The sequence below is a fragment of the Monodelphis domestica genome, chromosome 1 (assembly GCF_027887165.1).
Source record: "Monodelphis domestica isolate mMonDom1 chromosome 1, mMonDom1.pri, whole genome shotgun sequence".
NCBI lineage: Eukaryota > Metazoa > Chordata > Mammalia > Didelphimorphia > Didelphidae > Monodelphis > Monodelphis domestica.
Window position 1 is genome coordinate 269355843 of NC_077227.1, and position 144179 is coordinate 269500021.

The 144179-nt window shown below is 35.9% G+C and overlaps 1 protein-coding gene across 4 annotated transcripts; it reads left to right on the forward strand.

Moving 5' to 3' along the window:
* Positions 1–25192: 25192 nt before the first annotated feature.
* On the forward strand, positions 25193–91218 carry PPM1A (protein phosphatase, Mg2+/Mn2+ dependent 1A). 4 transcript variants are annotated; one of them, XM_056810850.1, is made up of 7 exons: positions 25193–25332; positions 25923–26006; positions 72540–73393; positions 75316–75433; positions 80138–80246; positions 83266–83323; positions 84289–91218. In XM_056810850.1, exons 3-7 carry the CDS (start codon positions 72560–72562, stop codon positions 84316–84318), a joined length of 1149 nt encoding a protein of 382 aa, XP_056666828.1. In that variant the 5' UTR covers positions 25193–25332; positions 25923–26006; positions 72540–72559; the 3' UTR covers positions 84319–91218. The 4 variants fall into 4 exon arrangements, with proteins under 4 accessions (XP_056666828.1, XP_056666829.1, XP_056666827.1 ...); XM_056810851.1 differs by lacking the exon at positions 25923–26006 and adding an exon at positions 41892–41965 and having other exon boundaries at positions 25194–25332; XM_056810849.1 differs by lacking the exon at positions 25923–26006 and having other exon boundaries at positions 25266–25332.
* Positions 91219–144179: the final 52961 nt, after the last annotated feature.

Sequence of the window (144179 nt, forward strand, 5' to 3'; positions counted from 1 at the left end):
AATTAGGAACCATTTTTGCTTTTATTTTTGTAGCCCTAGTATTAAGCACAACATCTGCTTAATGAAATTTTCTTTGAATTAAATTGACTGTTTTGGATGGCAAAGTGAAAGCTGACTTTGCATTTAAATAATCTCACTGGTAGGGAAGGTTAAACTATCTTCATCAGGAAAGGATCAACAGATTTGGGAAAAAACAGAACTTAGTAATAACAATAGCAGCAACTAACATTTTGAAAAGACACTTGACTCACAACAATCCTGTGAGGTATATGTGTAATGAGGAAATATAGAGAGTTCCAGAATTTGAGATAAAACTTGAAAATAAGGGATATCTTGATTTTTGAGAGGCAACCTTGATGTGACTCTGTCAGACCTGTTAGTCTTATAATACCGGATGCATTCTGTCCAATTTTTTAGTTGTGTTATCTAAACTATTTTATTTTATTTTTTAAATTTTATTTGGTCAATTTCAAACCTTATTCCTTGGTTACAAAAATCATATTCTATTCCTCCCTCCCCATCCCCTGCCTTCCCATTGCCAACTCACAATTCCACTGGGTATTACATAGGTTCTGATCAAGTACACATTTCCATGCTGTTAATGTTTGTACTATGATGTTCCTTTAGTGTCTATATCCCTCTCGACCCATGTAATCAAGAAATTGTTTTTCTTCCGTGTTTCTACTCCCACAGTTTTTCCTCTGAATGTGAATAGTGTTCTTTCTCATAGATCCCTCTGGGTTGTTCAGGATCAATGCACTGCAATTAGTGGAGAAGTCCATCACATTTTATTATACCACAGTGTATCAGTCTCTGTGTACAGTGTTCTCCTGGTTCTTCTGCATTCACTCTGAATCACTTCCTGGAGGTTGTTCCAGTTCACATGGAAATCCTCTACTTTATTGTTCCTTTGAGCACAATAATATTCCATCAAAAACATATGCCACAATTTGTTCAGCCATTTCTCAATTGAAGGGCATCCCCTCATTTTCCAATTTTTTGCCACCACAAACAGCACAGCTATGAATGTTCTTGTACAAGTCTTTTTCCTTATTATCTCTTTGGAGTACAAACACAGCAGTGCTATGGCTGGATTAAAGGGCAGACAGTCTTTTAGCACCCTTTGGGCATAGTTCCAAATTGCCCTCCAGAATGGTTGGACCAATTCACAACTCCACCAGCAGTGAATTAAATATCCCAACTTTGTCACATCCCCTCCAGCATTCATTACTTTCTGTTGCTGTCATGTTAGCCAATCTGCTAAGTATGAGGTGATACCTCAGAGTTGTTTTGATTTGCATCTCTCTGATTATAAGAGATTTAGAACACCTTTTCATGTGCTTATTAATAGTTTTGATTTCTTTGACTGAAATTTGCCTATTCATGTCCCTTACCCATTTATCAATTGGAGATTGGCTTGATTTTTTGTACAATTGATTTAGCTCTTTATAAATGTGAGTAATTAGACCTTTGTCAGAGGTTTTTGTTATGAAGATTGTTTCCCAATTTGTTGCTTCCCTTCTAATTTTGGTTACATTGGTTTTGTTTGTACAACTTTTTAATTTGATGTCATCAAAATTATTTATTTTACATTTTGTGACTTTTTTTGCTTGGTTTTAAAAATCTTTCCTTTCCCAAAGGTCTGATGTGTATACTATTCTGTGTTCACATAATTTACTTATAGTTTCCTTCTTTATATTCAAGTCATTCACTCATTCTGAGTTTATCTTGGTATAGGGTGTGAGTTATTGATCCAAACCTAATCTCTCCCACACTGTCTTCCAATTTTCCCAGCAATTTTTATCAAATAGTGGATTTTGGTCCCCAAAGCTGGGATCTTTGGGCTTGTCATAGACTGTCTTGCTGAAGTCACTTACCCCAAGTCTATTCCACTGATCCTCCTTTCTGTCTCTTAGCCAGTATCATATTGTTTTGATGACCACTGCTTTATAGTATTGAAATCTGGGACTGCAAGGCCACCTTCCTTCATATTTTTTTTTCATTATTTCCCTGGATATCCTTGATCTTTTGTTCTTCCAAATGTACTGTTATGGTTTTTTCTAATTAAGTAAAAAAGTTTTTTGGTAGTTTGATGGGTATGGCACTAAATAAGTAAATAAGTTTGGGTAAGATGGTCATTTTTATTATGTTAGCTCATCCTACCCATGAACAGTTAATGTTTTTCCAATTGTTTAGATATAGTTTTAATTGTGTGGAAAGTGTTTTCTAGTTGTGTTCATATAGTTCCTGTGTTTGTCTTGGTAGATAGATTCCTAAGTATTTTATATCATTTAGGGTGATTTTAAATGGAATTTCTCTTTCTAATTTTTGCTGCTCAGATGTGTTGGAGATATATAGAAATGCTGATGACTTATGTGGGTTTATTTTGTATCCTGCAACTTTGCTAAAGTTGTTGATTATTTCAACTAGCTTTTTGATTGATTCTCTAGGATTCTTTAAGTAGACCATCATATCATCTGCAAAGAATGATAGCTTGGTCTCTTCATTGCCAATTTTAATACCTTCAATTTCTTTTTCTTCTCTAATTGTTTCTGCTAGTGTTTCTAGTACAATGTTAAATAAAAGTGGTGATAATGGGCATCCTTGTTTCACTCCTGATCTTATTGGGAATGCATCTAGTTTATCCCCATTGCAGATGATATTGCCTGATGGTTTTAGATAAATACTTTTTATTATTTTTAGGAAAGACCCTTCTATTCCTATACTTTCTAGTGTTTTCAATAAGAATGGGTGTTGTATTTTATCAAATCCTTATTCTGAATGTGATTTTTTTCAGTTTTCTTATTAATATGGTCAATTATGTGGATGGTTTTCCTAATATTGAATCATCCTTATATTCCTGGTATAAATCCTACCTGATCGTAGTGAATAACCCTTGTGATGACTTGCTGGAGTCTTTTGCTAGTATCCTGTTTAAGATCTTGGCATCTATGTTCATTAAGGAGATTGGTCTGCAGTTTTCTTTCTCAATTTTTTACCTGCCTCGCTTTGGAATCGGTACCATATTTGTGTCATGAAAGGAATTTGGTAGAACTCCTTCTTTGCTTATTATGTCAAATAGTTTTGTATAGTATTGGGATTAGCTGTTATTTGAATGTTTGATAGAATTCACTTGTGAATCCATCAGGCCCTGGGGATTTTTTCTTAAGGAGTTCTTTGATGGCTTGTTCAATTTCTTTTTCTGATATGAGATTCTTTAAGAATTCTATTTCTTCTTCTGTTAATCTAGGAAATTTATATTTTTGTAAATATTCATCCATATCACCTAGATTGGCATATTTATTGCCATATAATGTTGGGTATAATAGTTTTTAATGATTGCTTTAATTTCCTCTTCATTGGAGGTGAGGTCTCCCTTTTTATCTATGATACTGTTAATTTGGTTTTCTTCTTTCATTTTTTTATTAGATTGACCAGTACTTTGCCTATTTTGTTTGTTTTTCCAAAATACCAGCTTCTAGTTTTATTTATTAATTCAATAGTTCTTTCACTTTTGATTTTGTTAATTGCTTCCTTAATTTTTAGGATTTCTAATTTGGTTTTCTTCTGGGGAGTTTTAATTTGTTCGCTTTCAAGTTTTTTGAGTTGCATGTCTAATTCATTGACCTCTAGCCTCCCTAATTTGTTAATATTTGAACTAAATGATATAAATTTCCCCCTGAGTACTGCTTTGGTTGCATCCCATAAATTTTGAAAGGATATCTCATCATTGTCATTTTCTTCAATGAAATTATTAATTGTTTCTATGATTTGTTCTCTAATCAATTTTGTAGAATCATATTTAATTTCCAATTAATTTTTGATTTGGCTTTCCATGTACCCACACTGATCATTATTTTTATTGCATTATGATCTGAAAAGGTTGCATTTATTATTTCTGCTTTTCTGCATTTGTTTGTCATGTTTTTATGACCCAATACATGGTCAATCATTGTGAATGTACCATGTGCTTCTGAAAAGAAGGTGTATTCCTTTCTGTCCCTATTTATTTTTCTCCATATATCTATTAACTCTAATTTTTCTAAGATTTCATTCATATCTTTTACCTCTTTCATATTTATTTTTTTATTTGATTTATCTAAATTTGATAGTATTAGGTTCAGGTCTCCCACTAGTATAGTTTTACTCTCTATTTCCTCCTTCAATTCCACTAGTTTGTCCTTTAGAAATTTGGGTGCTATACCATTTGGTGCATACATGTTGATTACTGATATTTCCTCATTTTCTATACTCCCTTTTATCAGGATGTATTTCCCTATCCCTTTTAATCAGATCTATTTTTACTTTGGCTTTGTCAGATATGATTGCAACTCCTGCCTTCTTTCTGTCAGTTGAGGCCCAATAGGTTTTGCTCTAATCTTTAATGCTAAACTTGTGAGTATCTATCTACCTCAGGTGTGTTTCTTGTAGACAACATATGGTAGGATTTGGGATTCTAATCTTCTCTCTTATTTGTGTACGTTTTATGGGTGAGTTCATCCCATTCACATTCAAAGTTATGATTTCCACTTGTGTATTCCCCAGCATTTTGATATCCTCTCCTAGTTCTATCCTTTCTTCTTTTGCTGTATCCTTTTAAACCAGTGGTTTACTTTTAATCAATCCCCCTAATCCCCTCCCTTAATATGCTTCCCTTTCTGGCTCCTCCCTTTTTGTTCCCTTCTTGTTTTTTTAGGATATGTTAAGTTCCCTCCTCCCTTTCTTTCCTTCCCTTTTTGTACTCCCTCCCGCAACCCCCCTTAGTTTTCCCTTCTCATTTTCCCTGTAGGACAAGTTAGAATTCAAGACCCCAATGGATCTAGATGCTCTTCCCTCTCAGAAATGATTTCACTGAGAGTAAAGTTTAAATATTACCTATTAGCACTCTCTTCCTCTCCTTCTTATAAGAATATTCTTCTCCACCCCTTCCCATGTGTATCTTTGTGTGATAAAGATTATCCTATTTATTTTATTTCTTCAAGTATCTCTTGGTGCCATCTTAGATTCCTCACCTTCCTTTTTCTTTTCTGCATATTGTCTTATAGCCCTTAATGCCCCATTCTCTTCCTGTGAATGATTCTTCTAATCACTATAATAGTGAATATAATTTTTGAGAATTACAAATAAATAACATTTTCCTCATATATTTGTAGTTGAGGCAGAAGCACAAGGGTTAAAGCCCTCCTCTTCTCCCTGCTTGGGTTGCATAGTCAGGGTTGTGGGTTGAACTGTGTACGACCTGCACAGCTGTGTGCTCAAGGTTGGAGTAGCATCAGAGGGAGGACTGATAAGGTTTGTGAGAAAGAAACTGCAAGGTTGGAGTGGCCAGCAAAGGGAGGATTGATAAGGTTTGTGAGAAATTGTGAGAGACTGTGGGAAAGGTGCTTGTTTGGAATCCTCTTGGTTCTTCCCTGTGCCTGGCAGGTAACGTCATGAATTCCTATGAATCTGCCCAATTATTGGTTCCTGCTGTTGCTGGGCGGTAATATCATATCTTCCTGTGTGTCTTAACCTATATATGCTTTGTGTGAAACCAATAAAGCTTTGTTGCTATGCATTTTCATATAGCGTCCATTCGTTACTCTTCATTTCGTTACCCCAAGTGAGGTCACACAGGGCTGGCCGACCCTGGCGAAGAGCCTTACATATATTAATATATATAATTTGATCTAATTGTAGCCCTTAAAGAAGAGAGTTTGAATAAAAAAACATTTTTCACCTTTTCCCTCTCTTTCTTACTTACCTTTTCATGTTTCTCTTGATCTTTGTCTTTGGATATTAAACTTTCCACTTAGTTCTGGTCTTTTCTTTACAAATACTTGGAAATCTTCTATTTTGTTGAATGCCCATACTTTTCCCTGGAAGTATATAGTCAGTTTTGATGGATAGGTGATCCTTGGTTGAAGACCCAATTCTCTTGCTTTTCTGAATATCATATTCTAGGCCTTGTGGTCCTTTAGTGTGAAAGCTGCCAGGTCTTGTGTGATCCTGATTGGTATTCCTTGGTATCTGAATTGTCTCTTTTTGGCTTCTTGTACAATTTTCTCCTTAGCTTGAAAGCTCTGGAACTTGGCAATTATATTCCTGGGAGTTGTCTTTTGAGGATTTAGTGTAGAAGGTGTTCTATGAACTCTTTCAATGTCTACTTTGCCCCCTCATTAAAGGACACCAGGGCAGTTTTCTTGGATGATTTCTTTTAGTATGATGTCAAAATTTCTGTTTATTTCTGGCTTTTCAAGTAGACCAATGATTCTCAAATTGTCTCTCCTTCCTCTGTTTTCCTGATCTGTCATCTTGTCAGTGAGATATTATATGTTTTCTTCTATTTTGTCAGTCTTTTGACTTTGCTTTATTAATTCTTGCTGTTTTGCAAGATTATTGTCTTCCATTTGCCTAATTCTGATCTTTAAAGACTGGTTTTCCTTTTCAGTTTGGTCTATTCTGCTTTTCATGGCTTCCAGCTGTTTCTCCAATTGGGAGTTCTTGTCCTTTGAACTGTTATTTTCTCTTTGAACTATTTCCCACTTTTCTTGCCAGAAAACTTCCAACTTTTTGATAAGCTCCAATTTCAATTCTTCAAGAGCTTATGGACAATTTCCATTTTTTTGGAAGGTTTTGGTTCATTTGAATTTCCTCCTCTATTTCCTCTGAAGCTTGGGTTTTTCCTATGTATAAATTTTCCAGGTTCAATTCCTTCTTTCTGTTTTTCTTGGAGGGAGGTTGTTGCTCTTGGGCACAGTTTGCCATCACTGTGGAAGTTTTTCCTTCCCTTTTTAGTCAGAAATCTGAGTGAGATGGGCAGGTTCCCTGTGTAGGGAGTTAAGGAGAAAGGATTTTGTCTGAGGCAAGCTCTCGAATCTCCACAGCTTCTTCTGTTTGCTGCCCTCCTCTGTGTTATCTTCCCATGTTCTACACTCTTCAGCCTGCTGGGGTTTCAGGTGTAGCTGCTCTCAGGGGTAGGTCTTTGGTGGTCTTAGTCAGCTCCCAAGGATGTAGAGGTGCCCCTTATTCACTCTAGAGGTGTCTCTCGCTTACTCATTGATTCTGGCATGTGCTGGCTCTGACTCTGGCTTCATAGACGGGGTTGGGGGGAGGGTAGATCAGTTCGCATTTTGATGGGTGCTTTTTCACCCCCTTATAGTGTGGAAATGCCCAAATCTCACATACCTTCAATGCTCTGCCCTACTGTAGAGTCCTTTTGTTCTTATGAATTTGGGGTTTTTTTTTTTTTGGTCTTTTGTGGTAGTCTATATCAGTGGGTGCTGAGGAGAGGAAGAGTTTTGGTCTAGACTGCCACCATTTTTACCCAGAAGTACCCACTAAACTATTTTAGATAAAAGTGTATGCTAGGCCTGTCCCTGGATACAGATCACTAACATATCTGTAAGTTCAAGACTTTTCTGGAGCACTACACACTTAAATGACTTGCCCCATATCATGTAGCTAACAAGAGAGCTAAGACTCAAACTTTGGTCTTTCTAGCTCCAAGACATGCTCTCTATCCACTATGCTCTGCTGCTTCCTTAATATGCTTGCTTAGGTACTAAAGTAACATATTTCTACCATCCCTTCCTTTCATTTAAGAACATATATTTAAGAACATATGCCATCTAGGGAATGTCTTCTTTTCCTACCACCTCCCCTCCCAATTATTTTTAGTGACATATGGAACATGGATTGATAAGGGGTATTTTTGTTGTTGTTGTTGTTGACGCCTATATTAGTAAGATAGTATCATTACCAATGTTAGACTTTGAAAACCCAATCTATAAATTATTCCCTAGGCTAGGTTTTGAAAAGTCAAAAACAACACATTGCTGATATGTCATGTAATATTGTCATCTGGAGAAGCAAAGAGAGAGTCAGAAAGAAAAAACATGTTATTATAAAACATATCTAGGGGCAGCACAGTGGATAGACTGCCAGACTTACAGTCAGGAGGATCTATGTTCAAATATGGCCTCAGACACTTGCTGGTTGTATGGCTCTGGGCAAGTCACTTAACCCTGATTATCTAGCCCTTGCCTCTCTTCTATTTTTTTCTATTTAGAATATTTTTCCATGGTTACATGATTCATGATTCCCCCCTACTCCCCTCCCCAATTCCCCACTCCCTTCCCTCTCCTGGAGCTGACAAGTAATTCCACTGGGTTAAACATGTATCATTGTTCAAAACCTATTTCAATGTTATTCATATTTGCAGTAGAGTCATCTTTTAACATCAGATTTCTAATATCCCTATCAAACTATGTGATTGATCACATGTTTTTCTTCTGTGTTTCTGTTCCCACAGTTCTTCCTCTGACTGTAGATAGCATTCTTTCTCATAAGTCCCTCAGAATTGTCTTGGGTCATTGCATTGCTACTAGTAGAGAAGTCCATTACATTCCATTGTACCACAGTGTATCAGTCTCTGTGTACAATATTCTCCTGATTCTACTCCTTTTGCTCTGCACCAATTCCTGGAGGTCTTTCCAGTTCACACAGAATTCCTCCAGTTCATTATTCCTTTCAGTGCTTCTTTTCTATCTTAAAATTGATATTAAGTCAGAAGGTAAGGGTTTAAGAAATGGAAAAAAAAGATTCTATTGGGTTTAAATTCATCCTGAGAAATATCACATTTTATTTACATCAGAAAGAAGTATAATATCTGGATAAGACGATTCACAAAACTTTAAATAAAGAAATACAAACAAACCAGAGGAGGTAGTCAAATTAAGAAAAAGCATTTGGGTCTACTGTGTGTCAGTCACTGCACTAAGAGCTGCATTTCCTTTCTGAAGTTTGCTGTTCGCTATTTTCCAGTCAATTCCTATTCAATGGCAATCAATCCTACTCCTTAGGACTGCTAGCCAAATTCATTCAAGTGTTGGTTTTTTTTTCAGGAAAAAAATGTGAATTATTACAATTCTTATAGACTTCCTTTCTATATGGAATTCTTCTCATATTGGGTTTCTGGAAGATTAAGTAGAAATATAGAAGTAGCAAAATGAATACCTCTAAGGTAGTGATGGCAAACCTATGGCATGGGTGACAAAGATGGCATGCAGAGCTCTCTCTGTGGGCACTTGGCTACCCTCCCTCTCCAGTCTCTACCCCAGAGTTCATTAATAGAAAGACAAAGTGACTCGAGTGAAGTTGCACCCTTCTCCCTTTAGGCTTGATGACATTTTTTCATATCCCCCACCCCTCTTCCCAAGAGCCCAATGGGAGTTCATAGGGGGTAAGGTGGGTGGCTCACAGGTAGCAGAGCTGGGGGGAAGCAGAGCACTCTGGCCACTCCTTTCCCCTTCTCTACACTTGCTGAGCACATTCCTCACTTCACCCAGCCCTCTGTCCATTAGTGCTTCCGCAGCGTGGGGTAAGAGAGAGCGGGCAGTGTGGAGGCAGACCAAGCATAGTGTCTAGGGGGGCAGGCATGGCACTCAGTCTGGGAGGTGGCGTGTGAGAGAGGCCCAGTGCTCTGTCTCTAAAAGGCTCACCATCAGTGCTTCAAGGACTCTTCTAGATTTAAATCTGATAGTGCTATTGTACCTGGGCTATCCTCATATCAGATTAGCCACACCAGATTCAATGTATTCTATCTACTTCAAAGGTATTTTATTCAAAACCATAGTTTATGAATCACTACCAATACACTTATGGGTTTGTAAGCCATGGAACATAGTTTTAAAGCAAAGGTATTTAATAGCATGGTAAAAAATGTCACCCTCGAACATCACTTCAAACTCCTAACCAAATTTTCATTATCCTGGGACACATAGAGATCATAGATGGAGTAGGTAACTCACAACTCAGACATTGTCTTCTGATGATGTTGCCGGGCCTCTTCCCCATGGGGAGTGAAATCCCCATTGGTTTGCATTTTTTTAATTTAATTTTTTATTTTCAGTGCCACATTCTCTCCTTCAACTCCCTCTCCCTCTATAAGACAGGAGAAAAATATAATGCTTATCCATATATAGTCATGTAAAACATATTTCTACATTAGTCATGATCTGAAAAAAGAAAAAGAAAGGAAAAATATGCTTTAATTTGCCTTTTGAGTCTATCAGGTCTGTCTCTAGAGGTGGGCACCATACTACATCATGAGTTCTTTGGAATTGTGGTGAATCCTTGTACTGAGTAGTTACCAAGTCTTTCACAATTTATTATTATTATTATATTGCTGTTATTATATAGATGATTCTGGTTCTGACTAATTCACTTTGTATCAGTTCATATAGGTCTTCCCAGATTTTTCTGAATCCATTTCCTTTGTCATTTTTTACAGCACAATAGGAGGATCTCAGTTTCCGACTTCTTATCACAAAGAGACCCAATACAAATATTTTTTTTACCCCTTCCTTTTTCTTTTATCTCCTTGGGATATAGACCTAGTGGCAGTGTTATAGCACTTTAGCCATAATTTCAAATTTTTCTTCAGAATGATTTGGAATAGTTGAGAGCTCCACCAACAATGCATTAGTTTACCAGCAGTACCCCAAGTTCCTTCCACTATTTGTCACTTTATTTTCTTTCATCTTAGCCAATGAGATGGTACCCAAGATTTGTTTGAATGGGCATTTCTCTAATTATTAATGATTTAGAGCATTTTTCCATATGGCTATTGATAACTTTGATTTCTTCCTTTTGAAAACTGCCTATTAACATTCCAATTAGTAATTGGAGAATGACTGCTATTCTTATTAATTTGGTTCAGTTCCCAAAATATTTGAGAGATGAGACCTTTATTGGAGAAACTTGCTGCAAACATTTCTCCCAGATTCCTCTTATTTTGGTTACATTGATTTTATTTATATAAAAGCTTTTGAATTTTATGTATTCAAAGTTGTACTATTTACCCTCCTATGAACCTTTTTATCTTTTGCTTGGTCATGACTCCTTTACCTATCTATATAGATCTGAGAGGTAATTTCTTCCATGCTCCCCAAATTTGCTTATATTATCACCTTTTATGTCCATATCATGTATTGTGACAAGGAAATCACTTTAAAAGACTGATATATATTAATTTAAGGTTGCCAAGGAATTCAGCTATGTAATTCCTTAATGAAAACTCAAGTCAGCAGTCAACCTTTTATGGAGTTTAATTACAAACAGGAGGAAGAAAGGTATTAAAGAGAGAGAGAGAGAGAGAGACAGACAGACAGACAGACAGAGAGAGAAAGGGAGAGAAAGGGAAAGGGAGAGAAAGGGAGAGAAAGGGGAGAGAAGGGAAAAGGGCTTAAATACCCACTCTGCTTAGGCTGGGCCAAAATGCCCAAGCCCTTAGATAGCTGAGGCAAAGAAAAGAGATCAGTCCCTATCACTCACGTGACCAAAATGGAGAAACAGTCTCAGGGGCCTCCACCTCCAGCTTCCTTCAGAGCAAGCTTCTCAGAGCACAACCTCTCAGAGCAAAACCTCTCCCACCTCCCTAGTCCTCAGACCCCACTATCTTTAAGGAAACCATCCAAGTTCCCTCCCCTCAGTTCTCACATCTACCAATCACTGTCCATGTCTTCCCTGTGCCAATGGTGGCTCTAGCTTAACCCAGGACCACCCAGAGGTCTGTGGCTTTGCACATGTCTGTTGAAGGTCATATTCTCAAGTAATTAAATCTTGATCCTTTGCTGCAGCCCTTCCTAAATCCTGTTACCCTGAGTAGGGTGGAGATTGGAAGTTCCAAGACCTGGTTCTGTCATTCCAAGTATCTCTATTGTATCAATTCTAAAATCAATCATGACTCAAAGAACTTCCTGTTCTATGCTTAAGCATAGGTCAAAGCTCTTTCCATTGTTCAGCAAAAGGTTTCTGTCCTAAAGTAATCTTAAGTAGGGAGGAGAAGGGTCCTTCTCCCATGCCAAGGTGGGGTTCACATTCCAATAGACTATCAGTAGGAAAATTTTCAAGTATGAAATTTCCCAATGGTGAAATTTCCAACATTTATAAGTCTAAGAAATTTTAAGGTTTACAGTATCTATTTTGAGTTTAATCTTGTTAAAACAGTGTGAGATGCTGGTATATGCTTAGTATCTACCAGTCTACTTTTCAGTTTCCCCAGCAGGTTTTTATTGAGGGGTAGGGTGTTATATAGTGAGTTCTTACCCAGGAGCTGGGATCTTTGGATTTATCAAATACTAGACTAGTACGCTCATTTGTATCCAATCCATTCATTTCATTCCACTCCATTCCACTCCATTCAATCCACTCTATTTCATATCCAGTACTAAATTGTTTTCATGATTATTGTCTTGTAATCTAGTTTGAGATTTGATACTGCTCTCCCCCCACTTCCTTCACATTTTTTTCACAGATTCCTTTGATAGTCTTGACTTTTTGTTCTTCCAGATGAATTATTATTTTTTGCTAGCTCTTTAAGTAATTATGTGATAATGTAATTGGGATGGCACTGAAAAGGTAATTAATTTAGATAGCTTTGGCATTTTTGTCACACTGGCTTAGTCTACCCATGAGCAATTCATATTTCTCCAGTTATTTAGGTTTTGGTTTTTTTTTTTTATTTGTATGAAGTGTTTTTTAATTGTGTACCTGTAGTTCCTGGGTTAGTTTTGGAAGATAGACTCCAAAATATTTTTTTATTTTCGGCTGTTCTTTTAAATGGAATCTCTCCATATCTTCCTGCTGGGTTTTGTCATTAATATATAGAAAGGCTGACTTGTGTAAGTTTATTTTATATTCTACAACTTTGCTAAAGTTGTTAATTATTTCAACTAATTTTTTTGAGTTGACTCTCTGGGAATTTTCCAAGTATACCATCATATCATCTGTGAAGTGATAGTTTTGTTACTTCATTGTCTACTCTAATTCCTTCATTTTATTTTTCTTCATTTATTGATATAGCTACCATTTCTAGGACAACACTGAAGAAGTGATGATAATGGATACCTGTGTTTCACCCCTGATCTTACTGGGAAGGCTTCTAGGTTGTCATTATTACAGATAATGCTTGCTGATGGTTTTAGATAAATAGTATTAATCATTTAAAGGAAATTCCATTTATTCCTAGGCTCTCTAGTATTTTTAATAGGAATGGATATTGTGTTTTGTCAAAATCTTTTTCTGTATCTTTTGATATAATCATATGCTTTCTGTTGGTTTTCTTGTTGATATAGTTGATTGTGCTTATAATTTTGATAATATTGAAACAGTCCTACATTCCTGGCATAAATTTAGCCTGGACCTTATTAATCTCTCTTTCTTCCTTCCTTCCTCCCTTCCCTCCCTTCCCTCCTTCTCTCCCTTCTTCCCTCCTTCCTTCCTTCCTTCCTTCCTTCCTTCCTTCCTTCCTTCCTTCCTTCCTTCCTTCCTTCCTTCCTTCCTTCCTTCCTTCCTTCCTTCCTTCCTTCCTTCCTTCCTTCCTTCCTTCCGTTCTCTTTCAAATTTATTTATTTGATTAATTTAGAATATTTTCCCATGATAAACATGATTCATATTCTTTCTCTCCTTTCCTCCCTCCCCATTGCCAATGAGCAATTCCACTGGGTTTTACATGTATCATTGATCAAAACCTATTTCCATATTATTAATATCGGTAAGAGTGAAAATTTAGAGTCTACATTCCCAACCATATCCCCCTCTAACCATGTGATCAAGCAAATGTTTTTCTTCTGTGTTTATTCTGTGTTTTCTTCTGTGTTTCTACTCTCACAGTTCTTGAAGTGGATAGCATTCTTTCTCATAAGCCCCTCAGAATTGTCCTGCATTGCTGCTAGTAGAGAAGTCCATGACTTTTGATTGTGCTGCAGTGTATCAGTCTCTGTGTACAGTGTTCTCTTGGTTCTGCTCCTTTTGTTCTGCATCAATTCCTAGAGGTTGTTCCAGTTCATATGAAATTCCTCCAGTTCATTGTTCCTTTGAGAACAATAGTATTCCATCACCAACAGATGCCACAATTTGTTAAGCCATTCCCCAATCGAAGAGCATCCCCTCATTTTCCAAATTTTTGACACCACAAAGAGGGGGGCTATAAATATTTTTGTACAAATCTTTTTCCTTATTATCTCTTTGAGGTACAAACCCAGCAGTGGTATGGCTGGATCAAAGGGCAGGCATCATTTAAAGCCCTTTGGGCATAATTCCAAATTGCCTTCCAGAATGATGGGATCAATTCACAGCTCCATCAGCAACGCATTAGTGCCCCAATTTTGCCACATCCTCTCCAACAATTATTACTTTTCTTTGCTGTCATATTAACCAATCTGCTAGGTGTGAGGTGATACCTCAGAGTTGTTTTGATTTGCATTTCTATAACTATAAGAGATTTAGAACACTTTTTCATGTGCTTATTGATAGTTTTTTTTAAATCTAAAAACTATCTATTCATGTCCCTTACCCATTTTCAATTGGGGAATGGCTTGATTTTCTTGTATAACTGATTTAGTTCCTTATAAATTTGAGAGATTAGACCTTTGTCAGAGGTTTTGTTATGGAGATCCCCCCCCCCTCAATTTGTTGCTTCCCTTTTATCTATTTTTTCAAATGATTTCTATGACATTATTTAGTAATTATTCTTTAAATGACAGAATTTTTAAAATAAATTCATCTAGTCCTAAAGTTTTCTTTTTTCCTCTTCATTATTGAGCTTAACTTGCTTGATGTCTTTTTCTAAGACAGGATTACTTACATGTTCTGTTTCCTCATCTATTCATTTAGGCAACTTATATTTTTGTAAATCTAATTCATTTAGAGTATCAGTTTTATTGGCATATGGATAGGTAAAATAGGTCATAATAATTACTTTAATCTAATTTTTTTGTTGCAATTGCTTTTTTCATTTTTGATACTATTTAGTTTTTTCTTTAAAAAAATCAAATTAGCAAAAATTTTATTTCATTGTGTTCCACCACCATGAAACCAGCTTCTAATTTTATTAGTTCAATTTTTTAAACATTTAATTTTGTAAGACTCTTCTTTGACTTTCAACATTTCCATTTTGATGTTTAATTAGGAAATTTAAATTTCTTTTTCTAGTTTTTTATAGTTGCATGCCCAATTAATTGATCTGTTCCTTCTCTATTTTTTATTGACATATGTTTAGAGATCCAGATTTCCCCCTAAATATTGCTTGGCTTAATCCCACAAATTTTTGTTTGTTGTGTTATTGTTGTCATTCTATTTAAAGAAATTATTGATTGTTTCTATGATTTGTTTTTAATACACTCATTCTTTAGGGCTGGATTCTTTAGTTTCCAATTAAGTTTTAATCTATACTTCAAAGGCACTTTATTAAAAGTAATTTATGTTATGGTCTAGAAAGAGAACATTTAATATTTCTGCTTTTCTGCATTTGTTTGTGAGGTTTTTATGCCCTAATACTTTGTCAATTTTTGTGAAGTTGCCTAGTGCAGCTGAGTAAAATGTTTATTCCTCTCTATTCCCATTCAATATTCCTTCAGAGGTACATCATATATAACTTTTCTAAAATTATATTTATTTCCTTAACTTTTTTTGGTTTATTTTATGGCTACTTTTTTTCTAGAGGTAAATTGAGGTTCTCCATTAGAATATTTTTACAATTTCCTCCTAGAAATCAATTAATTTTTCCTTGAAGAATTGGAATGCTATATGCCATTTTATTGTAAATATATTCAGTACTGATATTAACTCATTATCTATGGTACCCTTTAGCAAAATGTTGTTTCCCTAATTATCCCTTAATCAGATCTATTTTTGCATTTGCTTTGTTCGAGTGTGATTGCTATCTTTGCCTGTTTCACTTATCTGAAGCATAATACATTCATTTCCAGCCCCTTGTTTTTTTTTAACTGTGTCTTTCTGTTTCAAGTAAGCCTTTTTTTCCTCGCATTTCCCCCTTTTTAAAATTTAGAATGTTTCCATGATTCCATGATTCATGATCCCCTATCCCCACCCCACTTTTTTCTCCCCCTCCTGAATGTGACAGGCAGTTCCACTGTGTTATACATGTATCATTTTTCAAAACCTACTTCCATGTTATTCATATCTAATGCATTTCTGTCTCCACAGTTCTTTTCCTGGATGTGGATAGTGTTCTTTCTTATAAATTCCTCTGGATTGTCTTGGATCATTGCATTGCTGCTAGTAGAAAAGTCTATTACATTTTATTGTGCCACAATATATCAGTCTCTGTGTACAATGTTCTCCTGGTTCTGCTCCTTACACTTTGCATCAATTCCTGGAGGTCATTCCAGTTCACATGGAATTCCTCCAGTTCTCTCTTCCTTTTAGCACAATAATATTCCATTGCCAAGATATACCACAATTTATTGAGCCATTCCCCAATAGATGGACACCCCTCATTTTCCAATTTTTGCTACCACAAAGAGTGTGGCTATAAATATTTTTGTACAAGTCTTTTCCCCTTATTATCTCTTTGGGGTACAAACCCAGCAGAAGCTGGATCAAAGAGTAGGCATTCTTTTAAAGCCCTTTGTGTATAGTTCCAAATTGCTCCCCAGAATGGTTGGATCAATTCACAACTCCACCAGCAGTGTATTAGTGTCCCAATTTTGCCACATCCCCTCCAATATTTATCACTTTCCTTTGCTGCTGTATTGACCAGTTTCCTAGGTGTGAGATGGTACCTCAGATTCATTTTAATTTGCATTTCCCTGATCAGGAAGGATTTAGAACACTTTTTCATATGCTTATTGATAGTTTTGATTTAATCATGTGAAAACTGCCTATTCATGTCTCAAGTAAGACTTTTCCAGACAACATGCTCATTCTTGCTATCCTCTTCTATTTTATGGTCAAATTCATCCCATTCATCATTATCATTGTTAACTGTGTATTTCCCTCCATCTTATTCTCTTCTATTTATCCTTTTTAAAAATTCAGTCTCCTCTTAAAAAGTCCATTTCTGACCATTACTTTCCTTAATATAGTCTCCCCTTTTTCTTAGCCTTTTCCCTTCCTTCCCTGTTAGGCAACATGGCTTTCTATATCCAACTCTGTGTGTTTATTATTTCCTCTTTGAACAAGTTCAAATAAGAGTAAGGTTCAAATGTTGTCTAACCTTCCTTTTTTCTTATTGTAAAAACTCTTCTTTGTGCACCACTTTTATGTGAGATAAATGTTCTCATTCTCTTTTTTCCTTTCCCCATCTCCTCTTTCTCACCTTCCATTTTTTGGGAGATCATCTCAACATAATTGATTCAAACTCTTGCCCTCTATGTAGACTCTTTCTGATTACCCTAAAATGTACCATTTTTTCATATAGGAATATAAATAACTTTATGATTTTTTTCTAATGATTTTTCTTTCAAATTAACCTTTTTATGCTCCTCTTGGGTCTTGTATTTAAATGTCAATTTTTCTTTTCAGTTCTAGTCTTTTCACCAAAATTGCTTAAAAGACTTCTATTTCACTAAATATCTATTTTTCCCACTGTAGTATTGTACTCAGTTTTGTTGGGCATGTTGTTTTTTGTTGTTATCCTAGCTTCTTTGCCTTCTGGAAAATCACATTCAAAGCCCTCCATTACATTGGTAATTATTAAATCTTGTGTAATCCTGACTGTGGCAACATGGCATTTGGATTATTTCTTTCTGGGCTGCATTTAGTATTTTCTCTTTCACCTGGGAGCTTGGGGATTTGACTATAATATTCCCAGAGGTTTTCATTTTGGCATCTCTTTTAGGAGGTGATTAGTGAACTCTTTCAATTTCTCCTTTGCCCTCTGTTAAGATTTAATGGCAGCTTTCTTTTATACTTTCTTGAAATAGGCTCCTATTTTAAGCATAGCTTTCAAAGGGTCCAACAATTCTTAAATTATATCCTTAATCAATTTTCCAGGTCAGCTATTTTCCCTATGAGATGTTTCACATTTCCCCCTATTTTTTAATTTTTTGACGTTGTTTTATTATTTCTTGATATCCCATGGAATCATTAGTGTTTATTTGATGTAAAGATTAAAATTTAGGGGAGATGGGGAGACTGAGGCAGGTAGAAATTAGTTTCTCTCTGCAAGGAGTATTACATTTTTTTAGAGGTTTATTAAAGATTAAAGAATATACAAGTAAGAAACATGTGCCTAGGCCAGAGGCCTAGACAAAATAACCTCACATCACGCAAGAGACCGCCTGCTCCAAAACGGAAGTCCAAAAAGAGCCAAGAGAGACCGCCCAAAAGCCTTTGAATCAGCTTAAATACCTTCTCCATCTTGGCCCAGGTGAGATTACAAGGCATTCTGGGGAAGTGGAGCAAAGGCTCGTGGGGATTGTAGTCCTGTATTCGAGTATTTTTTACATTGACCAATTTTAATTTTTATAGTTATTTTCTTCAGTGAGGTTTTGTGCTTCTTTTATCACTTGACCATTCCTAACTTCTAAGGAATTATTGGGCCTCTTACTAAATCATTAATTTTCTTTTCATAATTTTCTTGCATTGCTTTTATTTCTTTTCCAAAATTTCCCTTTACTACTCTTGTTTGATTTTTACAATATTTTGCTCCTTTTTAATCTCTTTCTTTAGCCCTTCATGGAATTCCAGGTGGCTTTTGTCCAATTTGCATTTTCTTTGAAGTTTTGCTTATAGTTTTTCTCAAGTCATTGTCTTCTGAGTTTGTGTTGACTTTGTTACCATAGTGAGTTTTTATAGTAAGGATTTTTTGGGTTGTTAGCTCATTTTTCTAGACCACTTCTTGACTTTGGACTTTTATATTAGAAATGGACTCTGCTTACCACTGTGGGTAGGTGGATGGTAGGAAGGGTGAATGGACTGAGCTTTAGGCTTTTATGTCCTGCTCTTTTCACAACTAGATCTAGGGGCCTATAAGTACTCACTGCTTCCAAAGTGGCATGATTTGGGGTTTGGTTTGGTTTCTGGTCTCTGCCCTCCTAGTCTGCTCTCTAGTACTTACCTAGATATGACTCCTGCTCTCTTGTGACAAGAATTATTCCTCTAAGCCCAGTAACTGTCACCTGAAAATGGACAATGGAGCTGCTGAATAGAACTTGTTTTTTATACCAGTTCAAGGTTTGACTATAATCTCTTTTCTGACTAGATATTCAGTCACCTTATTGACTCTGAGTATTAGGCACACCTGGTACTGGTGCTGCTGCCTCCAAGGCCCATAGTCATCTGCTAGACCAGTGATGGTGAACCTATAGCATGAATGCCAAAGGTGGGCATGTAGTCTTTCCTATTCCCCCTGCCGAGTTTGTTACTAGAAAGGCAGAGGGACTCAGGTGAAGCTATTCCCTTTCCCCTTTCTACCATGTCTGATGATATTTTTTAATACCACATCTCTCTGCCCAGCAGCTCAATGGGAGCCCTCAGTAGGTAATGTGGGCAGCTCAAAGGTTGGAAGAACTGAAGGGGAGCACAGCACTTGGGTTACTCTCCTTCCCCTCTGAGGACATTCCTCACTGCACACACCCCTCTGCACAGCAGCCCAATGGGAGTGCTTTCTCCCTTCTCTGTGTGGGGTAAAGTGGGGAGCAGGGTGCACCTGGCACTCAGTGGGGGAGAGAGGGGGAAGGCATTCAGTTTCTTTAGGGACAGATACTTGGTCTGATGGGTAGGGTGGGGGCAGGGCCCAACTCTCTATCTCTAAAAAGTTTACCATCACTGAGCTACACCATGCTTCTAGTTAGCTCCCATCCCAGTATCTGTAGGCCTTTCTTTTTGTCCTCCTAATTTAAAAAATTAATTAAAAATTAATAATTAACATAATGTTTCAACAGAGTTGGATAATGAATTTTTTGGTCCCTTGATTTTGGTTTGAGGTGGGGCAAGTTAGAATATCTTCAGATAATCAGACCAATTTGTCTGTCTGTATAAATTCTGTCAATTTGTTCAAAGTACTTATTGAATGGCAGATAGGAACACTTTAGTTGACGCTGTCCTTGCTCACATCAAATTATCATGAGCAAAATGTTTATCTCAAATTAAAAAAAGGTATTTTATTAAGGAAAATCCATTTCCCTTTTCCTTCCATTCCCCCCACACCCACCCATTGGAAAAAAAATCATTATAAATAAACATATATGGCCAAATAAAATGAATTCCTACTTTGGTCATATCTCCTTTCTCCCCAAATGTCTCAATATGCATCTGAGTCCATGACCTTTTTTATCAGGATGGTGGGTACCATGTATAATCATGAATCCTCTGAAATTGTGACTGGTCATTGTGTTGCTTAGAGTTCCTAAGTCTTATAAAGTTGTTTTCTTTGCAATGTTGTTGCCATGGTATAAATTGTTCTTCTCAATTTACTCTGTATCAATTCATATAAGTCTTCGCAAGATTCTTTGAAGGCATAAATTCCTTTTTTAAAAAAATAGCACAATACTATTCCATTATATTCATCCATCATAATTTGTTTAGCTCTTCATCCTTTATGGGCTTTAGTTTTTAGTTGTTACTACATAATTACTATATCATCTATCTAGAAATTACTTTGAATCTATGTTCTATATATGTTTTACTTAATTTTTTGTGTAATGCATTTCCCCCAATAGAATCTAAGCTGTTTTGAGATAGCAACTGATGTTTTATCATCTTTTATTTTCTATACCTATCATAATACCTCCTGTATTTAGATGTCTAAAACTTAATTGTTGAGAAAAGTTGCAGATAAAAGGCCACATTCTGAACTTAAAGGTCATTAAAGTAAGATTTCAGAAAGTCTCTACCTTTTGTTGGGGAAAAAAAATCATATTCCACGTTTTCCTAAAACAATGTAGAACAGCTTCATTCTAGGGCTATAAAGTTATTAAAATAAAAAATTTCAACAAATTCCTTGGTAAGTACCATAAAATTGATTGAAAAATGTACATTTGGTCTTCTAAAACAGGAGTCTGAACCTGGGGTCTATGGGCTAAAATCTTTTGATAAATGTATTTCAATATAATTAATTTTCTTTGAAATCTATTAATTAACTTTATGTATTTAAAAGCATTTGACTTAACCAGTTTGACAAAGAAGTCTGTGACAAAAAAGCTGAGAAATAATTTTAAATTTAAAATCTTTTAAAAATATCTAAACAGAAATTTAAGACTTAAAAAGGTGATATTTACCCACAAATATATTACTCAAAAAGCAATAAGTTGTTTAGCTCTTAACCAAAACTATTAAGTTTTTAAATTTCTTGATTTACACCAAAATTTTCTTGAGTCATATCCAAAGATTCCATTGAATTAGCAACATATTGTCTCAGAGTTTTAAAATTTCATTGTTTTCTTATTTTTTCCCTCATGCTTGAATTTCTTATTCCTATTCCCCTCTTTCCCACTCCTATAATGGTTCGTGATTCCTCTAGATTACAAGGGTATTGGATAAGAGAGATTTCACTGCATACTACTTTAATCTTTAGGATTACACAAGAAAGGTTGTTCTGGTTTGTCTGATTGATACAATTACCTTTTTTTAACCTCTTCCCATGAATCCTATATGGTCAAGATTTACATAACATCAATGACATTTTGTTGCTTTTCTACTTGCCACTGTACACAGCTTTTAATTTTTTTTTTAACCTTTACCTTTATAGAATATTCTTAACCAGTCTGACAAAGAAGTTTTGGAGGCGGCAGATAAGTATTTAGTGCTATGGTGCAGAATCCAATCCTTGGAAATAGGAGATAAGATCAAGAGGGAATATTGCTGCAATTATTATGGCATAGATTTTGTCTTATGGAAGTTGGGTTTTATGAGTAATTTCTCACAATGACAGTTTTATTGCCATTTGGCTCATGAGCCCAGTATAGTGGTCCTAATCATGTGCTCAAATTTTAAATTGGGTAGAAGCTCAAGAATATTGAATACATTTTTGGGGGGAGCAGCTATAAGGAGAAACAATTGGGAAATATGTTCTTAGAAAATGTTGGTGCTGGGAGATTAAGTTGTATTTAATTTATTTTATTTTTATTATTGGATTTGGAAATTATTTTTATCACTCCAAGAAATTCTAATCCCCAAATAGGTCACACAAAGGGAGTATTGTGTTTTTTTTAAATATTCTGGCTACAATTCACAATTTGATGATTTGGAGATCTATCTTCAGGAGTTCTGAAAATAGAGGAAAGCAAGACTGTAACATTAGGAAATAATGTTACCAAGAGCATTAAAAGTAACTGATAATGGATTGTTTTGGTGCAAGGTTAGAGTGTCTAGGTAACAAAGTAGTTTTAAGCAATTACAGTGTAGCAGAGCACAAAGTACTCTAATTGGCAGTTGAGGCAAAATGAGGAGTCCATGGAAAATAAAATCATAATCCTATTTTTAATTTATTTTTATTTTTATTTTTATTTTTTTAATATATTTTATTTGATCATTTCCCAAGCATTATTCGTTAAAGACATAGATCATTTTCTTTTCCTCCCCCCAACCCCCATAGCCAACACGTAAATCCACTGGGCATTAGATGTTTTCTTGCATAATCCTATTTTTTATGTTTGGCTTAGAAAAATTTAAAATTATTTTCCAGGGCATTCCTTACTTAAAATGTAATATTAATTGTGGCACAACTTTTTTTTTTCCTTTTTTGAAAATTTTATTTAATTATTCAATTTAGAACATTATTCTTTGGTAACAAGAATCATATTCTTTCCCTCCCCTTCCCCACCCTTTCCTGTAGCCAATGCACAATTACAGTAGGTTTTATATGTGTCCTTGATTAGAACCTATTTCCATGTTGATGTTTGCACTAGGATGATCATTTAAAGTCTATATCCCCAATCATATCCCCCTTGACCCATGTAATCAAGCAGTTGTTTTCTTCTGTGTTTCTACTCCCACAGTGTTCCCTCTGAATGTGGATAGTGTTCTTTCTTGTAAATTCCTCCGAATTGTTCAGGATCACTGCATTGCCACTAATGGAGAAGTCCATTACCTTTGATTGTACCACAGTGTATGAGTCTCTGTGTACAATGTTCTCCTGGTTCTGCTCCTCTCTGCATCAATTCCTGGAGGTCATTCCAGTTCACATGGAATTCCTCCACTTTATTATTCCTTTGAGCAAAATTGTATTCCATCACCAACATATACCACAATTTGTTCAGCCATTCCCCAATTGAAGGGCATCTCCTCATTTTCCAATTTTTTGCCCCCACAAAGAGAGCAGCTATGAATATTCTTGTACAAGTCTTTTTCCTTATTATCTCTTTGGGGTATGAACCCAGCAATGGTATGTATGGCTGGATCAAAGGGCAGGCAGTCTTTTAGTGCCCTTTGGGCATAGTTCCAAGTTGCCCTCCAGAATGGTTGCATCAATTCACAACTCCACCAGCAATGCATTAATGTACCAACTTTGTGTGGTACAACTTCTAAAAAAAATTCCTATGCTATCTGCTATGTATGTCAAATGAAAAGATTAAGCCACTGGCAGAAAAGGGCAAGATAAATTAACCAATCAAAGCTTATTTTGGTAATGTAATGCTTTTGATTTTTGATTCATTGGCCAATGTCCTTGACATCTATATATTGCTTCTTGAAAACAACATAGGTAAAGTTTTCCATAAGTATTATTAGAACTAGAAATTGGGAGATTGCAAGTGTAGTTTCAGTTTAGTTCTTCCTTAAACCTTAACAAAAGTAGTTGTTCGTATTTCTGTCCTTTCTTCAGATTTAAAAATCCCCCCTTCCTAAACCTCAGGATTTTGAAGTCCTTTGTTACACAGACATGTGACTAACACAAATAGAATTTGGAATTTCACCTGCTTCAGACATATCCACTAGGAACTCATTTGTGCCCAGTTGTGAAGGGTTAGAGGACTGTATTACGTTTTCTATTGTTGTTCAGTCACTTTCTACTCTATCTGACCCCATTGGGGGTTTTCTTGTCAAAAATACTGGAGTAGGTTTGCTATTTCCTTCTCCAACTCATTTTCCAGGTGAGGAAGCTGAAGCAAACAGAGTTAAGTGACTTCCCCAGGGTCACATAGCTAGTGTCTAAGGCTGGATTTGAACTCAGGTCTTATCGACTCCAGGCCCAGCATTCTATTGCCTGAGCCACCTAGCTACCCTATATAAAGTTTAAAGGGGTATAGCTATTTGGGAACTAATGGGAGATGGGTCGGGATGGAATAAACAAGGTGAGTAACCCAGCATGACCAATTGAGGAGGGGGTATTGAGGATCTACACTGTAAATTCTACAGGGTCAACTAAGGTCTTGGGATAGGTGACAATGCTGGGGGACTTGTAAAACTGGTTATCTTTCGTGCCCCAACTGTGTGGCTATTTTCCATTTTGTGTTTATATTCAGAAAATCACTTGGAAGAGGTTAAGGAGATTAAAATAGGGGTGATTGCATAGGATGTGGGTACTTACGGTTTCTTTGGGTTTCAGATCTAGCTTAAAAGATAGGAAGGCCTAATGTGGGCGGTTACAATTCATGTAGTTTTCATCAGAAACCAAGCTCTGCCTACAACCAGACTTCTGAAGGGCTATTTTGGGACCACATTCTACAAGGCTTAGAACAAAACATGCACTTTCTCAACCACATCGCGATCAGGAGACGATGCTCCTGGCCAGGAAGTGTGCCACGGGGCGTGGAGATGAAGAGGGAGCTGGGGGAGGGGTATATGCTAAGGTAGGAGGGATTCTTCCTTCCCGCGCTACCCCATCCCCACCCCCCACGCGAGCGTGGGCGAATTTTTATTCTCTCTAGTCTATTACAGGGTGGAGGAGAGGAGGAGGAAGCCGAGTGAAGAAGGGGTAGAGGGATTATGTCATTCCTACAGCCCCTCCTCCATTTTATCCTTGCTGCAGTTCCAGCCCAATGACATCCGGGTCTTTCCAGCTGCTACAAGGCGCTGCAGCTGAGGAGGGGGGAAAGGAAGGGGAGGAGGAAAGAAAGAAGGGGGAGGGGAGGGAGAAGAGGAAGAGGAGGAGGGAGTGGGGCGTGAACGAGACTGCGCGCGTGCGCACTGGAGGAGGCGGAGGCGGCAGCGACATTAGAGGCGGGAGCGCGCTTGGAAGCGAGACAACCGGGTCTCGGCGCTTTCTCAGCCCCGAGATCGGGGACTCGGCGGCGGCTGGATCGCAGGACCGGGTGGCTGGGGCGGGGGTGGGGGGAGGGGGGCGGAGAGACCGACCCAGGGCCGGCCGGGCCCGCCAGCGATGAGCTCGACGTTTGCTTCCCTCCGGGACCCGCTCCGCACCCCCGTCCCAATGCCTGCGATGATCTGAGCGGCGGCGAGGGCGCCACGAGCCGGGGTCCCAGACACGTTCCGCCTCTTCCCTTCCCTCTTCCCAGACAGACCCGGCCCGATCCGGCCCGGTCCGCGACGTGCGGTGACCCCTTCCCCCCTTCCCTTCCCTTCTCCCCTTTCCCTCGCCCCTCCCCAGCTGCGCTGCCACCGCCGCCTCGGACCAGGGACCCACTTCTTCTTCGGCCGCTTTCGGTAAGCGCGGCGCTTGGCGGTGCAGGGCCCGGGAGGGAGAGGCCTCCCGGGACTGAGCGGTGGCGACGACGGCTCCTCTGGACTGGTGGAGGGCGGGGGGATGGGGTGGGGAAAAGGGGGGGAAAGAAGGAGGAGACGGCGGCAGCACCAGCAGCAGCCGCAGCGGCGGCGGCCTCGCCAGGCCCGGGGCCTGTAAACAAGCTGGGGCGGCTGCTCGACACTCCCGGGAACACCCAGCAACCCCACCCCCTTACCCGGCCTCCCCCTCGTCTCGAGCGGACGGAGGAGCTCTGGAGGCGCCCGCGGGGAGAACCTCGAGGGTTAACGCTTCCTCCTGGGGCGGGGAGTGTTTGTGTCTGGGGAGGAGGAGGAGGAGAATAAAGAGAAGGCGACCCTCCCGACCTATCCTTTCTCTCCCTTACCTCACTCCCTCCTCCCTGGCCTCTGCTCTCGGACCCCGCGGGGCCTCCCAGGGTTTTGACAGGAAAACCCGGGCTTGAAAGGAGGACCGAGTTTTTTTTAACTGCCCGCTCCTAAAGGGGGAGATAGAAAGATGCTAGATTTTGAAATGGCTCATATCCCCCCTCCAGGAGCCCTGCGCCTGGGCCTCCTGCACCCCAACTCCTGGGGAAAAGAAGTGGAGAGGTTTTGACTGAGATGATCAGAATCCAAAGGTGGGAACAATTTTAATATTGGGGGCAGGAAGTATGTATGACTTTGCTTCTGGTAGTTAGTTGATTAAGCCGTAATTGCCCTGCAGTTTGTTTTGGGGAGAGGCTGCTGAGAACATTTAGAGGATTGAAAGGTGGCTGGGGAAAGAAGTAAGTGAATTATGGGTTAAATTTGAGTCTGTTTAGTGAGACATTTAAATTTTGACCTGTTATCGCTAACTCCACGAGAACCAATTCTATTAAAATAAATTGTATTGATTTTTTAGTTTTTAATTCCTGAATATAGAAAGGGGCACTATTACTGTGGTTGCAGTCTGATCGGTGCATCTTTGTGTATTTTAAACATTATTTAGGACAGTTGCCTGTGGGAAAAAAACTGAGTACTCCTAAAACCCCTGTTTTTCAGATTCTGAAAATTTGATCTAGTAAGCACTCCTCTTTCTTCACTCCTGTTCTAAACAAGGTTTAAAAAACTTAAATATTTTAAATTGTTCAGTTCGAGAAGCCTGCTTCATTTTGTGCATTTGCCCACTAAGCCCATAGTTAAATAATGAGCAGGATATGTTTGAGAGGTAATTTGAATGTATGTTAGTACTAGAATAAACTCATATTTTTCCCCACAGTAAAATATCTTTGAGTCCTTAAATGGGCTTAGAAATTTCAGTTTTTCTAAGAATTATTTCCTAAACTTTGCCAGATTTTAACTTTGTATGTGATCAATAATACTGAAAATAATGTATCTAAAAACAACATGATTTATATACATTTTCATTTAATCTTAGTAATCTGTAGTTGGTTGGTCAGTGGAGAATGCTGAATTTGGAGTCCCAGGTTCTGGGTTCAAATAGAACCTGGGCCCTCACATAGAATCAGTGTGATCTTGGACAAATCATAGCACTTCCTGGGCCTTTATTTTCCTTATGTTTCAAAATGAAGGAATTGGATTACATGACTTCTAAGATCCTTTTGAAATATAAAGCTGTGATTCTTTGTCTTCAGGTTCAGAGAGCTTTATAAACTTGGAAATTTTTAAAGCTGAAAGAAACCTTAGAAATCATCTAGTCTAGTATTCTTATTCTGTAGATGAGAATATTAATTCAGAGAGCAGTTTCTTAATAAATCCTTAAGAAAATGTCAGTAACTTATCTAACAATTTTTCATTTGATACATCAAGAATTTTACTTTTTCAGCTGAATACATTCAAATCCAAAACTATAGCCCTTTTATGATCAATAATTAAATTACACAAAGAAAAATTTTAATTACAGCATCATAATGTCAAGTCTTTCTTGTTTAGCTCATATATAGAGAGCACATTTTTAAATCTTGTTAGGAATTGCCTCATCAGTTCATATATTTTCAGTAGTAGTCAGAATTATAGAACTTTTCAAAGTTCCTAAAGCATTAAAATAATGTGATTAGCTATAATTATTATTTTTCACCATATAGTCTGAGTCTGGAAGAGGTTGAAAGTTGATATGCCTAAAATTTTGAGGGAATTTGGAGGTTTTTTTGAATAACCATAATTGCTTTTTCAAGGATTTTATCTAAAGTATTTCAGGATTATGCTCTCCATTGAGTGTTATATGAAAGTACTTATCCTTCATACATACAAACATACCTCCTTTCCACGTTGTATTTCTTTGGTATTCTGAAACTAGTGTGTGATTTGTTCTCTGGAAGAAAGTATTCCTGTAGAGAACCTTTGCTGATTCCCCTCCTCCCCTTCCTCTTGGGAAATCTAGGGATATTGCTGTGAGAAACTTGTGAGGAGGATGGAGGTAACTGGAGAAAAGTTAGTTGAAATTACAGGTCTGAACAAGTAACTTACACTTGTTATGAATGGCATTACAACAGCACATATAAAGGTTTTTCTGCCAATTCAAGTTGGCTCTTGCTTATCTTCACTAGATTTACATATTTATTAAATTTCCTATAATTTATCATTGACTTAACTATTAAATAACAAAAGTTTACTTGAAGCTTTAGTCTTCTGAGGTTGGTCACATTAGCTTAATGCTAGTATACAGGTAAAAGTAATTTTTAAGTGATACATTCTTGCTGTAAAAAAGGCAAAATAGCAACAATAACAAAACTTGTGGTTAATGGGTTGTGACTTAGTATTTTATGCCCCAAATTCAAAGAGATAATGATCCATGAGTAATCTGGCTACAGTCTATTTAGTACATATTAATTTAGTGTTCAGTGTATGAGCGCTGGACATGGAATCGGAAAGACCTGAGTTCAGTTCTTTCTTTAGACTCCTTCTAGTTGTGGTGCTGGGCATATTACCTAATTACATTAGTTTCTTTGTCTATGACGTGGGGATGATAACAATACCTACTTTCCTGTGTGGTTATTAGGATAAAATGAGAATTTTTTTTTACAAACATTAGCCTTTGTAAACCTTAAATTGCTATGTAAATACTGTTGTTATTACTACTATCATTAGTTGTTCAGTTGTATCTGACTCTTCATGATCCCATTTGAGGTTTTCTTGGCAAAGATACTGGAGTGGTTTGCCATTTTCTTCTTCAGCTAATTTTATAGATGAGGAAACTGAGGCTAACAGGTTTAAATGACTTGCTCATGGTCATACTATTAATAAATGTCTGAGGCCAGATTTGAACTTAGGAAAATGAGTTCTTGACTTAAGGTCTAGCACTTATCTACTGTGCCACCTAGATGCTTCATTTACTAATAGTATTTTGTTATTCCTATTCACCCATTTGGCAGTCTAGGGATGCTGTCCTCACCCAACACATACTCTTCCATATGTACCTTTGCTTGCAGTGTGTTTATTCCCCATGCCTGGGATGCATATTCTTTCCCCTCTCTCTGCCTCTCAGAATAGCTAACCCTAGTTTCTTTCAAGACCAAGATTCAGCTCAGACTTCATCTGCTCTATAAAGACCTTATGATCTGTCCCACTTTCCCTCCCATTCCAGTTAGTAGCACTACTTCTACTCCAAATTACCTGGCGGATTTACTTTGTGTGTATATATATATTTTATTTGCATCAGTCAAAATTCATTTATTAAGCTCTTGATACATGCCAAACACTATGTTAACTCCTGGAAATGATATATTGGTGTAAATTAAACAAGCTTTACCCTCAGAACATAAATTTAATAGAAAAAGATGACATGGTCCCATAGGTACATTACAAATTAAGGTCTTAATCTGTATACTCATTTACCCCCTCCCCACTCTACCAGAATGCAAACTGCTTGAAGGTATGTGTACTCTTGATTTTTGTATCCTCAGCAATTTATAAATACTTGTTCATTAATTAACTAGAATCAACTCAGCCAGAATTGTGTAAGAGTTGAGCAATAAGGTGAAATAAAGTGTGCCATTGTCAAATACATAAAGAGAAGTATAGTAAGACAACTAGGTAACCATTAAATGGCTTTATATCCTCAGAAGTAACATAATGGGAAAATGCATTCTTTTTCCATCTGAAATAATTTCTATGAAGTAATCTTATAACTTAGGTGATTAATTAGCCTGTAATAAACCTAGACTTTTGTTTTTTCAGCCAATTATATTTATTACTGATGATACTGAGTACAAAGTTAATTTCACTCACATCCTTACCACCATCTATATCAAATAGCTGTCTTGACTTTTCCATGATCAACTTCTAGAGATTCTGATCATTGCATGTCCTAGTTATGTAGTAGATTGTCCATTACTCAGTTTCCCTGTTGCTGAAGTGGGAGGATCTAGGGAGAATGAATATGAAATATGTGCTACTGTTTTTACCTTCTCTAAAATGCACAAGACTTCAAAATCCTAATAAAAGGGAGGACTGTGTTACTATATGTTGTATTAATCTCAGAAATGGATTTAAGAATAATGAATGAATTAAGGACAAATATATCTTAAGTCTTGTTTGAGTACTAATATTCTTATATTCTATTGACTGCTTTATATTAATATTTCTATAGTCCTCATAGTCATAGTTTGAATTAACTGAATATCATAAAAATTCTGAGCTTAATGATGCAACTATGTATAACACTTTTCCCTAACACTCTTCTGAAGTATTTTAAATATTTCATTTTAGAAATGAAGAAATTGATGCTAAGAAGTTAAACGATTTGCTTTATAGTCAGGTCTCATATCTTAGGTCTTTTTGACAGCCAAGTCTGTTACTCTTTCCTCTACACCTCTGTACTACTCTCTTGTACAAATTTGAAGGACTATTAGAGTCAAGATTAAAAAAAATTTTTTTTCTTTAATGGATGATCTTTAGTATTATCCTGTGATGCTTGTTGCTGCCTCTTTAACACAAGGAATCTTTGAATTTTAGAAAATAAAGAATGGGCTAGAATTAAATGCTTTCCACCATATATCTGGAAGTTTTAGAAAAGATTTTTACCTTTGGAGGTTGGTTAGGCTCCGGATCCCCAAAAGTCTTCTGGTTCTGATTCTATGATTCAAACAAATAGCACAGAATTTGCTCTAAAATTTATTTTAGAAATAAAGGTTAATTAGGAAAAAAATAATATTTTGTAATTTTTTCTTTTAAAATTTGTGCAATCTTGCTGGGCCTTAGTTTCCTTACACTATTAAGGGAATCAGATTAGGTATCCTTTAAGCAGCTGTAAAACTCTAAATCATGATCTTATGCTTAAAATGGTATTTTTTCAAATGTAAAAAATATGAGATGAAAAGAAACGTTTGACCTGATGGATAAATGGTTTTATCTCCTTCCCGTTTCTGTACAACTTTTTAAAAGGTTAGATTAGGAATGAGGATTTATGAAAAAGAAGAAATTACAATATTTTATATTATTTGGTTTATTATTCTATATTTGATTTAATATTTGATTAATATTTGATTTATTAATTCTATAATCTATACATAAGGCTTTAAGCCTATCTTTAGATGTCTTGAAAGAGAAATATTTAGCATCCATTGTGTGGAAAGCCTTGTGCTAGGTCCTAGGTAATGTATGAAAGTTAGATAGAAATTGCATATAGCTTATGGTCTACTACGGGAATGGGACAAATACACCAAACATTAATATGAGAGTGTGAGATCCTTTTGGGAAAAGGTCATTATTGACTTGGATTAGGGAAACTTTCGTGGAGGAGGTGGTATTTGAGTTGAGTTTCTTAAATATAATATCATCACTAGCCAACTTTTATATAACGTCTACTATGTTCCAGGCACTTTGCTAAACACTTTATAAATATTGTTTTGTTGGAAACCCAAGGAGCTAAGAGCTATTATCCTCAGGCAAATGGGTTAAATAATTTGCTCAGGGTTTGCTTTTTTAGGAAGTTTCTTGAGACTAGATTTGAATACAGGTCTTCCTGATTATAGGTTTATAACTTGATTCACTGCACCACCAAGTTGGATCCACTGGAATTCACTAGATATAGGGCATTACAAACATAGTGATCAAAAGAACAGAAATTAGGGTATGGCAGGGAACATAGAGTAAGTACTCCAGTTTGGTGAGTGTTGCATATGCAATATTAGAGTAGTCTGAACAGGTAGGGTAATAGCAGGTTTTAGAAATTCTTGAATTCTAAAGTCTGAACTTTATTGAGTAAGCAATAATCAATCATTGGAAGGTTTAGAACAGTGATATTACTAGCATAAGGAACATTGGGCTGGCAGGTGTTTGAAAGTGAGTGGATTGCTGGAGAGAATACAGTGGAAGCAGTAGGACTTGTTTGATTATTCTATTAGTCTAGGTGGTGAAAACCTTTAATGGTGGCATTTTCAATAGAAATCAGGGGGAAATCTCCACTGGTTGAAATCTTCCTCCCTAACTTATGTTCCATCTGATTCACATAGCCTTCCTTAATTCTTCCATCCCTCAGCCCTCTTTTTCAAATTTCTCATAGTTCATTACCTGGACCACCTTCATGCACTTAATTTAGTCTTCTTTGTGTCCTAGTTAGTGTACATGTCTCTTTCCATGAGATTGAGAATTAAAAAGTGAAATAAGTAGAAATGAAATGAAGTTTGACTTTAGAGGCAAAATAAATGATGGGGGTTTCTGTGTCTTCTCCCTCTGCAGGTGCACTGCCTTCCCCTCACCCCCATATAGTATTTATACATTGTTGTGGGAGAGATTCTACTCCAGAGCTATAAAAGAGGTCATCAAATCTATCTCTCTCCTTTGACAGATAAGAATCTGAGGGAGATTGCGTGAATTACCTAGGACCTTATTGCTAGTGAGTGAGTGTCTGAGGTGGAATTTTAACTTAGGTCTTCCTGTCTTTCTCTAGTACTATATTCACTATACTAAACTGCTTTTGAAAAATAATATAATTGCATTCCCTCATCTATAATATGATGGGTTTGGCTAGGTGAGTTCTAAGGTGCCTTCTAGCTAACATTCAGTGTTTCTAAAAAATCTTTGAGGATAATTTGTAATTACATGGAGGCTCATAGAATGTTATGTTTAGGGGATGACTAACCAGCCAGTACAACCAGATTAGAATCGTGAAAGGAATAGTAATATGAAATAAGGCTATAGAAAGGTAAGTAGAAGGCCTTATGCCATATAGTATTTTCAATGTCAGGATGAGGAGTTTGTATTTTATCCTAGAGTCAATAAAGAACAATTGAAAAATTTTGAGTAGGGATGACATGTTCAGATCTATGTTTTAGTAATGCCAGTTTGGCAGCTGGTGGGGTCAGGGAGGAGAGGAGAAAAGGATAGATGGGACAAAAGAGATATTAGAGTCTGGGAGACCAGTTAGGAGGGAATTGAAGGAGTCAAGATGAGAGATGATATGGAGGTCTGAAGTGGGGTAGCGATTGTGCAGGTGGATAGAAAGGAACAGATGTGAGAGATGTTTTGAAGGTAGAAGCAACAAGACTTAGCAGTTGATTAGATTTGGGGGTTTGAAGTTGTGCAGTTGAGTGTACTCAACAAAAATAAAGGAAATGTGGGGGAGGAATGGGCTTGGGAGAAAATACATAATGAGTTCTATTTTTGAATCTGCTGAGTTTGAGATGCCTAGCAGGCAGTTAGTAATGTAGGACTGAAATTCACAAGAGAATTGAGGGCTGGATATAAAAGAGCTGGTAATTATCAGAATAGAGATAAATGGACAAAATAGTAGTTGAGGTGGTGATTATCAAGAATGTAGAGAGAGACTAGAATAGGATCTAGGATATAGTCTTTTAGGATTTCCATACTTGTTGGGAGGAAGGTAATTATCTGGCAAAAGAAACTGAGGAGGAATGATTAGGCAGGCAGGAGAACCAAGAGCATTGTTACTAAAGCTGAGGAAGGAGATAATAATGTCCTGGAAGGTAAACTGTTTCAAAATTTTGCAGGGAGATTTTAGTTAATAGTATTGGACAGCTTAAACTATCATTCTTGAAATTCAAGTTAGGTTTTCAAATTTAAACACCTAGAAGGGTATTGTAGTGTGGTAGCGTTTCAAATTTCTGTGCACCTTAAAGTTTATGGAAGAAACAATATAATTATCATCCAAAATATGGAAGAATTGGTGTAAGTATTAAGTTCGTATTGAGAGAGAATGATGGGAATGGGCTTATGGTACTTTGGAGAATAGTTAATTTTGATGCAAGAAAGATTTCTTGAGTGACAGTAGAAGAAAAGAATATGAACCGGTTGGAAGGGATCTGTGTTTTGAGACTTTGATTCTTGCAGAACAAGAATGTTATACATTCAGCTAGCTTTTCTTCTTGTAGGAATTGGTCAACTCATGAAAAGTGTCTTGAGATGAATGGGATAAAGTTAGATTATGAACAAATATTTGCTCCTTATATTCTTTGTGAACCCTTAACATCTATGTGCCAGATACTGTGCAGAGCTCACGTTCTAATGAGACAAACATGTAAGTAATTAGATGTATACAAGATATGGAGAGTAAATGGAAGGTAATCTCTGAGGTGAAAACACCAACAGCTGGGGGGGAACATTGGAAAAGAACTTCCCTAGAAGATGACTCTTGACTTGAATTGTAAAAGAATTCATGAAAACTGAGGTGGAGGTAGAAAAGTAGAGCATTCCCTACATATGGGGACAGAAAACATGTAGTTATGAAATAATATGTCAAGATAAACAATAAGATAATTTAGCTGGATCTTAGGGTGTGTTGAGATATGTATAGGTAAAAAAGACTAGAAAGATTGGAAGAGGTCAAAATTTTTTTTTTTTAAGTAAAACCCTTACCTTCAGTCTTGGAGTCAATACTGTGTATTGGTTCCAAGGCAGAAGAGTGGTAAGGGCTAGGCAATGGGGGTTAAGTGACTTGCCCAGGGTCACACAGCTGAGAAGTGATTTTGAACCTAGGATCTCCCGTCTCTAGGTCTGACTATCCACTGAGCCACCCAGCTGCCTCTATAGTGCTTTTGAATGCCAGACTGTACAACTAATATATGATTCTGGAGGTAATAAACAGCCACTACAGCTCATTAAATTAAGGGAATGAGGTGGTTAGATCTATGTCTTAGGAAAATCACTTTGGCAGCTGAGTAGGAAGAGATGTCTGAAGCAGAGAGTGATTTCAATAGTCCAGGAGATAGATGATAAAAGCTTGAATTGGAACTAGTGGTTTTTGAATGGAGAGAAGAGGATGATGTATAGGAGAGACTGAAAGTATGAATTAAAAGATTTAGCAGACAGTTGGATATGTGAGGTGAATCAAAGTAAAGAAATGAGGATGACACCAATGTTATAATCCTGGGTGTCAGGGAAGTTAGGAAGTTGGCAAGAGTGGGGAGTTTGCTGGGGTGGGGTAGGGTGGGGCAGAAGATAATGAATTCTCTCTCCCTTTTTTAACCCTGTCTTAGAATTGATACTAAGTATTGGTTCCAAGACAGAAGAGCCATCAAGAAGGGCCATCAATTGGGGCTAAGTGACTTGCCCAGGGTAACAAAGCTAGGAAGTGTCTCAGGCTAGATTTGAACCCAGGACTTCTCATCTCCAGGCCACTTAGCTGCTCCATGAGTTCTGTTTTGTACATGTTCTTGAGATACAAGAGATAGTCTAGATGCCAAAAGGTAGTTGATAATAGATTAGAGCGCAAGAGGGTGCTAGATATTTAGAACTAGGAATCATTTGCATAAAGGTAATAATTGAGCCTCTTGGAGTCACCAGGCAAGATAATTTAGAGCCATGGTGGCATCTGTGCCACTGAGTGCCAGAGAGGACATGTCATGCACCATCATCCACCAGAGTTCTTTACTAGAAAGCCAAAAGGAGTCTGGAGCCAAGCTGCTTCCTTCCCCCTCTTCACCTTGCCTGAGGACATTTTTTCACTTCACTGGTCCCTATGCCCAGCAACCCAATGGGAGCTCTTCTTCCTTCCCCTTTCTTGGGGTAAGGAGGAGAGGGAACACAGCACTTGGACTCGGTGGGGTGGGGCATGGCATTTAGGCTCTAAAAGTTTGCCATCATTGATACAGAGTTCAGAATGGGATGCCCAGAACTGGATGGTGTAATATGGATGAAGAATCCAGGAAATAAGACTGAGGAGGAATTGTCAGATAGGCAGGAGCCAAATCAGAGGAGAATAGTGTTGTGAAATCCTAGAGAGGAAAGAGAATCTAAAAGGAGAAAGTCATCATGTCAAAGGCTGACATAAAGGATGACATTCCAGGAAGCACCATCAGATTTAGCACCATCAAGGAATTATTAACTTTGGAAAGGGCCTTTTTAGTTGACTGGTGAACTTGGAAACCAGAATACTGATGGGTTAAGAAGAGTGGAGGAAGGGGAGGCCCATAATGTAGGCTTTCTCAGGAGTTTTTCCAAAAAGAGAAGATATCAAGGAAAATAGCTAATGGGGATTATTTATTGAAGGAAGGATGGAAGAGACATGGGCTGTTTGTAGGCAGCATTACACAGAGAGATTGAAGATTTGAGAGAGTGGTGTAAAGGTGGGGCAATCTCCTAGAGAATATAGAAAATGGAATCAAGGGGGCTTGTAAAAGCAAATGAATGGCCTTTGCCACCCCTTGCTTCAATAATTTAAATGGAAAGAACACTAAAAGGAAACCAGATTATAACATTATAAAAAACATTCTTGAAGAATAGGTAGTGAAATACACCACCTTCTCAGCTAAGGTATGAGGAAAATGGGGTGGGGAATGTTAATTTATGTTGTCAGATAAAGTCACTCTGGTTCTATGAACAGTTGGTTGTGTTTTTTTTTCTTTATTGTAAGGGGTGGGGGGTTAATTCTAAGATGAGTATTCAGAAATGAATGAAATTAAAACAAAGCCTTTTATTAAACATATATAAAAATTTAATTCTATTTTTGGCAAAAAGATAATTAAAATAAAATAAAGCAGAGAATTAAAGTGCTCCATCACTACCTTATATCTCTACCAGGCTTACATATTTGCTGAACTCCATCTTTTTTTACTTTCTTTTCAACTGTTGTATACTCTGACAATATTTTTTTGTTATTACTTGTTGACCAAACAAATTCTCTCCATCATACTCTGCCCATTCCCTCATCCCTGGTAGTTCTGGATTTTCTCATAAGCATATTTTTTCATGCATTGTTACTCTGTCCATCTATCCCTTATCTGCCGTGTTCTTTTTTTTTTTTTTTAAATAAATGCCCTTCTAGGACTGTATTCCATTGTGGACCTCATCCTGCCAAGATTCAGTGGTGCTAATTAAGTCAAATATGTCTCCATTTCCTTTCCTTCTCAATTTTCAACCGCTTTAAATCTTTTTTTTTTTTCATATGGAATTATTCTTACCAATGTAACCAGCTTTCTTTAGTTGCTAACCCCAATGGCTTTCTCTTACCTCTCCAACTTTTATTTTTTATTTTTTTGCCTCTGTTACTCTTGACATAGTTGATTACCCTCTTCTTGTTTGAAACATGGAATCAGAGTTGGAAGTTACCTTTGATATGATCTGGTCCAATTCAATCTTTCAATGTTAGACTCTCTTATCTGTCCCTGGCAGATGATTGAAAGCCAAATCAGCCCATTCTATCATTTTTTAAAATTTCACAGATATCTGAAGTTAAACAAAATGGGAAAATCTTAACCTTTCTTTGAATCTCTAATGGTCTTTTGATGAGAGACAGATGCATACAACTTCTTGTGAAATGATAGCATGATACAAAGCAGGAATTCTTTTTTTAAAAGTTGGTCATTTTCATAATAATCTTTTAAAACCAAAACCCCAAATCATATACCCATATAAACAAGTGATAAATCATGTTTTCTTCTGGATTTCTATCCCCACATTTCTTTTTAATGTGTTCTTTCTCATAAGTCCCTCAGAATTGTCCTGGATCATTGCATTGTTTTTAGTAACAAAGTTAATTGCATTTGATTGTTTCAGTTACTATGTATATTGATCTAGTTCTATTTATTTTACTCTGCATCAGTTCATGTAGGGCTCTTTCCAGTTCTTATAGAAATCTATCGATTCATCCTTCCTTATAGCATAAGTGTCCCATCACAGTCATATACCACAATTTGTTCAGCCATTACCTTATTGAAGGACATCCCCTCATTTTCCATTTTTTTTTTTGCTACCACAAAACAGCTCTAAATATTTTTGTACAAACAGATCCTTTCCTATTTTTTAAAGTCTGTTTGGGATGCAAATCTGGTAGTGGTATTGTTGGATCAAAGGGGATACATTCTTTTAAAGCCCTTTGGGCATAATTCCAAATTGCCTTCTAGAATTGGTTGGATCAATTCACAACTCTACCAGCAGGGCATTAGTGTCCCACTTGTGCCATATCCCCTCCAACATGTATTATTTTCCCTTACTGTCACACAGCTTTGAAGTGTCTGAGGTCTATTTGAAATTAGGACCTCCCGTCTCTAGTCCTGGCTCTCAGTCCACTGAGCTACCCAGCTGCCCCCAAAATTATTCATTTTCCATCTTGTAATGTCCTCTATTTTTTTGCTTGGTCTTAAATTCTTCCCTTCCCCATAGATCTTACAGGTATACTATTCCATGTTCACCTATTTTACTTATAATATCAATATTTATGTTTAAATCATATATCCATTTTGACCATTTCTTGGTATAGGTTGTGAGATACTGATCTAAACATCATTTTTGCCATACTGTTCCCCAATTTTACCAGCAGTTTAGTCAAATAATTCTCATCCCATCTCTTTGGGGATAGTGAACACTTTTAAGTTGCTGAAGTCATTTGCCTCTAGTCTGTCCCATTGATTCACCCTTCTATCTCTTAGCCAGTACCAGATTGTTTTGATGATCACTGCTTTATAGTACAGTTTAAGGTCTGGTACCAAAGCAGGGATTCTTAACCTGGTGCCCCCATTACCTTAGTAAAATATTTTGATAGTGCTCCCTTTGGCAGCACATGTACTAAAGCATTTTGATACCTTATTTGTTTCCTTTGTAACTTTATGTATTATACACTTAAACATTATTCTGAGAAGGGGTCCAAAGCCTTTTACCAGACTGCCAAAAGGTTCCATGACACAAAAGAGTTTCAAAACCCTTGGTATAGAAGAAAGTACTGGATTTAGGGTTGAGAGATTTTCAAAACTGATTCAGTTGCTAGCTGTGCAACCATAGTCAAGTCACCTCTGAACCTCCATTTCTTCATCTATAAAATTGAGTTACTTGCTCTGCCTACCACATAAAGTTGTTGTGAGAAAAGTGCTTTCTTCCTAAAGGTTCTCCTTTTATCTGTTTTGACATTCTTTTCTCTTGTTTATCCTTCTGCCTCTCTGATGGCTGTTTGGTCTCCCTTATTGTATCATCATCTATGTCCTGCTTCCACCAAGTAAAGATGTATCCTCAGGACTCTTTCCTCTGTGCCCTTTTACTCCTAGGGGCAGGCTCTGTTGTTTTTATGCAGATCACTCCTAAATCTGTGTGTCCAGCCCTCATCTCTCTTCTGAATCTTTAGATGCCTCTAATTTAGCATGTCTGAAATAGAGATTATTATCTTCCTAACTCAATCACTCTTCTCCCTAATCCAATTCATTAATTAGCTTTGTCAGTTCCATTTCAACATGGTCTTATATATGTCCTTTTCTATTCACACAATAGAACAAAATGCACACTAATTTGTACAATAGAAAAGCCTTGTACAATCTGGTTTCACCCTACCTTTGTATACATATTTCATGTTATTCCTCATTCATCCTACATTGCAGCTAAACTGACCTACTTGCTGTTATAATATTACAGTTCCTAGCTCTGTGCCCCTGCACAGAGGTCTGGCAACTTTGCCTGTTAGAATCACTGGCTTCTTTTAAGGTTCAGGTTTCATCTCATACACAAAACCTTTCTCATTATTTAGTTAATGACCTCCTCTTGAAATTGTGTTTTTAAAACTGGGTCTCTCCATCCCTCCCTAGTTCGAAATGCAAGACGTATTCATGCATGGCCAGATCCATTACTGATCAACAAGAGCTTTGACATGGGCCTTATTTGTTTCCCCTAAGGCAACTAGCAGCTCTGCTTCCAGAAGCTTATCATATTGGTGCCAAATTTGGACACCCAGTTGATATCCATTTGAGCTCAGAAGAACTCTCAGGCTTAAGAGCTGTCCCAGCCAGTCTCGGCTTCAGCATCTAGGTAGCTGGGATTACCAGAGTGAGCTGTCACATTCAGCCTCTAAAATAGTATTTATTTATCTTGTGTTTTCTTACCTTTGTACATGTATCCTCTTTTCTCTGTTCTCTCCTATAGAATAAGCAACTTGAAGGTGGAATCTGTTTTCTTTGTTTTTGTATCACCAGTTCTCTCTTTTCTGTTTTTTCTTTAGAAGAACTGTGATTTCTTGGACAAAGAGCTCTTGGTTAGAAATTTTTTCCCTCCTTACACATTGGCAACTTCCCTGAAGTTGTGTAATCTTAATTGATTAGGGCACTGGGAAAAAAAGTACAGGCAAAAATTGAACCCAGGTTTTCTGATTGAGACCAATTCTACCCAGTAAACCTCTTTGCTGCTTTGCATGTGGTAAGCAGTTAAATTATTTTTCCCCTTTAATTAAAATTGAAAAAGGATGAAAAAAGAATATAAATGATGGTAGGGTATATGTTTGAGTATTAGTGGGGACTTATAGAAACTAGCAGATTTCCTTGAATATCGATATGTGAAGTTTTGTTACACTTGAAGGAAACATTGAATTGTGATTGTGTAAATTGACTCTAGCAGCGATGTGCCATAAGTAATCATGAGTTGATATGGGAGTAGGCTTATTATCATGGCCTGGCTTATTATTTTTCCTTTTAAATTGCCTTCTTGCTTGCCTCTGCTTTTAAAAGAATGTTACTGTTTTAAAAAAAAGAAAAAGTTGGGACATCTAGATGGCTTAGTGAATTAAGAGCCTGGCCTAGAGTTGGGAGGTCCTATGTTCAAATCTGGCTTCAGACACTTCCTAGCTGTGTAATCCTGGGCAAGTCATTTACTCCCTTTTGTCTAGCCCTTAACACTTTTCTGCCTTAGACCCAATACCACAGTATTGATTCCAAGATGGAAGGTAAGGATTTAAAAAAAATGTTACTGGAACCACTTTTCCCCTAACTCCCTCACCCCACAGTTTAGGAAAGGAAAAGGAAAAACAAAATCCTCATACTAAATCTGCATAGTCAGAAACAAATCCATACATTGATCACTGGAATTTATTAATGTTAGAAAGAAGTGTCTATACTTGGGTAATATTGGTGTTGAAAGATTGTTTTGATTTAAAATTTTAAAGGACAAATGAAATCGTGGCATTATCCATATAATAGGAAGATTTAAGGGAGGAAAAGTTTTGTTTTTCTCATATATGATTCCAGATGGCAGCAAGATATTCAACTAAATGGCCCTCTACATAGAGATAGACAGAGCCAGGGTTGAAAGCAAATCATTCATAAATAGTAATAGAAGTCTTGATAACAGGTGAAGGAAGTGGAGACAAAGAGGAATTCAAAAAAGGAACTATTTAAAAAGTAATTAGGGAAGTAAAAAGAGAACATTGCCTTCCAAGTCATCTTATCTAAAACTCAAGTGTGACTAATAATTAATATCAGTTTTTCAGTGTATAATTACATTTTTTTCTTTCAAGCAGATCTCTTTTTATCAGTGCAATCTCTTTTAGGAAGATAGCTAATGAACCTAACACCTTTGACAACAGAGTTTTAAAATGATAATTCCTGCCCTCAAGGAATTTACAATATTTCTGCCAATTCCTTCCATCAATACTACTAAGACATAAGAGCCTTAAAATTTATTGATACTTTATGTACTTTATCTCATTTAATCATCACAACTCTGGGACAGGAACTGAAGCTATTACTGTCCACATTTTAGGAATGAGGAAACTGAGTCTTAGAGATTTGGTGACTTGCCTTGTCTGTGATCATATAGCTAGGACATGTTAGAAACTGGATTTTATTCAAGGTATTCTTTAATCCAAATATAGTACTCTTTGTCTTCTCCAATATACTGTGTACCACAGATGAGGGTAGTAAGTGCAGAGAGAAATTTAGACATCATTCTAGCAAAACTTGAGAAAGAAATCATTTTCAGCTGGGAAAAATGAGGGAACACGTTATTGAAAAAATGGAAAAATGAGTGTTTCATCAGATAAAAGTAAGGAGGAATATGCATGCTAGTCAAAGGGATAAGAAAGAGATTGAGGAGATGTTTAGACCAGTCCTTCACTTCAGTGCTTCAGGGATCTGTACATTGGTGAAGGATAATACCAAGTTGCACTCACTTAAAAAAAAGATATTACTTCTATTTGTAAGTCACATTCAGATTATTTAAATCAGGGAAATGAATGTGACCAGCCATCTGGTAATAAGTCTTTCTTTACTCAAGTCATCTAGTCATTTAGTAGACATATCCAGCTCGTCCATTGATCCATAATCAAAAGCCTTTCCTACTTTCAAGTTCCTAAAGTAGCTTGTGCTTTATTTGTACAGCCTTCAGGAACCCAGAGTCTGTTCCAAGCAAGAATGAAGCATTGCAGTAGGCCTCCACATTCAGACTAATGGGGGTAAGAAGTTATAATTATATAGCACTTTAGAGTTAGAAATACTATACTTAGTATACTGAAATTTTAATTTATTATGAGGAAGTTGTTTTTAGGAGTGGTTTCAGGAAAGTTGAAATTATAAGTCAAGAAGCCAAACCAGCAAAAAATCAGGTAGAAGAGACAGTGAATAAAATGGGGATAAATAGCATGCTAAATGAGTTTGGATATATTTGGGATACCCTTATAAGAGAAAGGAATGTAGAAATGTATTATTTTTTTTTAGACTGAAGATGGGTATATTTAAATGAAGCTGGCAAGGAGCCTTGGATCTGTGATGCAAGGATCGAATGACATAGTGAATAGAGTTCTAGACTGAAGAGTCAAGAAGACCTGACATTTCTTTGTTATGAACAATATCTTTACACACACAATGTTTTACAAATCTTAAAGTACTATATAAATAAAAGTTAACTATTTTATAGGTATGAATGTGAGAAACAGGAAGAATAATATTAAAGAAGAGATGGGTAGTAGCAGCAAGAAGGATGGGGGTAAATATTGGTATTTTGAGGAGAAGAGAAGAGATAGTTTTTGATAATAACTGGGAGAATGTGCTATGGGAATGGATGAAAAAAGGAGGTCCTTAGTTTTTGATGGCCTTAGTTATGAATGTGAAGTCTTCACATGGGGACTTGGGATTTTAAGGAGGTGATTTCAAAGGAGAGAAGGATTTTTATGAATTTTGAGTCACTTAAAATTGAATAATTATTATCATCTCTGGCTCAAACATTTATTTATTTAGATTTGGATTACTGCAAGAATCTCCCTTCAAATCTCTTTTGAATCTATCCTATATGCTGCCTGCTGCTAGATTGTCAAATTTCCTAAAGCACTGCTTTCATCATTTTATTTCATTCAACAAATGTTTAAGTACCCTACTATGTGTGATGGTTTGTACAAAAAGTTCATTGTCTGAGGATTGTCAGTTTTTAAAAGTTCTGCCATTTTATTCTTACCCCTCTGCCCTTGAAATGAAACCAGGGACTCTGCTCTCTTGCAAGGGGCCCCAAGACTGTCCCCCACTCCCAGATCTTCCTTTGATTAGCCATCTCACTCCCACATCATCTATGGGGCAAAAGTTCCCCAAGCTGAGGCTATAACCACACAACTTCCTGTAGGACTTGCTATTTATTGACTCTGCTCTACGTACAGGCCAAACTACCTACCACCCAAGAGGATGGATATTTCCTAACATCCTTCCAAATTATCTCAGGCTAAATATTCTTTTACCTTGACTTTTAATTATTTCTGTTCTTCTAAAATTCTTTTTAAGCCATTATTTTAGGTTATAGTGGGGAGGCGGGATTTGGGAGAGCCAGGTTTTCCACAGTCTTCCAGTAATTTCTTCAGGATTTACAGACTTATCAATCAGTAAACATTTGTTAAGTGTCTACTGTGTGCCAGGCACAGTGCTAAGTGTTGGGGATACAAAAAGAGGCAAAAGACAGCCTTGCCCTTATTAAGTAAATAGCTTACTATCTCCTGAGTGAAACATTAAAAAAAAATAGATTAAGAATCCCAGAATACTCACATATTCATATTGTGAATGCCCGTTTGGGTTAGGGAACCAAAGTGGAAGCTTATTAATTTTTTTAAATATAGCTTTACAATGCTGCATGGGAATACTTCCTTAAAACTTTGTAATTGAATCTAGGTCTGCTCAATAAAATTATAATTTTCCTCTTAATTTTACACATGTGACTGTATAATGAGATTCTACAAGCAAAGTAGTCCTATGTCACATGGTTCCCTACTACTTTGGAATCCATTGACAGGAATTATTTGAATGTTCCTAATATTTAGAAAATAATCTTCCTAATTTTACAATATTTTCTTAATTAAGAAGCTGTCCTTTGGGCAAGATGGATTATAAATTGTTTTCCTTTATAATTAATTGAATATAACTTGTTTGTTTTCAGTTTCTTAGTATTACATACTTAGGAGAGAACAACTAACCCAGGATTTCAAAATTTATATCGGAGCCTTTAATCAATTTTTTAATACTTAGAAATATCTAACTATAAATGATGGTTTAAGAATATTAGTATAACTAATTGCTGTTTTCTTTATTCCATTATGTAGACTTAGTTAAGGAAACATTTATTAAAGTATAGATGTGAACTAAAACAGAGGGAAGCTCAGGTTTTTCGGAGACTTGTGCCTTATATTAATCTGAGACAGTATCCTCTATTTTCAGCAGAAAGCAGAGAAGAATTTTCAGCAAGAAACATTAAACATCTTGCAGAAATTAGACAGTTTTCCATGTTCCTTCATCAGATCATTTGCTTGGCTTCATAATCTTGTTTGAAAGTTATAATGTTTGGAGTATGCTCAGATTTTTATTGAATGTTCTAGAAACTCATAGTAATTTACACTTACATGAAGTTTTCATCCTTTGCATTGACTTATGTCCCATACCCATATTATAAACTCCACCAGAGCAGGAAGAGTTTTTTCCTCCTATCTTAGCAATAATCAACATGGATAATAAAAAACTAAATATGAGATTTTGTGAAAATATCATAGTGATAGAATTTTCTTGCCTTTAGTAGTTAAAAGATTTTTTAAAAGAAATCTTACATTTTTTGAAGCAATGATAGAGAAAATCAATTTTTGTTTGTAAACTAGCAACTCAAAATTTATTAGATCTCAGAAATATCTTAAAGTTCTGTTAACTTCAGGAAGACATCTGAAATAGTAGAAATGGAAAGTTTCTTTTTATTTGACAGGAGTAGATTGATGAGTTTATAGGCTCTTTTTATGTTTTGGGGGAAGTTTTCATTTTGAGGGCTTACCAATTCTCATCTCCTTTATATTTATGGATACCATCAACCTAAAGTGAGTAAGATTCTTGTACTTGAAGATATTTTTGTTAACTAGCTATATAGTTAGCTGCATATATAGTCAACTAGTTTTTTTGTTGTACAGAATGTGGTCAATAGAATGAGTAACTCCCAAGTACAAATGCAATTAAAAAAATTTGTACAGAAATGAAATCTGAATTTAGATGAAATAAATTTTGTACTACTTTGAAATACAACTTTTTAAACTCCCACAAACTGTCAGAAGTTAGATCTTGATATTTGAAAATGTATAGGTCATAAGAATAGTCATAAAGTGTTTCCTCACTTCACTCATTCCTATAATTTCTTGGAATTTTTATTCAGTTGGACTTAGTGTAACAAATATGCTTAGTCTTTTTTTGTTCAAGTCATTAAAGTCAAATCTACTCAATTCTGATTTTGATTCTCAATTATGAAGCTTTTTGAATTTTTGGTACTTAAGTTTCACATTAGGAATGAATAGTATTACAGAAGTGTATATAAATGAATATGATATTTACAAATTAGTTAATATAAAGATATTTTTGTTGGGTGAAAGAGGGATCTCTATAATAACTGACATCTTATATAATGCTTTATAGTTTGTGTAATGCTTTCCTCATGGTCTCATGAGATTAGTAGTACAAGTGTTATCCTCATTTTATAGATGATGAAACTGAGGCTCACAAATTGATTTACATAGGGTCACATAGAAGTAGTAAGGATTGGAGCCAAAATTTGAACAAGATTTTTTCAAATCGAAGATTACCAAAAAAAAGTTCTTTCACACTGTTAAGTTTCTATCCTCATTGAACTAAGAACTGGGGGTGATTTAGTAAGTAATAGAACTATATATCAGAGGCTTACATCTGTTAGCTTTAGCTTTGTGGCTTTTTAAACTTGACTGGTCACTTAATCTCTGTATTTTAGCATAGTGACACACCTCTAGGCCAAAGTACACTGTGAACTAACACTGCTTAAAATTTCAGAATACTTTTGTACTTTGTGGTATCATAGAGTCCAATCTGAATAATATTATGGAAAGAGCTTTGTCCTTGTAAACAAATGTTTTTCAAGGATTTTTCCATTTGTGACGTGCTTGTTTTTTTCCATTTGTGACATGTTAACATATACAAAGTACCTAGAATCCCCCAATATGTATTTTAAAAATCATATCATTGATTTAGAGCTGGGAAGAACTTTAGAGGCCATGTTCCAAACCTTTCATTTTACAGATGAGGAACTGAAGCCAAGAGAAATTAATTGACTTATCCAGGGTCATTTAGCTACTATATGTGTGAGGCAGGATCAAAGGGCAGGTCTTCTTTACTCCAGGTTGTTGCCTCTGCAGTATGTTTGCATTTCTTCCTTGCTTCAGTTTAAATTGGATTAATGATAACTTTGTATGATGTTTTCTAATTTTTTTAATAGCATAAAAAGGTGAATTGGATGAGGGAGGGGAAGAGTTATTTTCTAGATCATTTTACTTGATTTTATGGATTCCCTCCATTCACTACATCAGAGATGTCGAACTCAAGGACTGGGTCAAATGTGACCATCAGAATGTAAGGGAGGCCTAACTAGTTTAATATGTAATTGGAAACAAAATAAATAAAAATATACAGCAAAGATGATGTTAATTTGTGGTTTATAAATCAATATGTGGCCCAGAGGTATCCCTTTCTATTTAATTGGCATCACTGCATTATATACCTCATTGCAAAACAAACATTTAATATACTTCTCAACTAGTATATAAGTAAATAAAACTACTGTTTTGAGATTCTCAGCATATGACAGAAATTGTGAATGTTGGAAACTCCCTAGGTAATTTTTAAAGAAGACCAGAGCTACAGTGGCTTAAAATCTTTTCACAGCTGTTGTTGGTACTGTAACTGTTTTGAGAGAAAATAGATTAGCCTTTAGTTTCTCCTGTAACTAGAAACCTCCTAAACTAATTTTAGTTTGGAAATTCTCAGCCAGTAATACTTTGAAATGACTGCATAGTACACCTTAATAAACATATTGGAAGGGAACTTTATAAAGAACTATGATCATTTCAGACAAGAATATTCAGAATACTTCTAAAAGGAACCCAGGGATCTGTTAATTTCTCTCCACTCCTATAAAATATGCAGTCCCTTTATACCTTTTCATCCTATAATTCTTATCTCTGCCTTTCATAGTTTGTACAACTTACCAGAGGAGGCTGCTCCCTTCCTCCTCTCCATATATGCCTGAGGACATTTCTCACATCACCTGCCCCTCTGTCCAGCAACCCAATGGGAGCACATCCTGTCTCCCCTGTCTGGAGTAAGGTGGAGGGCTCAAATGTGTCATGAAGATTGCAGTTTGGTCACTCAGTGTCTAAAAGGTTTGCCATCACTATTCTAACTCATGATCAGTTTTTATAAAGGTGCTTGAATGGCATTTAAGAATGTGTAGACTTAAAAATTCCCATTCATTAGTTTCCAGAATTCTAATTTTTATACAGTGCTATTCAAGTCCTTCTTTTTGTTAGATTTGTTTAGTTCTGAAGTGGGGCACAGTGGGGTTTCCAACTATTACAGCTCTATTGTCTTTTATTTCTTGCCATTTGTTTAACTTAGCTATTCAGTTCATATATATATTAAGTATTTATCTCAAAATGCTTTAAAAATGTAGTTTTTCTGCTTATCTTTTCAACTATGTCTATTTCTCTTCTTACCTTGTCTGAGATATGATTCCATTTCTGCTTTGAAAAATTTATCTGAAGCATGAATTCTGCTCTATTGCCTCATTTTAATTAAATGTTATTCTTTGTTTCAAGAGTGTCTCATAAACAGTACAATTTTTACATGTTTTATATAATTTTTTCTGCTACCCTGCCCTATTTCATTTGTAAATTCATCTCACTCCTGGTTAATGATTTTTATTTTTTTATTTCCTTCAAAATTTTTACTTTCTTCTTCTTTGTTCCTCCATTAGGAGTGAAGTTGAAGTATATTTTATTTTGTTCCCTCCCCAACTGTATTCTTTCTGTCCTTGCCAGTTTCCATGTTGTATTTCTACAACAAATTTTTTGTGTGTGTTCAGTCCTCTTTAGGCCACTTCGTAATAGTACTTTCTACTCCATCCATCCTTTATGGTGAAATAATAAATTCCTTCTTCATTTTCCTATATCTAGTCCTTTTAAAGACATCATTAAAAACCCTCATGAATAAAATAAAGTGGAAAATGGTATATTTTGATCTGCATTCAGATGCCATCAATTCTTTGCTGGTGATATATAGTATTTCTTGTCCTGAGTTGTCTTGGATCATTTTATTGCTGATAACAGCTAAGTCATTCATAGTTGATTATTGTACAGTATTACTGTTGTTGCTTACTTCACTTTGACTGCATCAGTTCCTATAAATATTTCCAAGTTTTTCTGAAATCTTTCTGGTCATCATTTCTTACAGCACAATAATATTCTATTACAGTCATATACCACAGCTTGTTCAGCCATTCCCCAATTGGTGGACATCTCCATAATATCACCATCTCAAAAAAAAATTTAAAGCCATTCCTTCCATCTTAGAATTAGAATTAATACTGTGTATTGGTTCTAACATAGAAGAGTGGTAAGAGCTAGGCAATGGGAGTTAAATGACTTGCCCAGGGTCACACAGCTAGGAAGTGTCTAAGGCCAGATTTGAACTGAGCACCTTCTGTTTCTGGCTATAAATATTTTTGTTAATAGGTTCCCCCCTCCCCTTCTGAATGGTTTAATTGATATTGGGGCCCACCCTCTGCCTCAGTCCCTAGATTATTTCTCAGCTTTTTGATAGTACACTACAAATTCATTCTTCCTCAGTTGGCTATTTTCTCTTTTCCTTTGTGTGATCTTTAATCTGGAATCAACACTATTCCTTGCCCTAGACTATAGATTCTGAAATGATATTGGAAATTATCCTTGAGTTTGACCCTCCGAGTGAACTTCCCAGTACTGGTACCCAGTCTTACTGAACTGGCCTTATTTCTTGCTTTGGCTCCCATTGCTCAGAATAGTACATGGTTGGGCCCTGTCTTTGAGTACTGTGATCCTTGAGGGGCAAGCTAGGAACAGGAAGGTGACATAGAAATGGTGAAGATTTCCTCTTAGCCCTGAAATGTTGGTATATTTTCAAATCTATACATCTTGATATTTGTTTGAATCTTTAAAAGGATTTTTTATCTTTACTAAAGGATACCTTAAAACCAGAAATTCTTAATCTGGAATGCATGGACTCCCAGGAGATCTGTGGGTAGATTTGGGGGTGGAGGGTCTATAAACCTGGATCAGAAAAGTTACTTATTTTTTTCACTGACTTCTAATTGAAATTTAACATTTGCTTTATTTAACTGTCAAAAGGGTCCATGTTGGGAGAAAAGGTTAAAAATTCTGGCTTTAGTTCAGTGATAGCAAACCTTTTAGAGACTGAGTGTCTAAACTGCAACCCTCATGCCATATGTGAGCCCCCCTCCCCTGCCTTACCCCAGACAGAGGAGAAAGCACTCCCATTGGACTGCTGGGCAAAGGGATGGATCATATCAGAAATGTCCTCATTTGAGGGGAAGGGGAGTAGCCCACTCTGACATGCTTTAGCACACTGATGGCAAACTTTTTAGAGACAGTGTCAGGCCCCACTCCCCAGACCAAGTGCTGTGCCACACACACACACACACACACACACACACACACACTGCCATGCCCCTTCCCGACACCAAGTACACTCTGTCCCCACCCCACATGTAAGGGAGAGATAAAGCTCTCCCATTGGGCTACTGACACTGCTCCCACCCCACCCCACACATAGGGGAGGGATAAAGCTCTCCCATTGAGCTACTGGGCAGAGGGATGGGTGAAATGAGGAATGTCCTCAGTGTAGAGAGGGGGAGAGGAGTGGCCCAAGCTCCTTGCTCCCCTCCAGCTCTTTTGCCTGTGCATTGCTCACCTTATCCTCTGTGTTGACTCTGATCCTCTGTGTGTTGGCTGCTGGGCAGAGGGACATGGGATGAGGAGAAATGTCATCAGGCTCAGTGGGGGGGGGGGGATGGGACATGTGCTCACAGAGAGTGCCCTGCATGCCATCTTTGGCACCCATGCCATAGGTTTGCCATCACTACTCTAGATGCTTATGGTACAAAGAAAAGACCTGGAGCCCCAAAACTTTAGGTTCAGCATCTACCTATGATGCTTCTTGCCTTAGACCTTAGTTTCCTTATCTTTAAAATTAGGTTATAGTAGATGACCTCTAAGGCCCCTTCTCACATTATCATAGTATATTTAAGCATTTAACAAATAAGTTTTATATTTCATCAGAATAGCAGAACAGGTATATCCCTTCTATATTGTAGGGGTTAGGGATGTGGTACCCCCATGAACTGGAAAATTTTGTGTGAAATTTTTTGGCCCTCCCTTCATACCAGAGAAGTCTGAATTTTTTTTTCTTTTATGGGATATTTATAGTACCTTACTGTAAAATTTGGGTTAAATATTTGGTCATAGGCTACCTCGACATTTCTAACCTTTGTCATCTGTAGGCTTTTGTGTTCTTTTTGCAAACTTAACTTTTTACTTAATAAAACTTTTAAAAAGAAATTGTTTATATTTATGGTATTAAAAGGTAAAATATGTTGATATTATACAATAATATACATATATGTTATGTATTTCTGATTTTCTAAACTTTTTTGTCATCTGCTGGCCTTGCCATCTGTAGCTTCATCAAAACTTCTAGAAAATTTCCATTTAATTTCTCATGCCAATCCATTGTGTGTGTGGTGTGTGTGTGAGTGAACTCTTACCTTCTGTCTTAGAACCAATACTGTGAATTGGTTCCAAAGCAGAATAGCAATAAGGGCCAAGCAATGGGGTTAGGTGACTTACTTGCCCAGGGTCACACAACTAGGCCAAATTTAAACCTGGGACCTTCAGTCTCTGGTCCTGGCTCTCAATCCACTGAGCCACCTAGCTATGGCATTCTGCCTCCCCTCTCCCCTCCAATAATATTGAAACCATTATGGTGAAAATTGATATGTGGAATGGATACTTGTGCAGTGCATTAGCAATCACTGAGCCCAGTCTATAATTGTAGCAGAATTCATGCTACAGCATTCCTGAAAAAAGTCATCTAACTTTTCATTTAGAAACATACAATAAAGTGGAACCTATCATTTCCTGAGGCAGCTCATTCTATTTCATTGTTAAGGCTTTCCCTGCATACAACATAAATCTTCCTCTTTATGTCTTTTGCACATTGTTCCTACTTCTGCCTTGTAGGGCTGAAAAAAATAAGTTAAATTACAGTTGCACATAATAGGCCCTTCAAATGTTGCTCTAAACTTTCTCTGGACTAATCCTTATTCTTGATTTCCTTCAAATGATTCTCATGTGGCACCATCTCAAAAACTCTACCATCCTATTGTCTTCTTCTGCACATTTTCCATCTTGATGTCTATCCTAAAATATATCACCTGAAATTGCATTCTAGATGCAGACTGAGCAGAATACAGTGGGACTTCCATCTAGCTCATTCTTTTTTTTTTTTTAAACCCTTACCTTCCGTCTTGGAGTCAATACTGTGTATTGGCTCCAAGGCAGAAGAGTGGTAAGGGCTAGGCAATGGGGGTCAAGTGACTTGCCCAGGGTCACACAGCTAGGAAGTGTCTGAGGCCAGATTTGAACCTAGGACCTCCCGTCTCTAGGACTGGCTCTTAATCCACTGAGCTACCCAGCTGCCCCCCATCTAGCTCATTCTTGACATTGTTTATCTGAAGTTTAAGAGTACTATAGCTAGGGGCAGCCTGGGTTCAAATTTGGCCTCAGAAACTTCCTAGCTATGTGACCCTCAGCAAGTCGCTTAACCTTGCCCTTCTGTCTAAGAGCTGTTAACCAAGACAGAAAATAAAAGTTAAAAAAAAAAAAGATTAACCACCTTTTCTTGGCGGACCTATCCCTGGTCACACCTCCCTCCCATTTTGCATTTCTAAAAAAATTTTTTACACTTAGAGAACTTTGGTTTTTTCCTACTAAATTTCAACTTGTTACATTTATCCTAATGTTCCTGTCTTTTGAGAACTTTTTTTGTCCTGACTAATATTAAGCAGGTTACTTGCTTTACTAGCTTTATGTCACATACAGATTTGAAGACTAATGCCATCTATTCCTTTTTCTAAATCATTGATAAAAGCCCACAGGTCAAGAACAAACCCCTCTGAGGAGCTCTACTAGCACATTTCTTACCAAGATGCTATTGACCCCATTAATGAGTACCTTTTGGGTATAACCACTTAACTAAATACCCATAAGTGCATTTTCAACTAGCCCATATCTCTTCTTATATTTATAAAGGATAGCAGGAAAGAATCTGTAGTATTTTGCTAAAATCTAGATAAACTGTATACAATATATATAGCATTCCTCTGATCCACGAGTTTAGTTACCTGCTAGACAAGTGAGGTTAGGATATTATGACCTGTTAATGAATCTATGCTGACTCTGCACAGGGTTATTTATTTGAAATGCTCTCTAACCACCCTTGTAATAATACTTTCTAGAATTTTGCCACACATAGAAGTCAGACTCATTGTCCATAGTTGACAAATTCTCACTTTTGGTTTAAACACTGGTACAACCTTCTTTTCTAGCCCTGTGAAATCTCTAGAAAAGAGCAATATTAAATGCTTTCTCTCTATTTGGTAAAGGCCCTTTTCTCCTTCAGGAGTTCATTAATCCAATAAAATTACAGGTTTAGACTATCCCCCAACTCCTATTCAGTTTTTTTTTTTAAATTTTAATTTTTGTCTTCTCTGCCACATTCTTATATCTTTTGGTTTTCTGATGCAAATCAATTTCCCTCTCTCCTTATTCAGGTCTTATTTCTTTTTAGTTTTTATTTTGGCACAACTTTCTTCCATTTTCAAAGAATAATTCATTCTTTACTCCCTCTGTCTTCATTTTTAGGAGGGAGGTTAGCATGTACCTTGAGCATGGATATTTATTTGATTGTCACTTGTTTTATGTTGCTCATTGTGAAATTTGCCTTGCCCTTTATAGTTTTTGAAACCATGCACCTTAAATCCTTTTTACTATCTGTAACCAACTCCTACATCTTTCACAAGTTGTCATTTGACAACCTTTCCATTGTGTACCTCTCTGAACTATAATTTCCAGTTTGTTTCTTTGGCACAATCTCAAGTCCCTTCCCCAATGTGATTGCTCTTCTCTAGCTGTCTTCATGTTGTCAATGAGCATTTTAAGAATGTTTCATAGAGAATTGAGCACACTATTCTGTGTTATATCCCCAGGGCAGAGAATAAGAGAAACTTAAGGCTAATAATGAATGAAAATAAAGTAACACTGAAAAGATAGGGGCCCTAGAGAAAACATCTGGCCTAACTCTCATTTTATTTGTAACAAAAGTATACATTTTTACTTCTAATACTTATGTTGAGGCTCAGTGTAATAATGAATATTAGGCCTATTTTTACCACCAATTCACCAAAGCTACATCCCCAACTAATAAGTGCATATAATGAATCCCTAAAGTGGTTGCATGTATTCAAATTTTCATTCTTCAAAGTTACAATTATTAAAATAAGGAACCTGGTTCTAGTCCTAGGAAAACAATGCAATGCATATTTGAATAATCTAACTTCTTCAGGGAATTCTTTCTTCTAACTACTCTGGAATTAGTTGTATATAAACTTAGGCAAGTTGCTTTGCTGCTCTGGACCTCAGTTTCTCATGTGTAAAATAAGTAATTTATGTCACCTAAGCTGCTACTGCTTTAATGACCTTTGGAGGAGAGCTTTCAGAATCCAAGTTAAGTGGTATCAAACAAAGCTTTGTTGTGGTTTGTTGAAACAAATGGAATGAAATCTTCCTAAGTGTATTACTTGCAAAATGAGACTAAACTGTATTCTGTAGTGTGAAGTACACCTGGAATTGCTAGTGCCTTCTGATTCTGAGTGCAATAAACGTTGATTCTGATTGTAGAATTCTGTGGCTTAAATACTTAACTGTCTTAAAAGTCATGTCTCAGGTCTCTTCGGTGTGCTTTCAGGGAGTTTACGTTTCTAGGCTTGAACTTCTGGGACTAAAGAGTGTCTGCAGTCAAGGTTTGTTAAATCTCAAAGCCAGGATTAATTTGGCTGTTGAGTTTTTTTATAACTGTTTCCATTCTTAACCAGTGATACAGCCTATCCTATACCAATGGCTGTTAGGGAATTTTACTTTATCCCCTTTTCTCTACATTAAAAATAGGATTAGTCTTTAGTTTTAAAACATTCTTAGTTGATTTGAATGAAAAGTTTTTCTAGGTATTAGCACTGTAATTTTTTGGGTAAATGTGAGAGTCTGGGAATAAGAGTTTTATCTTTTCCTCTTGGCTTTTGTAGTCCCTTAGCTAAATTATAAAATCATTTATAAAAATATATATGTATTAAGCTTAATATTGTGTTATAAACACAAATGTTTATACTTTTTTAATCTTTAAAGGAAAGATAATTTATGAGCCTAGAAAATACTTCAGATATGAATACAATATTGTCCAACCAAATTGCTTCTAGAATGGGTCTTCTCATTCATCTTGTTTTCTTGAAAAATTTGTGACAAGAGTTGTATTGACAATTTAATGTTGGTGAAACAGACTTGAAGAGAATGTTCATAATTTATGGGATCATATATTTAAAGCTAGAAAAGGATCTTAAAAAGCCATTAGACCAACCCTTCATGTTTCATAAAGTTGCAGCATCAAAACCAATATTCAAATTGAGGTCTTATAACTCCAAATTAGTACTCTTGACACCATATCAGACTTTTCTCCCTGGTGAAATAGAACTAATATTATTAGGAATCCAAATTTTAAACTGACAGAATCATCTCTCTGTGCTTAAGAGTCTCTTTAATTTGCTCACAAATTGTGGTTTTATTCTCTAAGAATAAATGAAATGAAATATAGGATGGTTATTATTAGCAGCATGTTATTACTAAAATATTTATCTAATTTACTTCTTGCTGTCACCTCTGGCATTACAAATTTCCACGTTTGTCCTGCTTATTATTAATGGGTCCTAAAGATTTTCTTCATAGGCATCATTTCCAAGGTCATCTCTATCTTGGTTTTCAGGCAAGTTATTTTGCTTTCTGAGACTCAATTTGTTCATCTCTAAGATGAAGGGATGAGATGTGATGATCTTAGAAATTAAAGATCTAGAGCTCAGAGGCCATCAATTCCAACTCATTTTACAGATGGGATAATTGAAGCTGAGGGAGTGCAGTAATTTACTGAAGATCAAATGGGTAGTAAACTGCAGAGATGGGATTAGAACCCATGTGTTCCCTGATTCTAGAGCCACTGATTTTTCTTTAAACTGCCCTGTGATGCTGAACTCTGAATAACTAGTTGCATGAATATGAATTTATTTCATAGCACGAAGAATTGGTGTTTGTTTTAGAGAAATTTTAAAGATTCTTTTTGCCTTTCTTTCTCAGGTTATTTTCTCTTTAGTCAGTACCATTCCCAAGATATTTATAAAAGTCTTCCTATATAATTAATCTAAAAATAAGCTTTTTAATGAACACCTTTAAGTTTCCTATTTTCACGTTTACAGATTCCTTTAGATCTGGAATTCTTTACCTGGGGTCTTATTTTTTTTTTAACTTGGATAGCTCTATTTCACCATAATTGGTTTCCTTTGTTATGATACTATGTATTTTATTTTATACATTTAAAAACATACCGAGGTGTCAGTAGGCTTTAGGAGACTGCTTAAAGATTCTTTATCTAACACAGAATATATGGGTCGAAGGGATATGGTTGGGGATGTAGACTCTAAATTAATATCCTAGTGTAAACAACAACATGGAAGTAGGCTCTGATCAAAGACACAAGTAATACCCAATGAAATTGTGCATTGGCTATGGGAAGAGTGGGTGGAGGGGAGGGAGGGAAATAATGTGATTATTGTAACCGAGGAATAATGTTCTAAATTGACTAAATAAACTTATTCAAATGGGAAAAAAAAGTCTTTAAATTTAACACAAAAAAGGTCAAGAACCTGTGTTACTATGAACATAATGTTATTGCCAAAGTGTAGGTACCCTTTATTTTTTGTTGTTAACCTCTAGTGCTGTTCACTATTTTTAACCTCTAGTGCTATTCATCTATTTTTGTCTCATTTGTTAATGGTGTGTGAATTTGTCAATAGTATATTATAGTGTATCTCCACTAAAATTTAGATTTTTCTGGTGGCGTATATATAATAGTTAACACATCATAACTTTTTAAGTAGTCTCATTTTTGCAACTATGGATCTTTACATGTAGAGAAATTATAGCTATGATTTGAATTTTTTTTCAAACTTAGATGACTATTTCAACATACATGTAGAAGAATTATAGATATGATTTTTGAACCATTCAATTACAATATAAACAAGTGTGATAAAGATGAAAACCTTTAGTTAATTAGCCTAGAATGTGCATATTACAGAAAGGTATTTTCAAAATTATGCTAGAAGTAATATTCTTTAAAATATTTTAATTTCTTTGTAAACAAAGAAAAAAATTTAAGCATATGAACAAAAATATTTTTAAAATTTAATTCATTGATTATAAATGTGTATATGTACATTAATATACATACACATTTATGTATACTTCTCTTGTTTGCCTATCTGTTTAGATAAACAAATAGCATGAATTAATCTTTAACAAGGTGGTAAAGGAGTTATTCTATGTATTTAACATTCATTTGTTGTTTAATATCTTAATTTGTTTACCTAGTTGAAAATACTTTTGGTGGGGCGTTCTATTTCCTTCCACCCTAAATCTTTACACATATTTTTTTAAGTCTTCATCTTTGTCATTTTTTGTCACAGTATTCCATTCTATTTATATCTCATAATTCATTCCCCAGTACTGAACACAAAATTGGTTTCTAGTTTTTTACTATTATAAATAGTGCTGCTAAGGATTTTTATTTTTTATTTTTATGGCCAAGTCTTATTTTCTGTCAATTATGACCTTAGGTTATAGGCCTGGATCCCTGGATCAAAGGCCATAAATATTTTCACAGTTCTACATTACTCTCCAAAAACTAATTTACAATTATACCAGCAGTGCTTTAGAGGCTTGAACTAGCTTTGAGTTTTACTAGTCTTTATAATTGTCATCTATTTGAGTATAAGGTGAGGAGTTTAAAACATTTTCATTTTTATGATTATTAGAGTCTTTGAACCTTTTTTTTCAAATGCTCATTGATATTTTTGACATCTTAAACTCAACATGTCCCAAACAACTCATCTTTCCTCCAAACCTTCCTCTTTTCCTAACTTCCCTATTGCTATTGAGGGTACCACCAAATTTCTGGTTACCCAGGCTTTCACCCTAGAGATCATCTTTGATTCCACACACATTCTTAACTCCCCATATCCAATCTGTTGCCAAGGCTTGTTGATTTTATTTTTCTTATATCTTTCTTGTACACCTCCTTCCCTTCAGATACTGCCAACACTAATGAAGATCCTTATCATTTCATACTGAGACTATTGCAATAACCTGCTGGTTGGTCTTCCTTTCTTTCTCTACTCCAAACCATTCTCCAGCTACCAAAGTGATCTTCCTAAAATGCAGGTCATATCCCCATGCCCCCTGCTCCCTTAAATTCCAAGAGCTGTCTAACATCTCTAAGATGAAATAGAAAATCCTTTAGAATTGAAAACCATTACCCCCTTAACCCCATAACCTGACACCTTATGTTCTACATAATCTGAAAGTTAGTGATGTTGGCTTCCTTGCTATTCCTTGAGCAAGACATTCCATCTCTTGACTCAGAGCATTTTCACTGGCAGTTCTTCATGTCTAAAATGTTCTTCCTCATCTCCGTTTCCTATCTTCCTTCAAATCCCAGCTAAAATTGCATCTCCAGGAAGCCTTTCCCAATCCTCCTTAATTCTAGCACCTCATTTGATCCATTACCTCCCATTTATATCCTATATGTAGTTTGTCTGTACACAGTTATTTATATATTGTCCCCCTCTTTAGATTATAAATTTCTTTGAGATCAGGGATTGTCTTTTCCTTTTCTTTGTATTATCTGTTGGCACAGTGCTTGGCACATAATAGGTTCGTAATAAATGTTTATTGGCTTAGATGTTTGTTTATATCCCTTGATTCTATTGGAGAATAGGTCTTTCCCTTACACATTTGTATCCAGTTCCTTGTAGATTTTGATTGTTATTTTTTCATCAGAAATGTTTAAGGTACCCCCCCCATAACTTTTTCTAGTTTTAGAAAATATTTTTATATTTTCTTATTTCATTTAAATCACAGCTCTTTGAGAAGTTTTCTCAAGCCTCTCTCTTCCATTCTCTCTCAACTGAAGATCTTGCCTCTTACTTCACTGAGAAAATTGAGGTCAGTAGAGCTCTCTTTTCTTTCCAATTCTTTAAGTATGAACTCCATGACATTCTACATTCTCTTCTTTTTTCCCAGTTTCTGAAAATGAGGTGGTCCTTCTTGACAAGATCAAACCTTACATACATACCCCTGAAACTATCCTTTCCTGTCTTCTCTAGGAAATTACCTTATCAATCATTTTCCCTTAATACTTTCAAGCATGTCTGTTCCCATCCTTAGACTGGAGGCAGCTATAGATGGCTCATTTGGATAAAGGGCCAGGCCTGGAAGATGGGTTCAAATTTGGCTTCATATACTTCCTAACTGTGATCCTGGACAAGTTACTTACCTCCATTGCCTAGCCTTTACTGCTCTTCTGCCTTTATACTTAGTATGGATTCTAAGGCTGGAGGTAAAGGTTTTTTTAAAAAAGTCACTTGACCCTACCATCCCTTTAAGCTATCATATTCTTATCTCTCCTCCCTTTCAGTCAACCTCTTGAAAAAAAGCTGACTATACCTATTTCACTACATTTATATTTTCTCTCACTCATTCTTCAACTCCTTGAAATTTTCCAATCTTATCAACTGAAGGATTAATATGCAAATCTGATAATCTTCTTCCAGTCTTATTCCTCTTGATTTCTACAGTTTTTAGCACTACCATCTCATCTTAGGTACTCTTTCAAAATCTTTTGGGCATTCTTTGCCTTTTACCTATGACTTCTCTTACTCAGTCTCCTTTGATAGTTTATTTTCCAGATCATTTTTCATAACTGGATATTTCCATTCAGGTGTTTCCATACTTCCTCTAAGATAAAATATAAACTTATTTTTAGCTCTTAGAAACCTTTACAACTTGGGCCTATCTTTTCAGCCTTATTGGACATTATTCCCCCTCTCCAACTTTGTGATCCATCAACTGCAAATGCACTCTCTCCCCTGTGCTTTATTGTATCTTGCTACTTTGCATATATTATTGTTATAGTTTGTACATACTGACTTCTCACTTTTGATTATAAAGTGGTTTTCACAGGATGCAAATTTTCTGGTGGAAGTGGGGAAGGGAGGAAAAGAAGCAAGAAGGGGGCTACACCCCATGGGAGATGGGTTTACACATAGTTCAGGGTCATGTTGAGGGTCCAAGACCAAGAAGGGAAATGAAGAACATATATGGCTGCAGGGCTACACACAGAAACATGATGGACATGAAGAGAGACAGGAGAGGATAGGTTACAAATGGGAGTGAGGGACAGACATGCAGGGGACAGACACCCAGGTTGGGTAAATCTCCTGTATGAGCTATGGTTTCTCTATATATTTGTTCTCCTGCTTTTACTTGGAGGTGTTTTTATTTATTTATTTTTGTTTGGTTTGTTATTTTTTTGGTGGGGGGTAGGAAGCTTTCAAGGTAAGGGGCAGAGGCAGGGAGAGAGAGAGAGCATAGTACTTACTCATACAGAAATATTAACATATTAGCTGTTTTTTTTTTAAGTATTTATTTTATTTATTTTTTAATTTTTATTTGGTCATTTCCAAACATTATTCATTGGAAACAAAGATCTTTTTCTTTTCTTCCCTCCCCTCCCTCCCACCACCTCTCCCATAGCCCACACGCAATTCCACTGGGTATCACATGTGCTCTTGATTCAAACCCATTTCAATGTTGTTGGTATTTGCATTAGAGTGTTCATTTAGAGTCTCTCCTCAGTCATATCCCCTCCACCCCTGTAGTCAAGCAGTTGCTTTTCATTGGTATTTTTACTCCCACAGTTTATCTTCTGCTTGTGGATAGTGTTTTTTACATCCCTGCAAATTGTTCAGGGACATTGCATTGACACTAATGGAAAAGTCCATTGCCTTCAATTGTACTACAATGTATCAGTCTCTGTGTACAATGTTTTCCTGGTTCTGCTCCTTTCCCTCTGCATCACTTCCTGGAGGTTGTTCCAGTCTTCATGGAATTCCTCCACTTTATTATTCCTTTTAGCACAATAGTATTCCATCACCAACATATACCACAATTTGTTCAGCCAGTCCTCAATTGAAGGGCATCCCCTCATTTTCCAATTTTTGCCACCACAAAGAGTGCAGCTATGAATATTCTTGTACAAGTCTTTTTCCTTATTATCTCTTTGGGGTACAAGCCCAGTAGTGCTGTGGCAGACAGTCTTTTGTTGCCCTTTGGGCATAGTTCCAAATTGCCCTCCATAATGGTTGGATTAATTCACAACTCCACCAGCAATGCATTAATGTCCCTACTTTGCCACATCCCCTCCAGCATTCATTACTTTCCATAGCTGCTATGTTAGCCAATCTGCTAGGTGTGAGGTGATACCTCAGAGTTGTTTTGATTTGAATCTCTCTGATTATAAGAGATGTAGAACACTTTTTCATGTGCTTATTAATAGTTTTGATTTCTTTGGCTGAGAACTGCCTGTTCATGTCCCTTGCCCATTTATCAATTGGAGAATGGCTTGATTTTTTTGTACAATTGATTCAGCTCTTTGTAAATTTGAGTAATTAAACCTTTGTCAGAGGTTTTTATGAAGATTGTTTCCCAATTTGTTGCTACCCTTCTGATTTTAGTTACATTGGTTTTGTTTGTACAAAACCTTTTTAATTTGATGTAGTCAAAATTATTTATTTTACATTTTGTGACTCTTTCTAAGTCTTGCTTGGTTTTAAAATCTTTCCCTTCCCAAAGATCTGACATGTATACTATTCTGTGTTCACCTAATTTACTTATAGTTTCCTTCTTTATGTTCAAGTCATTCACCCATTCTGAATTTATCTTGGTGTAGGGTGTGAGGTGTTGATCCAAACCTAATCTCTCCCACACTGTCTTCCAATTTTCCCAGGAGTTTTTAATCAAATAATGGATTTTTGTCCCCAAAGCTGGGGTCTTTGGGTTTGTCATAAACTGTCTTGCTGAGATCATTTACACCAAGTCTATTCCACTGATCCTCCTTTCTGTCTCTTAGCCAGTACCAAATTGTTTTGATAACCACTGCTTTATAGTATAGTTTGAGATCTGGGACTGCAAGTCCTCTTTCCTTTGCATTTTTTTTTCATGATTTCCCTGGATATCCTTGATCTTTTGTTCTTCCAAATGAACTTAGTTATGGTTTTTTCTAATTCAGTAAAGAAGTTTTTTGGTAATTCAATGAGTATGGCACTAAATAAGTAAATTAATTTGGGTAGGATTGTCATTTTTATTATGTTAGCTTGTCCCACCCATGAGCAATCAATGTTTTTCCAATTGTTTAGATCTAGTTTTAGCTGTGTGGAAAGTAGCTGTTGTTTTTTTATAAGTTTTTTGGGGGGATGCAGATTTCTTTAAACATTATTTAGGTAAAATTGAATCTGCATAACGTAAGAAAGTTGTGGTATATGATTGTAATAGAATACTATTGTGCCAGAAGAAATGATGAGAAGAGAAGTTTCAGAAAAACCTTGAAAGACCTTTTATGAAAAGAGGCAGAGTGAAGTGAGCATAATCAGCAGAACATTGTAACAGCAGTATTATATAAACAATTATGAATGACTTAGCTGTTCTTAGTAATACATTGATTTAAGACAATCCCCAGGGACTCATGATGAAAAATACCATTTACCTCCAGAGTCTGAATACAGACTGAAATATACTATATTTTATTTTCTTCTTTTTTTAAGTTCTCTTCCACAAAATGATTACTATGGAGAAATGTTTTACATTACTACACATGTAAAAGATATATCTTTCTTGCCTTCTCAGGAAGAGGAAAGAGGGAAGAGATTTGACTCAAAATTAAAAACAAAAAACACAGGTTAAAAATAGTTTTTACATGTAATTGAAGGGGGAATTAAAAAACAGAATGAAGTGGTTTGAGAAGGCTTATCATTATTATTATTAGCAAGTTGGTAGTACTAGGATATAAAACTTTGACTCCCTTTGACACCAAATCTAGGACTCTTTCTACTGCATTTTACTTTACCTCCATGAACCTCAATTTCTTCATCTGTAAGACAGTTGTAGTCTTATTCAAAGGGTTATTTTGCAAATCAGATATGAAATATCTCATAAACTGAATGGGCTATATTATAAATTTCAGCTCTTAATAACTGGTTCTGCCTGGAATTTAGAATTCAGTAAACAGTACTTATTTTATAGGACAAATGTTATATTACATGATTGATCATTAATATTGTACTATGGATTGTTCAGTTTTCATTTTTGAGGTCTGTACCAAAACTATTTATTTTTGGTCTCAAGTAAATCTTGCTATCTGATAGACCTATGAGTTGGAGATATTTTTTATTCTAAGGGATTTTGATGTTTACTTGAACTGAATATAGAAAGAATAACATTGCTGATTCATGGGTAGGTGAATTGTGAAACAACTGGGCAAAAAAAGGAATGAAAAATTCTGTTAAAATTCTCTGAATGTTCAAGTTGAACAATAGACCTAAATGAAGTCTTCTGGCATCATTTCCACTTCTATATATGTTTATGTCAATGAACAAAAGTACTCACTATGTTCTAGGCACTGTTCTAAGTGCTGGACGTACAAAAAAAGGCATCCCCCCTCCCCCCAAACAACAACAACTAATCTCTACCCTCCAAGGAGTAACATTAAGTGAGACCTAACATGCATCTTCTTTTGGGGATGAAGGGACAGGGGAAGGTACCTTAATTTCTTTTTCCATAAAATAAGGGAGGGAGCGGACAAAACAAATTCTTTTAAGTTAGAATTTATCTCAGTTCTAAAGTTAAGCTTTCTAGACTATTCTTAACAGATGCATTTTTTTGGATCCTTTGTTTATTCTAATTTGAATGTTTTGCAAAATAATTTTTTGCTTTTTACTAATTGCTTTTTTTGCATCAGTACTAATATGGGCATGTGTTTTGCATGGTTTCACATGTATAATTGGTAAATTGCTTGCCTTCTCAATAGGTGGAATTAGGGACTGGAAGGAGGAAGAAAAATGTGAAACTCAAAAAAAAGTTTAAAAAATTTTAAAAATAAATAATAACATTTGGGGAAAGAAGACTGTAAAGCATGGTGGTACTTACCGTGCTAGCCCCAGAACCAAGGGAGAAGTGCACAGTAGAGGACAATTGTATGCCTTAGCTAGTTGTCACTTATTCCTGAGATTCTGTAGTTACATGTATAGGTTATTGTTTTTTAAATAGACTAGTAGGTTTTCATTTATCATTGATTTTATTAAATCTCAAATTCATTTACTAAAATATTCATTAGAACTACAAACGAAGAAGCATTTATTAAACTATATTACTATGTTCAAAGCACTATGCTAAGTGTTGAAGGTACCCAATAGTAGTAGTAGTAGTCTCTCGGTAACAGAGGATGACTATTGTCTTTGTGTGTTTTTGTGCACAAAGACACTTGTGCATGAAGATTTAAGTGGAAAAGTCGATGCACAGAGACAGTCCCACTCTCTCGGCGTTGGAAGCCTGGGTCCAGTGGCATGAAAAGTTGTTACATCTGGAGACTTCCTCAGCTGCATTGGATGACCGTGTTGTCTTTTGTGCTCCAACACGCCCTAAGCACTCCACAGTGCCTTGCTGCGTCACCATCTCAGCTGTTGAAACTTCTTATTGGTTTCTTCCATCTGTTCAGCCAAAGCAGTCTTCACATGCTGGGTGAGCAAAGCCCTAGTTCACCAGAAGTCAACGACCCAGTGGCTACCCTCACAAGGTTTAGCCGGCCTGTCGAAGCCGTTGCCCGGGGTGTGGCCGCTGCCGCATGCTAGCAGTTACTAGGAGCCACAAGTGAGAGCTGGGTGTCAGGTGAGGGTCAGAGGCTAGAGAGCTGCCCTAGGAGGGCACGACAAGCTCTCAGACATACCAAAGATATTACTCCTCCCTGAGCACCCCATACACCCTGAAGGTACCCAATAGAAAGTAAGAAAGTCCCTGCCCATAAGAAACACATATTCTAATGAGATGGGATGCAATAACATACTTAAATATATACATACACATAAATATGTTTATATAAATAATACACACATATATCTATATGTTTGTATGTACACACATTTTAAGCTTAAAATTAAGATAAATTCTGAACCTGTAAGATCAGGGCTTGGGGCTAGAAGAGACCATAAGAATTTATCTTGTCCAATCCTCCCTGATGAGGAAAATCTGGAAATAAACCTGAGATTTAGAGGATGTTACCTCTAAGAAGAAGAGGTGAGGAAGAGTAGGAATTGAAAGACAAAATGTCCTCTGTGACCAGCATTTAGGAGGACCATAGAATGAGTGAAAAGGAATGATGTATAATAAGTTGGGAAATAGGGTGGAACCATAAATGTTTGGACTAAACTGAATTGAATCTACCCTGTTCAAGTTTAGAAAAGTACCATCATTTTCTTATACAGTATTTGAGTAATCAATGTTTTTTATCTATGCCATTTAAGATTTTATCAGTTTTGATCATATCTTCTGTCTTTCAAGCCTTGAGAGTTGAAAATCCCAAGTCTTTCTCTACATTGGTATTATTTAAGACATTCAGAATCTTATTTTGTTCACAGATATTAGAAAGAAAAAAGAATATTAGAGGATTAGCTAATCTAATTCTCTCATTTTCTTTGAGGAAGTTAAAGCCTTGATAATGTGAAAGGATTTTCCTCCAGTCACAGAGCCAATTAGAGCTTTGAGATGTAGAGCAAATGATACTCAACATAAAATTTCATGTACTTAAAAAAACTAATAAATCAGAGTTTAATATAAAAGTGGAAGTGTTTTCTGTTTAAAGAAATCTATTTTATTGATACCTGTGTTTTTTTTTTCATCACTTCCATTTCCCATATCTTTCTCCTACTCCCCTTTAGAGAGCTATACCTTATAATAATGAATGAAAAAAAGGAGGAAGAAAAAAAAGTTCAGCAAAGGGAGCCATCTTGTTGAGGAATATGATTCCTCATTTCTGTAAAGAAGAGGGGAAGTGTCTTCCCTTTCCTTTGGGACCAAGATTGATCACTAAAATTTCATAGCCTTCATTTTTATTTGGGACTTTGAGGTGAAGTACAATGTTGTTTTCCTAGTATTACTTACTTCATTCTGAATTTGTACATATGCTTTTTAATGTATCTTTTAATAATGATATTTATAATTAGTCATGTATTAATAATAATGACAATGGTAGCTAGATATATAGAATTTTGAGACTCGCAAAACACTTTACACATCTCATTTATTTCTCATAATAGCTTCATGATATAGGTTCTATTATTATCCATTTTACAAATAAATTTACACAGAGAGGCTAAGTGATGGTCTAAGGTCACATAGATGAAGTATCTCAGGTAGGATTGAAATTCAGGTTTACCCAACATCCACTATAGCATATTTATTGTTTCTTATAGCATATTTCCTTTACATTTTACTTGCCATAATTTATTTAATCATTTCCTAGTCAGTGGGCATTTTTTTATAGTTTCCATTTTTTTTTCTGCCACAAAATGTGTTATTGAAAGTTTTTTTTTTGCTCCACTTCTCTCCCTGTACTGTTTCTTTTGGTGATCTTATCAGATCCCATAAGTTTTAAATTAGTTGATTCTCTGATCTATTTAGCTAGCCCTATCCTAAGTTTTAGTCTCTTATTGCCCAACTCCCTCTTGAACTGGATGCCCAGTACACATCTTAAATTCCATATGTCCAAAACAACTTAATATCTTTTCTCTACCCCTTTCCCACCATCTCATCTTTCTAATTTTCATATAATTGTCGAGGACACCAATATCTTTCTAGTCTGTCAGTCTTAGGGCCATTATTTATTTCTCTCATTCTCACCCCATATATCCAATATATTGCCAAGTCTTGTTTTTGCCTTCAAATCTCTTGTTTAATTCCCTTTCTGCTTAGAGCTGCCATCCTGATGTAAGCTGTTATAACTTGGTTCCTGTACTGTTGCAGTTGCCTACTGGTCTCTGCCTTACGTCTCTCTCTCTCTCTCTCTCTCTCTCTCTCTCTCTCTCTCTCTCTCTCTCTCTCTCTCTCTCTCTCTCTCTCATTAAATTCAATGACTACCTTTTATACCTCCAAGATCAAATATATTTGCCTTAAAAAATGTTATTTCAAGATTACATGTCAAATTTTTTAATATGTTTTCTGGTATTTTCCAATTCATGTTATTTCCCTCCCTTCTACCACTCCTCCTTCCCCAAGAAGGCAGGTAATGTGGTATAGGTTGCAATATATTATCATAGAATACATATTCCTCTGTACATGTTGTGAAACAAGACACATTGCTTACACTAGAGAAAAATTCATAAAGGAAATATAGTGAAAAATGGTGTTTCAAATTTCATGAGTTACTTGGAGTTGTCCTAGATTCTTGCCTTGTTAACAATAGTTATAAGTCATTCACAGCTGATCATCATCTTTGGGCATGGTTCCAGATTGCTTTCCAGAATGGTTGTATCAGTTCACAGTTCCCACTAACAGTGAATATAACATTATACATGTAATTAGTTGTGTATTAATGTCTTTTTTTCCACATCCTCTCCCACATTTATTATTTTTCTTATATTAGCCAATATGGTAGGTTTGAGGTGGTACCCTCAGAGGTGTTTTAATTCGCATTTGTAAAATTAATAATGATTTGGAACATTTTTTATATGACTAAAGATACCTTTAATTTCTTCATCTAAGAATTGCCTGTTCATATATCCTTTGATCATTTGTCAATTGGGGAATGCTTTGTATTTTCATATATTTGACTCAGTTCTCTATATATTTGAGAAATGAAACCTTTGTCAGGGAGACTTGCTGTAAAGATTTTTTCCTCCCACCTTATTTGCCTTTTAATCTTGGTTGGACAGATTTTGTTTGTGCAGAAACTTGTCATTTTTGCTTATTAATAACTTAGAACATAATTTGAATGGTTGTTAATAGCTTACAGTTCATTTGAAAACTGTTTATGCATATTCTTTGACAACTTCTCTATTGGTGAGTTTTTGTTTTTTTTTCTTAACACCTTTCTTTTGGTTGACCAAAGTATAAATCCTCAGGTAATAATCCACAATGATCCCTAGATCTTTTTTCCTTAGGTCTCAAAACCCTTCATTTTACCATAGTTTGGATGTTTTATTTCTATATGTATGATTTGGATTTTTAAAAAAAATTCTAAGTGTATTATCATACATGGATCACATTAAAAATTATTTACTGCTTTTGAGTACCACTTTGCTTCCCTTATACAAAATGGTGAAGATCTTTCTGTAGTCCCTTTTTATGAGTTTGTCTCTTCCATAACTTGAAGAGTTTGGTATCATCCACAAATTTAGAAATTTGGCTTCTTCCTTCGGATAATATTTGAAGGATTTTAAAATAAGACAAATCACAGTATGAAAAAGGTCTTGAAGAAACCTGTCTTTTAATTACTATAAGGGTTTGTTTATACCACGCTTTTTGTTTTCTTTATATTGAAGAAATTTGTAATCAAATACATTACCCATTTCCCTTAAATCCCTTTGGAAGCATAATTTCCACTAAGTGCTACACAAAAATAAAACACCTTTTACATATCTTTTATGTACTTTGAACAACTTGTTTTGAGCTTATCTGTAAACATCCCTTAAATTTCTATATAAATTATTGGTTACTAATTTATCCTTGTTTAACTCCTATCCCTCAATATTCCCAATGGGAGAGTATAGGATAGGTCCTTAATTAAATTAAATGATGTTGTAAAGTATAATGGAAAGACCATTGGGTTTTAATTCCAGCTCTGCCACGAAATAGTACAAGCTTCTAAGCAACCAAGGGAGGTGGTAACTTGGTATATATACCAGTGAATAAATAGTCCCGAGTTTAGGTTCCAGCCCTGTTATTGACTACCTGTGTAATCTTGGGTCAATCACTTCATGCTCTGAATCTTAGCTTGCAAATAAGTAAAATAAGAGAATTAGGGGTTCTTAACTTGGGCTAGACAAATTTGGCTTTTGTTTGCTTGTTTTTAATACTTTGATTACTTTCTTTTTAACTGATTTCCTTTGTAATCCTATATATTTTATGCATTTTTGCATGAGTGGGAATTCATGAGAATTACTAGACTGGCAAAAGGATTCATTACACGAAACAAAAAGACTAAAAACCTTTAGACTGAATGATCTTTGAGATCTCTTGTAGCTAAAAGTGCCCATTTTATGTTCTTAAAATCCAAAAGAAGAGAAAGTGGCAAGATTTATCTTAACATTTTTAAAATGAAAATTTTCTTTTACCATATTCTTTTCTTGCCCCTTTTAAGGGCTCAAATAACACCTGTCTCTCTTGTCCAATTTTTTATAATGATAAAATCAGGTTAAAATGAATATCAGGGACTGTGTTGAAAGGAAGAGAAACCAAAAACATTCACTAAGAGCTTATTATGTATAGGCAATGTGCTCCTCTTTAGAAACACTGATTTAAAAAGAAACAAACAAGCCATGTCTTCAAGGAGATTGGTGTGGGGCTTTTGGAGACAGAATGACAACAACTTAGAGAATAGGTACAAAGTGAATACAAGTTAATTAAATTATAGCTTAGTTTCAGTTAACAAGCATTTATTTTATATATATATATATATATCCCCTTTCCTTCATTAAAAAGAAAAATAAAACCCTGTGAAGATATTCACAGACGAGGAAAACAAATTCCCCTGTTGACCGTGTCTTTGTCTGAAGGTGGTAGTATGCTTAATCATCTGTTCTCTGGAAGTCATGTTATAAAAAGAACCTCATGTAAAAGTCATGGTGCTTGAGCTAAGAATTGAAGGAAGTTAGGAATTTTAAGAGGGAGATGAGAGGAAAGAGTGCATTCCAATCAAGACAGGTGTGTTCTATATTGGATCTTGAAGGAAGTCAAAGAAATTTAACCAAGAGAGGTATGGAGAAAGAATATGGTAAGCCAGTGCAAGGCTTGGATATAGGATATGGAATTTCACATTCAAGGAACAATAAATAGAACAGTTTGACTGTAGAATAGAGTGCATGAAGTAGAATAATGTGTCAAAAGCCTGGAAAGATACTTAAGGACTATTACTTTATCAATTGTGTGGAGGATAGATTCTCTAGAGAGAGGAGAGACTTTAGCTAGGAAAACCAGCTAAGAAACTTGCAGTAGTTAAGGTGAGATATGAGGTTAAGATGGTGACCATTGTTTGAGTGGATGGAAGAGAACAAATACAACTTATTGGGTGAATGTGATGTGGATTGGGGGGGGGGGGTAAGGGAGAGTGAGGAGCCTAGGGTAATTCCTCATTGATTGGAGTGATGGGGAGGTAATTTATGAAAATAGGAAAGTTCAGGTGAGGGGTAGTTTTTTTTGGGGGGGGGGAATAACTCAAGCTATTTGAATTCAGAATGTCTATAGAATATCCATTTGGAAATATCCCATATGCAGCTATGAAGTGGGGCTGGAGCTAAGAAGAGAAACTGCTGGATATAGAATCTGGGAATCATTTACATAGAGATAATAATTAAATCCTTAGTAGTTGATCAGAACCCTGAGGAGAATGTAGAGCTGAGGTTCTTAATCTGGGGTCCATGAAGTTGCTTTTTAGAATATTTTGATAACTTGTATTTCAATGTAATTGTTTCTTTTGCTTTATTTTTGTGCATTTAAAAACATCATTCTGAGAAAAGGGTCCATAGGTTTCACCAGAATGCTGAAGGGATCCATGACAGAAAGGAAAAAAAAAACATTATTCATCCTTGCCATAGAAAAAGAAGAGGGTCCAGAACAGGTTTTAGAGATTCACACAGAGGATCTATATGAATTTGAATGATATCCAGTAAAGGAGACTGAGGAGTGACCAGATGGATTAAAAAAAAAAAAACCCTTAAAGAAAACTAATCCCATTAAACCTAGAGTGTAAGAGTGAGTATCTAGGAAGGAGGAAGTGGTCAACTATATCAAGTGTAGCAGAGAATTCAAGAATAATTTGGACTGAGAAAAGTTCATTGAATTTGGCAGTTAAGTGACAAAACATTTTTGGAGAGTAGTTTCTATTGAGTGATAAGGTTGGAAGCCAGATTGCAGGAGTTTTCAATTATAGAGAGAGTAAAGAAAGTGAATGTAATGAATGTCAGTAGCTTTTTCTAGGCCTTTGATGCAAGAGAGAGACAAAGAGATAGCTTGGGAGGATGATGGCGTCAAATGGCAGTTTAATGCTGGGCAAAACCAAGATATATTTGTTGATGGATAGAAAAGAGCTATTAGATAAGGAGAAATTGGGGATAAGAGGGGAAGTAATTTTGGGGACAATCTGTTAGGGGATGGGTCAGCAGAAGAACTGCCTCATAATTAAAGGTTAGAGTAAAGGAGAGAATAGAGGTTGTTGACAAAGGGGTTTTGAGATGTAGACTAGGAGTAATGTCCTCTATCTTCTCAGTAAATGATGAGATGAGAAGTAGTGAAAGAGTAGTATGGGAGGCTTGAAGAGGGAAAATTTAGAACAGCAATTGTGGGGAATGCCATAGTCAATTAAGGAGGCATAAGAAAGCATTTCCTGGCAGTATTATGGAAATGGGAAAAGTCATTCATTCATACTCCTCTTTTGCCTTTTACTTCTTTCTCCCCTCCTCTTTTTCTAAGCCTTTTTTGGATTCTGGCTCTTAGAACTAGCCTTTTCTGTCATATACTCTTTCTCCACCCTTGTGAAACTATCCCTTACCTGTCTGGGCACTATTAAAACCTGGGAGATTATAAATTGGTAGGTTCCATGTTTCTGAACTGATCAGTTAGATCTGGGAGTCCAACCCTATGTTTTACTAATTAAAAAACTGTAGGGTGGGGTTAGCCCCACAGAAAATTGTAGAGTAGATGAAGTAACTTCCATTACTACTTATATCTAATTAACATGTACCATAATTATTATGCATATCATTAAATTGTTGGATTAAATAATTAAAGCCCATCTATTCATAGGATGAGTATGTTGTAGGCTTTTCATAACTTAAAATTGAATGAATTCATATTTTAAACCATTTTTATGTGTTGAGATAAGGTGAAACCATATAAATATATAATTAAAACTGAATATCAGGACCAGCTCTTTGGATTAGTGGAGTTCATCACTACTGTTAAGAGACTCAATTCACAGAGCCTAGCCAGAGCAGTGAAGGAAAAGCCTCCTTCCAAGAGAAGGGAAGCTCCTGTGCAGTCGTCACTGGAGTTAGGTGATAGGAAAAGAGGAGAGGAGAACTATTCCTTTAGCCAAGATAGCTTCTTAATCCTTACCAAGGAAGATGTTTCTAAGTTGGTAGGATCTGAATAGACCAATAGAGCTACTACTGAGAAATGTTATCCTTATAATCACATTCAATCTTCCTTTTATGTTTTTTAACTTTTACTAAGCAAAAGTTACAGTTCTTTTCAGCAAATGCTTTTTATTGTTTCTTTTAACTATATCTTTTTTAGCATCTTCAGTACTTTGGTAGTTTGGAGGTAAAGTGAAGAATTAGCTCCTATGGTGGTTAGAGTAGTACATATAAATAGTAATTTGGTCTGTCCTTTTAAAAGAAAATTACTATACTATTGTTAGGGTATGTCTTTTAATTTTTTACTTGGCTTTCCTTTTTCTTGTCAATATGTATGTATGCATGCATATATGTAAAGTGTAAGTGTGTGTGTGTTTGTGTATGTGTTGGGGATGGGGAGAGTACCTTTAATTAATCACAATGTCTGACCCAGCTTGTGTCTCCCCACCTTGGCTAGATGAAATTTTAATACCATGGAGAAATTAGCATATTTTCATGCTATTTAAAATTCTAAATGAAGAGTTTACAGCATTGTCTAGTAGTATTCTTGGTATTGGAGATCTGGGGCCCATATCCCAGTGATGCCTCTGAGGCAGCAAGGGGCATCATAGTGAAATAGAAAGGACACTAGACTAGGACTCAGATCTTGTTTATATCTCCATTAACTAACTGTGCAACCTTGTTAAGTCTCTTAATCTATCTACTCCTGATTTTCCTCATCTATGAAATGAGGAAATTGGACTAAAATGATTTTGTATCTAGTAATCTATGAATTTAGTGTTGATTTCCTATTCTTTTAAAAGCTTCCCATTTCTCCCCTTAATCATGATTAGTTAGGACCATTTATTTAAAACTATATACATATCTGTGCTCCCCACAGTCTTTGATTTTGCTGGTTCAGTTAAGGAGCCTGGTAGTTCTATACCACAAAAAAAGCATGAAGACCTAGTCAGATTTAAAAGTTTCTTTGCAAAAACTTTTAGTTAAAACCATATTTTGTTTGTAAGAGCAATTATTTGATAAGTATCCTAATTGCATTTTCTCTTCTTCCTCAGAACTAAAGCTCCAAGACATAATGGGGGCATTTTTAGATAAGCCAAAGATGGAAAAGCATAATGCCCAGGGGCAAGGTAATGGACTACGCTATGGGCTAAGCAGTATGCAAGGTTGGCGAGTTGAAATGGAAGATGCGCATACAGCTGTGATTGGTTTGCCAAGTGGACTTGATGGATGGTCATTTTTTGCCGTGTATGATGGGCATGCTGGTTCCCAGGTTGCCAAATACTGCTGTGAGCATTTGTTAGATCACATCACAAATAACCAGGATTTTAAAAGTTCTGAAGGACCACCTTCAGTGGAAAATGTCAAGAATGGAATAAGAACAGGTTTTCTGCAGATTGATGAACATATGAGAATAATATCAGAGAAGAAACATGGTGCAGACCGAAGTGGGTCAACAGCAGTGGGTGTCCTGATTTCTCCCCAACATACATACTTCATCAACTGTGGCGACTCAAGAGGTTTACTTTGTAGGAACAGAAAAGTTCATTTCTTCACACAAGATCACAAACCAAATAATCCTTTGGAAAAAGAACGTATTCAGAATGCAGGTGGTTCTGTAATGATTCAGCGTGTGAATGGCTCCCTTGCTGTATCTAGGGCACTTGGAGACTTTGATTATAAATGTGTCCATGGTAAAGGTCCTACAGAGCAACTTGTCTCACCAGAGCCAGAAGTCTATGAAATTGAAAGATCCGAAAAAGATGATCAATTCATCATCCTTGCGTGTGATGGTATCTGGGATGTTATGGGAAATGAAGAGCTTTGTGATTTTGTAAGATCCAGACTTGAAGTCACTGATGACCTTGAGAAAGTATGCAATGAAGTAGTGGACACCTGCTTATATAAGGTAGCTAGATTTTTAAAAATAGAGAAGCTGTTTCATGTTATTTTAGTTATAACACATTGTTTTCAGTTTAGAATCCGCATGTCTCAGAAATTGTTTTTAGTACAGTTTGGGGCAATTACCTCCAACTGCTAATGTTAAAATTTCAATGTGGTTGTCAATAGGAGAAATGTAGCACCATAATTTGCAGTAATGTGATAGTAGAGTGTTTAGTTCTCAATAACTACATTTACTTGGGTTTTAAAATTTTATGTAAAAGCATTAGTTTTCATGTAGCAAATAAACTCTGTTATTGGTGCAAGAATTTTAGCAGATGATCTAAGGTAAAAGAATAATGACTGCACAAGTTACATTAATACCTTTCAAAAGCAGAGGCTAAACTTGAAGGAAAAACTTTTTTACTTGCTCATTTTTTTTTATCTGGATATCTTTATTAGAGATATAATAAAATTATTTCAGAATTCTCAATTAGATTTTAATATCAGTGGTTCTTACTAATGATTTTGTAGATTTGCTTTTAAAATACCTATTTTGCAGAACTATTCTGAGATGGTATATGGTTTTCTTTTAACATGCAAAAACACATCAATATAATTTTTAAAAAGTTATTAATTTAAAAGGGACAGTGTGGTATAATGGTTAGAGGACTGGCCTTGGAATCAGGAAGATTTTGATTCAAATCTTCCATTCAAATATACCAGCCCTGACCCTCGATAAGTTATTAAATTCTCAGTACACCCAACAACTCTCCAAGACTGTAAATTACCACAGTTTCTTCACCTAGAGGAGATTCCCCATCCCAATGAAATCATAGGTCCAAAAAATATTAAATACACACACAGACTCTTTATTTGTTCTAATTGATTTTTGATTTAAAGAACTTAAAACAGCCGATCAAACTAGTGTGTGTTTGAATTTTAAATAACACCTGATGATCTACATGCCTATGCCAATTATGAATTTTTAGCTTTTGATGAACATATTAAAATTAAAAAAATTTAATGCAACAACAGCTTGATTAGGTACTTATTGGAGTCTGGATCTGGGTTCATACTTCAACTTTGTGACTATGGTCATATCATTCAATCTCTCTAGGTCTCAAGTTTTTTAATTCTATTTAAAAAGTAGTCAGTATGTCAATTTCCATGTTCTCCATATCTGTTGAAGTATTTTCAAGGGTATTTGGCTTAAAATAACAATTTTCTTTACATTCATATTAAGAGCCATTTTTCACATATGATTGGACTAATATTTTTATTTTAAAATTTTAAAAATGATGGGTATGTTGAGGAAGCTCATTGTGGAGTATACATTTTCTCTTTAATATAAAAAATAGGCTTACATAAATGTTGCTACTTAAACTAGGATGTGTTTTCCAGAACTTAAACCAACCATTTAAAAAGTCATGAACTGGTTTTTCAATTTTTAGTTAATGTCATCCACTTTTTAGCCTCAGTATTTTGCTATATTGGCTATAACTTTCAGCAAATTTATAGCAATTATATGTCTATAAAAAAGATCTTCACATTTATATGTGATTTCATATCAAGTCTTGTGATAATGAATGCTAATAAGCTAAGTTCTTTCCTGATGCTATAATTTTATTAGAGTGTGAAAGTTTCTTTTTATCAACTATTATTTAAAGTAAGCCATAATATAGGAACTTGGATCTTTTCATAATATGGGGTTTTAAAAATGACTAGTTTTATTGGAACTTAAATCTGTAATACTTTTTGCCAATGTCTTAGGATTCATTTGAGGAAAAACCAAAAAAGATTACTAATGAGTAGCATAATTTACTTTTTTGTTTTGAATATAATTATATTGACATAATAATAAAGTTTCATAGAATTATGAAACAATTACAAAGAAGGGGAGGGTGGGAAGGAAACAAGAATATTTTCTCAAACTCTTTTCTCTCCCAGGGAAGTCGAGACAACATGAGTGTGATATTGATCTGTTTTCCAAATGCACCAAGAGTATCACCAGAGGCAGTGAAGAAAGAGACAGAGTTGGACAAGTACCTGGAAAGCAGAGTAGAAGGTGGATCATTTAAAAAAAATAAGTAACTTTATTAGAGAGAAACCCTACAACAATGAACCTTTTGACACATTAGCTTTTAATTAAACCTTTAAGTGCTATTGATGTCTAGTGTACATCAGTGAAACAAGGCACCTATGTAGTAGTCATGTAGATGTATGATATATAAATATATATATATTTATATATATATATCCTTCTAAAATACTTCTAGAAATAAGACCACAGCAACTGTGACCCTGGAAATTGTTTAGGATGATTTTTTTCCCCCCTCTTGAGGCTAAAGATGTACACATTTCAGAGTTCCTTGTGAATTCATTAGCAGAAGTAACTATCAGTAAAATCTGACTTTTGGCATAAGTTAAATAAAAAGTAGTAGGTGAATTATAAAGATGGTAATTCAAGTGCCATTTCTCTGTGAAAAGCTATGTATATTAATATATTTCGGTCAACTAACTTAAAAAAAAATAACTTAAGGATCATAGCTTTGTTACTAAAACTCCAGTTAACCTGCAAGTGCTACTATATTTTAAAGTATGTCTGTTTCTATCTCAAACTGTATTTCAGGGTTTCATAGCATAAACTGCCTGACTTTAGATAAACTGGGTCTCTGCCTGGCAGTAACATGAGTATTTGTGTGCCTTATATTAATATTTGTTTTCATTTTTAGTTGAAATAAGTTGAGATTTCAGGTGCATTTTGTACTATAAAATTGCAAATGACTTTGAGACCACTAATGAACTGCTTGTAACTTGATTAGTGCCTTTGGATATTTAAAGACTCTAAATTTTTTTTAGTTACTGCAATTTGCAGTTTAAGTGAATATTTCCCCAAGAACACTAATTACTGCATATATATGCAACATATTATATTGATCATAAAATATCCTCTAAGTAGACAAACTGCCTATGGAATGACTATATTAATGTAAAAAAAGCCATTTGGGGTTCGTTATAGTAATCACTTGCATGTTAAAGGTCTCTAATAGCATGTAAACATTGAAATTGATAACACTATTCTGTTAGGTTCTATCATGTCCACATTATGAAAATTATCATGCATTTTAGTTTCATTTTCTTTTTAACTTTTTGACAAAAGTATGGTCAGTCTGGCATTTTAGTAATTGTAAATTTCTAATGTTATCCAATTTAAGGCTGCCATTTATCTTTATTGACTACTTTCTTGATAGTGGTAAATAACATGTATGCACTGATTGCTAACTCAGTAAGTAGTTCTTGATACAATCCAGTGAGTTTATTTCCTCACCAATAAGGTCCTTGGTTTTTAATCCTTTAAAAAATATAAGTATGGTTTATTCCTACATAATATGCTGACCTAATATGTGTAGAAAATACTCAATTTGAAATCAAGTCATATTTATTTGAATCACTGATTTAAGGGAGGAGGGAATTAAATTATAAAAATTATGTGCTTATATAAGAATAATGTCAAATTTTAATTAAGTTACTGGCTTTTTAAAGGGGAGACCAGAATTTTGCTTATTCTGAGAAATTGAATTTTGATGCAGTATGAAGTATAGACAAATTTCAGATAGGCATTGCTTGCTTTCCATTCATTGTTTACTTTGTTTCAAAATAAAATTGCCTGATACTCATTTTAGATAGATTTTTTATGCTATAATGTTAGATCTTATTATTACCAAGCAAGAAATGCAACGTAGGATATTCATGTTCATATCCGATAAATACTTTGAAATTTTTTATTGTATTAAGGTTATTATTTTATTATTAAAATGTAGATTATTTTATATTCTAGCTTAAAATTATATTTTCTACCAAGGTAGAACTGATGAGGCCAAAACATAGCTACTATGGCAAATAATGCAACTGCTGCTACTTAAAATGCCTTAGAAAGAGTGAAACTGTCAAAACTTCACTTGAAAGATAAAAAATATTAAAAGATATATGGAGTTTTTTAACCAACCTAGAAGATAATTTCAGGATAATACTTGGCATGATGCAGAATATCTGAGTTTAAATAACAAGCTCTGCATGTGACTTTGGGAAAGCCATTTCACTTCCCTTGACTTCAGTTTTCTCATCTATAAAATGGGATTGGGGACAGGTTGGGCTAGTTGGCTTCTTGAGATCTCTTCTGGCTCTAAATCTTATGTTTTTTCTTCATTAATTTTATCAGAGGAAGGTACTCTGAAAAGTAGGGAATTTCATGTCTCGGTTGAACACAGTAAATTTTTAAATCTAAAGCATGCATTAGAAAGCTTTTCTGGCATATACTAACAATTGCTATGAAATGCTAAACTTTATTTGAATTACTTAGATGAGACTCTTTAGACACCTCTCAAAACATGAGAAAATACTTTTGAAAAGGCTTCCAGAAAGACTTCTTGGACTTCTTTTTAATATACTCTCCATTGCTACTAAATATTTAATGGTCCTAGCAGTCAGCTTTTTTTGTTGAAAATTAACTTTCTAGCCAGAGGTACAAGAAATTCACACTAAGCCCCTACAATCTTTTAATCTCTTAGTAAATTTAAGTGTTATTTTTGTAATGTTTTGCATTTTTTCTGTTATGAATCAGGATTGTTGTAATATTTCTACTCTAGTATCTAGACTAATATTTTGGACATTATTATTGTTTTTATTTAAAATGACTTGACAACTCTGCCTCAGGTTTGGGGGTAGGATGGGGAACATCTATCAATATCCATGCTAAAAGGAATATTTTTTTTCTGCAGTACTAATTTGAGTGTATATTTTAGGGACTGGGATTAAAGGGATGCTACTTTAGAGACTTCATTCTTGGTCTTTTTTTTTTTTTTATGAAAAAAATTAACAAGGTTTTTATAACACTAAGTGTCAAATAAGTTAAGTCTTTCCACTTTGAACAGAGAATAATTAGCCATGTTTTTCAACTTTTTATTTTTTAGAACTTGTTTGTTTTACTGTATTTTTTGCACTTTATAACAAAAAAAGTGAATACAAGTTACATTGAAACATTAGGTGATCTTTATTTTATTTTATTTTATTTTATTTTTATTTTTTATGACTGAAACCAACAGAATGGTTCAATTTGTCATCAGTGTTATTCACATTGTATCTATAGTTATCTTTCCAAATAATTGTATTGACTTAGTGGAGATTGTATGTTAAATGTATCAGGTTGTGAAATTGTGTAGTTTAGGTAAACACTAAATCCATTTATTTTTGTATGGCAGAATTTTAGAATTAGAATTATGTAGACCATATTAGATGTTAAAGATTATACAATAAAGGACTTGGCAAACCAAATCTGAACTCTTTGCTTTTTATTCAGATTTAAGAATGGTAGAAAATTCTGGACAATAAAAGTTAGATGGTAAAATTTGGGCTTTTACTCTGAAATAACAGTTCACCACTTAAATCATGTGAGTTACTGAATCTGGTGATAAATAGAATTCTTCTAAAATGTAGCCCTAGTGTTAGGAGTTTGATATTTTGATCTACAAACTTCATCTGATTAAAGGAAATAAAGAGCTTTTGTATAAATGGCTGCTTTCAAAGGTATTCCTATTTTGGCTAAGAACTAAGATGATGATTGCTTTTTCTTCTAACAATACTGCTTACTAAGAGAAAAACTTTATCTCTTGAAGAAAACTTGCAAAAACATCTAATGTCTTTATATAACTGACTTACTCAAATATAATATGCAGTTAAATATATGTAACATATTTGACATGGATAATATACATACATATTGCCTTTGGCATGGATCTGCATTTAGAATATTGTTAGTAATCAAAGTGAACACTTCTCATATTTAAAGAACTTATTTACTGTCCTGTGTGCATTATTTTTTCTTTGGCAGTCTATGGTACAAGTGGCAAAATACATGCATGCCTCACATTGTAAAAAGTTCATAATCATTAGTGTACTCTTTATTGGAAAGTTTGATGATCAGTGATCTTGGTTTATTATTTCTTTGAGTAGTATAAGAAAAATGCCTTTTAGTTTGGGCCATTTTCACATAAAACACATCATTATAATATGTTGGAAGCTCATTCTTAATTAGCCTTACTAAACCAATGTTACAGAACATGTGGCTTGTGAAATCTTTAATTGTCTTTAGATGACGCATATAAAAAGTGGAGTTTTAGCATGTAGAACCTTGACCTTAAAATGGTTGTGTGCTGTTTAACATTGTCTTTGTGTTACTATATTAAGTATCAAATGGTTATAGCTAAGGTTATGAAAAAATATTTTAAGGCAATTACAAATTATTTCTTTGATTTTTGTAATTTTAAAAACTCTGCTGTGCAATGTTTTTGTTTACAGGGAAAAGTTCAGTAAACATGTTCCAGTCTAAAGAGAGGAGTTGGTCTACTCAGAAGTAACTAGTTGACATCTTAAGAAGATGTTCCTCCCATTTGTATACAAAAACCCCTGCTTACGTAATATGCTAATTAACATGAAATATTTGTGTATTTTTCTCATTTTAATCTTGATCATTCTTCTTTAAACTTTATCTAGAAAATAACAGTTTAATGCCCTTTTCCTTCTTGTCATTTTGTGCATTTACTTGTCATAGACTTTCAAAGTTCATCATGAATTTCTTCCTTTTGGCACCAGCATAGAAAGCCTCAGATATGATAAATGCCATTTTAAGAAATATTAAGCTATCTTTGATTGTTTCAGTCTTTTAAAGTTCAATGTGGATAGCACTTACAAAAAAAGTACTTCTGATTCCCAGAAATCATAAAGAAGCAGGGGGAAGGCGTACCAGACTTAGTCCATGTGATGCGCACATTAGCAACTGAGACCATCCCAAACCTCCCTCCAGGGGGTGACTTGGCAAGCAAGTAAGTTTTATATTTTGTATGTGTTGATCCATGATCACAATTTAGAAAATACTTTTTATCAAAAGTTGACAAGATGGCAACTATTTTTAAGATTGATTTAGTTTATTAAATGACATGTGTGTAAGAAATTTTTTCTGAGCCCTTTGATTTTGGGCATTTTGTTATTTGATGAAACATTACCTTTTGGAGATGTTTTGGTTTTGATACTTGCCGTTTACACTGAAGAATGTGGTCCATAGTGCTCAAGTAATGACTTAATTTTAAATATTATTTGAAATGATGTGTTTTAATGGCCTTTCTGAATTAAAGTAGTATACAGACATAAAGCATTATTGTCATATTTTCTAACAGTCCCACAAAATTTACTATCCCAAGTTGAGTCTGTTCACTTGTTTGACCCTGTTCCTTTCCAACTTCTTTGGAATCTATTCAGATTGTGTTTTCAAAGGCCTGGTGGCCATTTTCCCAGGTACTTTGGCCAATGACTTTGAGCTACTTACATAGATATTTAAATACTGAAGTGGAAAATTCAGATACTAAGTCTCTTTTATCCTAAAATCTCCACTTAAATTGACACAAAAGGATACATTTGATTCTCATTTCTATTCTTTCTTGTCCTCTTTACAACACTACTAAATTGATCTTCCTTATTCATATATCTGATCACATCAGTAGGTAGTCTGTTTAAAACCCTTCAATGATCCCCTATTGCTTGCTGAAAAAAAGTTTAAACTCTTCTGCCTGATAGGCCACACTAGTTTTTCCTACCTTTCCTTGTGTTTCTGTTTCATGTATTCCATGCTTCAACCAAACCAGATTACTTTGAGGACTCTGTACATGCTCCACATTTTGCTGCCTGTTTCTTTGATCATATTCCTTATGTCTGGAATTCTTTCTCCAATCTGCCATGTGTTGACTTCCTACCCATTTTTTTCATGATTAATTCAAACCCTTATAATAAATGCCAATTCCTCCAGGAAGTCCAGCAGAAACCACATGTTGCAGCAGAATGAGCAGTAATTTTGGAGTCAGAACCTGAGTTCGAATCCTGACTATTATTTATTGCCTGTGTGACTTTGGGCAAGTCATTTGATCACCCTAAGCATTAATTTCTTCATCTGTAAAAGTAGGTGGTTGAACTAGAAGATCTCTGAGGTCTCTTCCAGATATAATCTATGATCCTTCCCTGCTTCCTCTAAGCTAGTCAAGAATTTTTCTTGCCTTGGACCTGAAATAGCATTTTACTTGTATTTTTCTTATATGCTTATCTATTATTTTATATAATTACTTGTGATTTATCACTGCCCGTCACACTCCCCTATATGGTCCTGAAGGGCAAGTATTATATCTTGGAAGTGATCCAGCTTCTTTAGCATTGAGTACAGGGGAGCCTCTTAATAAAGGTTTGTTGAATTTACATTTCAAATTTCTATATTTGATTTTGTTCCTGTAGCTGAGACTTTCTAGTCAGATAGTAACAATGGATCAAAAGGATCCAAATTTTCTAGATTATTTCTATTTTAAATCTTTATTATTATTAGACTTGTAAAAACTGTTGCAGAGTTAAATAAGCAGAACCAGGAGAACATTGTACATAATAACAGCAACATTGTACAGTGATCAACTGTGAATGACTTAGTCATTCTCAGCAAAATAGTGATCAAAAACAATCCCAAAGGACTCATAATGAAAAAATTTGTTTCCAGAGAAAGAACTGATGGAATCTGAATCCAGGACAAAGCATACTTTTTTTTACTTAAATTTTTTTTCTTCCTGTTTCCTACCACAAAGGGGGGAAATATGGGTAAATATTTTGTATACTTGAACATGTAAAATCTATATCAAATTGCATGCCATCTCAAGTGATAGGGGAAGGATTCAAGGCTCACATTTTTAAAAATGTCTTTGCATGTTCTTAGGATAAAATAAAATATCAAATTTAAAAATAAAATAAAAATGCAAGGGAAAAATGATATTTTAGCCAATACTAAAGTTTTTTCAAGTAATTAAAATGTAAATTTAATGGATTTTTTTATGGTATGCATTATTGCAACAAACAAGTATTTAAAAGCAAAATTAGTACATATTTCTTGGGTTCCTATTTCAGAACTGTTATCTCCTATTTTCCAACTATTTTAAATCTACATTTTTATTTAAGTTGTTTAATTTTAGGAATTTGGGGATAATTTTTTTACCTTTTTGAGTAATTTTGATTTTTGTAACAGTTGCTGGTTTTATGTTGAAACATTCAAATAGGACATTTGCCTATCTCTCAAATCCAAGGCTAATTTTGAAGTTTAAATTTACATTTTGTCTTCATCATAAAAGAGCCTAGAAAATGAAATCTAAAATATTTAAACTTTATCATTAAATTTTGCAGCTGTGTGGTGTGAGGCATATAGAGTTCTAGACTATAGTCAGGAAACTCTTGAGTTCAAATCCAACCTCAGAAACATACTAATTTCATGACTGGATAAGTTACTCAAACTCTGTCTAATTCAGTTTCCTCATCTATAAAATGTAATTAATAGGATCTGTTCCTCAGAGGAAGGATAACATTTTTTGTGTGGACAAAATGGTTTTTTGTTTGTAAAACTCTTTGCAATCTATACATAAATGATCATTTAATATGATTAATCATATCTAAGCCAAAACTAACATGGAATTCGTAGCTAGTAAAAATTTCTGTTGTATGGTAAAGACTATAAAATCATTCCTTGATTCTTAAAACAGGTGTTTTGCACCTTGACTTTTTTCGCCTTTTCTCCTTTTATTAAGAATCCCACATTCTACATGTAGATTATTTCTACTTCAAATAGTAATCTGTGGTATTGAAAATCAAAAGTGGTCCTTAATTTATTAAAGGTAAGGAAGTAGGAAATTATACTTAAATGTAAAATCATTTGCCTAGTCAAAATATTTGTGCCAATTGTTTTTTTAACATGGTTATTGAGCAAAAGTTTATTTTGTTTCTTTTGCCAAATAAGAATAATACTTTTCTGCCTTTTTTAAAATTTAGGCGGAGTATAATTGAAGCCGTTTACAATAGACTGAATCCTTTCAGAAATGATGACACTGTAAGTACTGTCTTTCCTCCCACTACATCTTCCCCTCCTCTCTAAATGCATATCCTTCCTACCTGTTTTTGCAGAGCTGTTCACTGCACCCATTCTCTTACACACACCCCTGATTGATTGCTCTGAATTCTGCTTGCTCTGATCTCTGCCTGAACTACAGTTCTAGTGATTGAGGACATAATCATGGTGAGTGGCCACCTCTCCAAAAAAGAGAAAGAAAGAAGGGAAGAAAAGTCTTTTGTGAATTCTTCTTGGTTTGCAAACATCCTTGACTTCATACCTTCTGAATGTTTATTTCCACCATACATATTTAATATTAGGGAATAACGTCCTTACCTTTAAAAAGGGCATTTTTGGTGGTTTTCAGTTTTAATTAAACTTGATTTGGCATATGCAAATATTTGAATTATGTTCACATTTTTTTAAACATTCTAGTGTTTTCAAATACTAAAAATCCACAGTTACATACCTCTAGCAGGTTTTTTGTTGACATTGCATTCTGATTTTTCTTTTTTTTTTTGTTAGACTTGAACAAATTAGGATGGATCTATCTACTTTATTTTCCTCATCTATGAAATGAAGGAAATTTTGGATTGAAGTATTTTCCAGGTCCTATATTTCTCTATAATCAGATTATACTATGATGTTTTTCTATTAAAAGTTTCAGATTTTATGAAGGTTTTAATTTTTCCTTACATTACTAAGGCTTATTAAAAATGGTGGCATGAAGAGAAATTAGGGCTTAATCAGAGAATCAAGGTAAAAGTATTTACCATCCTTTTAGTTTATAAAGTCTTTGGTCTAAACCCAGCTTCTTCCTTAATGTTATTTATTACAAAACAGAATCTAGCATAGAATGTTTCATAGGAATCCCATTTTTAAAAACTTTTCCTTTCAAGATTATTTCAGAGGGTAATGTTTGGCAACTCTAGATCTTAAAAGGTGCCTTTTTTTCCTTCATAAAGGATTCAACATCAGCTGATGATATGTGGTAAAAACTTCTCATCTAGCCTGGAGTTTACCTTCATCCTCCCAAGGAAGTACAGCGCAACTTCACTGAACCTTCTTAACATCCATCTTCAATATTAAAGAAGGGGATACTATAAGGGTGAGCAAGATGACACCACAGAACTACAGCAGTACAACAACTAGCCCAGAACTGATCCTTTTTTTATATAAAATTGAGACTTATGTAAACGTGATTTCAAACCATAATTCATGTTGTAAATCAGACTTCAGCAATTTTTGTTGTATGATTTTTTTTTTTTGGTAAAGTGCAATTGTCCTTGTACAAAATGCTCATATTTAATTATGAACTGCTTTAAAAATCCCTATCAAAGTTTAAAATGTTTGGCTTGTGTGATGCAAAAGATAGGTTGGTAGCCCTTTAAATTCATGTTGTGTTTTGGATCAGGGGTGGGGGTGGGGGGAACGGCAGCCTGGCCAACGAGATGCTCAAAAATACACGCGATTATGAAGAATAATTTTAAAACTCTTACAGAGATGAACATCCATGAAGTTATTTCAAACACCCTTAATTTTCTTGACAGTGGACTAGCATAAGAATATAGCTAGTTCATTCATAAAATTCATTCAGGATGGTTTTTTTTCCTTGTTGCCACTTATTATTGCAGGTAATAGTGTATTTCATAAAAATATCATATTGATCTTGGGGCTAGAATGCCTTGATTCTTTGCACCTCTTTTGCAAAGTCCTTACATTAAATTAATTACTAATTGAAAAGGAACAGCTTTCTACATAGAGTAAGTAGGAATCTGTAGCATTTTTACTATCATGATTGGCTGGGCCTGCTGCTGTTCCTAACAAAATATTCTGAACTCCATTTTATCAATAAAGCTTGATTTTAACAAACAAGACATTTAATCATGTATGTGTAATTCCTCTTGCTTTTTAAAATGTCGTGTCATTGTAAATGAGGGGTTTCAGATATTGAGACATGAAAACCCATTTTAAAAATGGACCACAGTGTTGCCCAAGGCATAGATGGAATTTCTCCCCACCATTAGATGGACTAGAGGCTTTAAATAACTGTTGTTCCTTAATCTATTTTAAATGGGTTTCTTTCAGACTACTTATTTTTCATTTAGAAATGCATCAGCTTGAATTTAGTCACCATTTAATGAAAATGTTAATTGAAGCCTGATAATCTAACACCTTATGATGTGTGTGTGTGTTTATGTGTTTTAATTGACCCACTTAGTTAGAATACTTGTGGTTAAAATACATTTGTGATTTGAATTAGAGCATGTTGACCACATATAAACATTGGTCATTAAAAATAACTTTCAAAAGTTATGGAATTATAGGTATTAAAATAAAATTATCTTATTTTAGGCTTACCTTCTTCTCCCTTTGATCATATGAAAGTAAGTTTTCAAATTGGTCATGCTGACAGACTGCTGTTTTGTGCTCTTTTGTATTGTCTCTTTAGGTTGAAAATATTGTATTACCAATATGTAGTTTTAATTATTCTGTAGGCAGGAAAGTAAGATTTTAACCCTTCATCTAATACAAAATCAAAACGTGGTGTAAAAATGTAGTATGATGCTCTCTATTTACTCTTGTATTTTCCCTAATTTGGAGAGATACATATTTGTGTATGTATACATATATGTAACCGTAAAATTATTTCAAGGTTAAGGAATATTGGACAAAGTAATTTAAAATGTCTCAGATTTAAATAGAGTTAATATACCAGCAAAATCCTTCCTTTATCCCTCTCTTGTGGGGTGATTAAATGTAAATTGTCTTTTTGTATTCTGTATCAGCATGAATGAAGAAAATATAAATACTATTTGAATTTCTAAGTTTAATTTGGGTTAAAGACCACTTCCTTACCTAATTTCTAATTCCATTATAGAATGAAAACTTATAATGTCCCAAGTTATGCCTTTGTACTCCTGCACAAAATTAATGTGTAGATAATATGGCAAGTGATTCTGACTACCAGTGTAGAAAGCTGAATTCTTAGGACAAGCCTATTCTTTACTGTATAGACTAAAGTTTAGCTGTAGAAACAATAGATTTTTAAACTGGACTATGGAAACTTTCTGAGATGTAAAATATTAAATCACAAGTAGAATTGTGGCAGAAAGCCATATTTCAAACCATAATGACACAGTGTGTCATGATGAAATTTCTTTTAAAACCATTTTAAGAGGCCCTGCCTAAAGAATGAGGACATGAAAACATTCTTCTCTTACAGTTGCCAGTGCTTCACCTAGGGTGAAAGAAATGTCTAAAAGTCATTTATTCTGGCTTTGTGTTCAGTACTTATGGTCTGAGAACACTGAATCTATTATCTGTGAATAAACACTGCCGTGCTAGGTACTAATTTTGAGTATGAAAATACATGCAATGAGTATGTATATCTTCTTAGAGCAATGGACTATATGTTTTTACTATTCCCTGAAAAAATATCCATACTTTTAAAGGCACTTTTTGCACCTTTGTTGTGTTTTTCATTTATTGTACCTATTCAGTTTTGTGTTGTGCTAAAAACTTTAGCACCTCAGGGGCTGTGCCACATATTTTTGACATGTCACATGCTATTTCCCTTTTGGGGAAAATTCTTGTGTGGTAACAGTGTTGTAATGTGGTATTCCAAATGTAGTTTGATTTAAATGTTCTAATAGAATGGACCCAGTTTACCTATTTAAAAAGGAAATGGCATGTTGTATAAAAAACTACTTTCATAAACCATACAGATATGTTCCCTTTACCTTACTTACCTTCACTGGTTCATCTTTTTTTGTGAGTACTGTCAGCCAGATAAAATGTCTTAATTGTTATTCTGGGGACATGTACCTTTTAATAGGTAACTGTTAATGTTCTGAGCAGTTTTCAATATTAGCATTGACTTTTAGAAATCTATCTATCTATCTATATATATATATAAACATATTCTTTATTTTATCAATTCAGCATTAAAGATTTATTAAATGAAACTTTTATTTTAGTTATAAAATATTGTGTTGACCTGCTCTTGTTGTAGTGTTAAGAACCACTGCAGAAATTGCTCATTTTATTTCCTGATTTCACATAGTAAAAAAAAAAATCAGGATTAAAAAAAAACAAACAAACAAATGAATGTATATAATTTAGATATTCTGAATTACAAGTGGTTTCATTACTATACTACAAACCCTTTGGTGGTATTTTGTATCCCTTAACATAGCTTTCCAGTTAATATTTATTGAGCTCCTTGTATGTGCTGGGCACCATGGAGAATTCAAACAAGAAGCTTTGAGTGCAGTAGAGAAGCTTAACTTTTGTATGTGGTTTAATGCTACATGCCAATCAAATTAAGCCATAAAATTGATATCATTTGCCCTCTATCCTTCCTCTCTCTACCTTTTCCTATCCCTCAAATTGAAATCTTATTTAAAAAAGTTTGTACTCAGCATAGGGATCTGAAATTTGGTATATTGAGAATTAAGTTTATTCTATGTACTCTACAAATTTAACTAAGGATTTATAGTAACCTTTCAGAAGAAAACCATGAATCAGAGGCCCTAGAATATATTTAGGGCTTGAGCATTAATTTTTAGTTCTGTCCAAAATGTTTTTTTACAGCTAGTCTCATTATTAATTAGCAGCTCAGTGTCTTTTATGTTTTTTTCCTTTTCAGCAAAATGACTTTGTGACTTAATTGTAATTTCACTTCTAATTATAAACATATTTATTTAGGAATTCAATATTTTTGTGTTAGTGTGCTATTGAATAACAAATATTTGTTTTTGTTTTGTTCTTTAACAATTCAGTAGAAAGTTTAAATTAGAAAATTTAAGGACCTAATATTTTGATTTCTAATTGTACAGTATTAGTACGGAATGTGGTATTAGTATAAACATTTTCATGTTAAATACATCAACATATAAAAACTGTTTCAGGTTGTTATAGTTTTATGCTTTGAAGGGACCCAAAGCCTTCTTATAATTTGGTTTCACAAACTTTGCAAGGGAAATGACCATTTTAGTTGATTAACAGTGGTCCAGTTTTCTAATGGATTTGTTTTCCTTTAGGTATTGGGAAATTTGTGGTTTTCTTTATCTATTAAAAAAATTCTTAATAGTTAATAGCTTTAAACTCTAGATATCTGATTCTCCTTTGTATCTTTCAGTAATATGCCATTATAATATATGCCATCTATTTGTGTTTATTAAATTGAGGCCCTTCTTTTTAAAAGCAAACATTTCAGAGGGCTAGAAATACTTTTTAACAATATCTTCCAAATTTTAAATGTGGCTTATTAAGGGGAAAGACCTTTCTTTATTAAACAACAAATATTTCTCAAATACTCTGAATAATAAAAAAATAAAATGAAATTTGTCTTTTCAAGTGAGCATTTTCCATTTATATTGACTTTGGCATAGCTAGATTCTTTTCCCCCTTTTACCTACTTGCTATTTTAAGCTGTTTGCTCATGGCCCCATACAATTTCTAGCAGACGCTTAGATGAAAGTATTCATTAGGATAATTTTAGCTGACAATGAAACTACTTTGGCCACTTAACACTTTTATTTCATAACTGAGAACAAGAAAAAGAGGTGGTTTATTCCATCAATTTGCTGGGTATGTAGCAAACAGATAACAATGTTTCCGTTGTCCAGCACAAACTGCTTTCTCTGCTTTGCTCTAGTTTTTCTTCCTTTAACTTTAATGATTGATTATCAGGCTGAAACAGGCCATTTGAGTTTGTTTGGCTAAGAATGCTTGGTGTTCAGCCTCATTATTACAAGAGAAGGCATATTTAAAGGTGTCTGAATGCCTAATGACTTTGGGAGGCAAGGTCTGAATTCAATTTCACTGGAGTAGAGAACTCTCCCTGTGGAAGCTGCCTCCACTGTTAACAGACTTCTCTGCAACTTTATAGTTTTAGTAGTTATGTGGGGGTCATTGACAGGTTGCATAATGTGTCCATGGTTCTGCTGCTAGTTTGTGTTAAAAAGACAGAATTTAAACTAGGGTCTTCCCCAAGACCAGCCCCCTATGTATTAATGGCACCATGCTGCCTCTTATTGGATGATATATTAAAATAAAATGAACATAAAAGAAGTATCTAGGGAACGTAGGAGGTGTAGAGATGAAAAGAGTGGACCTTAATTATTTTAGTAGTTGTAATAGGTTTAAGTTCCCAATATAAGTCACTAATGGTGTTCTATCCATGTCAGGAAAATCCAACCTTAACTTCAGCCAATGTACCATTTTGCTGTGAGAAATACTTAATGATAAAATTTATTGTTCCAACATAGAAGTAACTTTTAAAGACTTAATACTAATATAGTTATTTATATTTTTCCTGATCTCATCTGATAAAAATAAAAGCAGTGTTTATCATAAAACTCTTTATCTTAAACATTATCACTGCACCAAAATCCTTTAGTGATCTCAATTCTATGGGTCATTTAAAGTTTTTTGCTGATTACTTTCTCATCAACTTTAAATTTTAGAAAAATTGTGTAGAGCCTTTTCATTCTTTTGTGCATTGATTGTACCTTTTGATCATCTTGGAAATTACTATTTAAAACCATTTGCAAGTATCTTTCTTGAAACAATTTAGATTTATGTACATAGTTGATTCTTCAGCTACTTTCCTAATTCAGTAATAGCAGGTATAATCAGCGGGTGCCAAAAATACCATATACATAGTATATTTATATAGTGGTACTATACTTATATATAAAATAACCAAACCCAACAATTATTAGAACACAAGATGAACTCGGTTTACTTTAGGAAAGTTTTTAAGTATTTTTTTTCAGAGGCTTGGGGACAAGAATTTAGTGAGTCTGAAATGAAAAGTTTTCCTTTCTCAAAATAACTAATATTTGGGCTTTGTTCTCTATAGACTATAGATTTTTAAAATTATATCTTGTAGGTATTGAAAGGTAAAAGAAAAGGTAATGTTAGGACCAATCTCTCTCTCTCTCTCTCTCTCTCTCTCTCTCTCTCTCTCTCTCTCTTTTTTCTGCGAGGAGATCTAATCCTTTTCTAAGAAGATTTGGCCCGGGAAACTTAACTGACAAAAGATTAAGTAGAGGTTTTTTTTTTTAAAAGGTTTGTAGTAAAAACAGTGACCTAAATAAGGAACATATAATGTAGTGCTTGCCATGCATACTTTATTATCCACATAATTTAATTGTCAGATGTTCACTAATTTTTTTAACCCTTGAATATTAGCAGACTAGATTTCTGATATTCATCTCATTGCTGGTGTTAGAGTCCACTAAACCTTATTCAGGCCGTCTCAGATTTCACAATATGAAAGATTAAAAAACTAATAGAGAAGAAATTAATATGGTGTCCAACATTTCCAGCCACCAGTGCCCAGAGTTAATGACATTTCTTCCAAAATATATGTCCAATAAAAAGGTTTGATTATTAACTGAAGTTTGGATTTGTTCTCAGTTATCAGGTGTTTTGGTTAATCTTGGACCCGTCTCTAATTAGTAGAAGACCCATTTGTATGCATTTTGAAGTAGAAAAATCACTGTTCTTTCACCTAATGTCCTTTATTAGCTCAGTATCTTCACATGGAGAAAACATGTAGTGACATGCAATGCTGATTGTTTTAGCTCCTAGTATAATCAGATTTTCTGTGAAAGTGTAATCTTTCCCTTGAATTTGTATTAATATATGAATGAAGACATGTAAGCTTAAAAAGCATGTTTGCAGAATGCTTAGCTTTGTTATAAAATTTATAATTTTGAAACTAAGATACAAAAGCAGAGCTATTTTCCTTAAATACAATGTATAATATTCTCCACAGTGATTACCCACTATTTGCAGTTTATGTGATCCAAAATGTGTTTACAACAAGTTCAATAAATGTATATTTTGTACTGTGTACCAGTTTCTGGTCCCAAAGAAAATGTGTGAATTTAGTTTCTAATTTTTTAAGATGTACTTTCTGTTTGGACTCCATTGAAGAATTGCATTAAGCTTGTGAATGGCTACAGATTGCATATGGGAAATGAAACTTAGAAATAATTTATAGTTTGTCCCCCAAAAAGGTGCCACTAAATAATAAATAGGCAATTGCATAATTTGTGTATATTTATGATTGTTTGGTTTTGTATGGAATACTTATTTAAATATGAGGGTCACTGTCATTGTTTTTTTTTCCTAGGAAAAACCTGAATAACTTGAAATTGGCTGTAGGTCTGTATGAGGAAGAAAGTGTTGAGCATTTTTTGGTTCATTGCTTAGTATAAAGGTAAATTTGAAAGTTGCCATTTAGAATTACAGTGCTTTTATTTGTTTTTGGTCAGGAACCATGCATTGTTATGGTTTTGTCAAACTCCTCACTGATACTTTCCAGTTTCTTGGGATATGGATATGGAGGTGGAATCCAAGAGATTGCCCTAAATGAAGTCTATAGAGTTCTTCTAAAAGGACAGTTGGTCAAATTGGATCTTCTCAGTTTGTCTCTGATCAACTACATAAGCCAAATAGTTTTCAACAGTTACTTATACCTTAAGTTTGGTTTAATGGGGGAAACAAATTCCAACATACATTAAAAGACTTGTATTAAGTTCTGCCTTTAAGGTAGCCTTTAATCAGTATCTTTGTTTCTTCTGTGAGTGATTTTAGAACAAATGAAATTATGGATGAGACATGTGAAGCAATTAGAGCTTCTAGAAGCCTTCTGCTTTTTGAATTCAGGTAGTTAGCAAAATGGAACATGAAGTGTTGTTTATACTAATGATGAATCCTGATTACCAGAGCAATATAAGAATGTGATATTGGTGGAACAAAATAGGATAGTATGTATTCAACATAGAGTTAATCATCTCTAGAATTTTTAAAATTTTCCTATATTCCTCAAGCTTTTCTGTAATTTAAAAAATATTGGTGGTAGGAAATCATTTGAATTTTTACTTTCACTAAACTTCAAGACAATTTGATACCTCCTGAGAAATTTCCATAGAGAGACACTCTTCCTTAAGTTTTTCCCTATCTTCATTTATTCAACAAGTTAAGGTTATTCAAATTGCCTCAGAGTAGGAAATATTGTTTCTAATAAAAATAAATGTGACTGTGGATATGGGAACCCCAGTAAGCTTTTAAAAATTATATGTGTGATTTCATTGGTTTAGGGAACTTTCTCAACCAAACAACAGACATTTATTAAGTGCCAAGAGCTGTACTTGGTAATGGGGATAGTAAAGACAAAGTGAAAATAAGCCATACCCTCAAGAACTTCTCACCAGGGTAGGCATAGGCATATATAGTGATGAACAAATAGATACAAAATAATTTGAGAATGAGAAGAAGGTTTCTAGGGTGATAAAGATTTCATGTATAGAAGGAAGTATGTGATCTGAACTAGAGATTCTCATAGACCAAAGGTGTGGAAGGGAATGCATTGCGGATATGGGAAACAGCCAATGCAAAGGCATGGATTTGGGAGAGGAAGGATCTTCTGCAAGAAAACAGTAAGACAGCCAGTTTGATTTAACTGTACCTCACATGAAGAGGATATCTATGTATGTTAAAGCCAGAAAAGAAGTAAGAGTTTATATGTAATGTTTAAAGTAATAGAGATCCACAGTTTTACTAAGAGTTCCAAATTGGAAAAATTAGAGTGGTACATGTATTGGAATAAGGAAAGATAAAGAAGGGAGAATAATTAGGAGGCTGTTGCAGCATTTCAAGTTACAAATGATGAAAAGTCTAGAGTATTAGCTATGTAAGATAGAAAGAAAAGGGAATATGCAAGAGAAGTTGTACAAGTAGAAATGGCAAAGTTTGGCAACTGATTTGGATATATGGAATGAGAGAGGGGGAGAAGTTAAGCATGACACAGTTTATAAACCTGCAGGACTGGACTAGGATGATGAAACCCCTAAGGAAATCAGTCATCCAACATTTATTAAACATGTAAATATGTGAAATTCAAAAGTTATGTGTATTTTGGACAGATGGCATTTAAGGTACCTCCAGGACATTGAATTCAAACTGGCAGCTGGTGATGCGCTATTGTAGCTCAGGGAGGAAAATAAGATTGTATAGTTTGAAAGTCACCAGCATAAAATATAAGTTGATAAAATCATTTTGAGGGAAGAGAAGGCTTTGGATAGATCGTTGGAATAAATTAATATAGATGATGTTCCAGCAAAGGAAATTGAGAAGAAGCAGTTAGAAAAGCAGGAGAAAGAAAAAGTGCTGTCATGAAAGCCCAGTGTCAAATAATGCAGCTATATAATATATACTTAGTTGCCCTGGTTCATTACAAAGTGATATTATTAGACTACAATTCTAGGCACTTACTGTAGCAAGGTAATAATTTTATTCCTCTCTGATTCCCTACACCCATTCCCACAAAAGCTTTTCCATACCTTTTCTCTCCTTCACTCTCCCCTAAACCTTTACTTGGTTGAGAATTTCATGTCCTATTGAAAAAAATGAGGCAATATGCCTTGAACTCTCTCTCTTCTTTTTTATCTTAAAATCTCTTGACACTGCCCTTACTTTGAGTTTTCTTATTTTTTCCTCTGGTTTTTGACATTAGACAATGTGCTGGTTTTTGCCAAAGTTAGTCCCTCTACATGTATCCTTGAGCCCATTCCCTTCATCAGACTGCCCCTTTTAGTATGCCCCATTTAGACTGCCCTCTTCAATACTCTTTTCCCTGTTTATTTTCCTTTATTTGCCTTCAAATGTACCTGTCTCCCTCATCCTTAAAAAAACAACACAAAAAACCTTACTAGATGCTACCCTCCTCTTGACATCATGTTATTTCTCTTTTTTTTCTAAAGCTCTGAAAAATCTATATTGCCTCTACTTCTCCCATCACTCACTCTCCCTTCTTTGCATTCCACCTTGCAGTTTCTTCATTTGACTGAAACTGCTGTCTTTAAAGTTCCCAATGATTTCTAATGGCCAAATCTAATATTCTTAGACATTCTGTGTGACTTATCACTGAAATTTCAATCTTCTCTGAGCCTTTGTGGCATTATTATCCTGATTTTCCTCCCAATTTTTCTCTTTCTCAGTCTCTTTTGCTGACTCATCATCTGTAGCATACCACCTTACTGAATATTTGCCAAAGCACTGTCCCAGCCTCTTTTCTCTCCAAAGCCTCTTGAGCCTTGCCCTCTTTCTACAGTTTTCTGGTGCCTGTCCTTCCATCTATATGTAAATGACATATAGATGTCACAGCTCTGTGTATCCAGCTTCTTTCTCTCATGTGAGCGTCATCAGCTATCTGTTGGATATTTCAAACCAATTGTTCCAGAAACAACCAAACATATTTAAAATAGAACTCATCTTTTCTTCTTGTCTTCTCCCACCTCAATCTTATTATCAATCCCACCTATTTCTCTTTAGGGTACTATTCTTTCAGGCTCCTATTTTTGTAACGTTGATGTTCTCAATCCTTCACTCTTACTCATCCTATTATTCAACATGTGTCATTGATCAAGACCTATTTCCATATTATTAATATTTGTACTAGGGTGATCGTTTAGAGTCTACATCCCCAGTCATATTCCCATTGACCCATATGATCAAGCAGTTGGTTTTTTTTTTTCCTGTGTTTCTTTTCCCACAGTTCTTTCTCTGGATGTGGATAGTGTTCTTTCTCATATGTCCCTCCGAATAGTTCTGGTTCATTGCATTGCTACTAGTAGAGAAGTCCTCATCCTATATATTCAATCAGTTACCAAACCTTGTTGCTATTATCTTCATGATATCACTCCTATCCTATCCCTTCTCTCTATTCACCCAACAACCACCTTATTTCAAACTAGACTCTTCCAGTAGTTTCCTCAGTGGTCTCCCTCACCCAATTCTTTCTCCAATCCATCCTCCACACAGTTGCCAATGATTTTCCTTAGGCATATATACCTAAATATTTCTCTGCTTAGTAAAGTAGCTCCTTAGTTTCTAAGATGAAATATAACTTTGCTTGTCTCCAACTAATCTCAACTTCTTTGTAATTTGACATCTAGCTAAATTGGATTTCTCTTTGTTCCTCATACTTAGAACTCCCTTCTCTATACCTTCCACTGACTACTCCATGCTCAACTGTCCCTCATAGAATCTTTTTCTGAACACAACTCAGGCAACCTCTTTTGAATGAAGCCTTCACTTCATTCAGAGCAACTTGTTGGCATCTCCTCTCTTTAACTAACTTATATTTCTTTTTATTCCTTAGCCCTTTTAAATGTATTGCTGCTGTCTGTACAGATAATTCATTGAACATGGTGATTACTTCATTCTTTGTATCCTTAGCTCTTAGCACCATGCCTGGTACTTTATAGGTATTTAATGTATGCTTGTTGTTGACAATCCTTATCTAGCTGAAGTGGAGTTAAGGAGTAAGACCCCATCTGAGGAACCAAGAGGTTAGGTTATTTGAGCAAATAACATATTTACTGAGGTACTCTAGTGTAAAGGCAAGAATTAAAAGCTGTAAACCAGGCACTGATCTCTTTGAGAAAGGAGGAAGAATGACTGGTAGATAACTCGCAGGATATAGATTGGGTGATAATTTCCCATGAAGTGATGATGATGGCAAAGGGAGTGTCTAGAAGAATCAATGGAGAAGACAGAGAATTCTGACATCCCAGAATGTGCTATGTTGCATATTCCTTATCCCAAAATGCCTTTACCGTACATACTTTCCATACATTTAGTTTCCATAGAACTAAATAGGAACTACTTTTTTAAAAGCTTTGATCATTGTCTCTTAAATATTGAGGAATTCTTTTTCTACTATAGGTTCTTTAAAACTTCTTAAGAATTTAATAGATTTAGATTCCTAAGGTTGTGTGTTTAATATTGGTACCTGCACTTTTAGCTAAGAAGTAGCTTATCTAATCAAACATTTTATATTTATACTAGATAGACATTTGAATCATCCAGTCCAAAAGAGCTTCCTTGGTTGTTTTTTTATTAAAATTATAAAATATTTTTTCCAGATATTTTCCCAAATTGGTTCTTTTGAATTAACTAAAAGTCCAGGTAAATACTGATGCTTCTTAAGTTTGTTACACATTCCTATGTTTGTCTCCTTAGTCTGAATTCCTCTGTAGTATATAATGTTTTTTTTTTTTAGAGAGAAAGTCTTACCCAATTTGTTCTCTTTAATTGATATTTAGCCTAGTGCCCATTTTACATTAACAAAAAATGTTTGATACTGTAATCTTTTGTGAAATATACATATTTTGAATATAGGATTATTTCTTACAACTCATAAAAAATTACTTAGGAAGAGTTATTTCAGTGAAAAGGAAGTTCTTAAAACTGGAATTGCCAATTGTTAGTGGCTAACATTTAGCAACTTAATTTTGTATGTCATTATGCTGTTTGAACAATAAGATTGTACTTCTCACGCAGTAAACATTCAATTTTACTTCAGCAGGAAGTGGGGAAAGAATGTGAAGGCAAAGAAGAGAAGATTAGGGGGAAATCATTGATTTATTTAAAAGAAATTATGTAATTAAATGAGAAGTTATATTTGTTATGTTGACAGCTCATTGGAATTGTCCAGGATCCTAGTATCATGACTGAACAATTTTCTGAATGGTATACTTGTTATAAAAGGCAATCATACCTGAAGTTTGGGGAAATCTTTTTGTCCTAAAATAACAATCAAAACGGACTTAGATTACACTGATGTACTAACTTTAAATCTTGAATATGTTTAGTTCATTTCCCATGTTCTCTCCTTAGTTTATATTTCTATAGTGCTTTATATTTTACTTAAATGACTTTGGGCTTAAAAAGTTTGGGGCCTTCCCAATGTTAATACCAAATGAAGTGAAAACTTATGATTCCTAAGGTAATGTAATTATTGAAAAAAGAAATTTAGTAATTATTTGGCTCCCCCCCGCACCCCGGACTCTGATGAAATTGGCTTTTGTTATTGTACTATTAAGTCATAAATTAGGGATGTTTGAAACTGTTTTCCCTTCCCTAATTCTCTGTATTTTGGTACTAGAGTAGTGCTACTACATATTTCCATTTGGAAAAAGAAGCATCTTTTTCACCTTTTTAAAGATATCTTCAGTTAACTTATCCTTTAAGTTTCTTAACTGTTCCTGTTATCTGAAATTATTGAATGGGTTAACAAAGTTTTTTACATAAGTTAGAGCACTGTATAAATACTGACTATTTTTACTGTTATTATTTATAGAAATGATTTGTTCATTAAGGCAACTATATTTTCAGAATATTCCCCATAAAATGTCTTTTGGTTAAACTAGGGGATGCATGGAAAAACCTTACTTATAAGAGACATCCAAGAAAAAGCCCAGTGGAACTATATCTGAGCTAAACTGTTTTACTTGAGACTCTTTATTTACTTGTTTTAATAGCTAGTATAATACTTGAATCATTAATCATTAATACTTGAACACAACTAGCCTTTTCTCAGGGATCCCCTAGTGTTGAATAAATACAATGAAATGTGTAATCCTTCTTATATCACAGAAGGGTAACTTCGTAGACATCTTTCTTTTTTTTTTGGTAGGATGGAAGTAGGAGTAGTTGTGATAACCTTAATGTAAATACAAAAATGTGGCTGATAATTAGAGTTCTAGGACTAGGATACAGATCTCAAGATGTGTCCATCTGTTACTTGTATTACTTGGGGCAAAAAAAAAAAAGAAAACATTTTCCTTTCTGAGTCCTTAGTTTCCGGATCCATAAAATGGGAAGTAGGACTAGGCAAGCTCTTAAGATTCATTCTAGTGATAGTTATGAACCTAGGATTAAGTTGTGGGAATTTGTTTTTATTCATTTTTTATATGAGCTCATTGACCAAATTTCCCTATAGGGTTTCTGTCATCAGTTTAAAAAAAAGTCTTAAGGCTTTCCAAGGAGTTGGGGTTATGCGCTTTGACTTGATTTGGGGGGGGGGGGATGGGGGGATTTTATTAAATTAGTTAATTTAGAATATTTTTCCATGGTTACAAGATTCATGTTATTTTCTTCCCCTCCCCCCAACACCCTCTCATAGCTGATGTGCAATTCCACTGGGTTTAAATGTATCATTGATTAAGGCCTATTTCCATTATTATTGATGTTTACACTAAGGTGATCATTTAAAGTCTATATCCCCAATCATATCCCCATTGACCCATGTGATCAAGCAGTTGTTTTTCTTCTGTGTTTTTACTCCCACAATTCTTCCTCTGAATGTGGATAGCATTCTTTCTCATAAGTCCCTCCAAATTGTTCTGGATCATTGCAACGATACTAGTAGAGAAGTCCATTACATTCACTTGTACCACAGTGTATCAGTCTCTGGGTATAATGTTCTCCTGGTTCTGCTCCTCTCTGCATCAATTCCTGGAGGTCGTTCCAGTTCACATGGACTTCCTCCACTTTATTATTCCTTTGATCACAATAGCATTCCATCACCAACATATACCACAATTCATTCAGCCATTCCCCAATGGAACGGCATCCCCTCATTTTCCAATTTTTTGCCACCACAAAGCGTGGCTATGAATATTCTTGTACAAGTCTTTTTCCTTATTATCTCTTTGGGGTATAAACCCAGCAGTGCTATGGCTGGATCAAAGGGCAGACAGTCTTTTAGCATCCTTTGGGTATAGTTCCAAATTGTCCTCCAGAATGGTTGGATCAATTATTTTCCTTTGCTGTCATGTTAGCCAATCTGCTAGGTGTGAAGTGATACCTCAAAGTTGTTTTAATTTGCATTTCTCTGATTATAAGAGATTTAGAACACTTTTTCATGTGCTTATTAATAGTTTTGATTTCTTTATCTGAAAATTGCCTTTTCATGTCCCTTTCCCATTTATCAATTGGGGAATTGACCTGATTTTTAAAAACATTTATTAGTCTTGAAATTCTGCACTAAGAATGGTACAATTAAATATATTCTTAATGATGTATATTCATGCAAGTATACAAAAATTGAAGTGAAAATCTGTCTTACTAGGGTTATACTTCCCTTTTCTGACCTTAGAATTATTGACCTGTCTCAAAACCTGATGATATTTGGCATCTAACAATGCCTGTGTACTCTCCACCTAAATGGATTACAATAGGATTGCTCAATAAGAAGCTTTCTAGAGTAAGGGTTTCTGCCACTTAAGGTAAGGAAGAATATGACACTTATTTATGATGAGTTCCCAATTTGTTGCCTTCAATCCATTGGAAGTATGTTTTAGAAGAGTTTCCCAGAACCTGAAGATCCTTTTTAAAGATTCAATACCTCTTTAAAGAAAAGCTATTTGGACAAGTGTAAAAGCTAAAATTATATAATTTTTATTACTCTGAAAAATCCTTTTATATAAATACCCTTACTTGCCCAAAGTCTCATAGGTAGAAGTATCTGACCTTGAAATACAATGCTTTGGGAAAGAAGATGGAAACTATTCAGGTGGTGTTTTTTTTTTTAATTTAAAAATTAGTATTTCTTATTATTTAAAAATAATTCTCCTGATGACAAAACTCAAAATGTCACTAGTGAATTTTAGAAACCATGTCATCTATACATATCATGCCATTTCCTTCCTATTAACTAAAGAATTATTGACCCATAAAGAATTTATATTCTTTGTCCAGAAATCTGTTCAGCCCTTACTGATTCAGTATTTTTTTAATATAACTGTGCTTCAGATTTCAAGACTAGCCATTTAGTTGGTTTATTATTTAAATCCCTTCCAAATATTGATTATGAACCTTTTAAAAACTTAACATGTCATGGGTTAAAAGATGATCAAAATGAGATTTGTAGTTCTCATTTATAATACCAAATTGTGCCTCTGTTCCAGATAATTGGGATTTCACAGTATCTACTCCACTGTGCTTTGAGGTAGATATTAGTGGGAAGGACTAAAAAGTATTCTAAACTTCAGGAGAATGAAGTATTACTAACTAAATTCATTACTGTTTAGATTTATTGCATATCTCAAAGATTCCCATTAAGCTAGGGTCAGAAGGAATCTTTGTAGAATTGGAAAGTTCCTAGGAAGATATTAGAACAGCAAAGTAGTTCCTTCAGTATTTCTAGACAAGAGACATCAACAACTGCTGCTTAACTTCCTCTGACCTTTTCTGTTACCTAACAGCACCAGGATTATCACAGAGAACTGGCAGCTATTTTCTTAGACCATTCAGCTCTCTCTACTCAAATTTATTAACTCCCAAGTGTTCAGTAATTTTTTTGTCCCCTTCTCTGTATGTGATTCTTCTACCTTCTTAACATTTAAAGATACCCCAAAGTGAAATGGGTTGCCTCAGCATGGTAGCAGAACCCTTTATCAAATAACTTCAAATACAGGCTAAATAGCTACTTGTCATGTGTGCTATAGAGGAGATTCTTGTTCAGGTCTAGATTGCAAAAGGTAGTCTCTTAGGACTCTCTTGACTTTGCGTGATGTGATTCTGATTTTGTGAAATGATCTGACTTTCATGGTTTTTGTATATTAAACAATGAATGCACACCATTATATCTGTTATATGTCTGGAATGCTTTTCCCCCCCACATTGAATTATGGAGGTTTATTCCTTACACCACCCTGCTCCAATTCCACCACCATTTTTTATTCTGGGTAAGAGAAGAGGATGGGTTCACAGCTTGGCTCATTTTCTGTTTTTCTTTCTTTTTTTTTAATTAATGAATTAATTTGTTGGTCACATCAAAATTTCCAAATATCTTCCTCTCCTCTCTGCACTAGAGGAGGCATCATTTGTCAAAAAAAAGTATATATATATTAGATGTTCATAAATTATTCTTCAAACATTAATTCTCTTGGTTCTATTAATTTTCCTTCTCATGATTTCATGTAAGTCTTTCCATTAAAAAAAATTAACCTGCTCATCATTTCTGATGGTGCAGTTTTATATTCCATCACAGTCATACCCAGTAGTGTTCCATCACAATCATATGCCACAGTTTGGTCAGCCATTTCCCAATTGATGGACATCCCATCATTTTCAGTTCTTTGCCACCATAAAGACAACTACTATAAATACTTTAGAACATGTATTTTCTTTTTCTTATCATTTTGCGATACAGATCCAACAGTGGTATTGCTGGATCTAAGGTTGTGAAGTTTTATAGCTCTCTGGGCATAATTCCACATTACTCTCCGAGTGGTTGGAGCATTTCATAGTTCCACACCAACAATGTATTATTAGTATTCCATTTTACTACTTCACTTTGTTGGCATTTAGAGCCTTTTGTGCTATAAGGAGTATGAGAAAAACAGTCATGTCTGACAACATTTGTTGGAACCTGAGATCTAACCATTTTCTGAATTTCTTATTGGAAGACATCATACTAACATTTATATAGCACTATATATCAAGCATTGTACTAAGTGCTTTACAACTAATTACTATCTCAGTTGTTCCTCAAAACAACCCTGGGAGGTAAGTGCTATTGAGTTTGAACTTGAACTCCGGTATTCCTGATCCCAGGCCTAGTGCCCTTATCTGTTGTACCACCTAATGACATTAACTCATACACATTTTTCTTTTAACTGAGGCAAAGAGGGTTGTGTGATTTGCCCAGGGTCACACAGCTAGTAAGTATCTGTGGCCAGGTTTGAACTCACTTCATATTCCCTCTCTTCCCCTTTTAATAAATCCTTACTTCCATTTTCCCTAAGGAACACTTCAGAACCTGGCATGTAAAGTCATTCCTCGAATTCCTTGATCTTATGATTGGGATAGGGAAAAACAACTTATACTCAGAGTACAGTCAGCATTTGTGTGTCTGCTGTGCCACTGCACTGTAGCAGAAATACATATATTATGCCTATTATACTTGTGACTACAAAATCATCCCTATATGCATTCCTATTTTTAGCCTTTTAAAAACTATCAGCAGATTTTTACACTCCATCCTGTGAAAATTGGATTTTGCTCTCCTCTGATTGTAACAATGAAGGTACTTAGCTCTTCCTTGATTGTGAAGATTTGTTGATTTAATCCCCAGAAATGTAAGCACAGTACATGAAGTTGATTGGGAAGATCTGCCCATGTTAGATCTGATTTACACCAAGAGTGTAAATCTCCCACTTAATCAAGAGGTGGGAGGTCTGTGACCCACCTGTGCAACAGAGGGTAATGAATTAGAATCTACTAATTGCCTTCTGGGGGGTCCTAGAGCAGAGTGTCTACTGTGATTGTTAGACATGAAATTTAGGGGAGGTGACACAAGAGAAAAAGATATTTAAAAGATGACCACCTAAGGGAAAAGGATCTGCTTGGAGTTGGACTGGAGTATCGGTCTCTTGAACTTGGATTCGAGGGGAGATCTGACTCAGAGGTGGACTGGAGGAACTCGTGCTTTCCTTTTAGAAGGTCACTGTTGCTGAATGAAAGGCTGACTTAGTGACCCTGCCTTTCTCAGAGGTGTAAACCTCCAAGAAAGGCCCATTGTCCTGAGAATTTTTCCCCTGGCTGGGGCTTAGAAATTCTAACTGGTATCAGAAGAAGCCAGAGTGCACATGCTCTGTCTCTCTGTCTCTCTATCTCTCTCTGTCCCTGTCTCTGTCTCTGTCTTTCTCTCTTCCCCCTCCCCTTTTCTCTTTTCCTTAATATCATCCCTCTATTGATAAACTACCGTAAATTCTATTTATTTTAGTAGTTCATTTTGGGATTTTAGAAATTAAACCCCTGGTGACCACCTATATAAATATTCAGAGTCCTTATGTTCTTCATAGCCAATTATCTATTACCTTAATAACTTCACAGCCTCACACAACTTATGTTTTTTAATTTCAACAATTCCACAGCTACTAGGCACACTATTTCCCCTGTGCTCTGGATTTAACTTCCTATCTGTTTCATCAGTGTGCCATTACCTACTAATGAACTATAAATTTCCTTATCCTTGGGTTTATTCTGCCCACCTTTCCTTATAGGTTACCTTTTCCTTTTATTTAAACCTCCTCTTAAATCTTTACTCCCTAATTTTCCATAAGCATCCCCTTTACTCAAACAAAAGAAAAAATGTAAGAAACTGCAAATAGAATCTAAACTTGGAGATTGCACTTAACAGATTTCCTTATTCCAGTCACCTATAAAATTTCTTTTTCCTTCCAACTTTTTCCCTTCCTTTTCCCCACTGAAGTTAGTAAATGAAAAAGTCTATATGATTGTAATGGAAGGAACAAGTAGAAAGCAATCTGAAGTCCCTCTCCAAATCCTATAACAGTGAAAAAAACTGAATTTGGAAATCTAAGATTGAATTATAGCCCCAATACTTTTATCAGCATATCCCTTCTAAACTTTGAAAAATGGAGGGATTGGACTAGAAGACTCTTTCCTGCTTATATAGCTATGATCCTTAATCCTTTATAGAAAACCTGCTGTGTGCCTAGTACTGTGCTATGTACTGGGAGAACAAAGAGAAAAATGACACTCCTTGCTCCCTAGGAACTTACATTCTATAAGCATTAGTTTATCCTTAAGAGTTCTCATTCAGGAGGTGGAGTCAAGATGGCAGCTAGAGGCAGCAAAAGTTCAGACCTCTGAAAATCCTTCCTTACCAATTACAAACTAAATGCTCCTAGGGGACTGAAAATCAAACCTAACAAGACAGAGCCAAGGAAACCAACTGGTCTCAAGTCAAAAGGTACGCCCTACCCCAAAAGCAGGAATCCAAGAACACTTGGGTTTAAGGGAAAGGAAGATGGAAGGTCCCAGGATCCCTCCCCCACCTATAGCGCCAAGCTAGTGGAAATCTCTGGACAGGCAAAGGAGCTGGTCTGGAGGGAGTACCTTGCGGGCAGGGCTGTGTCAGGCTTAGAGTATCAAAGATAGCTGGTAGCGAAGGAGTTTGAGAGGGAGCGCAGAGCGGGCAGCCTGGTCACAGAGGCTGAGATCCTCCATATTGCCCCAGCCTTCCAGGAGGTTTTGGTCTCAGGGCACATCCAACCTAACCCAGCTGAACTTAATCCCAACAAAAGTTTTCAGAGGTCAGGGAAGGTCAAAACTACAACACCTCTCCCCCACAGACTGCTGGACTTTAATCCAATTAAAGCCTCCAGAGGATAGGGAAACTCAAGCTCCAACACTCCTCCCCAAGAGACTGCACTGAGAGATCTCCTGACAAAGCTCCAAGAAGGGGGACTGACAGAAAACCCTAAAACAACAACAAAAAAAAATTAGAGGTGTAAGAGCACAGATAACTGCAGGGAGTGAAGAAAGGGTAAATATGAGCAAACAACAGAAAAAGAAAAAAGTTACAATTGACAGCTTCTATACAGGCAATGAACAAAGAGCAAATGGATCAGAGAAGGAGGAGGGAAGATCAAGCAGTAAAACAGAAAACCCAAGGAATTGATTACAGGCTTTGGAAGAACTCAAAACACAATAAAGAGAGGCTGAAGACAATTGGGAAAAGAACTTAAAACTAAGATAAGCCATCTGGAAACAGAAAATAGTGTCTTAAAAGCCAAAATCAACTAGCTTGAAAATGAGGCAAAGGAGATGAAAGATAAGGCAAAGAAGACAAATGATGAAGCAAAGGAGATGAGAGATGAGGTAAAAAGAATGAAAGATGACCTCCAAAGAAAATCAGACCAGAAGGATGATGACCAAAAAGCCAGGGATGAAATCCAGTCTTTAAGATCCAGAATACAACAACTGGAACGCTACAAATCAAAATCAAAAGAATGAAAAAATTGAGGAAAATATGAAGTATCTCATTCACAAAACAGAAGATTTAGAAAATTGTTCCAGGAGGGACAACTTAAGAATCATTGGTCTACCAGAAGACCATGATAAAAGAAAAGGCCTGGACGTTATATATACTATAGGAAATTATCCAAGAAAACTGCCCTGATATTCTAGAACAAGAGGGAAAGGTGGAGATTGAAAGAATCCACAGATCACCTCCTGTACTTAATTCCCAACTGGCAACACCCAGGAATGTTATAGCCAAATTCAAGAACTATCAGACCAAGAAAAAAAAATTATAAGCTGCCAAGAAGTCATTCAGATACCATGAAACCACAGTGAGGATAACACAGGATCTGGCTGCATCCACACTGAAGGACCAAAAGGCATGGAATATGATATTCCAGAAAGCAAGGGAACTCGGTCTACAACCAAGAATCAACTACCCAGTAAAACTGACTATATTCTTACAGGAGAAAGTATGCTCATTCAACAAAATTCCAAGCATTTGTAAAAGACCAGACCAGAACAGAAAATTTGATGTCCAAGCACAGAATTCAAGAGAATCATCAAAAGGTAATTAAAAAAGAGAGGGAAAAGAAAAAACAAAAAACTTGTTTAAGAGACCCAATAAGTTAAAATGATATTATTCCTATAAGAAAAGAGGTTATTGGTAACTCTTAAAAATTGTTATTATCACCTGGGCAGTTAGAAGAATTACACTTAGAGGGAACAGTGACAAACTGTATAGGATGAAATGATGACATAAATATGTATATAGATACATGTATGCATAAATACATATAGATGTATATGTATATATACACACAAACATATATGTATATACAAGTAGAGCTGAAAAAGAGATTACTACTAAAAAATGGGAAAAGAAAAGGGGGTAAATTTATGTCACAAAGAAGCTCATGGCAGAGGTGGGTGAACATCAATACAATGGAAGGATAAAGAGGTTGGAGATAGGAAATGCTTGACTCTTATGTGCATTGAAATTGACCCAAAGAGGGAAGAACAGTCCATTGGGGCAGAGAATAGATTTGTGCCCCAAGGGAAGTAGAATGGTAACAAATGGACTGGTGGGGCGGGAAGCAGTACAAGGGTGGGAGAGAGTGGGGGTGTCTTTTTCAAAATACTGCAAAGAAAATAAGGGGAGGAATAAGGGTGGGGGGTAGGAAGGGAGGTAAAATAAGGGTGGGAACTAGGGGGACAGATTAAAAACAAACATTGGTGTATAAGGAAATAGTGAAAGAAGAAAAGGCATGATTAGGAGTAGAAATCAAAATGCTAGGAAATACACAGTTGGTAATGAATGTGAATGGAATGAACTCACTCATAAAACACAAGCCAATAGCAGAGTAGATTAGAATCGAAAACCCTACCATATGCTGTCTACAAGAAACACACATGAAGAAGATAGATACACATAGGGTAAATGTAAGAGGATGGAGCCAAATCTATTGGGCATCAATTGATAAAAAGAAGGCAGGAGTCACAATCATGATATCTGACAAAGCCAAAGTAAAAATAGATCTAGTTAAAAGAGATAGGGAAGGTAATTACATCCTGATAAAAGGCAGTATAAACAATGAGGAAATATCAGTACTCAACATGTATGCACCAAATGGCATAGCATCCTAGTTTCTAAAAGAGAAGCTAGTGGAGCTCAAGGATGAAATAGAGAAACTATACTATTTGGAGACCTGAACCTTCATCTATCCGAACTAGATAAATCAAACCAAAAAATAAGAAAGAGGTGAGAGAAGTGAATGACATCTTAGAAAAATTAGAGTTAGTAGATATGTGGAGAAAAATGAATAGGGACAAAAAGAAATATACCTTTTCAGCAGCACAGAGGATACATGTTATATTTAAAATAGTTGACTGTCTTAAACTGGCAGTTAAAAGAGTTGGGGTCATAAACTGTAAGAGTTAAAATAGTTGAGGTTATAAACTGTAGCGAGTAAAATAGTGGAAGATATAAATTATAGTAGATATGAGTGGGTGAATAAATTGTGACCTCAGAAAATGTTTTCACTACAGTGTCTTGTTTTAAATCAAATATAAGGTGGTCGCCAGGGAAATATTCCCAATTATGAATATACCCAAGTCAACTGGGTTTTATAGAGACTTTAATTAATAATACAATGAGGAATTAAAGAAAAGAGAGAAAAGGGAAATAAGTATGAAGGGCCTTAAGCCAACATGGCCTAGACCTGAGTCTTAAGAGAGAGAGATCAGTCAGTCAGTCTTTTATCACTCACCACAAGGTCTGTCCAAGCAAGGATTCTAGTGACTTTCTCCTCAGAGAGAGTTCCAGCCAGAGTCCTCCTCAAAGAGCCTTCCAGCCAGAGACTGTTTCAAAGGGCCTCTCTCAAGAGCCTCCAGAGGGACAGAGACCCCTCAGAGGAGCTCCAGCGAGACCTCCTTAGAGATTGTCCTGCAAGAGCTTCCCTTCTCCAGAGCCTCTCTCAAGGATTCTCCAAAAGGGTTGTTTTTTTTTTTCAAGAGATTCTACTTTTTCTTATATAGGGGGTTTTCTCCTATGTCACCTCCCCTAAGTTCTTCCATCTACCAATCACAGTAGACGTTTTCCAAAGGACAACTCATTCTGAATTCACTGCTGGGTCGACTAATCCCTTTAGTAAGTTTGTACCAGAAAAAACTTTTGAATAAGTTTTCACCTCTTTGCTCCTGGCAAGTTTACAAGTTGCCTGACCTTTAATAGGTACTTAGCACCCCATTGTATTACTTCTAAAAAATAGGCATGGCTTAAAGAACTTTTTGCCTCACTATAAGTATGGGCCCTCATTGTTTAGCAAGGAGTTTTTTCCCCTAAAGCAGTCCTAAGTACCTTGGAGTAGAGGTCCTCCCATTTCTGATCCAAGTAGAGTTCTCACATCCAAATGTGGAATGTTCCCAGTAGGGAATTGTTCCAATTGAGAATTCCCCATGGGGAAATTTTTAACATTCACAAGTCTGAGAAATTTCAAGATTTACATACATTCGCAAAACGGTATTTTCACAAAATTCAAAAAATTGACCATGTATTCGGGCATAAAAACATTGCAAGCAAGTGCAAAAGAGCAGAAATAATAAATGCAAGCTCCTCATATCACAATGCAATGAAAATAATAATTAGTAAGGGTACATGGAGAGGTAAATCAAAAATTAGTTGGAAATTAATGATTCTCCAAAACCGGTGAGTTAAAGAACAAATCAGAAACAATAATTCCTTGAAGAAAATGACAATGATGAGACATCCTTTCAAAACCTATGGGATGCAGCCAAAGTAGTACTTGGGGAAATTTATATCCTTGAGTTCCTATATTAACAAAAGTAGACAGGGCAGAAGTTAATTAATTGGGCATGCAAATTAACACTGCCCAAAGGGCCCTAAAAGACTGCCCTTTGATCCAGCCATAGCACTCCTGGATTTGTACCCCAAAGAGATAAGGAAAAGTACATGTACAAAAATATTCATAGCTGCTCTCTTTGTGGTGGTAAAAATTGGAAAATGTGGAGATACCCTTCATTTGGGGAATGGCTCAACAATTTGTGGTATATCTGTTGGTGATGGAATAATATTGTGCTCAAAGGAATAACAAAGTGGAAGAATTCCATGGGAACTGAAACAACCTCCAGTAAGTGATGCAGAGTGAGAGAAGCAGAAATAGGAGAACATTGTATACAGAGACTGATACACTGTGGTACAATTGAATGTAATGGACTTCTCCATTAATGGCAATGCAGTGATCTTGAACAACTTGGTGGAATCTAGGAGAAAAACCACTATCCACATTCAGAGGAAAAATTGGAAGTAAAAACATAGAAGAAAAACAACTGCTTGAATACTTGGGTTATGGGGATATGGCTGGGGAGGTAGGCTGTAAATGAACATCCTAATGCAAACCCCAACAACATGGAAATAGGTTCTGATCAATGACACAAGTAACATCCAATGAAATTACATGTTGGCTAAGGGAAGGTTGGGGGGAGGGGAGGGGAGGGAAATAATGTGATTATTATAACCAAGGAATCATGTTCTAAATTGACTTAATAAATTAATTTAAAATAAAAATAAATAAAAATTTTAAAAAGAGTTCTCATTCAATTAGAAATCTTGTTTCTGATATTACCCATTAAAATTATTTATTTATTAAATTAGAATATTTTCCATGATTACATGATTCATATTCTTTTTGTTTCCTCTTCCCTCCTCCCTACCCTAGCTAATGCGCAATTCAGCTGGGTTTTACATGTATCATTGTTCAAAACCTATTTCCATATTATTAATATTTGCAATAGAGTGATCTTTTAGAGTTTATATCCCCAGTCATATCCCCACTGAACCATGTGATCAAGAAAATGACATTAACTTCTTAAAACTCAATACACATTTACTTGTTCCTGATTTCCTAGTTTTTAGTGTGTGTTGACATTTTAAAAGACACTAAAAAGAACTTTCCTCAGGGTCATGCATCACATTGATAGTCGAAGTTTAAACTTGTGGCATCCTTGGCTTCACAGACAGCTTGCCCATAGTTGGTGGATTCCTACTCCAAGATTATGACCTGAATATATATGATGTGATTAAGCAACCATGTAAAAATTCTTGTCAGTTTAATTACTAATACATTTTTCTGCTTAGGAATTTTATTTTTATAAATAGTAATTGCCCTAAATGAAAATCAAAAGGAAGACAATGTTATTTTTTAAATCTGAATTATTTGAATCTTTTAAAAAATTTAAATTATTTTAAAAAATTAAAAATATACCCTGTGATTGATGACTTCACAGATGTTGTTATCATTAAGATATATTAGTTTACTTTTGATTATTTTCAAAATGAGAAACAACTCAGAGATTTGAATTTTTTAAGAATTCACTAAAATGTTTGGCCATTTATGAAACTTAATTGTCTTTAAAAAATTACCTAGCTTTTAAACTCCCTCCAACCCCTAGTCGGGTCCTTTGAGAATGTTTAAATTCAGTCTCCTCATTTTATAGATGAGGACATTAAGGAAAAGAGCACTGGCAGCTAAGGCTTTTTAAGTAGTTTGAAATCTCAAAAGAAAAGACATTAGCTAAATTCATTTTTTGAAGAAACTCAGGGTATTTAGAGCAAGTAATGAAACTTCCTCTTCTCCCTGTAATGTGCTGGGACTGGAGATAAAGAAGGGAGAAATCCCCAAGAGAAGAACCATCTCTAACTGAATCATCTCAACTGAAATTTTTGCTAGCCAGGATATTTCATCTGCCACTCTTGATTACAATATTCAAAACAAAACAGAACAAAACAACTTTGTTAAGGTTCACATGCTTGCCTTTTTCTCTTCCTAGCAATCTACTTTATATGGTATCTGACTAAATTTTTTCCTCTTGTCTTTTCTATCAGCAACTTCTCTACAAAATTTATGTCCCATTTCTTTTTTGGGGGGTGGGGGTGCAAGTGTGACTTTTATTTAGAGCCATGTCCCATTTCTACAGAGTACTTGGTAGCTGACTTTTACAGATATTGCTTAGGCACTGATAGACTGGACCTTTTTATTGAGTCTGCTTTGTCTTGGGTTTAACTTTAGCACCACAGTGACACAGAAATATAGGTGGATTCCACTTTTGTGGCCACTAGAGGTTAAATGTATTTAGGTTAAAGCAGATAAACTGTTCTTGTTGCATTATATTTCCTGAAAGTATATTTCTCCTAAAGGATATTTCCTTTAAACTTTAAGATCTTAGTGTAGCCTTTCTAATTTTTTATTTCATGGCTAGAAAGTGGTTGTGAAAAATTGACTAAAATTAGACTTTGGCCTTCCTTAGGAACCATTAAGGATGAGGTTTCTCATGGTACCAATAGTGTTTTCCTGAGTGTTCTCTTCAGGATATCGGTAAACTGAACATCTAGGCCTTTCTGATGATGTTTAAATGAGATTAAGGAAGTTTTTCTAAGACTAATTCTACAGAACAAGATACAGGCAATATCACATCAATCTTTCCCTTGCACTTTTATTTATTTTTATTTTGGTCAATTTCAAACATTATTCCTTGGTTACAAAAATCATTTTCTATTCCTCCCTCACCTCTCCCCACCCCTCCCATAGCTGATGCACAGCTCCACTGGGTATTGCATGTGTCCTTGATCAGAACCCATTTCCATGCTGTTGGTATTTGCACTAGGATGATCACTAGGATGAGTCTACATCCCCAATCATATCCCCTCGACCCATGTCATTAAGCAGTTGTTTTTCTTTAGTGTTTTTACTCCCACAGTTTTTCCTCTGGGTGTGGATAGTGTTTTTTTCTCCTGTAACCTTCTGAGTTGTTCAGGATCAATGCATTAACACCAATGGAGGAGTCCATTACATTCGATTGTACTACAGTGTATCAGTCTCTGTGTACATTGTTCTCCTGGTTCTGCTCCTTTCACTCTGCATCACTTCCTGAAGGTTGTTCCAGTCCCCATGGAATTCCTCCACTTTATTATTCCTTTGAGCACAATTGTATTCCATCACCAACAGATACCACAATTTGTTCAGCCATTCCCCAATTGATGGGCATCCCCTCGTTTTCCAATTTTTGGCCACCACAAAGAGCGCAGCTATGAATATTCTTGTACAGGTCTTTTTTCCTTATTATCTCTTTGGGGTACAAACCCAGCCGTGCTATGGCTGGATCAAAGGGCAGTCTTTTATTGCCCTTTGGGCATAGTTCCAAATTGTCCTCCAGAATGGTTGGATCAATTCACAACTCCACCAGCTATGCATTAATGTCCCAACTTTGCCACATCCCCTGCAACATTCATTACTTTCCATAGCTGTCATGTTAGCTAATCTGCTAGGTGTGAGGTGATACCTCAGAGTTGTTTTGATTTGCATCTCTCTGATTATAAGAGATTTAGAGCACTTTTTCATGTACTTATTAATGGTTTTGATTTCTTTGACTGAAAATTGCCTATTCATGTCCCTTATCCATTTATCAATTGGAGAATGGCTTGATTTTTTGTACAATTGATTTAGCACTTTATAAATTTGAGTAATTAGAACTTTGTCACAGGTTTTTGTTATGAAGATTGTTTCCCAGTTTGTTATTTTCCTTCTGATTTTGGTTACATTGGTTTTGTTTGTATAAAAACTTTAATTTGATATAGTCAAAATTATTTATTTTATATTTTGTGGCTCTTTCTAAGTATTGCTTGGTTTTAAAATCTTTCCCTTCCCAAAGATCTGACATGTATACTATTCTGTGTTCACCTAATTTACTTATAGTTTCCTTCTTTATGTTCAAGTCATTCACCTATTCTGAGTTTATCTTGGTGTACGATGTGAGGTGTTGGTCCAAGTGTAATCTCTCCCACACTGTCTTCCAGTTTTCCCAGCAGTTTTTATCGAATAGTGGATTTTTGTCCCCAAAGCTGGGATCTTTGTGTTTGTCATAGACTGTTTTGCTGAGGTCCCTTACCCCAAGTCTATTGCACTAATGCACCTTTCTGTCTATTAACCAGTACCGAATTGTTTTGGTGACTGCTGCTTTAAAGTATAGTTTGAGATCTGGGACTGCAAGTCCTCCTTCCTTTGTATATTTCTTTTTCATGATTTCCCTGGATATCCTTGATCTTTTGTTCTTCCAAATGAACTTTGTTATGTTTTTTCTAATTCAGTAAAAACGTTTTTTGGAAGTTTGATGTGTATCGCACTAAATAAATAGATAAGTTTGGGTAGGATGGTCATTTTTATTATGTTAGGTCATCCTATCCATGAGCAGTTAATGTTTTTCCCATTGCTCAGATCTAATTTTAGTTGTGTGGAAAGTGTTTCGTAGTTGTATTCATATAGTTCCTGTGTTTGTCTCGGCAGATAGATTCCTAAGTATTTTATATTGTCTAAGATGATTTTGAATGGGATTTCTCTTTCTAATTCCTGCTGCTGCGATGTATTGGAGATTTATAGAAATGCTGATGACTTATGTGGGTTTATTTTGTATCCTTCAACTTTGCTAAAGTTGTTGATTATTCCACTAGCTTTTTAGTTGATTCTCTAGAACTCTTTAAGTCGGCCATCATATCATCTGCAAAGAGTGATAGCTTGGTCTCCTCATTGCCATTTTTAATACCTTCAATTTCTTTTTCTTCTCTAATTGGCTACTGGTAGTGTTTCTAGTACCATGTTAAATAATAGAGGTGATAATGCGCATCCTTGTTTCACTCCTGATCTTATTGTGAAGGCTTCTAGTTTATCCCCATTGCAGATGATGTTTGCTGATGGTTTTAGATATATACTGTTCATTGTTTTTAGGAAAGGCCCTTCTATTCCTATTCTTTCTAATGTTTTTAATAGAAATTGTTGTTTTATTTTGTCAAAGGCTTTTTCTGCATCTATTGAGATAATCATGTAATTTTTGTTGGTTTGCATGTTGATATGGTCAATTATGTGGATGGTTTTCCTAATATTGTACCATCCTTGCATTCCTGGTATGAGTCCTATGTGGTCATAGTGTATAACCCTTGTGATCACTTGCTAGAGTCTTTTTGCTAGTATTCTATTTAAGATTTTTGTATCTATATTCATTAGGGATATCGGTCTGTAGCTTTCTGTGTTTTTGACCTGCCTGGCTTTAGAATCAGTACCATATTTGTGTCATAAAAGGAGTTTGGTAGAACTCCCTCTTTGATTATTATGTCAAATAGTTTGTATAGTATTGGGATTAGCTGTTCTTTGAATGTTTGATCGAATTTACCTGTGAATCCATCAGGCACTGGGGTCCTTTGCAGTTTTAAAAGTAAAAGCAAAAAATAAACTTTTATTTTGGAGAACATTTAATTTTTATTAGTTCCTGACCACCTTCATTCCATGGCTGACATTGAATAAATTCACCCAGCAAAGCTTCTCAGAGAAAATGACAATTTCCAGCTACAACCCAATGCCAGGCATGTATTCCTTCATCACTTCTGTCTCTTGGAATCTCGAGTTTTCATCAGAATTGAACTTATGTACCACCTTCTTTCTCACCATATACTATAGCACTTTTCTGCAAAACTAAATTTATTTGCAGTATGCTATGTATATTCTTGTGTAGATGTTCTCAATAGAATGTAAGCTCCATGAGGGCAAGGACTATTTCTTTTTTGTCTTCTTATCTTCAAAACCTAGCAGCATCTGGCATATAGTATATACTTAATAAATACTTGTAGATTGGTTCAAAGTAATCAAAATAGAATTTGGAAGAAGAAAAAAAGGGCTGCTCTTACCTCTCATAAGATGTTCAGAGAAAGATAGTCAATAACTAAAGTGAATTTTTATACTTCATAACTAACATGTAAGGCTACATGGTTTCAAAGCCCTTTGCAGATGTTTCATTTGAGCCTAGTAACTATTATATGAAATAGATACTATTATTAGTCCCATTTTACAAATGAGGAACCAAACTGCAGCCTGAAGTTTAAACTTTGTAAATTCCTTGCAAGTCGGGATTGTTTCAAGGTGCTTGGAAGGTTGTAGAAGTATTTTAACATATGTTCGTTGTTGGATTACCTTACACAAGGGCCACATAGTGTTACAGATAAAAGAGTGGAGGCATAAACTGTGACTGTGAAAATATGGTTTCAAGACAGTGTCTTGAGTTAAATCAAATATAAAGTGGTCACCAGGGAAAAGTTTCCAAATATGAAATATACCCAAGTCAGCTGGGGTTTTATGGAGATTTTAATTAATACAAATAAGGAATTAATGAAAGAGAGAGAGTATGAGGAAACAATGAGAAAAGGGCTAGACCAGTCCAGACCAGCCTAGACCAGTCTAGGTCCAAGCCTTAAGAGAGAGATCAGTCAGTCTTTAATCCACTCACCACAAGATTTGTCCCAAGCAAGATTCTAGTGTTCAGAGAGACCCCCACTTCAGCTCCTGAGCTCCACTTCATCTTTCAAGACTGAATCTTTCATCTTAGCTTTGGCAAGCTGAGTCTCTTCAGGGAGAGTTCTCAGAGAGAGTGCTTTAGAGAGAGGTGTTTTTTTTCTCTCAGCTTCTGACCTCCTTTTAAAGAGAATTTTCTCTGATGTCACCTCCCCTAAGTTCTAACATCTATCAATCACAATATACGTTTTCCAAAGGACAGTCCATTCTTCACATCTTCTTTAGTTCTCAGCTTCTCTGGGTAGACTAAAACTTCTGAGTAAGTTCACACCTCTTTGCCTCTTGCAAGTTTGGAAGTTGCCTGACGTATAGGTACTTAGCACCTTTTTGTATTAGATCTAAAAATAGACTTAGCTTAAGGCTTTCTAGCTTACTTTAAGTATGGGTTAAGTACTTTTCATTGTTCAGTAAAGAGTTTACAACTTTATCTTCCCCTAAAGTATGCTTAAGTATGAGTGGAGTAATGTTAGAGTTCTCACATTCCTGATCAAGTACCTTCATTGTTTAAAATGGGGAATGGTCTTAACCAAATCTTCTGAAGTAGGGTCTGAGAATTTTTAAGATTCACAACAGCTAATAAGTGTCTTGGACAAAACTGAGCTCAGGACTGTATCTACTATGCCATATTCCTTCCCTTTGACCTACAATATACCTACTATGTGTTCTCATTACTACCTTGACTCAGGAATACTTCTGGGTGTTTGAACTGGAAGGGACCTTAGGAATCATTAGTTCAGAAACCCTCATTTTACAGATACGAGATGAGATCCAGAGGAATTAGATTAATTTGTTCAACATTTCACATAGCTAATTAATAATGAGCCAGTACTAGAACTTCAAATTCTTCTGACTCCTAATCCATCATTTCCACTATTGTAATAGAAAGTTGGCTACAATTTCTTCTTTTAAAAAACTTTGAATATTTGCTTACATTTTCTGTAATTAACACACCCTTGTTTTTAGCCTGTCATTGAATGTTAAAAATATCTGTTAATACAAATTTCTCCTCATTCTTTGCCTCAAAGAAAGTCCTTGCTCTGCCAACTGGATGGTTTTGAAGGGTTTGTGACCCTCAGCAAGTCACTTAACCCTAGTTGTTTAGCCTTTCCTTACTGCTCTTCTGCCTTGGAACCAATAATTAGTATCAATTCTAGGCTCACTGAATTTGCCTATATCCTGGGTTCTGAAGATGAGGCCTAATCTAAAGCTATTAACAATTACTACTTCGAACATTGTCCCTTAAAGTAGAGAAAAAGGTACTGAATTCACTTATTCAAGGGGGATTTGACACATTGCACAGTTTCTATGTTTTGCAATGTTCTGTGTGGTTCTGTGATAAAAGGAGCCAGTGTCCAAACAGAAACCATCTTCCCCTCCTCCCCAAGCTTGGTCACTATCAATGTTTGATAACATAACTTTTTTCTGTTATTCTTTCCCCATTATGATAACAATTCTCCCTAAAAACATTGCTAGTCCTCGGTTTTCACATTCTAACTACCAAAGGGTGTCTCTCCCCTTTCAGCCTTCCCTGGAATGTCAACAGGACTTTCAAGTATAAAACAGTTAGTATGGAAACTTGTGGAAATCTAAGGATGCAACCTACATTGCACTCAGTACAATTCTAAAACATTAAAAAAAAAATCATTGCTGGAGTATGTCCTCCTTCTATCCAATATCACCTCTTCTAACCCTGATCTTTAGAATTACTCCACATATTTATCTTTTTTTCCACCCTCCAGGCCTGTCTCTTCTGTTCTACTAGTTTAGTGGCTCTCCTGGCTCTGACCCTTAGACTCATTTCACCTTCTTAATAATTAACTCTACTTCCAACCATAAGCCCAGCCAAATTCTCTCTTAGCTCCCTAGGTCTCTGGAAAAAAACAGTAAGTATCCATTTTTTGCCTAGGTCTCAGATCCATTTCCCTTGGCCTCTGTTCAAAACAGCTCCCTTTGTGAACCCTTGAACTACTCATTTGGAATGAAGATTTAGAGAGAAAGGACTTTGCTATAGGATAGTCCTATAATTGAATGAGCAATACCGCCTTTTTTTTTCTTTGTAATATTTATTCTTTGTAATCCAACCTCAGACATTTATTAGCTGTGTGATCTTGGACAAGTTCCTTGAGCAAGCTTCTCTTTCAGTTTGCTCAATTGTAAGGACAGGGGTGATAATGACACCTATCTCCCAGGGTTGCTGTGAGAAATAAAAGTGATAATGTTTGTGAAGTGCTTAGCATACTATAGAAATGTTACTGTTATTTTATTTAATCCATTCTGTTACCTGCAATTTCATATGAATGCATTATGTGGACTACTCAGGCAATGTCTATAAATAAATAGCATAAATAAACAAATACTCACAGATCCTGGTACAATGGAAAGAACACTGTTTTTGGAGGAAAGGGTCCTGAGTTTTGGTCCTGGCTTTGCCTCCACCTGTGTGACCTTGGGCAATTTACTTCATCTCTTAGAGCTTCTGGCCTCAGGTATAAAATGAGGAAGTTACACAAGATGACCTTAGAGGCTTCTTCTGACTCTAAAGCTAGTGACCTTTGATGCCTGTCAAGCTAAGAAAATCAATGTCGTTACTGGAAATTGGGACCTATAACTATTGAGAGACTTATAGGACCTTTGAGTGGTCTAAGAAGAACTGGTAGAGGGAACAGTCCAGTCTTTGACATGTTTGTCTTTGGGGACAAATGTATGAAATGGAAAAGATGGCATATGGCAGGAAGGAATTATCTACTTTCCTCAATGAATTTTTGAAAACTTCTCTTTTGTTTTTTTTTCCTAACCTATAATTCCCAATTATCTCTCTCTCCCAGAGAGACATACTTTTATAACAAAGAATAAAAAGGAGAAAACAGATGAGTAAAACCAGCCAACCCTTGAATTAAGCCTAACGTAGTTTCCACATCTGTAGAGCCCTACCCATCTCTTCCCAGAAGGGAGAGTACATACTCATATCTCTTCCTTGGGGCCAGTTTTGGACATTATAATTACCCAGCATTTTATTGTTATTTCCATTTATTGGAATCATTGTAATATATTGTTTTCCTTGATTATTTACTTTGTATAACTTCAGAGGGGTTCCTGCTTTTCTGTATTCATCATTTTCATTGTTTATTATAGCACAATAATAGTCTGTTAGATTGATGTACTAAAACTTGTCTATTTACCAGTTGCAGGGTAGTCACTGTTTCTAGTTCTTTGCGCCTAGAAAAAGTACTGATATCAATATTTTGGTGTATATTGGGGTCCTTTTACCACTGTCCCCCTCCGTGGGGTGGGGCGACTAGATAGTTCAGTGTATTGAATACCAGGCCTGAAGTCAAGAAAATCTTGAGTTCAACTCCAGCTTCAAATACTTACTGAGGGAGTCACTTCATCCTTATTTGCTTCAGTTCTTCATTAGTAAAATGGGGGCCCAATGGAGAAGGAAAAGACAAACCACTCCAGTTTCTTTGCCAAGAAAATCTCATGGACAGATTCCATGGGGTCGTGTAGAGTTGGCCATGACTGAACAACAACCTCCTTGGAATATATGCCTGGCAGTCCTTGAATACCTTCTTTATTAGAACTTCTCCCTTCCCCCACAAGCTGATAGGAGGCTCAGAGATTGATAGCTGGTTTCTACAGTGACCTAGAAGTAAAATCAGGCACAAAGCGACTTCTGCTTAAAATGTCAGTGCAAAGTCAGTGGATAGGAACAATTTAGCCTAATGCCCACACCTGTACTCCAGAAAAGAGGCATCAAATTGAATAATGAGTAAAAAAATAGAAGCTACAGAACGAACCTTAATCCAGGCTAAATTGAAGCACTAAGGATAGGTCCTAGTCAGAGGAGCCATGGGGAGATAGCAATCATAAAGCTGAAAGCCCTCTAACTAGGAACCCCTTTGGAGTTTCCCATCCAGGAAACCTATATACAAAGAACTAGAAGACCAGAATGCTCTAGGGAGGAGGCCAGGTTTTAGTTAAGCACCTGAAGAGTAGGCCAAACTCTGGAATGGGAGGGAGCAAGGCTCCTACTGAGAGGATAGCGGTCATATTCAGGGTTCTAAATGTTTGCAGCAAACCAACATGAATAATTCCTAATATATCCTTGAAGAGCTCAATATTCTATACTTGAAAGATACAAATAAAAACCTATGATTGGTGAGCATTTTGTATATAATAGACGCCAACTGAAAGGAGGGCTGCCATCTTCAAGATCCTAGATAATAAAGATTTATAAACTACCATGACATCCAAGTGTGCAAGAGTACTTAGAGCCTAGTCCTAAACAACAACAACAACAACAAATTCAAGAAGTAAAGCTAGAAATATGAATAAAAGATAAGTGTTTGGGTCTGGGGATGTCCACGGAGGAAAAATCCCGAAGGAAGAAAATATCTCCATAAAGATTATGGACAAAACCTCAGATGAAGTCATGACTTGATTTCAAGGTCTATTCAAGTGCATAGAAGACATAAAACAAGATTTTAAAAAAAGATGCTACAAGGTGGCAACTAGAAGGTTCAGCAGATAGAGAGCAAGACCTGGAGACAGGAGGTCCTAGGCTCAAATATGGTCTTGGATACTTCTTAGCTTTGTGATCTTTGGCAAGTCATTTAACCAACATTACCTAGCCCTTACTTTTTTTTTCTGCTTTGGAATCAATATGCAGAACTGATTTTCTATGGAAAGTAAGGGTTTTTTTTTTTTTTTTGTTCAAGATACTATAATTTAGTTTTAGAAAAAAAAATTGAAAAATGAACAGCATATTATAAGCAAGTTCTAAAATGTTACTCAGATAACAGAATCCTTAAACATTAAAATGGCCCAAATCATTTAATGAATCCATAAAACAATAAGTATGAGAAAAAAACACATTTCATTAGAAACGATTGATCGAGAAAATAGAACAAAGAATAAATGAATTATCTGACTACCTGAAAATTATAACCAAAAAGTCTCGATACCATAATTCAAAAAACAAAACTACTGTAAAGAACTATAAAGCAAAGGGGGGGGGGGGGGAGTATTCACTGGTTACTTAAAAGAAATCCTAAAAGGAAAATCCCCAGGAACATCATAACCAAAATCCATAGCTTTTTGTTTAAAGAAAAAATATTATGAAGAGCCCAAAAGGAGTTTAAGAATCAAGTCAGTCCTTGTAAGAGGAAAACAGGTTTGTTCCCTATAAAACAGGTTTTCCAAGAGCACAGTGGGTCTTTATCTTTAGAGTGGTTCTTGAGGGGAGGGATTGAGGGAGAAAGGGTCTGGCAGTGGAAGATTTTGGCAGCTAGGAGGTGCACTAAACAGCTCTGGACCTGGAATCAGGAAGACATCTTGAGTTCAAATCTGACCTCAGACAATAATTGACCCTGGGCAAATCATTTAACCCTGTTTGTCTCAGTTTCCTTATCTGTAAAAAGAGCTAGAGAAGGAAATGGCAAACCACTCTTGTATCTTAGTCAAGAAAACCCCAAATGGGTTTATGCAGAATTGAACACAACTGAAAAATGATGGAAAATAGTGGTAGTCTCTCGGTGACCGAGAATGACAAAAAAAATGGAAATAGAGGAATAGAAAACAATGAATGATGTTATGTTGGGAATCAGAATCTAGGAATCATAACCAGGAAAGATTAATTCACCTTAAATGAAAGCAAGTGTGTTACTTGCTCCCCACAGAATAGGGAGGGTGTGACCAGGGCAGAGTTTGTTAATCATTGAGGAATTAATTCTGGAAGATTTTCCTGGTCTTTATGGGCTTAGGGCAGAGTTCCCTTTGGGCCTTAGGCAGCTCTGGTAAGGAGGCCAGTGCTGGGAGCTGCCTTCCTCTAAGGCAGGAGACCTTTTGGGATGAATAAAATACAATGTTTTTTCTCATTCTCCCTAAGGCAGGAGATTGGTGAGAGATAAAATGACCTTTCTGGTTTTAGCTACTTTCCCCCCCCCCCCCCCCCCCAGGATTTGATGTACTGTTTTATTAATTATTTAAATTTAAGAGAGTGATAGAGAAAATGTGAATAAGTAAAAGTGTATTGAGCGTTGTTGTTGTTTTTTTTTCAGAGAGCCGATTGTTAAACATTTACTGCACATCCCTGCCTGGATTAATTTGTGGGGAATTTTGGGGTCATACCCATCTCCTTCCTTTAGTCACCTCTGTTTCTTTATGATTCCACCCCCCAGAGATCTAGCAAATATCTTTTAAACAAAGGTTAAAATTGGGTTCTTGTCTAGGATCTACCCAAAAGAGAACAGAAACATATTTAATGTATTTTACAAAGTAGATCTGGCATAGGATAGCTATTTATTTCCTCTACACAAAAGAAATGTTTATATAAGAAGTTGTCTAGCTGATCTCTTCATATGCCATTGAGCTATTTGATTTTTGCTTTTTTAAGATTCAGAATGTATATCCTGCAAATGAAAGTCTTTACTTCTATACTTCAATCTCTCCATCTTTTAGTCCTTCAAGTCTCATAGGGCACCCAATCTTACATCAAAAATACAAACAACCCTGTGATGTATATTAAATTAAAAGCACCATTACCCAAACGGGATTAAAACTAAGAGACCTAGTGAATTTACCCAGCTACTGTCACAGCCAGATCTCCAAATCCAATCGATATTCCTTCCACTGTCACTCAGGCTCTCAGTTTTGTCCTAAGGGGAGGAGTAAAGTAAGCATTGTCTCAAACAAAAACTTTTTAATAAAAGAAAATAAGGGTCAGGAATACTATAATTCTAGTAATCTGCATTGGTCTACTGACAATAGTTGGAGTGTTTTTGAAATGTTTAAGTATCCTATTTCTCAAGACTATATAGATCTGATTTATATTTCAGACTGATGAGTCTTTAAAAGGACATTTGTCAAAGAATTTTACACTTTACCCTTGCAACACAGTAGATGTTATGACAAGCCTGAAGCCAGGAAGACTTCATCTTCCTGGGTTCAAATCTAGCTTCAGATTTAACATCTATGTGACTCTGAACAATTAATTTTAACCTTTTTTGCCTCGGTATCCTCATTTGTAAAATGAGCTGAAAAAGAAAATGGAAAACCACTCTACCATCTTTGCCATGAAAATCCCAAATGGGGTCACAAAGAATTGAATACAACTAAAACTATTTTTAATGGAGAAGGGTTCATTACTGTAATACAGGGGTTCTGAACCTGGTAGGGGAGGGTGTTATATTTTTTAATGTAACTATTTCAATATGTTTTATTTACTTTGTAATTCATTGCATTTTATTTTGTCTTTAAAAGCACTATTCTGTGGAGTCCATAGGTTTCACCAGACTACTTAAAAGATCCAAGATACAAAAAAAATAAGAACTTCAGAAATCAAGTTGATTTGCAAATTCTTTATTTTTAAACCCTTACCTTCTGCCTTAAAATCAATAGAGTGTATTGATTCCAAGGCAGAAGAGCAATAAGAGCTAAGCAATGGGGATTAAGTGACTTGTCTAGGGTCATATAGCTAGCTAGGAAGTGAGACCAGATTTGAACCCAGGATCTCCCACCTCTAAGAATTCTTGGCAGTTGGTAGGTGTAAAAATAATAAGCAATGAATTGATTGTGGATTTATAAACTAATTTGATACTCTGCTTGATGTGCTTATAAAGTATCTTCAGTTTATATCAGTGAAGTGAAGCTCATAAGTGAACTTCTCTTTAGGGCTGGGTGCAAAGATGCTAAGGAGACTTGCTATATAAAAATAGACTTTATTGAGAATATAAGTATTAAAAAAAGATTTCTAACTAAGGGATTCTAACTCTACCCAAATAAAACTCCTTGGTTCCGCAAGGAACCACTTCTCCTGTTTCCACAGGCTACACTGATCCTTCCTGATCTAACTAAACTGAATTTTCCCCATTTCTACAATAAACTAAACACTATTATCCTTAAACGAAGTATATAATTCTTAACTTTGTCTCCAAGTTATAAAAATAACAAAGGCAACCTAGCTGAGCCTCAGCAAGAACCAAGTTAGGACTCTGAGCCTTAATAGAATCAGAGGCAAACCAAAGACCAGATCTTTCTTTGGTCTTCTCAGATATAAAAACAAGTTAAGAAATAGCAATAGATAGTCACTAGTGTTTCCCTAGTTGGAAAAGGAAGATCACTTAGCTCCTTCAGGTTTTTCCCTCCTTTCCTTCTACCTCAGACAGTAAGGAGAGAGAGAAAAGATGTCACCTGTTATCTGCACTTCAAGAGAGAGTGTTAACTGCTACTACCTCTCAGAGCATAACTGCCACTCCCAGAGACCAGCTGTCACAGAAAAACCATTAAAACTCCCCTACACAGTCAACATTTGAAACTGACACTGTCTCAAATCTGTTTTAAACGCAAATTCTTTCTTAAGCTAGTTTCTCTACTTATCTCTAAACTAATATAACAAGACTTAATTTTTAATATCCTTATAATTCCTCCTTTCGAACATATGGAGAGAGAAAAAAATCTCCTGTATGCTTGCTATTCTATGTAATGCTAAAGCTCTGCCTAACATTATTATACCCCCCCCCCCCAATAATCTTAACCATATGTTTATCTTAAAGTCCTATTCTTATTGCTACACCTTGTCTATGATAACCTGCACTAGGGTTATAAATCAAAGAAAAGAAAATTTCAATGAAAACAAAAATCAATGACAGCATACTTGCATAAATGCAAGTGCAAAACATAAAATTATAGAAATTCGAAATGCAAAATACAAAGTGTGAATTTTTGAAAAACTTGAAACAATAAAATATAGTTACCAAATAGGGAAGACTATATTTTATCTGGTATGTATTTAAGAGTTGACTGGGGGTTAGAGGAAAGCTATTCTTCTATTCAGCAGGGTCCAATAAGAATTAGGAAATGGTATTTAGTCATTTTCTGCCCTGACCATAACCCCTTTGGGGATTTTCTTGGCAAAGATACTGGAGGAGTTTGCCATTTCTTTTTACAGATGAGGAAACTGAGACAAACAGTTAAGGGACTTACTCAGAGAGTCATATAGTCATTAAATGCCTGAGGTTACATTTGAACTCAGAAGCACCTGACATGGTGCTTGTTACTCTATCCACTGTGCCACCTAGCTGCCTTTAGGGAGAATAGTGGTCCATAATTATATCTACCAAAGGAACAGGGTCTTTCTCCTTTTTCCCTTGCCTCTTGCCCCATGTCACATGTCACCTTGTCACTCCCCACAAACTCTACTATTTAGATTAGAACCCAATTCAGAAGGAACTAGGACTGAACCAGAATTTGAACCCATCATTAAGAGACAAGGGTTCTTTGTGATTTCTTACTATGAATGAAGAACCCCCTCTAGAGAAAATACCTTTTTCTGTCCACTCCACCTCACAAATGGTAAGTACCAGGATCCTGAAGTAACTAGAGAAATGTAAAAATGTGGTAGCATTCTTCATGCTTGATACATAGAGTAGGTCACCACTATACAATGAAAGCAACAACAATAATTCCATTAATGGAAAACTGGACAAGAACTAGCCTGTTATCAAGTGTTGACGTGAGGCCTCTAATTCATGTAAGTCCTAATTCCCCAACTTGAGAAGTTATTTCAAGACATCTTGAAAAGCTGTGTCCTCTTCTATGAGGGATGTGAGAGGATACAACTAGGGGAACATACATATGGAATGCCTTTCCTAATATGACCACGTGAGACACAAATGTTAAAGATATTCTTTTGTGGTTTTCTCCTTTGTTCATAAACACCTTGGTAGAGCGCTTACCTAAAAACAAGTGATCACTCATCCTCCACTTGGATAGTGCCATTGATGGCACTCGTTACCTCATAGGGTAGCCCATTTCACTTTTGGGGAGCTCTAAATATGCTTTACACACACACACACACACACACACACAGACTGACAGGTACACAGATAGAGACATTATTTGGCAACTGGTCCTCATCGTGACAAAATCTGCCTTCCTAAAAGTCTCATCCAGTGATTTTAGTTCTACCTTCTCTGCTCAAAAAGATTTAAGAATTAATTGTAAGATTAAAGAATTTATTAAGTACCTATTATTCACACATATAAAGAAATCCCTACTCAATGAGCTTATATTCTAATGGAGGAGACAATTAGTACATATATAAACAAATTCAGTCAACAAAATAAACAAATTTTGTATATATACAAAATAAGTGTATAAAGATGATATATAAAGCTCAAAATTAGTGACCCTATAATCCTTTGGGAAGAACAAGCCTAAGGACAGAGCCTGATGATATCATGACTCTTCTATAAGCAAGATCCCCATCCTCTTCCAAATGGAGAATTTCATGAGTAGCTTATTGGCCAGTTCCCCATTACAAGAGCACTAATTTTTTTTTTTTTTAAGCCTACTCCAAGCTTTCTTACAGGTAGCTGGACTATATTCTGCTGAGTGGCCCTAATTGCTCTATTTCTCAGGATCCTTCTAATCACTTAAGCTACCCAATTCACCAAGATTGAAAGGTTTTGCCAGGATAGTCTAAACCTCCTTGTGACCTACCAGACCTACACTCCACACTGATACTTTCTGACCTTAAGCAAGTCATTTTTTACTCCTCTGGTCCTTAGTTTTCTTATCTGTAAAAAGAAGAGATTGGACTAATTGATTTCCAAGTTTTTTCCCACCTCTAAAGTTTTTTAATACCTGTGACTTTTCCGCCTCTTTCTTCTCTTTCTCTTCTCTCTTTCTGTTCTCTCTTGCTTCTATTAAACAATCTATTTTCTACTTTCCCATAGTCTGAGGGCTTCAATTTTTCTGTATCATTTGTTCACTATCATAGTGTATAAAATTATTAAGATACAAATTATGGACAGCCCAAATGCTTTTGCCCTATAAGCAGGCTCAACCAGACCCTTGATACTTTGTACCTCACTTAAATCCAATTCATGGGCAAGTCATTACCTATTGGTTCTCTTAAAAAATGAAGAACAAGCATTTATTAGACATGACAGGTACACAAAACAAAAATCCAAGGTGCATACATTCTACAAGTGAGCTTACATAACTTCAGGAAGTGGGAAATAGCAATAATAACTAAAGACAGTTCCATTTGACTGGGTTTTAAATATAATATAAACATAATTAACCAGCATTTATTAAGCGCCTGCTATGTGACAGGTACGATATGATTAGGCACAGGATCTACAGAGTCAAAAACTAATAGTCTTTACTCTCAAGGAGGTAAAATCCTTTTAGGGAGACATAAAATGTGTATATACAAGTATATATAGGGTGTTCCAAAAGTCTTAGTGCAGTTTTAACCTACTAAAGCATACTGCACTAAGACTTTTGGGATTCTCTATAAAAGAAGGAGGGAGAGAGGGCACTAGCATAATAGTCTCTTTTACCCATCATTCTCTTGTCAAGTTGTGCAAACACTTTGAATCTTAAACTAAATAGGGAAAAGTTTAATCTACTTTCCTTTCTCCTCCCATCCACTTTCTGCTTTCTACTTGGTGAAATCTGAGACCTGCTGTTACTCTCAGCTATAATGGCAAATGGGAGTCTCTTGAGGGTGGTTTCATATGTACTGTCCTTTACTTTGTAAGAAAGGAGGAAAAGTCAGTTATAAAAAAAGTATATAGAAGAGTAAGTAAGGCTTCTGGCCCTCTAGAGTCATAAGATTATAGGTTTAGAGCTGGATGGGAACCTCAGAAGCCATTTTGCACATTGAGAAATTGACACTGAGAAGTGACTTTCCCAAATCACACATTAAGCGTCAAAACCAAGAGCTGGACCCACAACCTCTGATTCTAAACCCAGTGCTTTAGTCACTGCATCATGCTGCCTTGTCAAGCTTGGATTTCTAGCTTCTATTTCCTTAAACTTAATAGAGTTTAATTGCCTACAGCTGTAATTTGGTTTTGAGTGTCACTGGTGAGCACTCAGGGTTGATGAGTAGTCAGAGCAAAGGACCATTTGGTCTCTACTCTCCTAACTCCATTCACCTTTTCATGGAGACAGGCCTTTCTATCCCTGAAGAACCCTGCAATTAATTCCGTGCAATCACCTGCAGTGTATTTTTGTTCCTTGGATAAATTCCATTTCCTTTTCATTGTCTCATGCTGTTTGGTGATGTAACAGGACACTCATAGGAGGCTACTTTTAAAAGGAAACATCAGTGAAGGTTAGCAAATTACCATTCATGGTTCCATGAATGAGAAAGTCACAGGGGATGGCTGGATGAAATGCACTAGTATAAGTAATTACATGCTTGAAATTTGGGCTAAGTGGGAAGGAGGTTTGGAAAAGGATTTAAATAATTGTTTGGGATTAGATCACAGGGATTGGGGGGTGAGGGTGGATCAGAGCAAAAAACATGTGCTGTTAAAGACATTGCATAGACAAAACTCAATCTTACCCAGTCCTCCAACCTTTTTCTTTACCTATTCTTCCCTCCTTTGGTCCTCTTACCTCATCTCTTCTCAGATTTCTTTGCCCTGCTTTGAGAAATGAAAACCATAGGGTTTCTTGAAAACCTACATACTTTAGATGGTATACTTTCTCCTTCAGCTATGTTCTCTGATTTTTAAGCTGAGACTGCCAATAACAATCTAGAAGTTTATTCTGTCAGTAGTCAGTAGTCTTAAGTAAGATATCTTAAGAACAAATGTTACTAAACATTTACTATATTATGGTGACATCCCCATAAAATAAGTACTTATTTTTCCCCATTAAGTTCAATTTGAACAGATAATAACTATCATATAGTACTTTCCTCTATGTAAAATGAAGGGACTGGATGAAATATAAGAAGAAGAACCATTGCTATGTCCAGGTGGTCTAGGGTACTCCTCCTTTCTCCAGCTCTTGACCCACTCTCTTAGACTTAGTTCAGTCTGGGGAGATTCTGACTTCCAAAGGTAGAGGTTTCAGGGTCTTTCTTCTAAGACTCTTGATTCCTTATGCTATTATCCTAGAATCCCAGGGAAAATTCTTGAAAACTTAGATTTTACTCCTGGGGTCTCCCCAAAAGAAGGGAGTAGAAAGATACTTGATATATAGTATAAATCAGATATAGGACAGCTATTTATTTCCTACAGACAAAAGAAATATGTAATAAAGGATACTCACAGTAACTGATAACAATTGTTATATTCTCCTGGCATGTTCAAGTTGAGGCAATTTGAGGAAATGCTAAGTGAGCATTTCACATTTCACCTTAACTGCACTTTCCAAAAGATTCCCTCTAGATCTGTGTCTTCTTGTAAGCCCAACCCAAGGAATAGACTCCTTACTAGTATAGTGTTCCCTCACCTATCGTGGGAGTTACGTTCCAGAGATTCCCATGAAGGGTGAAAATCCGCAAAGTAGTGGTGTTATTTTTATTTATATTTTAAGGCTTTATAAACCCTTCTCACCTATAAACTTTTCCCACACTCTTACTAACCTCCAGTTACTGAGCCAATCAGCAATCAGGTTACAGAACACAGTGCTGTGGTTGGTCGCCTTTCATTCCATCAGCCAGTAGTGTACCCTGATAGGTGTAACTCCATGATACAGATTTAGATGTATATTTTTTTAAACCCATGATACAGTGAAGCCTCGATAATTGAACAGCGATATAGCGAGGGACGACTGTAATTATCTTATCCAAAAACACTGTAGTCGTTGCCTACACTTCTCATTCTTGTACTGGTGCATCGACTGAGGGACCCAAGATCTTCAGCCTTTTGATGTTTTGCCTCCAAAGCTAGAAACATCCATCTCAGGATCACTGTTTGTTCACCTATGCTCAGAGAAGAAACATGAAACGGAAAAAGCATCCTGAAACTTCCAGGCCCAGCTCAACGCTTCTATTCAAGCCCTCACTTTAACTGCCATGAACTCATAGCTGTCATTCTATCGAGGTTGGGAAGAAAACCATTTCTGGCTCTCGTCCCTCCAGACAAAGAGGAAAAAGAGGCAGAGGGCAGTGCTACTCCCTCATGAAAGTCCATTAAGCCAATGATTTTTCCTGTTCAGTGACCAATAAATGCCAATGGTAGCATACCAGGTATGTTAGCATCTTGAAAGTATGATTGGTGTATTGATATTGTATCTTATGTGTTCATATACCAGACTCATGGTCATGTTACTTATTGATTATTGTATTTCCAAATCTTCAATCCAAAGGACGGAGGAATCCCTGGGCAGGACAGTATTTGCCACAGAGTCCTAGCTCACACCTTTTTGGACCACGTTCCTTGCCAAGTCACATGTTTGTTTAACCTCCTCCTCTTTGATAATGTGATTGTCAATTGAGCCAGTGTTAAAGCCTCTGCCATGTCACATGTTCATTGGCTACCTCCCATTCCACATACCTAAACTCTTCAATAAAAGTTTGAGGGCACGTGTGGAGCTCCCTCTCAATTCCATCAGAGGGGCATGGCAAGATGTAGCCCATATTTTTAACTCCTTGTCTCTGAGTCTTTATTCCTTTGTCTCTCTCTTTCTCTCTTCTATCCATTTTCCCTCAGTTTCCAATCTCCTTCTCAGGTGTCCACCCACGAGAATTTTAAGATGTAACTACAGGAGGTTACACCAGCCCCACCTCATGACTGTGTCATATTGTTAAAGGTAAATTAATTTCCATAGAGTTTATCAATATTTACGTGAGTAAAAGAAGGCAGACAGATTGAAGCCTATTCTCCAGCTAGTCCCGTGGGCACTCCTCTCATGGCTGTCTCAGCCCACATCCTTTCCCCACCATGTCCAAGGGAATAGAGAGAGCATCCTTCCCTGTCTCAAACCTTTTAACCTCCCCCTCCCTTCTGGGTCAAACTCAATCATCTCCATATCAAGTACATGGGCCACAGTCCTGTGACCTGCCCCGGAGCCCGCGGAAGCAGGTCACACCCAAATGCATGATCCTGGGAGGGGGTTCCCTTCACCCAATATGGATCCCCAACAGTGCCAGGGAAACTCCAACATAAGGTCCATGACACAGCCCTTATTAGTGCCACCCATGTGACATATAAAGATATGACTCCCCTGTATACAAACACATTTTATTGCTACCACAACCCAGAGGTAGAAACCAGAGTCATTATCAACCCCATTTTATACAGGAGGAAATGGAGGCCCAGAGAAGTTGAGTGGCTTACCCACAACCACATAGATCGTAAATGATGGAAGGAGTCTTCAAAATCAAACTCAATTCTCTAATTGAGAATTGATTCTCCTGTTCTCTAAATCCAACCAGCCTTTTGCCATACCATGTTGCTTCAGTTGAAACAAAGTATGAACTCTCTTACTCTCCCAGAAACAAAGTTGCCTACCTTCATTGTTACTAGATTTACTGAAAGTGGTAATGACTCCTGGGGATTAGCCAATGGACATTTGTAAAAGTGGGATGGAAAAATAAAGCCACTGAACAGTTAGCTTAGGATTTAAAACATAGATTTAGGGAACATTTGGCCTAACACCTTAATTTTTTTAAAATAACCCTTACCTTCTGTCATGGAGTCAATACTGTGTATTGGCTCTAAGGCAGAAGAGTGGTAAGGGCTAGGCAATGGGGGTCAAGGGACTTGCCCAGGGTCACACAGCTGGGAAGTGTCTGAGGCTAGATTTGAACCCAGGACTTCCCATCTCTAGGCCTGGCTCTCAATCTACTGAGCCACCCAGCTGCCTTAACACCTTAATTTTACAAATAAGGAAAAGGAGACCTGGAGAAATAAATTACCCAGTACCACAAAAGTTGTGAGTAGTGGAGCCAGAATAAGTTTTTATTTTATTATAGAAATAATTTCCTTTTGGAAATGAATAGAATTAATATGACAACATTATATGATAATACACAGGGCACAGGAAGTAGGGAGGTGAGGGTTAAATATATTTCTTATTAGTTTGACAGCTGTATGGAGGCTAGATCAGAGAAGGGAAAGTCTCTTTCCACTAATCCATATTTTGGGGTATAGGTTTTGCAGGAATTCTGGGCCCTACTGACCCATATACTAGCTAAGGTTTGTTCTGAACTGAGTTGCTTGAGGCTATTTTGTATTCAAGCAGTCAGGAAATGATGTCAGCATCCTGAGCCTTTGGTCTCCTGAGCCAACCAAGTCTTGAGGATGGTCTTAATATCTTTTAAGTAAAAATTGGCTTGAATGGGAACAAAGTTAGATTATTATTCCTACGTAATACATTCTCTCCATGGCCACCTAAAACCCTGACCTTCTAGAAAGAGTTGTCAAGAAAGTACGATGACATAGACTGAAATTTTAAGTCTATTACTGGTGTGGATTGTGAAATTTAACCGATGAATCAAACTTTAAATGGTAGGGAGTGATCTAGACAACATGCTTTAAAAACATTTGAGGAGTGGAAACAAAGTGGCTTGGGGGATAGAGCCAGCCCTAGAGAGAGGAGGTCCTGAGTTCAAATGTGATCTCAGATACTTCCCAGCTGTGTGATCCTGGTCAAGTCACTTAATCCCAATTGCCAAACTCTTAATGCTCTTCTGTCTAGGAACCAATACTTAGTATCCATTACAAAGCAGAGGCCAAGGGTTTAAAAGGGAAAAAAACCCAAAAACATTTGAGGAGAGGGAAAGAAGGTTGTCATGGAGAGGGGGATGGATCTGAGGAGGGAGAGATAAGGGAAAGCCACAATGAAAAGATAGCATGGGTTGAAACTTTAAAGGAAGAGAAATATTCTGGGAGGCAGAGATAAGAAATACTTGTACCCCATACCGTCTATAGAGGATGTTCAACAGAGTCCATGGAAGCAGAAGAAGCAGAATGCTGGACATGAGTAGAGGAGGAGACCGCTTGAACCTGCTCACTAGAGCAGATTGTTTAAATTTCAGTGTGAACATTTACAGCTTGGAAATTAGTAAATGTTACAAATCAGAGCTTAATGTATTGTTTAAGAATTAAGAAAATGATGGAGAAAAATGTTGATAAAGTAGATTAAACTGAAAAATGTGTTGTGCATATATATATGCATATATATATATATATTTGGAGGGGAGCCTGTTGTTAAACATTTATAAGCATATCTAGCTAGTAGCAATGGTTTGGTTGAAATATAGAATAGGTGAAAATGAATAAAGCTAGAGATAGATTAGTGCCAGACTGTAGAGAGGCTTAAATGTTAGACTAATAAGTCTATGTATTATCCTAGAGGTAATAGGGAGCTCTAGAAGGTTTTAAGCTAGTAGGACAAAGGCAGCATGCTCTAGCCAAAAGAGCTTAGTTTAGAAAAATAGTAGACACATGGGCAGATAGGTAGCATAGTGGATAGAGTATCAAATTTGACCTCAGACACTTACTAGTTGTGTGACCCTGGCCAAGCCTCTTAACCATGTTTGCCTCAGTTTCTTTATCTGTAAAATGAGCTTGAGAAGGAAAAGGTGTCTTTGCCATGAAAACCTTAAATAATTCTGACATTTACTAAGTTTCTGACTATGTACAAGTAGGTCTTGGAGTCAATACTGTGTATTGGCTCCAAGGCAGAAGAGTGGTAAGGGCCATGCAAAGGGGGTTAAGTGACTTGCCCAGGGTCATACAGCTGGGAAGTGTCTGAGGCCAGATTTGAATGTAGGACCTCCTGTCTCTAAGCCTGACTCTCAATCCACTGAGCCACCCAGCTGCCCCCAAGTTTCCTCAAATGTATGAAGCTAAAATCCTATGGTATATACTCTGCAAAATTTTAATGTGCTCTATAGAAACCAACTCTTACTAGATTATGTATCTGTTGAGTGCAGCACAGCTTAGCCATATTTGGGAATACTTATCACCAGAAAGCTGGCTTAACCAAGTGGTGAATTATTTTGGCCATAGCAATTCATATACACAAAGGGACTGTAATCTGCCTTGGTTGAGTCTGTACTCAGACCGATGAAATCATGGAACCTTAAAGTATTTTTCCCAGTAAATGTTAGTGTATTTTTTCCCTCAAACCTTCCATGTAGAAACAATTTTTGGCTTTTGTTTTCTAACATTTTGCCATCCAAATTCTCTCGCTCCCTCACCTCTCTCCTCCCCAAGACAATATAGAACCTCAAAGTAGTAAAGCCTACTCCAAGGCGTATGGAATAGCTTTTATAGATATAGATGCTTTTTTATAGTTTTAGTTTGAGAAGTGATTTAATACTGAATGGATGAAAAGTTCTCAAACGAGATAACACATGCAAAATGCTTAAAGCATTATTTAAATGCAAACTAGGATTATTATTAGCTATTAAAGCTACTTCTTCTTGGGAAATGCCCCATCTTGCTCGGTCAGTTTGTTATTCAGTAAGCATTAAGAACCTACCATGTGCCAGGCTTTGTGCTAAGTACTGGGGATTCCAAGAAAGGCAAAAGACAGACTCTGGCCTCAAGAAGTTGACAGTCTAATGGGGGAGACAACGTGTAAACAACTGTTTACAGATTAGCTATATACAACATGGATGGAAAAAAGCCAACAGAAGGAAGGCACTAGAATGAAAGGGGATCTAGAAAGAAAAATGCAGGAAGGGACATTTTAGTTAGGACTTGAAGGAAGCCAGGAAAGGCCCAAACCAGAGATGTAGTCTAGTTCTGGAGGACAGCCAGGGACACTGAACCCCCAGACACCTCGAAAAATGTGTCCTGCCAGCTATGACTTTTTACCATTCTTAATTATTCAGTTGTGTCTTCATGGAGCAAAGGCAAGCTGGTGAGACTGTGGTGATCCTGTCCTTTCTGGCAACATAACTTAGTTTTTATCATGCTCTGTTTCTTCCTATAACCATTAAGTCAGTTTAATGCAGCCACACAGCAGCCAACCTGGTTTTCCCTGGGGCGGAGGATCTAATGTCAGTATAGCAAAATACAATTCACATTGAGTTGGATGCATTAAATCTTTTTACTTAGGGTCTTGTCAGGAAAAACCAATCTGTCTGCTATCGGTTGCCCTGAGAACACCCTTGCCCGAACAGTTGTGTGTGTGCACTGATAACAGAATGGGCTGGCACCTGCTGCTTAGGCACAATTGCCAAGGTCAAAGTCTCTGATCTCCTAAAACAATAACAAAAAGTGGATTATATCAGAATGTGACCTTTAAAAAAACCCTCCTCTTTAAAGGGTCAAGTTAACTGCAACAATAGAAAAGGAAAACGTGCTTAAAAATACACACATGTTCTTTTCCCTCAATTAACTCATTTTAATTTTCTTTCTACAAACATATCCAAAAGCCCCAGGAAAAGATGAACATATGGATTTTAGCAGCAGAAGTTACTCTGGCTCATTAAAATCCCAGGGATTCAGATCAGGGACACAAATGGAATGAGGAAATGTTTTCTAATAAAAGCAAAAATATCTATATCTATGTCTTTGTCTTTCTTTAGTAATTTAAAGACTGTCTCTTCATAAAGTAATTAATTAGTCAGGACAGCTCGGTGGCACATGGGAGAGAGCATCTGGCCTGTAGTCAAGAAGACCTGGGTCCAAATATGACCTCAGACACTTCTTACATGTGTTACTTTGATCAAGTCACTTAATCCTATCTGCCTAGCCCTTGCCCTTCTTTCTTAGGGTTGTTAACCAAGACAGAAAGAGAGGGTTAAAAAGAAATAGTCATTCAGCTACTTGGTACAGTATTGAGGCTAGAATCACTAAGACATGGCTTCAAATATAACTTTAAATACTTATTAGCTTTGTGACTCTGCAAGTCATTTAACTTCAGTTGCCTCATCTGTAAAATGGGAATAATAATAAACCCTCCCTCCAAGGATTGTTTTGAGGATAAAATGAGATAATATTTGAAAAAAGAATTAATATTAGCTATTATATTATTGTGTAATTGATTAACTGTTATTAATATTTAATTATTAATTATTAATAATAAAGAGGTTCAATGACACTCAAAGAATTAGCCAGCACAGCGCTCAATACCACCAAAAAGAAAAATTTTTTTCCTTTGGACTATGGCCCTAGTGCTTACAGATTACTAGTATAATAGACATGGCCAATAAGAGAAGTCCTAGGGCATGATTGCTCAGGGTGCTTGGGTTCAGAGGGCAGTGCTCCTAGGAAAAAGTTCCAGACTTCATTTCCCAGGATATCTGGGTACAGGGAAGTTTTATCACAAGAGGAGGATTCTGACGCATTATAAAAGTGTGAAAAAGGTGGGAGGTGAAAATACTGTGGTAAGATGCTTCAGTTGGTGTAAGCAAGGTGACAAAGATGTGTGCAAAACTCTTACGACATCTTCCAGTCCAGGAGTTCTGGCAGAATCCTGACAGCCCCACAGAGAAAGCCACAGTGTCTGACTGCACCAGAGAGATTTCAGCAGAATGAAAGATTGTCAGCTGTAGGGAGCAGAGAGAGAAATAGAGGCACGGATACTCATGCTTAAAATGTTTTCTAGCTTTGACAGAGGGCAGATTTCACAAAAGTCTAAACACTATGGGAGTCTATAAGAGACTATATTCATTTGTGGATTGGGACTGAGAGTCTTTTTGGCTCACTTTTCTCTCTTCCTTTGTAATTCTTAGCCAGTTAAGTAGTTTGCTATTTCATTTACAATGATTCTTGTTTAGCTACTGGAGAACTAAGCTTGAGCTTAATTTTGTTTTATGTAATTACCTTCTGTCTTAGAATTGATAACAGGTATTGGTTCTTGGGCAAAAGAGTGGTAAGAGTTAGGCAACTGGAGTTAAGGGACTTACAATAAGTCTGAGGCCACATTTGAACCCAGGACCTCCCATCTTCAGACCTGGCTCTCTATCCATCCACTGAGCCACCTAGCTGCCCCTGATCTTAACTTTAGAGGTCTGGTGACAAGTTTGAATATATATGTAACAACAGATTCTCAGGCTCCCTTTGTGGATAGATTTGTGATGGAAATGGGATACCTGAGCAGATAGATGCTCCCCCAGAATCACCAGTTTACCGATGTTTTGTCTGGAAGCTTTTAAGGAAGGGAAGTTTGTCTAGCTTTTGTAGAAGGAAGTGCTCCTGGAGAGTCAAGCTTTCTGGGACTCGCCAAACCTCTCCTGATATTCTGCAGCTGGACAAAGGCACTTGGAAATGCCTGTGCCATTTGATTAGAGGAAGAAGAGTCAAATCTGGCTTCAGGTCAATGATCATTTAAGTTATTTTGCTTTCTGGTCAGGTTCCCTCATCCCACCCCCGACTCTCCAAACCCTACGTAGCCTATCTGTCCTGTGTCTAACGGGAAACAGTCTAGTGGCAAATCAAGTCATTGCCTGGTTGGTAGAGAGTTTCAATGAAGCTTAAACACTTTAGACTTATGACTTTTGTTATCACCAGCTGGGGTGAAATGAGATGGGACAATTTCTAATGCAAAGGAGAGACTATAATAGAGAGCCAATTATATATCTATAATGTTATATACATGCCCCTCGACCTTGCTGACAAAAGCTCTTGAGACAAATATGAGGCTACTTAACCCAAGATAAGCCCACCAGGTGGTGTTTGTACTCCATAGAACTAAGTAAGGTTACCCCTTAAATCTCTCTTACATATGGTGCAAGTTGGATGACCAAACTCTTCTAGTCTGTTTTTCCCAGAAGCCCCCAAAACCAACTTTGGTGAGATATCCCCAAACGGATTCATTCTGGGATGGCATCTGCTTGAATTTCCCTTCTCCAGGGGAATGTTAGGCAAGGGATAGAACTCAGAAATTCAAGATTGCATTGAAGATATCTCCAAGTCCAAAGATCATTTGATTGGGATATGTATTAGACTATCAAAACCCAAACATCTATTGAAGGCTCCATCTAAGGAGACAGCAAGGAGAGTGCAAAGTGTGCTAGCTCAAGAGATCTAAATTCAAATCCTATCTTTGACAATTACCCTGAACAAATCAAACCTCTATCAGCTTCCTCTTCTATAAAATGGAGACAATAACTACACTGGTACTTAAAGGATTGTTGTATTTTGTAAACCTTAAAGTATAGTATAAATTATGCTAGCCTTGTGAGCTTTGATAATATTCACAGTGCCCTATTCTAGAGTATTATTAAATGACAATATTTTTCCCAACAGTTCCATTCTGGGAAATAAGAATTTGGAATGAGAATTGGTAGGATTTTCCTTAAGAACAAGAAAAACCAATATGGCTTCTTTTCGAATCTCAGTGCAAAAATACCAATTTTGTCTCCTAGCTTTTCCTCCAGGTTAAATTCTAGGAGATATTCTACACTACTGAATGTTTTGAAACCACAGAATTGTTCCTGCCCAATAACTGGTTAATTCGCATGAGAGGTAAAGTCATCTTTTCATGTTGGAAAATGTCATAAAAGCAGAGGGCTTGAGGTCCCTTAACCCAAGATCACAGGAATATAGAAGAGCTACAAACAGGAACAAGAGGCAAAACAACCAGCTCTCTGAGGGAAGAAAATGATACCAATAACACATTTTTTATTTTAACATTACCTTCTGTCTTAGAATCAGTACTGTGTCAATATTGGTTCCAAGCACAAGAGCAGTAAGGGATAGGCAATGGGGGGTTAAATGACTTGCCCAGGGTCACACAGTTAGGAAGTGTCTGAGGCCACATTTGAACCCAGGATCTCCCATGTCTAAGCCTGACTTTCTATCCACTGAGCCACCTAGTTGACCCCCAGCAACATACTCTTAAGTTCCCCACTGCATTATTAATATTTTACCCATCATTTTTTAAGGACAAAAAAAATCATGAAATAATAAATCAAACCATGACTTATAGTTTTAACTAACTTCAAAAGTGAAAATGACCACACTGAAAATTTAACCATTGGCCTGTACAATCTGGCTCCAGCACACCTCTGGCCATAAAGGACCTTAAAGATGATCTATTTCATTGAACCAATGCGAAAACTGAGACCCAGAGAGGTTAGTGACTTATCTAAGGACATACACATAGCAGAACCACAATCTGAACCAAAGTCTTCTGATTCCAAATCTGTGTCTTTTTCTATTATAGGACCACAACTGGCTTCCTATCTTCCTTAGCAAGGGGAAGTTGTTTTTTAAAAGCAGAGGAAAATAAAATAAAAGCAGAGAAAGAAGTAGGGAGAGATTCCATAGTCTCCTTATAATTATTCCAGTGTTGATCAAAGTCCCACTACAAGAAAGCTTTTCTGAATAAATAAATTAAATAATTCCCTGGGCAGTTTGGGCTCATTTCATCTTATTTTGAGAGCAGATGGCTACTCTTCTGGGAAAAAATCCCTCACACAATTCAAAGATGATTACATAACAAAAATTCTTTTCACTCTTCTCCAGACTGAGGAAGCTTGATTCTTTTAATCTTATTCTCATAATTCTTACTTTCTATTTTTTTAATCATTTAAAATTTTTTTTCCACTTAATTTCAAATTCTTCCTCTGTCTCTTTTACTAAGAACTCCAGAAGTGCATATACCATTCTAGTAAGGTTCTGACTTTCAAAATAAAGGGCATTTATATCTTTCTGGATATTTTTATGGAGCCATTATTTGATTGATTCCCTCCATCAATGCAAAGTTTTCATATTCTCTGAAGTTCTTATCCTCTCTTCTTCTCTTTCTTTCTTTCTTTCTTTCTTTCTTTCTTTCTTTCTTTCTTTCTTTCTTTCTTTCTTCTTTCTTTCTTTCTTTCTTTCTTTCTTTCTTTCTTTCCTTCTTTCTTTCTTTCTTTCTTTCTTTCTTTCTTTCTTTCTTTCTTTCTTTCTTTCTTTCTTTCTTTCTTTCTCTTCTTTCTTTCTTTCTTTCTTTCTTTCTTTCTTTCTTTCTTTCTTTCTTTCTTTCTTTCTTTCTTTCTTCTTCCTTCCTTCCTTCCTTCCTTCCTTCCTTCCTTCCTTCCTTCCTTCCTTCCTTCCTTCCTTTCTTCCTTTCTTCTTTCTTTCTTTCTTTCTTTCTTCTTTCTTTCTTTCTTTCTTTCTTTCTTTCTTTCTTTCTTTCTTTCTTTCTTTCTCTTCTTTCTTTCTTTCTCTTTCTTTCTTTCTTTCTTTCTTTCTTTCTTTCTTTCTTTCTTTCTTTCTTTCTTTCTTTCTTTCTTTCTTTCTTTCTTTCTTCTTTCTTTCTTTCTTTCTTTCTTTCTTTCTTTCTTTCTTTCTTTCTTTCTTTCTTTCTTTCTTTCTTCTTTCTTTCTTTCTTTCTTTCTTTCTTTCTTTCTTTCTTTCTTTCTTTCTTTCTTTCTTTCTTTCTTTCCCTTATCATCTGTCTTAGAATCAATACTGTGTATTGGTTCCAAGGCAGAAGAGCAGTAAGGGCTAGACAGTTGCAGATAAGTAAATTGCTTAAGGTGTCTGCTAGGAAGTGTTTGAGGTCAAATTTGAACCTAAGACCTCCTGTCTCTAGGCCTGGCTCTCAATCCCCTGAGCCACCCAGTTGCCCCTGTTTTTCCTTTCTTGTTAGATGATGGACTTACCTCACTTTCTGGTTACGTCTGCCCTTTATCATGTCTTTTATTACACTTCTCATGAATAAATCAATTTGCATGATGTAGCAGTCTACTTATTCCCACCATGTTTTTTTACCTTCTTCACTGGGCTATTTGTGATCATAATTCTTCTGAGATTGCATGGCCTATGACCATAGAATGGGGAAAATTTTGCAGTTAGAATAAGATACTTTAGCAATGAGGAGTCTGAAGTCATTGAAATTATTGAGATCATTGAAAGCATGAAGCATTTCCCCAACTGAGATCTAGCTTGTTTACTAGCTTATGGGTTTCCAGTGCCCATTCAAGAGGATGGGCAACATACATTTTTCATCTGCTTTTATTTTACTGGGTGGTTAGATCAGCAGTTCTCAAAGTATGGTCTGGGGGATCCCTGCTGATCTCTGAGACACATCCAAGAAGTCCTTAAGGTCAAAACTATTTCCATAATAACACTAAGATGTTTTAATTTCCAATACAGTAAATATTGACAGGTAACACATATGCTAAATATGGATAGATATCATACATATAAGGGAAGCTCTTTGAAGGGTCTTTGAATGATCTTTAAGGATGTAAAGGAGTCCTGAGACCAAAGAGTTTGGTCAATTCATCTGGATATAGTTATAAATAATCCCAGATCATTGTGTATTTTGGAGGTATGGGGGAATGAGAAAAGGTTTTGCCAGTTTTAGTCTAATAATGAGTGAATAATATTTTGTCTTGTCATTATTAAGCTTTCCTAAGCATCAATAAGTATGTGAGGTAGTTAGGTTGTACCTAGATAGAATACTGGGCAAGAGTCCAGCAGATCTGAGCTGAAATCTGACCTCACACACACACACACCAGCCATGTGACCTTGGGCAAGTCACTTAACCTCAGTTTCCTCATTTGTCAAGTGGGGATAATAATTTTTTTTCTTGCTTAGCCATTTTTCAGTCGTATCTGATTTCAGATTCTGGATTCAGATTCAGATACTGGAATAGTTTTGTCATTTCCTTCTCCAGTTCATTTCATAGATGAGGAGACTGAGGCAGACAGGGTTAAGTGTCACACAGATAGTAAATGTCTGAGGTGGGATCTGAATTCAGGTCCTCTTGACCCGAGACCCTCTGTTCTATCCACTATGCCACCTAGATGCCCCTGAGGATAATTATGACACCTACATTTCAGGATTGTTGTGAAATTCAAGCAAGATAATATTTGTAAAATGCCTACACAATATTAGCTCATAGCTCTTCATATATGCTAGCTATTATTATTATCTTTTAATCAAACAATTCCTATACCTTCTTGCATCTCCCATTTACAGATGATTAACCACCTGCAAGCATATTGCATGATTCCTGTGTACTTGAAATAACTCAGCTGAATCTAAAAGTTGGGTCAGTGTTATGAACTATAAAATCAACAGAACCTTTGACATTTCAGATATCACCAGGATATAGAAAATTGAATTTCCACTTTGATGTTTACCTCAGGACTATCACTATTATTTATCATCATAGTCAAAAGCATAAATAAACTAAGACAAGAAAATATCTTTTGGCCGAGGAAGCTCAGATTTGGTTTCTTTGTTGATTAGAGGAGAGGCTTGACATCTGAATGACTTTTTCTGTCAAGGAATCTCTTTTTAGTGTTCATTAGCAATCATAAGAGCAAAGTAAAGTTGTAGTTTTCTGTTATACTTATATTAGTTTGGCAGATAGATTTAGAAAATGAATCGTGATGCCTGAGTCTGAGTCACAAAGAATTCCTATTCCAATTTATACTTTACATTTGCAGAATGGAAACATAATTCACTAGCATGGTACACACCCCACAGATTCCTCTATTGAGTAGAGAAAAACTCCAAGCCTTTTCAATTAATCACCTGCAGGTAGACCCAGTGCTGACAGCAAATCTAGTATCCTAAGGAGACCTCAGGCCAAAGGGAGAAAAGGAAAAATAAATTCTAAAGAATAAGCAAAGATATAAGAATGAGAGCAGCTAGATGACACAGTGGATAGAGCATTGGGCTGGAGGCAAGAAGATCTGAGTTCAAATCTAGCCTTGGATACTAGTTGTATAACTCTGGGTGAATCATTTAATCCTGTTTGCCTCAGTTTTCTCATCTGGAAAATGTGCTTGAGAAGAAAATGGCAGACTATACCAGTATCTCTGCCAAGAAAATCCCAAATGGAGTTCCCAAAAAGTTGAACACTACTGAAAAAAAAGACTAAACAGCAACTGTAAGGAAATCTACTTGTATGAAGGAAGAGAGAATAGTTTAAAAAAAAAAACAACCCAAGGTTATTCACCAATGAAGATCTTGTGAACCTATGGTGTTAGATATTAAATATAATGGATATTTCCTACTGCACAAGAAACAAAGAAATCACCATGAAATTTTTTTTAAACTCTTACCTTCTCTCTTGGGATCAATACAACGTATTGGTTCCAAGGCAAAAGAATGGTAAGGGCTAGGCAATGGGGGTCAAGTGACTTGCCCAGGGTCACACAGCTGGGAAGTGTCTAAGGCCAGATTTGAACCTAGGACCTCTTGTCTCTAGGCCTGACTCTCAATCCACTGAGCCACCCAGCTGCCCCCGAAATCATCCTGGATTAACTATAGACTGCACTGAATTTTTGCTTGTGGTTGTCTCCCAGAGGTCATCCAATGTGTGTGGAAAAGCAAAAGAATCATCTCTATTGAGAATCATTCAAAATTCAAGTTTTGCTGATGGTGGAATGGTAGGAATATTACTATAGGAAAGAGCACAAGCAGTTGATGTCTTCTTCAGAGAGCAGCAATGGTGAAGTAAAGGAAATAAGTTTTGTCAAAGTTAACTCATAGATCTTGGCATATAGTTGAAGAGTAAAGCTTGGGTGGCCCAAGGCAAAATTCAGTTATGTGTTCCTAACAGACAGACCAGTAGTCATGATGTCAAGGTATTAAGAAAAGCTTTCAAGGAAGCTTCTTCTGGAACTGGGAATATACAATGTGATTGGTGGGTTGGGGCCTCTGTTTCTCTTTGTTTCTATTCTACCATGCTAAAAGTACAACTATGGATTTGCTGAGTCAATTCCTGAATGTCTCCTGGAATGAACTAATCATCCCCAAATAATTTCAAGTCAAGCAATTGAGCAATTTGTTGAAAATTTCCTATGTGTCCAGCATATTGCTGCTGCCCCTGCTACTGCTCCTCCTCCTCCTCCTTTTCCTCCTCCTCCTCCTCCTCCTCTTACTAGTTAATATAGTGCTTATTATGTGCTGGATGGTGCAGTGGATAGAACACGAGATCTGGAGTTAAGAAGACTCATCTTCATGAGTTCAAATCAGGCTTCAGACTCTAGTTGTGTGATCAGAGGTAAATTGATTAATCTCAGTTTCCTCATCTGTGAAATGAGTCAGAGAAGGAAATGGCAAACTATAACAGTATCTTTGCCAAGAAAAATCCAAATGGGGTCATGAAGAGATGTGACTGAAAACAACTGAACAACAAATCTGGATAGTAGAATAGATACTAGAAAGTAAAATACAAGAAGAATGGAAAGGCCAGATTATAAAGAGGTTTAAATTTCAAACAAAGTACTATGTATTTGATCATGGAGGCAACAGAAAACCATCAGATTTTATTGAGTAGAGTGGATAGCATGTCAAATTTATGTTCTAGAAAAATCATTTTGTCAACTACCTATAACTGTAAAAATTAAAATTAATATACAATAACTCCAAATATTATATTTTATAAGATTTATTACTAATCACTAGAAGTAACAAAATGTAACCACGTGCCCATGGCTGATCTACCTGCTCAAACAGCCTGCTCCACCAAAACTGCAACCTAAGAAGGAAAAAGGCTAACCATGGAAGACCACCCAATTTATCTCCTGTCTATATCATCACATAACAACAGGAAGTCAGTGGGCTCCTGGGAAATGTAGTTCAAAGGCACAAGATTCCAATTACACATCCCCCCCCCCCACCCTCATAACCCCAACTTCCTCACCCCTCCCCAATCCCCCTGTGGGGAAAATTGCACAGAAAGGGTTTGGAATGTTGGAGAAAAGATTAACAAAGAAGGCAGTTGGAGGGGGGGAAGGGAGAGACTGGGGAGAGTAACATTTGCTCTCCTGAGGACTCTTTCCTGGACCTGGGGACTGGAAGGAGCTCTCTATACCTCTCTGGATAGAAACTACCTCTATTCTTGGGATTTTTCCCAACTGTTTTCTCTACCTGGATTCTTGTGGATAGTGCCATTGAACTAAAGGATTTAAGGGGAGCTGCTTTAACTGTAATGCTGGTCTTTAGGGGCATTAGCCTGAAGAGACAGGCTAACCAGCTCTGAAAGTCAGAATTTCTTTTACTCTTGCTGTCTACTGCTAAAGACTTTGAACTTAAGAAAGCTTGCATAGATATAGTGTAGAATAGGAATATAAGAAATGCTCCATAAGCCTGGGAGGCCTGGATTCATCTCAAAAGCTGAGAGAAACTTGAAAACCAATCTGTGCTAAGGTATAGGGCAATCCCTACTTCCCTCTATCTTGATACCTTCCATTCTGGACTTGTTATTAAATCATCTTTAGTTAAATAAATGCAGTCAGATGATCTTTGTAAGGGTGTGGGGGGCTTGAAGAGAGAAAGGGCTTCTTAGGGGAGAAGGTTCTATGTAGCCTCAAGTTACACTAAATCTTGGGATGCCTATCAGTGCCTCTCCCCCTTTTCACCCTGATTTAATATCTGTAAGTAGAGTTTTTTCTTAGACCCCTGAGATCACTTGGAAGACTAGTCTCTCCAATGGATCTTGTAAACATAAACAACTTTAAAATTATAATAATTTGGGGATAAAAGCAAAAGAGGACAAAACCAATGATTGCTAGGCTCATTGACACAAAGCCAATTAGGGGGAAGTCCCCTTCAGCATAAGAGTATACATAACAATACAAATGCATTCAACCCCCCACAGTTAAAGTCACTGCATCCCAAAGTTCACTGTGGAT

What these genes read in the sequence shown, in the direction of transcription:
- PPM1A (XM_007472967.3), top strand. Translation starts at nt 53,868, where the DNA reads ATGTCTCAGGTCTCTTCGGTGTGCTTTCAGGGAGTTTACGTTTCTAGG. An exon ending in AAAGAGTGTCTGCAGTCAAG is followed by an intron (nt 53,953 to 72,539) that starts GTTTGTTAAATC and finishes CTTCTTCCTCAG; the next exon opens with AACTAAAGCTCCAAGACATA. An exon ending in CCTGGAAAGCAGAGTAGAAG is followed by an intron (nt 75,434 to 80,137) that starts GTGGATCATTTA and finishes TCTGATTCCCAG; the next exon opens with AAATCATAAAGAAGCAGGGG.